Here is a 144,179-nt window from a genome sequence, read left to right as displayed (position 1 = left end):
TGTAGATTTTGTTTTATATTTTAATTAGCATATAAATTGCAGAAATGTCAATATTGTTTAATGAAAGTATTTTTTTCGCCTTTTTTCCTCGTCACTACAGTGAAAAGGTGTGAAAATCTGATTTTATTTTATTTGTGAATTGTCAAAAGTTTGGCCTTTTTTGCGTTATTTCAAATATTCTTTCATGATTTACGGTTCAATCATGAAAAAGCGCCACAAGCTCGCGATTCTATGGCCATTTTGAGGGAAAATTTCAATTTCTCAAGAAATGGACCCGTAAGTTGGCCACCAAGATCATGCGATTTAACGAGACTATACGTCAAGTCTTTTAAGCCAGCAACTTTTGAAGATTACACCACCTAAGACGCAGCGGTCTAAATGAAATTATTTAAGTAAAAGTTGAACCAATCTAACGTTTCAAATAAAGAACCGATGAGATATTTTTGCGATATATCTTGATAAAACTAAACTAAAACTGTTATGGCTGCAGAAAACAAATGATCAATTTAAACCATGCAATGATCGCAAAACGTGGAAAAAAGGAAAGTAATTTTGTTACACGACAATGCACCTGCACATAAAGTAGAATCGGTTGAGGATGCAATCAAAGTCTTAGCTGGGAGCTGCTACCCCATACACCATATTCACCAGACTTGGCCTCTCCCTATTACCATTTGTTTTCATCGAATATTAGGTGTCTGATTGGCTTGCTTCAAAAGACGAACATTTGAATTTTTTACGTAATTTTTTCAACCTTATGGAGTATTTCAGGTAATTCCAGCTTCAGAGGGGTTTGAGGTCAACACAGAAACACATATATCGTTTTGCAGATAACTGCTAAACTATTATTCTCGATTCCCTGACATTAACTTACAGTTATCGTACATTTTTTTGTATATTTAGGCTATTTTTAAAAATAAGAACGAAAATGCTGCTTGAATCCACCTTCTTAAGTATTGCCAAATTAGTTTTGTATCTATAATCTTCAAAATTCGGAACGAATTAGCGCCAAAAGCATGATTTTTCTACACTGTCTTGAAATAATAGCACTTCATGGTATCCCGATATCTCTGTATGGAAACATCTCACTCTTGAAATTAACTTTGGTCCCATATTTTTATTTTTTAGAGAACATTGCCGGAATTGTATTAACACCAATTATTAGAAAACATTTATTTTTGCTGTTACATGTCTTTCACGATAAAAATCTCATTAAACAATATTTAAAATCGGTTTCTGTTTTTCTCCGAAAGAGGTGACTAATCCAAGACGACCATGGATCTTCTGACATAAATTGAAGATTGAAATATACATTATACGTCCCAAAAACAATAGTAAAAGCAGATAACTATACATACACATTGAATTCTCGAATTATTATTGTCACATAAATATTCAACAAATCGATTATTCCACTCTCATCAACACGGAAGTGAAGTGTTTAAAATACAATTGATTTTTCCTCATTTAAACTGCATTTCACTATGAGCTTGAAAGCAAGGTGAAGGTTAATAGAGACCAACAGTTAGTTTGGTAACCACAAAGAGAATAGTAATGCAGTATTTTTCAGAGAAAACTAAATTAGATTTTTTCAAACAAAATTGAATTTCAAGGAATGTATTTATGCTCAAACTTAGTTTTGTATTTGCGGATGTATGGTAAAAGAAATTATTGCTCACTTCCACAAAAATTTATTGGCCTTGCATCACTAAGCATTGCAATTTCCTTTCAAATTGCATTAGATGCTTACTAGAGTAAGGCGCAAGTGATGCACAGATTTGCCCATCAGCCGGCGGCCATCAAACGGCAACGTCAATAATGAAATGCAATGTTTCGAGTGCTTTTGCACAACAACACATACTTACGTTACGTCAATCCTATTACCATCGTGTTGGGATTTGACGTGTAAAGTAATTTCACTAACACCATGGATGAGAGGTGGCAGAATCAAGGTATAACTTCATTTATCACACTTTTCGCGATAAGCTACAAATCAGCTTGCAACTTTTATCGGTAATGCATTGAGCAGCAGTTGTTTTTAACGGTACTGTTTGCGGGGTTGGCGTTAACTAGGTTAAACCTCAGCTCTCCACGCCCGACTAACTATATGTCTATGTATTGCAAGTATAAATGCACAGTGTGTTATTTTACACATAGTTTTTTGAAAAGGTATTTTTTGTAAAGAAATATATACGTGTCGGGGTTGGTATCTCGAAATTTTTAGGCAGTTCAGTCTTGTTGACTGGAATATGTGAATATATATTTTACTTTATTTCAAATTGATATGAAAACATTGTCTCTGCGCCAATCTTTAGAGAGAAGCGAATCGAACATATCAAAGCATCTGCTTAACTCTTGAAAAACCCATTGAATAATACATGACACATAAATATTTTTGTTGCCATAAATCAATTGTTTGGGAGCTATTTGATAATCAAAACAAACGAAATAGATACTAGATTAAAAGTAGTAGAGGCAGTTCTATGAAGACTTGTCTAAAATCCGTTAAACAAAACACTTAAATGAGTTTTTCGCATATTCTCTTTTATGATTTTCATTACACACATCCTGTTGTTGCTTTAAAAAATTTTAAAATTTTTAAAAGAGGAAAAGTTAGCAGTGAAGTAGTGAATTGAAGGCGCAATCTATAAAGTTTGACAGAAAACTCGCTGTGATGAAGTCGCAAGTATTTTTTTTTTATCAATATTAAGCACTGTGATGGAAGAAGGTAGAGACAAATTGTAATCCACACTTGTGTATTTGCATTCTGTTAATGAGGACCCCCTCTTTCATTCTACAACAACAAAGAGTCACGCATTTAAAGAAATGTACCATTATTTGAAAATAAGAACACTGAATATCTAGAAAATTCCATATTTTAATATTACTCGAATTACAAAGCAAGGTTCAAGAAAAACTTTTTTCTCCTTTTTTAAGATTACGTTGGTGAGCCGTGAGCAATTTTTAAACGCTCAAGCATCTTCGTACAACTTGTGGATATTTCTACAACACTCTTTCCAATGTTGAGGTAGGCTGTGAAATTGGCAAAAAAATTGTTCTCCTTCTAACCACGGATCCCTTCTCGATCTTAGCTATCTTGTCTACAAACTTTGAAATATTTAATAGGACTTTACATACTTTTGTGCATAGTCCAATGATATCTCGCCACAAAATCGACAAAAATATTATTCCCATAGGAAAACCCTTTGAATTTCAGAATAAGTTTAGCTTACAATCAAATAAATTAGAATAAAGTTAACAAAGCGTAAACTTAAACACAGTCCGAATACTTAGCACTTTGCACCATGTCTCGGAAAACTATTACCTGCCACAATGAAAACTTGCAATTTGCTTATAACTGGACCAAATATCAAAATATCTGTTACTAAATGCATGTGTATATGTATTATGACTTTGGCTGCAACTCACACTCTTGTAGTAAAGTAAGAGTGGTAGAAGTTGCTGCAACTGAATTGTGGCCGTCGATGAATGTCGACTTTGGCAACAGCTTTTCGTGCACAACAAATTGATCGCCCTAAGGGAGTTCTAAATTGACTGTGTATCCAGTGAATGTATGTACATATACCATAACTATAGGACTTGAAATCTGAGGCAAACTAAAACACCTGGGAGATTATAAGATGGGGAGTTTAATAAGAAAGAATTTTAGTTAAGAAAATGATAGGGATGTTGGTTCGAAAATTTGGAAGTTGCAAAAGACATAGTGAAATAACTGCTCAACACTAAATTAAAAATATGTATATTCTATTCCGAGAACCGATCTTATTTTTTCTCTAAAACGCTGATCTAGATAAGCCTGGATGGGGTTTACTAAGACTACTTTTCAGAAAGTCGATATTTGTAAGTCCGCACTTTTTAGGGATTAAAATCAAGATAATATCTAAGACTCACACCAAACACAAAAATCGAATTCATTGTTTCATAACGAAAATATTTATGGATTTGTAAACATGTGACACGAAAACTGGACACATATTCTACATCAGAATGCTGGTGAATGATATATGCTAAGGTTTAGTGGCATAATTTAGTTTGTGACAGAATATCTAAGCAAATAAGTTTCGTGAGTCAGCAGAAATTAACACCTCTGCTGTCGATTGCCTTTTGCGCTGTACCTGCAAGCCAAATTCAATTATTATGCAACATAGAACCAATTTGTCAACAAAATTTTTGATAACGCTCACATTATCAACTAACACACAAATCAGGCAAAATTGTAAACACAAACAGCAAACCATGAGAAGATGAGTATTTAAATTCACCGAAGTTTCTTTTGCATTACAGATTTCGAAGTCATAATGCCAAAGTGTAGTAGATATCCTTGTTGACCAGCACTGATAGTACTATTACTACCGAAAAACACTTTAAGTGCAGCTTTTGATAAACAACGAAAAGTAACTGACATACAACGATCACACCGGCACCAAGAAATCAGTGATGCCTATAGTTAATGACAAAATTACGACGCCCAGACATAGTGAGTATACAGACCTTGAACTGTCCACGCTGGAGATTGGCGACGGCAGCAATAAAATTGATCCCATTTATTCCATAATGCCGGATTTGATAACGCAAGCCTAATTGAACTCTCATAACCATCCTTCAAAATACCGAAGATGGAGCGTTAAAAAATTTGCAAATCTATTTTCAATCGCTTCCTAGAGCATACCGGTGTAAGCGCCTGACACTGCTTGCGTAATTTTGACATCCCTCCATTGGCTTGTATGATGGGAAATGGAAATATCGATATGGATTGCGATCTACAATAAGAGCTGCCTAAAATTTAGTCTATTGAAAGATTTCACGCATGTCACCACACACAAAAACCGGCACCTTTCGCATTCTGGCAAAAGATACTAATCGTGCTGTGTGACGATCTGCAATGCCTTCACGTGGACGACAATGTGCCTAATCTTTTCCATTATTCGAAATTTATAACAACCAAGGAATTACTCATAGCAAGCGACAGCTACGGATGTGCTGATCGGTAAGTGTGCGGATGATTTGATTTTGGTAATAAGTCCACTTACGTCTACATTCCTCTTTTTGCAGTTTTCATTTTTAAACGTTATACGGATAACTGGGATTGGAAACCTTTGCTATGTGACCTCTGGCTCTCCGCCGACTACAAAGAATGCATGACATCGCAGTATACAGTGCAGCTTATAACCATCGATCGTTATTGCTTCACCGGACCGCGTATTATGTGAAGTGTGCCGACGTTGCACTTTATTTATTTAAATTTATTCAATTCATTTTTATAATTGAAATTAGTTAATATACTCAAAGCAATAAAATTCAAAATATTTCATTACGAAGATAGGGAACTTCAGTCTTTCCTTAATATATATTTTGGTATATAAAAATAAGGTTTGTGTTTTCTTAATTATACATGTTTTTCTTTCCTATGCCTCCTGGACAAATTTTTTCCATATCCTTGTATTTAAAGCTGGGTGCAATGACGGCTTGGCTGCTGGGTAGAGCCATTTGTTCAATGCAGCGATATTTTCGAGTTCTTGTGCAAACTCACACCTCTGCATTTTTGCGATAGAAGTGTTGCTTTTCTCCAATGCAGCTTTCTTTCTTTTAAGCTCTGTTTGTTTTGCCGAGTTACTTCTAAAATTGACTGATATTTTCTCCCACATTCCTCTTTTGCGTGTAATAGTTTTCGTTGGCTCAATATTTTTAATAGCTCAATTGAAGACATCGCTCGTTCTGGACGACCTTCGACCCCTTCAACTCATGAAAATGTTTGAAAAGTAAAGAACATGGCGCTTGAAATCTGCAGGTAAGTGTTAAAAATATTAAAAAAAACTCAATATCTCTCGAGAGTCCGTTCGAATGATTTTGGTGGATATTTTGTTCATGAAAGGCGTTTTTGCTCGACTCGTCCCGATAAAACAGAATTTTCTTCAAAAAGAGTACGGTAAACAGGTCAGTTTGGACATGCTTGATAGTATGAATTCCGATCACACATTTATGGAGAACATTATAATTTCTGATAAGACATGGGTTTATGAGTTTGAATTGGAAATTAACAATTATGGGAATGGAACTCGTTTTCAATCGATAAAAGAGACGAAATTCGCTAAAGGAGCTGAAGACCATCTCAAAAAATGCTTCTGAAAAGTGTTTCGAAGACAGAAAAAATTGTTGTTGTAAGTGTATTACATCTGACAGAGATTACATTAAAGGCAACAAAATAAATAATGATTAATAATTTAATATTTTGCGTTTTATTTACAAATTCTTTTACTTTTTTGTCACAATGTATTGCTGTAAACGGCTAACGGTTATAGGTAGCACCTAGAACTAAGTGTAATAGATATAGTATCTTAGGATGACGAAAGGCGTCAAATTCCGAGTGGCCCTCTTTCCATCCGTTCGTCTTTGTGCAATAAAAAATTGTATGCGTCTTCCTTTACATTTTGTGTTGCTATTACCGATGTGCCTAATCGTTCTATTGTCATGCTCACAAAATGTCCATTCTCATTATCAGTTGGATGTGGTTTTTGGTTTGTTGGAATCATCGGTCCATACTTCTTTTGAAATGAAGCTGGTGGCACCGTTACTGTCAATGGAGAGCGGTATAGATCGACGGTAACCAATGTTTATGGCCGCAATTGAAAGAAGTTGATCTTAACCATATAAACGGAGTTACCTGTGACACCGCAAGTGCAACAACCGAATTATTGCAAGAAAAGTTTTGGTAATCGATTATTTCAAGAAATTGTGACATTGAATGGCCTCCAAGAAGTTGTTACTTAATACAATTAGACTACTTCTACCAGCTACCTCTAGTTAGATGCAGCTTATAGATACATGGCAGTTGTACATACATATATGTATGTGGACTGTGTTTGTATGCTGGAAAATGTTTGAATGTCGCAAATTTACGTCAACCCAAATTACTGTCCCTAAATGCAATTAATTTTTACTCTCGTATTTTCGCTCCCTCCATTGGTGTTCCGCTTTATTGCCTACAACATGCGTTTAATGAATGTTGTTATTAAATTGCAACAATGTGCGTGTATATATCACAAACACAGCAATAATGGCAATATCAAACTGCATGTGCCTATAAAATGACATTCGTGCAACGTGCAGCATGCAACAAGTTGGCCGAGGGCAACGGTGTCAATGCCACAAGCGGTGAAGTCGCCAAGCCAGCAGGCTGCGGGCGTGAACGATGTCAACAAGGCAATGACGAGTGCTGCGGTGTCAGGCGTTGAAGTTGCGGTTAGTAATGGCGCAGTTGCTGGCGTTATTGCCAGCGGATGAGGTAAAATTGATTGCCAATTTGTGTGGGTTTTATATAATTACAGCTAAAAATTACTTTAATTGAGCTGTTCTGAGAATTATCTTGCCTGTTTTTATTACATTTTGCACTCTTTCTATCATTTGTGGTTGCAGCAACATTTTAATGTTTATCTTTCGTTTCCGCTTGGAAACTGCTTGTTTATTATTGCTCTTTATTGAATCGTTGCATGACTTAATGATATTTTCTACTATTTTTCAGCTTCCGTCGAGCAACACTAAATGTAGCGAAGTTGACGTTGTTAATACTGGCAATTTTGTGTAGCCCTGGCCATGAGAAGATTCAATAGACATTTAATATTCTTTCATTTCCAATGACTGTTTAATCTACGTAAAGGAACGGTTAGAACTTTTATCTGGTAACTGTAAACACGGCAGCATTTCATAAATTTTCTACAGGCCACTCACATTCTTAACATACTACTGTGATTGAGAGGTGAATTTTTAATTTGTACTTAGTTAGTGACATCTATACTAAATTTCACGTCAAAATATTTATTAGTATTTGAGAAACGCGTCGTTTTGTGAGGCTCATTCTTCGATTTTTACTATGTCTGAATTTATTGAACAAAGAAGTGCGATTAAATTTTTTTTGCGGAATAAAATTTCGTCTGCAGAAACGTTGAGGATTATGTAAAAAGCCTTTGGGGATCAAACTTTGTCCTCTAAAAGTGTTTACAAGTAGTATAATGAGTTGAAAGCCGGTCGTGAGAGTGTTGAGAAAAATGCGGTATCAAATAGGCCAAAAGCATAGAGTGATGAACATCACGTTAAACAAGTCCAAGAAATGATGCTTGAAAATCGTCGATTAACTATTATAGACATTGCTGTTAGTTTTGGCATATCATTTGGATCGGTGCAGGCGATTTTGAAAGATGAATCGGCCTTGAGAAGAGTCAAAACTCGAATGGCTCCAAAAACAATTAACTTTTTCAAAAACTACCGTCCTGTTGACATCTGTGAAACAATGCTTGATGACTTGAAAACGTAATGAAATGTATCATAACTGGAGGTGAGACTTAGATCTACGCTTACGATTCCGAAACAACCGACCAATCGAGCGAAAATCGTGCTAAATGCGAGCCGAAACCGAAAAACCACGTCAAAGTCGCCCAAAATTCAAGGTTATGTTGACAGTTTTCTTCAATTATCGTGGTGTGGTGCACTACGAATTCCTTCCGCCGTGCCAAACTGTCGGCAAGGAATATTATTTGAGCGTTATGCGTATTTTACGTGAAGCTATTCGCCTCAAGTGGCCAGAATTGTGAGCCGAAAACTCTTGATTTTTGCACCACGATAATGCACCATCTCATACTGCATTACCCAATGCAATGCGTGATAACTTTGTCAGAAATTCAAAAAATTCCGCAACCACCGTATTCGCCTGATTTGGCCCCTTGTGACTTCTGGCTGTTTAGCAAACTCAAAAGACCACTCCGAGGTCACCGTTTTGACTCAATTGAGGATAGAAAAGCCGAATCGAAGAAGGCTCTGATGCCCATTTCGACGGAGGATTTTTCAAAGTGCTATGACGAATGGAAAATTTGTTGGCATAAGTGTATTGCAGCTGGAGGGGATTACTTTGAAAGAGATGAAATGGATTTGCAAGCATAAATAAAGATTTTAAAAATATTATAAAATTCACCTTTCAATTTGATCACAGTAGTACATATAGCGCATAGTATTTATATGAGTGTAGGTCAAAAATAAATTAATGTTTTGGGTGAAAGCGACACCACCGCCAGCCGGCGGAAGACCTGTGACGACGAATACCGAACAAATCATGGCAAACATCGAGTTAGATCGGCATGTGGCATCTCTACGGTCGGGGTCGAAGGCCGGTGTTTGGAGGGATTGGAAGAGAATCATCCACTATGAGCTGCTCCCATATGGTCAGACGCTTAATTCTACCATCTACTGCGAACAACTGGACCGCTTGAAGCAGGCGATCGACCAGAAGCGTTCAGAATTGGCCAACAGGAAGACTGTAGTGTTCCACCAGGCCAACGCCACACCACATGCTTCGTTGATGAGCCGTCAGAAGCTACGGGAGCTCAGATGGGAGCGCCAAGTGATTACCACCTGTTCCTGTCCATGGCGAACGCCCTTGTTGGTATAAAGTTGAACTCAAAAGAGGTGAAAAGTGGATGTCCGAGTTCTTCGCAAATAAAGAGGGGGCCTTCTACGAGGGGGGTATTATAAAGTTGCCGTCCATATGGAAACAGATCCTCGAACGAAAGGACGCATATTTGAACTAAATCGGATCACTGTAACACTTTTTATAAAATATTGAATAAAGAGCAAAAAAGGCGGAAGGGAAATATTTGACAACCTAACATAATATTTTTTTTTCGTTGAGTTATAAAATTCATAATTAAAACATTTCTTTCTTTAAAATTAATAAAATTCAGCCGTTGATATCTTTTAAACGGTTACGTTTAAGAAAAAATCATTTGAGAGGTTTTTTGAGGAGCATTCTATTTTCTACAAAACACCTTAAACAAAATATTTTCTGAAGCATATGGAAGCAAGGTATAATATCTGATAGTATAACATAGTTTTTAATTATATAAAACTTTTTTGTTTACTTTTTCATTTCAACAACGTGTGATCAAGTGACGATGTGCTGTTGAACGCAGCCATATTTTTCCGAAACACACACGAACTTGGAGATGATAAATGCGTGATGTGGAATGTGGTTGTCACCATTGTGGCATCAACGTTGCTGCGCACAAAAGTAAGCAATTAGTACGTCTCTATATGTGAACATGTATGTGAATGAATAACTTGACGGATGGGCTAAATTGATAAGCAGTCGTTGAATGCGTGTAAATTTGCGGCTTATTATTTGACCTTCACCTAACTCGTGGATACGCAGAAGTGTACTCATATGTGCGCAGGTTTGTTAGAAAGTCTGGTATTACTCAACTGATCCTACAGAGAGCTTACTTGTGACCGAGTGCAGCATTTGCGTCAATGCTCGGTTCAACTTGACGCATCACAGTATTGGAGACGGCTATACTATGTTGGTTGTTATGCGTGAGGCTTATTGTGAAGTTCGCTTTGAATGATGGCTCATCGTAACAGCGAAAGGCCAGGCATGAGCTAGTCAGCTCAAATTGCGTCGCCTTCACATAACTGTGTAGATGATTAATTTCAAAAGAAAATAAGATAAAGGGAAGAGTGATTAGTTTACTGTCTGACTATAACGGTGTATTCATTGGAAGGTGGATAAGGGTCTCTCTGATTATCGCTATATGCTTAATTGTAATTAAATTACCTCTGTTAAAATATAGCATGTTGTAGATTTTGACAGGGCATCGCAGACTCCGGTACTAGTGGAGGAATGTGCGGAAGGCTGAACCGCCTATCAGTTTGCAAATGTTTACATATTTCTCGGTGCTGGGGCCTAAAGCATATTTTACTGATAACAGTGTATTTTTCTGCTTATAATGGATAAAATTGAGCGAAAACTTGACCTAGCCCCCATTTAAAGATATGATATGATATATGATAGGTAATGGTACGTGAGGTAATTAGTTAAGTAATTTTGTTTAAAACTAGTTTTAATTTAAAATACAGATAGTGTGCCACCGCACAAAACTGATTTTAAAAGTGCCACATACCCCTACAGCGTGGTGCTGCCGCCGTAAAAATACTTTTAAAGGCACTTGACATTATTTTAGGATAGCAAGTATGAGCTAGCAATCAATGACAATGTCCAAGAAGCAAAACGATATTTATAGACAAGAGCTGGATTCTTCTGGGATAATTCGTATACATGAATTTTTAGCTTTTGAACCTCTTGTATTCTTTTATTTATACAATACATCTAAACACTCAGCTCATATAGTAGTATTCTCTTAGCTGTGTGATATTTACTGGTGTTACCCCAAAAGATCTGAAAAAGATTTTGATTATGTGAGTAACTTTCTTCGCTGCAGATATAAAGTTTGATATTTGCTATTGCTTAGGAATCTAGGTATAACTGAAGTACTAAGGCGATATAGTAGACGGATTTATCTTCTCCTTGCACACATCAAAGCGGCCGTTCAGAAGTTTGCTACGATGATTAATTTCATTCTAAACAATAAGTTGCTCAGCTTTGATATTCTGAGAGTTATAAAAAAAAAGCTACAAATGGTCACAAATAATACTTACTATTACGAAAAATATTGTAGAGCTTTGTAAATAAGCTCCTACTATCCACCGATCTAACCAAGTAGTAGTAATATGCTAAATATGAGTTATACTTCATTAAAAAGAATTAAAATATGATTTAAAATATATCCAAAGGTATAACCTAAACTAAAGATGTTAATAGACTACTAATTTGGAAATTGTGGGTAACTTAGGAGAGCCTGAATATCGAAATTATGGCTATGTGCCGGAAAACTGCAAAGACATTAACACTCCGAGGCAGCAATCGGCAGCAGCAGCAACAAATAATGAAACTTCAACACCATTGTAAAATCTAATTCTAGTACGATAACAAAACAGTCACCGATGACAAACGTTATAAAGCAATAAGTAAATCAGCCGCAGCAACAGCTGATCGAACAGCAATCTAGCAGTTAAACAAACAAATTAGGAAAAAGCTTTCAAGAATTTAAAAGGGCTGAATCATAGGCAACCATATATATATGTATGTATACGTAGGTTGCTATATATATTTCTGGCCTAATAATGTAAATAGGCATATTTATCAACGAAAATGTTTTTTTTTGTTTTTTTTTTTCTTTGTCGATTGCTGTTTTGTTTCGGGCTCATACGCATAGATCCATGATTCGTCACCTGTGACGATCTTATAAACGTCTTTTGAAGCAAATTTTTCAGCATTTCTTTACACCAATCCACACGAGCCTTTTTTTGAGTGATTGTCAAATTGTGCGGGATCCAACGAAAACAAACTTTTTTTACGGCCAGGTGTTCATGCAATATCGAATGTATGCTGGTGGGAGAAATGCATAGGCATGCCTCTATCTGAAGGTATGTTACATGACGGTCTTGCATTATCAGTTCACGTACGGCATCGATGTTTTCTGGCACAACGGCTGTTTTTGGACGACCTTCACGGAATTCGTCTTTGAGCGAGCGTCGGCCACGATTGAATTCGTTGTACCAGTTTTTCACAGTGCTATAGGATGGTGCTTCATAGCCATACAAAGATTTTAGTTCATCGATGCACTCTTGTCGTGATAATCCACGTCGAAAGTTGTGAAAAATGATCGTACGAAAATGTTCACGAGTTAATTCCATTTTTTGGCCGAGATGAATTTTTTAATTCCCTGTAAATAAAACAGATCACGATTAAATGACAAAACGTTCTAAGTGATGTTATGCTAAAAAATGTCAAACTTTCCAATGGAAATATCAGATTGCACCTGGCAACACTTAGTGTTGCCCTAGGCCAGAATATATATAACAGCCCTCGTATATATACGAACTACTTAGTCCCTCAGTTTATACTTCAAGACAAAGTTTAAGGAGAAATATTGAAAATTTTGTTTTGTTTTAAGTCCCTAAAACTAAAAGAGTCAGAATGGGTTATATATACCTGTGATCAAGGGTGACAAAACCGTTGTCGATGTTTTCGTGTATTGTCCGTCCGTTTCGTTAATCCGTATGAGAGTCGTCCGTCTAGTCCGTCCGTCAAGCACTTTTATCAAGATATGTGAATTTTATTTTTGCAACGGAGATATCTTGATGAAACTTGGTACACGTATTATATATTGGCTCCATAAGTTTTCGTTTCGTTCGAAGATGGGCAAAAGCCTTATCTTTTGCCCACAAACCGGAAACCGAAAAGTTTTCCTATAAAGTGTCATAACTAAGCCATAAATAAACATATTAAAGTGAAATACAATTAGGGAGGGGCATATTTATAACGTAGTTTTGAATATGGAAAACTTTCACATTTGACGATATATAAATATGTCAACCATATACACACAGAGTCGTTTTCTTCAGGCATCTGTATATAAGTTTAAAAATGGAAGAAATCGGATAATATCGTCATATGCCCACCTTATTCAACGGACCGTTATTATGTTTGAAAATCACTGAAAAGTGGCCAAACCTGGTTAACCGACTAACAAAAAACGTCAGAAACACTAAATTTTACGGAAGAAATGGCAGAAGGAAGCTGCACCCAGGCTTTTTAACATAATTACTGGCTTTTTCGAAAATCGTTTCGCTCGCTTCGGGTTAACCAATTCATGCGGAATGAAAACCATATCTCCAGGAACTAAATTTACCGATTTCAATAAAATTTACCGGTATATAATATTTTCTTGAACACCCTGGATGCATTTTACAAATTGGGTGAAATCGGTTCAACGTTTTGATTCAATATATGCTTTTTCAATCCGGAGTGTATGCTTTTCTAGATTTTTCATGATTGCCTTCTGTATAATATATACATTAGGAACCAATGATGATGCCTTATAAAGTTTTTTAAATGAATAATTCGATTTGTAAAAATATATAAAACTTCGTAAAATAGTCTTTCTCGATTATCACTTTATCATGCGAAAGTATAAAATGTTCGCACAATGTGACAGTTAGCCTTGACGCTCCTGTAAGTTAAGAATATCGTTAACATTGTGACCGAGCTTTGAAAGGATTTTTTCCACATTTTTCAAGTATATTTGTCGGAACTGCCGATATCGGATAGGGGTTTCTCATACAAATCCTCAATATCATCGTGGTTTTCACCAACGCCTCTAACTCGATTTTTTAACGATGAACTGATTTGGAAAACTTTCTTCACATTTGAAGTTATAAATTGTATATAGATTATTTTCGTCAAAGGTAATAATTTTTTTAAAAAAAATCACTTCCCACTAAAACTGAACTTATAGTTCTTTTAACCATCTGAAGGTTTATTATATTTAGCTTCATTTTTACAACGTTAGCAAAAATAATTTTTACTTTGTTTTATAACTATGAATGAAATGGACTATTTATTATTAAAAGTTAGAAGCGGTATAAAAGCATTTATCCATTATGGAAAGTTAATTTGCGCTTATTTCAAAATAATCAAAGAACTTTTAAAGGCAAAAATTGCTTTCGATTTGACAAATTCCATCCAAATAAATAAATTATTTTTGATTGGATATGCAGAACTGTGAATAAGTGGTTTCTCTTGTTTGAAGGAATTGATTGCTTTTTAAGCTAATTTTTGAATTTTATAATGTATATACCTTATATTATCTTCTGTTTCAAAGTTGATTTTAATCTTGTCCCTAAAAAATTTTACATAGAAATTCAAGTTCTAATTGAAATTTAGTATAGCGATGACCAGCGCTTGTCTTAGTGAGACAACTTACATATCGGTGTATCAACTCTTCGTCTGATACTTATTGGAACACCTTCGTAAATTTAAATAATAAAGAAGTAAAGAAAAGCTAAATTAACCGAACATTTCATACTTTGCATTTTGCAAGAATTAACGCAAGGGAAGTACCTCTAGGTACATAAGACCTGTTAGTTATATTGGTTTTAGGTTATGTTTTCATCTGCTTATTTTCATTCTAAGCACAAAAAGAATCAAGTAGAATTTAAAATTTTGTTAGATGGGAAGTAGGCGTGGTTGTAGTCCGATTTACGAGAAACGCGCATACCAGTTTCATCAAGATATCTGAATTTTCAGTTAAGTTACAGCTTGCAGGGGCGGACGGACGAACAGACAGATAGTCAACCAGATTCAAACTTTTCTCGTCATCCTGTTCATTTATATATATATATATATATATATCCTTATATATATCTTGATTAGTTTTACACAGATACATACCACCGGTAGGTGAACAAAACTATAATACTCTGTAGCAACAGGTTGCAAGAGTATAAAAATACATCAAAGCAATTTTATATACTTGTATATGTAAATATTGTCCAGCAAAAATTTCCCGCTTGTAGAACAAATATACAATTTCCGAATCCATTTGCCACCAAAGGTTTCTCACAATCCAAACTGCCAATTTCTGATAATAGAAGTGAATTTCGTTTGCATACAGCTATCCTTGATTTCTAAATTTACCATCCAATCAATTGATAAATGCCGATTGTGAGCGGTTATTTGTTAATCTCTTCCTTTTTATCAATTCATCTGTCATCCATTTCCTTAAAGGCGCACTTCCTAATTCCATGAAATTAATTGCTTCCGTTATATTTTATTTGCGATGTCAACTAAATTGAATTTAGAACTATTGCTCATGCTAGTCACACACACAAAAAATAATTGCTAAAGCTTATTTCTAAGAAAACCACAATTTCGATTAAATTTTCTATTAATGGCTTAGAAGCCTGAACATGTTGAAGTGGGTGGTTTCTGTTTTATTCACAGATGGGGCCTCGTATACTTGGAACAATCTCTACTGTTAATTATATAGTATTCTAGCATTTTTTTCGATTTACCTGTACAAAAAGAAAAAACCGGTGTCTTTCATTATGGTTTAACTACTTAATTAATAATTTAGGCCTAAATTGACTAAAACATACTTGACAATATTATTTTACCAATATTATTTTATAGTACATATATAATCACAGTTCTTGAGTTTTCATGGGACTCAAAGTCTTTTTTATACTAACACTTGGTACTGGCCAGAGCATATTTCAAAATAATTGGTAAAACAAATAATTTCACGTCTCATGAATATGCCGGGATTTCACTATTTTTACATAACTTAAATAAATATAGAAATATTGGAATCGGTAAGAGGTGTAAGATAAATCAACCAATAAAATCCAATATCTGTTATTCGGAAAAATTTTTTTTTGGCGAATTAAAATTGCGAAATCTAGTTTTTTTCTTTAAAATAAATAACTCGTTTCGTCATTTCTCGTTATCTCATTAAATTTTTGACACCTAATTTTGAAAGTTTTTTCAAAAGTGGATGATGTATTCAAGTTATAAACGGAAAGTTTTAATGTCATCCATACATGATCTTATGTTTCTTTCTTTATTGTATAGGAAGCTAACCTATTAATGGGAGTCTTCGAAAACCCTTTAAGATGATAGGAGTATATCCATTAAAAAAAAAAATAAGTCTTTCTGTGTATAACACTTTAAGCCGATGTTATGGAAGTTAGCATTTGTAAGTTAGTATGATCGAACCGAGCTCTCGAGATCTTTTCGAATCAGGCTGATTAGTTTGATATAAGCGACCTCATATTAATAGTTTTGAAAATTCTCAACCAATGTTTAAATGAATCGACTTCTCATGCGAGAACTTATTCAAAAACAAGGAAACAAGTATATGAAACACAAACGTAGGTTCTCTTAAATGGCTCAAAAGGTTTAAAAGGGAGCATATAGATGCTCATTAAGGTACACTTACTATGGAGTTTGGCACCGAGTTAGTACTTCACAGTTTTGAACTTGAGCGAACTTATTTAAAAGTGCTTATTATTTAGGAAGAGCTCAACCCATGTGCATGCTTACCCTTTCCCAAAACAGGGATTATTGCTTCTTGAATATTGCTTGCAATAATATTCCGCTAAATAAATAAATTATTTTTAAAAGCTCGATATTATGAAGGGCAAATTTTGATACGGATTTGTTTTTATGGCTAATGCTTTTACTAATAGTGTAAACCATTATTTCGTTTTAAACTTTTCGCTAAACAATTTTATTATTGAATGTACAGAAATCGTTCATATGCAAACGAGCCCGAGTTTGTTATGCAAACTTCGATTGCCTTATCAAAGCATAATTTCTAACTGTCAATGGTTGTTCCTGCTATTGTTCAGAATTCCGTGCGTTGTGGTTACTGTTGCTTGATACATCTGTTACACAGACACACAGCTTTACAGCCTTAAGCAAATTCACTGCTGTCTTTGATACCCCATTGCGGTAAACAAATAAAAGCGTCGTTTCCGCAACAATCTGGCCATTCAGTGTGTTAGCGTGGCACTTTTGCCGGCGGAGATGCTGAGGCAGCCATTGTTGTGCCGCCATTGCCTGCAAGCTGCCGTATGATCGCTATTACTAGAGGCACTCCAGTCATCGATGTCGTCGCTTGCCACTTGAACAATATCTCATTTTAATGCGCGTGTTTTCTGGGCTATAACAATAACAGTAAATCCGCTTTGTAACTGAAGTTGCTGCGAGGCATTAAATGTTTAGTTGCAGCTCCGTTGTCATGGGTCATAACCAGTTAGGGCTTTCAGCGTGGCGTTCTTTTGTACCCGCGCAACCAGTAAAGTAATGATGATTCATGAGTGTGACGATATCAATTTGTATATACTGGCTTATAACGGGAGTATTTCAATTTATATATGTTGGGATATTAGGAGCGCACATAATCTTCTGCATGGGCAAAAAATAGTAAGACTTTTTAATTTAAATTAATAGGTTACGTTAAAGCAGGCCAAAAATCACGGTTTTGTTGAGAGTTTTCTTCGATTATCGAGGTGTGATGCATTCCGAAATCCTTCCGACCGGTCAAGCTGTCAACAAAGAATACTATTTAGTGTTATGCATCGTTTGCGCGAAGCTTTCACCGGAATTATGGACCTACAACCTTTTGTTTTTACACCAAAATAATGCAACGTCGTATGCTGGATTGATTCTTTCTGAGTTTTTCGCCAAATTTGCAACCTATATTCGATGATTTAGCTCCGTCTGACTTTTGTATATTCAGCAAAACAACCGCTCCGTCGGAGCCATTTTAAGTCAATTAAAGACATTGAACGTGAATCGCTCCAAAAATTATGGCTACTCCAGAAATTGAGTTTAACAGCGGTTTCGAGGATTGGAAAAAACGTTGGTACAAGTTAATTGGGAATAACGGTCATCAATCGAAAACGTAGAAAGTACCACGACTAAGCACTAAATAGAATTGAAATTTTGAAAAAATTGGAGTTGGCCCGACCTAATTAATTTACGACTTTTCCCTGTTATCAAATCTCAAGAGAATCCGTGCTGCAAAAAATTATCGGCAATAATAGCTGATTCAATGTACTCCCATAAGAGGTCCTATAAGTAAAGTTATTGAAAAGTTGTAATATAGTATTATAGCGGTCTACACATATGTTCATCAATGACCGCTCTGTTAAATAATAAAACAGATTTTTTATACCCTGAACAGATAATATTAAGTTTGCCACGAAGTTTTTAACACGCAAAAAAATATCGAAGATGTTATATAATATCTATGTATGGAAATGATCAGCATTATGAGCAGAGTCGATTTAGCCATGTCCGTATGCCTGTCCGTCTGTCAGTACGTCTTTATATACTCGAACTAGTCCCTCAGTTTTTGAGATATCGAACTAAAAGAATGCACACGTTCTTTTCTCCACAAGAAGCTGCTCACTATAGTTTATAGCTGTCATACAAACTGATCGATCGAAATCAAGAAATAAATATGCTACACAAATTCTGCTTTAAAATATTCAACTGTGAAGGGTATTATGACATTAAAACGGACTGAATTTACTTTGTGACTAAGTAAAATAGTGATCAGCTGCAAAAAGTGTATTACAACTCAGGAATCATCAAATATTGTCACTTTAATTAAACATTGTTTGAATTATAAATTAAGGCTTGCGCTATAAATTTGAAATATTTCCTTTGAAATTTTTTTATGAATCTAATTAAGTCAATATTCCGTGCAAATTTCACAATGTAATATGAAAAGAGTTCCAAAATTTTACAAACATGCTTTCATTTTACAATTTGCATATAATTGTACACATTACTATCTGTATTTATATTTACATGATGTGAATGCAGAGTTGTTACCAATTATTAATTAATGCAGCAACATTTCGAATTTAATTCGTTACCGCTCGTAAATAAATTGAAGTTATAATATTTGCGGTTAGATTGTGGTCAAAATTACAACAAAATCATTATATTTGTAACGGCTGCAATGAATGTGGAAATTACGCAGTTGAAAAGTGCATGAGAAGTAATGTCTGTTAATATTTTGTCTGTATATATTGAGGATATCGCCAATGTTTACTAGTTAAAACGTTTCATTTGAAATTCAATAGCACGTTAAAATTGGTAAATTTGGTATATTTGAATTTTATAGTTTACATTATAAAACTATACTCATTGCACGAAATACACAGATATGAAGAATAAAATTGTGACAATCTCTTGCATTCAAATATGATTGCTTACATGTTATATATACTTGTTTTGTAAATCATTATTATTATTATTTTTATTATACGTATATGTTTACATAAAAACAAGACTACATAAAACAGGAAATAGTTCGAAACATTGCTAATTTTTAACAGGACGGAATTGAATTTTTGTTTGGTTTAATAATGAGTGAAGTAGGGACCTTTGGACGATTGAGAAACATACATACAATCGTCATGTTATTTAATTTACTTTATTAAAAATGGAATCATGAATGCATGAGTTTTAGAATTATATATATGACTCCTACCTCCTCTAAATAAGATCAATCTGAGCAATAGAGATAATTGTCTGCTTGCCTGTTAATGCTTTACGTCACCATCATCTTCAGTATAGAAGTTGCAGTTTTTAACAAAATTTTACAGAGTTTTTACAAAATCTACGGTAGAGGCGATATAAAGGTAGAAAGTTGGTACTTACATGCAATTTTTATAAGATGTTCATTTCAGGTACAACCGGGTTCGGAGAATTCAGCCAGTCGTTGAGGCTAGTTCGAATAAAGACATACTGACACGCATACGGACATGGCTAAATCGACTCTGCTGATAATGCTGATCATTTCTACACATAAATATTTTATAGCATCTCCGAGATTTTTTTTGAGTTTTAAAAACTTCGTGGCAAACCTAATATATTCTCTTCAGGGTATAAAAAATCTGTTTTATTATTTAATAGAGCGGTCATAGATGAACATACTTGTACATCAGTTAACACTATGTAACTTAATTTTTCAATAACTTTACCTATAGGACCTCTTATGGGCGTACATTGAATCAGATAGTATAGCCGAAAATTTTTTTCAGCAAGAATTCCATTGAGATTTGAGAACAGGGAAAAGTCGCTGCAGTATTAAAAAATTTAAAGATAATTTCATGAAATGCACCACACCTCGATAATCGAAGAATTTTCCTACTTAAAAAATTCCAAACTCCCAATAGTCAGTTCAAGCAAAGTTTCATTTCGAGTAGCTTCCTGTAAACGCTAATTACACTGGAAAATGTTTCACAGCCAATCTTCTATCATTAAGTCGAATGGTAGTCTGAATAAATTAAAAAACTCAAACTATTTAATGGAGCACAAGATACGAAGTGCTGTAATTAAGTTAAATACCAACTACTTAAAGCCCGTTTAATTAAACTTATGTAGTAGGCTCGTACTTCAATTGCTTTAATTAATGAGTATATTTGGTGATTTGCTAGACTTAATAAGATTTCAATTAAGTTAATAACGAAAGACTATTCGATTTATACCATGCTTGTGCAGCAATGTTAAGTCGGTTAAAAGGCAAGTAGACATGGAGAAGGAAATGTCGTTGCAATTGGCACAGGCATTTAAAGTCAAAACGATTCGTTTTTTTAGCAGTGTTTTAGAAAATTAGCCTCTTTCCATTTTGCTTTTGAATGTCATATGATCGAAAGCAGATTCATACAAGTGTTATACACATTCCGTGTTGCTCATACGACTTGGTGTACTTAATTAATTCAGTAAATGTGATACATAAGTAGCAGACCAACGTTAACTAGAAGAGATGATCAACAACGGTTGTGTTGTTGATGTATCATTTGGTGTATGCGTTTTGAAGCTTTGAGACAAACAAACTGCTTTACACGTCTTCAGGCTTTTAATAAATTTTTTCATAGCAGAAATACTTATGAAAGTTCACTTTCGGCTACAGAAACCCAACAGCTATGGCTTGGCCACTAATAATGAAGCGCAGTTGACCGATAGCCTTAAACTCATTGTGATCCAGGCCATGACCCATGGAGTTGCTACCTTTCAGAATTGTTTTGATTTTCGATGCGTGACCGCATATTAAATTAATATAAATATTTGTAGTGCTTCTAAATAATTGATTAGGGGCTTAGAAAGTTTTCAATCTCTCCCTCAAGCTGAAAATACTAAAACGTTTCACATACGAGTAGGTATTCAAAATAAAAAAATGAGTTATATAATATTCCTCAGAGGACACTGCGAAAGCCTGGGCATGTACTTTCGAAACTTACATGTCTTACATCCTTTAAACCACGATTTATAATCAAATGAGTATCCAACTTCAAAGCATAAATTTCGTAACCAAATAGCTAGTCAGCATTTGGAAATTTTAAATCTTTACAACAATTTGCACACCCAAACAAACATTATTGTATCTACATTTGCATGAAAACATCGAAGTGCCGAATATTCGCTGCGCTTTTGTATGTCTTTACGTGAATTTTCACCTTTCTCACGCGCTGTACACCTATTTGTTGACAAGTAAACGCGTATACAAATGTTGAATGTGCTAAGGAATGGCATTCAAATTGCTCATGTAAACAAGCACATTGGTAATACATATATGTTTATATATATTATATATAATATATATATGTCACTACAAGGACACGTGCACTTGTTACGCAACAAAACATCAACACTACGTGTCGGCTGAATTAAATCATCGTTATATTCCACTGTGCGCAAAAGAGAAACAATGCAAGAAAATCCCTAACTTAGAAGACAAGTTGACATCAATTTTCACATAAACATACTTGTGTAGCACATGTATTCACTATTACGGCATGTGCATGCACAATTTTCAATTTACCCACCTTCAAATGTGCCAGTCTCTCACAGCACAGGCATCTTACATTTTCCGATTTTTTATGTTTTTTTTTGTTTCAAAATTAACATTGACATGGATTGAACGTGCACACACGCACCAGTTTTACACCTTTCTACTTAGATATGCGTGTATATTCCAAATACTTTCTCATGCATACATATGCACGAGGTATTTCGCAGACCTACTTGCCGTGAACTCTAATGAACCACACGAAACTGAGTGTTTGCCTTCGATGTCTGGCGATATTGTTGCTATTGCCTTTGTTCGACTACTTGTACCCGTATTACCGTTTGTATTACGGTTGAAAAAGAATTGTCAACTTCATATATAATACAATAGCTAGATAGATTTTCTTGAAATAATGAGGGCTGCAGTAGCATGGAATATACTGATGAAACTTTAGCCGACTATTATGAAGGGAAAAATGTGGAAGTGCTTGACATTTGCGTTACAGAGGTTTTATTGAAATATGGAAGATTATTTTAAAGAATTTCATGCAGGATCTCATAAATTTAAAAGGATGCTATGGTGCAAATGCAGAAATCTCAGATTTCTTTCTTCCTTTTATTGGCGTAGATAACGCTTACCCGGTTAAAGCCAAGTTAACAACGCCGCGCCAACCGTTTTTACTTTTCGCTGTTTACCTAGCCAGCGTAGCCGCAGTCTCTTAAATCTCTGCACTATATTAATGTCGTCGCAAAACTCGTAACAACACGCAAAGAACCATAAATCTTCGGCAGAACTTTTCTCTCGAAAACTCATAACTCGACTCATCGCTTGTTGTCATCGTCCATGCCTCTGCACCATATATGGTTGACTTATAGAGTTTGGTTTTTGTTCGTCTAGAGAGGACTTTGCTTCTCAATTGCTTACTCAGTTCGAAGTAGCACCTGTTGGCAAGAGTTATTCTGCGTTGGATTTCGAGGCTGACATTGTTTTTGCTGTTAATGCTGGTTCCAAGATAGACGAAATTATCTACGACTTCGAAGTTATGACTGTCAACAAAGACGTGGGAGCCTAGTCACGAGTGCGACGACTGTTTTTTTGATGACAGGCGATATTTTGACTTGCCCTCGTTCACTACCACACCCATCTGCTTCGCATATTCAGCCGAAAGAGCGCGGTGGTGTTGAGGCCAATGATAGCAGCTGTACACTCTTATAAAGGATATCGAATCAGCAATGCAGCTCGAATTATTCTCTCCAGCAGTATATTGAAGAAGTCGCACGATAGGGAGTCGCCTTGTCTGAAACCTCGTTTGGTATCGAACGGCTCGGAGAGTTTACACAGACGTATTAGGTTTGCGGAGATACGATAACACTTTACATTAAAAATAGTCATCTAAATAGTCATATTTCAAGAATGCCAAAATCACGAGATCGCTGCAATTGATAGGAATAGTTGAAGATCACTCAGTATGTCAATAATACGAATCAAACTATTTAGTTTTCTGTAACAAAAACTATGGGGTAGTCTATCTTCAAAAAGAAGTGACATTGGTCGACTGTCCATCTCCTGATTTGACTTTTACTAACTTTTTGCGTAGTTATTTCAAAATCACCTTTTGTTGAGAGCACTATAATTACTTCAATTTAAAAATGTATGTCCCTTAAGAGTAAAAGGTTTTTAAAGTTATTCATGTTTACTTACCACGCGTCATAAAAGTCGGCGCATCTTGTACATATGTATATAAAATGCAACATATTTCTATTCCCACAATAGAGCTAACATGAGAAAAGCTCACGATTTCGCATGTACAACCTCCGGATGTAAGGTGCGCTAGATATTTAGCTGATAAATGAAGTAGCTCATATTCTGTATCAAATATTGACTCACCGGGTTCTTTTATGCTGATTTATTGGAATGAAGAAAAAATTCTCTTCCATCATAAAAAAAATTAGGTCATATCTCTATAATCGCCGAATTCCATATAGTTTTGCGGCCAAATTTGAAAACTTTCTTCGAATATAGAAATGCAAGTCAATTAAGGAGGCTGCTGTGTCCACAGAGGATTACTTTGGAGAACTTCACACTTTCAGATGGGTTAAACAATATAATGTATCACTAGAATAAGTGTTTCGAGCAAAAGGGACTGTGTTGAGAAACAATTAATCATTTTCCAAGAATTTTAATTTTTATTTGTATTATTATTTTAATCTCTTTCTCTGTAGAAGAGGTAGTGTGGCACAAAATGAAAAACTGAAATAAAAAAATGTAAAATCTCTATGAAATATTCAGTGGATTGCATTCAATGCGAATAAAAACAAATATGAGGCACTTTGCCAATATATATTAGTGCGTATGGCAGGCTATCAAGCAGATGGTAAAGGCCGTGCTGCATCGTATATTCATGGTAACCCAAGTCCATATGACTTGGTGGCATTCAGTAGCTTACCAATGAAACATAAAAGTTACTACAAATACAAGTAGATAAAGCAGAGTTTCAGCAGTGCAGTGTAAAAAGATAAAGACAAATACATACATATGTGTGGATGGTTCGAAGACACGCGTCGTTTATGCTTTGTCATATTTCTTTTTCATTGAAACAGACGCAAAAAATTTAACTTAGCATGAGGTTCCTTTATGTTTACCTGTCTGGCGGATGGTTTTCGATATTTACAATACTTCAATATATAAGTACATACATACGCGTTGTTAAAAGACTCTTTACTGCCGCTTTAATACATATCTAATCCGTGTATTTTCTACTATTTTCTACTGCCTTTTTTAACCATCTTTAAATTAAGGCAGTAAGCAGATCTTAAACTTGAGAATATATATATTTATTATAACATCAATTGTAGTACCTTAGATGCGTTCTACAGGGCGTATGAGTAATGCTACATTATTGGCACTTGTGTGTGCTTGAATATGTGTATGTATTTAGTATTTTACTAGTATCTTTATAAATTGTGATGCACAAATCTAATTTTTCTGTTATTGCTCTGAACTTTGTCGCAGAATTGCTCTACCGTTACACATTTGCATGTAATTTGAACACAAAGAGCCGCAGATACATAGATAAACTCCTATATACAGATTGTTGGGTGTTCCTTCCATTTGTACTTCGTGTACAAATTTGGTTACAATATATCTTTAGAAATTGCTTTGGTCAGCAGCGGGTAGCACGTATAACAGCTCTGCATATGCTGCAACATTAACGCAGCTCGTAAATAAGACAAATGCGACATTTTAAGGTTCCAAACTATTGCATAAAATACTTACTTCTTACACTACGCAACACATCTGAAGGAAAATTTACTGAGTGATGTGCTAGAGGTAAATTGGGTATTTGAAGTGTCTTGATAACCGATTTGAATTCAAAAACTTTGCATCTCGTAGAACTTTTTTTTTGTCAATTGTTTACTATCATTTTCAATTTAAGGAATCTAAAATTAGGAAACACAATTTACAAATTGGCCGAAAAAAAGATTGAATTTAAAAATTTATTTTATAGTTAAGAAAAACTCATAAAATTTTGCTCTTTTGGGCTTTTTTAAAGATGTATTTAGGTTGCCGCAAAACTACCATCCCAGTCGCCCATCAAGAGAACTTGAAGCCTAAGGAAGTTTTAGATTTCAGTCTAGTACTGTGATGAATCTTTAAGTGCTAATAGAGAAATATAAGTACACTTAATGTAGGATACAGTTAATTAAACATTTTCTTGAGTATCGCATTTAATTAGACATTATTCATTTAAAATACTTCTTGTTTACAAGAAATTTGTCCAATTTGTGCACCAATTTCCAATATTTAATGTATAGACATATGTAGTTATGTACATACACACACACTTGTAAAAACTTCTTTTGCGGTTTTAGTTTCTTACTTAATTTCTCAATAATCATTTAATTACAAGCATTTGAGCATTTGAATCCTCCGACGTTTTGTGTGTGTGATTGTTGCTATGTGCAAGAAATGGCAAGCAATTAACCGCTACATGTGGTTTGTGGTCTATGTCTCAGTGTTTGATACGGTCAAATATTAAATAAGTAACAAACTGGTTTTCCCTTCCGCTTTTTTGCTCTTTAGTGAATGCTTTATAAAAAGTGTTACAGTGACTAGATTTAGTTCAAATATGCGCCGTTTTGTTCTATAATCTATTTCCATCTAGACGGCAACTTCCCGCCCTTACCCCCTTGTAGAAGCCCCTCTTCTTATTTGCGAAGAACTCGTACAGCCACTTTTCACAAGCCTCCTTTGAGTTCAACTTTACACCAACAAGGGCGTTCGCCATGGACAGAAACAGATGGTAATCACTTGGCGCTATATCCGGGCCATATGGTGGATGCGATAAAACCTCTCACCCAAGCTCCCATAGCTTCTGAGGAGTCAGTAACGAAGTGTGTGGTCTGGCGTTCTCCTGGTGGAACACTACACCCTTCCTCTTGGCCAATTCTGGACGCTTCTGATCGATCGCCCGCTTCAAGCGGTCCAGTTGTTCGCAGTAGATGGTAGAATTAAGAGTCTGGCCATATGGGAGCAGCTCATAGTGAATGATTCCCTTCCAATCCCACCAAACACACAACAAAACCTTCCTGGCCGTCAATCCCGGCTTGGCCACTGTTTGGGACGATTCACCGGCCTTCGACCACGACCGCTTTCGCTTGATATTGTCGTATGTGATCCATTTTTCGTCGCCAGTCACCATCCGCTGCAAAAATGGGTCGATTTCGTTCCGTTTCAGCAGCATATCGCAGGCATTGATTCGGTTCAGAAGGTTTTTTTGCGTCAAATCATTCGGCACCCACACATCAAGCTTTTTGTGTATCCAGCCTTCTGCAGATGGTTTAAAATGGTTTGGTGACTAACTCCCATCTTCTGGGCGATGCCACGAGATGCCACATGCCGGTCTAACACTATGTTTTCGTCACAGGACTTCCGCCGGGGAGCTTATGCATGGTGTCGTTTTCACCCGCTCTGAATCGTCGAAATCATTGCTCCGCAGTTCGAAATGATAGTGTACCATCCCCCAAAACACCATTAATTTTTCGGAACGTTTCTCTAGCGAATTTGCCTTTAACGAAGGAAAACTTTAAAGTAGCGCGAATTTCGGCGTTAGTGAACTCCATGTTTACATGTCTATAACTGTTGAACACAATATCCAAACTAATCATGCATAGCGTCGTTTTGTAGATTATGTCAAGACCTTCCAAAGATATATAGTATTGCCAGGTAGGAGCTCTGTAGCGCTTTATACATAGCCGCGAAATTCAGAAGACAAAAAGGCGGAAGGGAGATATTTGACAACCTACTATATGGAGAGCAATTAAGACACAGCAATAAGACGACACTAACTGAAGTGCAACCGGTGTTCCGGTTCCGGTGTGAAACGAAAACTATTATAAATGGAAAAAAACGACATAGAAAAGGGTGCGGACTTTATGAAGGTTGACTCAGAAGTAGTTATTATTTATGCTTTCGGCTTAAAATTTAGAAATTCAACCCAAAAAATCAAAATATAATAGAACAGCAAATATAATAGTTATAATATCATAAAGTGTTTTGGTACTGTGACCATAATTTTGTTGCAATAGATCAGCGCAAAATTTTCTTGAAAAGTTCACGTCTAAAGTTAGCACAACAATTCGTTGTGATTGATTTTCTTGTGGCAGTGTTCGGGAATTTGTCATCAAGCCGAGTTTTTCACTTCAAAAAGCCATATTTTATCAACGCGCGGAACTCTTCTTATCCATTTTTTCACATTAGTAAAAGTTGCTTCACTCAATATGATTTAATTCGAATAGTGCCATCTATGTGTCAGGTCTGAATTTTTCAATTAACCTATTTCACTCTAATATAAGAGTGAAAGATAGAAGTTCGATTTCTTTTTCCTAGAACAAATGATCAAAATTAGACCGTACCTAGCGCTCTAGACTAGTTCTACTCGTTAAGGGATCTACTCGAATTTTCAAGCTACCATCGTATATGCCACCAGTCAGTGTCACGCTAAAGCAAATCTCGTTTGTTTTTACTATTGTCACCACACCTGATTGACAATGCAACAGTGCTGTCACGCTTATCGATTTGCCAATTGTTGCATATAGCTTTTTGAAAATGGAGGAAATACATACATATTTACATGCACACCTGAGCAAGAGTGCACCGTTGTTTGAAGGCTAGCTGAAGCGATGCAAAGCAAGTCTGCATACACGACAGCAGCGAAGTGGTTTTTGCAGATTTCCGTGGTGCGAGGCGAGCAACAGGCAGGTGCAACACACAGACGGGCGCAACAATTGAATTTACGCAACCAGCCCAATCAAGTTGTAGCAATTTACAAAAGAGGCAAAACAACTAAACAAATGCACAGCCAAAGCTTGCGCAAAAACACCAGCAACAATTTCATGAGCTGTTTTTGCAAACGCTTCGTAACAACAATAACAACACCATGCGAATAGCACAATTCGCTAACGGCACCGCAGGAGTAAGAAGAAGCAACGAACATAAGGAATGAAAGGGCAGCAATTAGCGCTTGCATAAGCTACGTGTACGTGTGCGTATATACATATATGTGTCTATGTAAGTGTATGGACACGAAAGGATAAGCCGATGCACAGGCACACATGCAAAGTAGAACACACAGCCTGCTTTCTTGCTTGCAGCAACACGCGCGTGTTCTAATAACCACAACAACAACAATAATATAGCCATCAACAGAGCACGTGCGTACACAATCAAAACATTACCCATACCAACATGTTGTTGCGTCTCGATATTGTTGGCAGAGTTTTCGAAATGAACGTCAAGCCGCCTGCAACAGGAGACACACATACATATACGTAAGCCTATAGCAGGATGCTCGGCTGCCGAAATCGCAAATTGAGCGCTTGCGCAGTGCGTTTTCGAACTCGTTTACGATTCATTTACGATATAACGGACGCAAGCAAACACGCGACGCGCAAAGGTAAGCAGCAGAAGCAGTAGCACACAACATTACACAAATACAGCGTAAAATTGCAGAAGAAAGCGCCTTGGTCTGCGGTAGCAGCAATCAAGAGCCAACAGTTGCGCGCAAATTTCGCACAATCCCTTCCTCCCTGGCAGCTGTCGCGCGGTTGGGGCTTTCAGCGTCCACAACGGAGGTGTCCTTTAGACGCTAGCAGCTAGAACAGTCCACGTTCGTCCGTTGGGCTGTACGCACGTGCCCGTTTCTGCAGCGCTTTTGGTGTGATTTAGTTTTGGTGAAGAAACACTTACAAAAAAAATCAACAGTGGTTAACTTTGAAACTTACATGGTAGGTGAAGTTGTTAAAATGAATCAAATCTTAAAATAGAATAGCAAATGCGCTTAGGAGTGCGCGCGGTTAGTGTAACGGCATTGATGTTAGTGCATTCTTAATAAGAGAGTGATTTAAAACATTTTTAACGGAATTTACGCTTATGTGTATTTAACAAAATAATTATTTAAAAAACGTGAAATAAAAACAAAAATTAAATTAAAATATATAAATAAAATACTCCGGAGGAAAATGTTATTAATTTTATATGTATAATATTTTAAAAGTGTAAAAAAAATTAAAAAAAAATTAAAAAATTATTTAAGCCCATAATAATAGTTTTAACACAATACTAATTGACGAGTAGTCCAAAACAGAACTGGTTAAAAACTAGTTTATAATTTATTTTTATTAGTTAAAAACTTTCATGAGCTTTTAGTTATAAATTTTTAATGAGAAAACGGAGAAATTGAAAGCAAAATATTTTTTAATTAAATATCATTTACTGCAATTAATCATTATTTGCCAAATTGTGAACATTTTGAAACCCAAGATCTTTCACTGCACCAGTGATTCCATTTTTCGCCGCGGAAAAAACAAACAGAAATCAACCAACTTCTTCGTAAAATTAAATACGGTTGAAAAAAAAGCGAAAAATCAAACATTAACAAAATGGCGGGATTTTTGAGAGTTAATTAATTTTGCAAAAAAATATGGTCGTGTTTGGTCTTCCAAAATTCAATTTTTGACCGCTCAAAAAAACTAGGAGCTGATTTTATAAAGAATTGCATATATGTATACACAACCTAAAAAATAATTGTACAGTGATCGAATCATTTGTGTTCGAGTAATTATTCTAATAAATTTGTAAAGTATAGTTTTTAGAAAAACGGGTTTCAAAACAAATTGATGGAACACTTGAATTAAGTGGCTGGATTTTAAAAAACTATAACTCAACAACTATTTATGATATCGAACCAAAATGTGAATTTATTTTTTAAGACCTGAAAAAATCGATCATACAAATTTCAAACTATTACAGATTATTTCAAAATAAAAATACACAGACTACGCGCAGGGGACTAGAAACAGTAAAACAGTGAGAAAACGCGCTAACTTCGATTTCTCTAAAGCGATAATACACTTCGCAAAATATTTCTGACAGGCACATGATTTTAATCGGCTTGATGGCATGACAGCTATATGCTATAGTAACTCGATCTGAAAAATGAAGTAAGCAACGGTGCATTATAACGGCGCAAAAGCCAAGAGTTTTCGGCCCAGAATTCCGGACTCTTTTTACAATTGGCTGCACTCATAAGACTCAAATGGTATTCCTTGTTGACAGTTTGGCCGGTAGGAAGGAATTCGAAGTGCACCACAACTCAATATATACATATTGATTGTTGACCTGCTTTGACGTGGTTTTTTCGGCTTCGGCTCATCTTTGCCACGATATACGGCCGATTGAACGTCTGTTTCAGGATAGTAAGCATGGATCCAAGATTTATCGTCAATAGTAATAGGTTTGACAACATCCTAGTAGTCGCAAAGCATTGTTTCATAGACGTTAACGCGACAATGTTTTTCGAAAAACTTTAGTGATTTTGAAATCAATTATGCTTTTACCTTTCTTATGCCAAATGATCTTTCAAAATAGTTTTCACTGATCCTTCTGATAATCCAATGATGCCCGTAAGATCTCTGTCTGTTCATCATCGATACTCAAGCACTAATTCCTTTATTTGATCATCGGTGGATGGTGATGGCCGTCGTAGACGGAGTTCGTCGTCAACGTGCTCTCGACTTTCTTTGAATAATTTGTACCAATCAACACAACATTCTGAACGATTTGACATCAGAAATTTGGCGTACAAAATTTAATGGAACTTCCTTGTTGAATAATTTCACTGATCGTAAAAATAACCCAATGCACGTTATGTGCTTGAAAATGATAAGCTAAGATTAACACTAATTATTTATTTGATTAACATTTGACACAGTACTGACTGTCATATCAACCCAGAAAAGAAAAATGTTACGTTGAATGAGTTTTCGCACGAAATTTTAATGAAAAAGTCTTACTATTTGTTGCCCATAGTACAGTACAAAAGTTTTCCTTACAGTTGGTAGTGGTACGTATATGGATGAGCGATATCACATTTTAAAATATTATTTCCGCGATAATAATGACTCTAACTCTCGATGAAACCGGATTTTTTTACTTTTTTAGGATAACCATTATTTTTTAATTGAATTCAAACAGCATCTTGGGGTTGAAGTTAAATTATTTAATTTTGTTTGTTTGATGTAGTGTGTTAACCGTCCGCTTATTGTTTACTTAATCACATTAACGACATTTCATAACAGTTAAAACACGTTTTAAAATAAAGAAAGTCTGTTTTATAAATATTCCAGATACTCAGACCGTGATCTGTTTTTATTAATTCAAATTCATTTACAAATAAATCGACTGCAATTCATTTCCAATTTGAATTTCAATCAAATAAAATTGTATTCTTTCGCCATTAAAAAATCATCAATTGTGTTAGTGCGGTTGTGGAAGTGTGAATGCTGTGCTCGCTTCGTGACTCGGTGCAACGGCTGTGTGGCGGTGGCAATCAGCGCGGCGTGGCGGCAAACACGTGTCTGCAACAGAGCGACTGCACACAGCTGCAAAAATAACATCAAACAACAGCTGACATAAGTACTGTTGCTTTGGCTTGTCTATGTTTGCGCGTTCGTGAAAGTGTGTGTATATATGTGGCTCTCGCGCGGATATTGAATCCGATTTCTCAGTAAGCAGCTGATTTGCGAGCACGTCAATAAATGAGCTAGACAAATATATCCAATAACACAGTGCACAACAACAACAAGCTTGAAAACGGATGCGAAAATCATTTGAAAGCTCAATGCTCGTGAGAAAAACGGATGAAAAAGTAAATAAAAAAGTAATAAAAAAATAATACAATAACAATCCTTCTAGCTCAGTTTTTGCAACTGACTTTCGAAGCAACATCCTCCAGTTTGTTACTCGGGTAAGTGAATGAAGTCTATAAAGTAGCTGCATCCGCTGTTGGCAATTTCATTGCTGCGGAAGTAGACGATTATCGCTAATTGATTGCTAATAGGAAATGGAATGTAAATAGAATGAGATCGGCGTGAGCGTGGGTAGTAGGGCTCATAAGCAGAGTCAAATGATGAAGTGGCAAATGTAAAATGCTCCTTTCACTACCACTGCACCAATTACCGTTTAATTTAGTTAGTAGGATTAAGCATACATATGACTTGCAGGCATAACAGATGTGGCAAAAGTCTGTTGGAGAAAATTCCATATAAAACAAATTAAACAAACATTAAATAAAAATTTCATAATGCTATATGTATATAAAACTATACAGATTGTTATCGAGTGGTAACTAAGTAAACAATTTTGTTTACATTCATAATCGGATTAAGATTAAGGCTTTTATTTGTGTGTAGAAAGTCCAAATAATTTGCTCATATAAAAATAGGTAACCAAGAGGCAAGTATGGCAAAAAAAGTACAAAACATCAGTAAAATGTAATGTTAAAAAACAAGTAAGGAAGGATTCAACCCATTTTTGATACACAAAGCTACCATTGTCAGGAAATAATTCTCTCTGAATTTCAATTATATGGTATATCCCATAAAATGTCCGATATTTTCGGTCAAAATTCAACTATATATACCGGGGTACATGTATTCGGTACCTAGGGGCTTGAATAGTTATGGCTGGATTTGGGCAAAATTATGGTCTTATGCCACCTTAATAATAATTTTAAAGGAATTATTAAAGCAGAATTTTATTCTGTCATAAAATGGAAATGGAGTCTGATATTGTGCTATAAGCGAAGGGGGAGTGGTCGTCTACAAATGGCGCGTAATCGGACTATAATTTCAGCCATGTTCGCACTGTGGCATATTTTAAAAGCCATGGCAAGCTAAGCCCTTTTTTTAATTTCATAGCATTATAGTATTGGAAGTAGTACAAGTATATAAATGTGCATTTACAAGCTTTATTCATGTCTAACATTTATATGACTTAAGAAGAGCTGAAAAAGTTTATAAGTCGTCGAAAGGGAAAATATGGATACTCTCCCATTAAATCAGCGTCTCCCAATGGGGTTGGCGTCAGCTCCTGGCGGCCAAGTTTGTTTACGGATTTGTGTCAACATTTGTGACATAACTGCATCTACAAAAGTTTACCGTTTGGTGCCGATTGTGGTATGGTGGCATTACCGGATCTTACTTCTTTCGAAATATGGCAGGAAATGTCGTTACAGTCATTAGCAAACAGATTTTTTGCCGAAATTTGATGAAATCGACGCGTATGATCTCTGTTTCTAACAATCGTTTATTTCGTGAAACGGTTCAAGCAATACCAACATTTTATTCAAATTATAAATGGCATAATATTATTTGTTTAATTAAAGACCAGAAGAAGTTCGCAAGAGAAGGGCGGAGACCACAGATTTCACTCTCGCTGGGCACTAAATTTTTCTAACATTTCGCCAGGCTGAATATGCTTCCATCACAAGGTTTTCACTTGAAATAGTGACCAAACAAAAGCAACAAAAATTTGCATAGAGAAACTATATGGATAAGACGTGAATGTAAAGATTTCTTTATGAGACAATATGTCTTTATGGTTAAATTATGCAGAATGATAAGCGGACCTTCGCTAATGCCCTAACTAGCCTCCACTTAAATGCTGTGAAATCTGGTGACCTTGTATTGGTGACGTATGCTAAAGGTAAACTTGCAAACTTTAACCGATTTGTATGTGTTACCCAAAGAGGTAAAAGTGGGCATAAATGAAAGTGAACAAAAACGAAAATTTGCGTATATGGTATATAGAAGTTCTTGTTATATTATATATAGAAGTACAATGTGTTGTATATAGTTATATGTATGTTTACAAATGGATATATGCTTGCTAAGCTTGTTCATCCATTTCGTTTCATTGTTGTTGTCTTGCGACTTAGTAAACCGGAAAAACACAGACATCGATTAGACCGTTTGGGCGCACATATGCGCAAAACAAGGCGAAGCAGAAAGAGGAAATTGAAAAAATCATTTTCAGATTTCGGTATTGTGCAACGCTTGTCTACTCAGCATATAAAAAGTGTGCAATATTATATGACATATGCTCTTCTGTAGATATTAATTGCATTCTAGGGTAGTCCAATACAAACAGAAAGAAAAAAAGAAGTATTAAAAAAAAATGTTAATAAAACTTAAGTAACTAGTTGGAACGCACTTAGCGTGTTTAACCGAACACTTTTGCCTTTGGAGTATGCCAATTGTCCAACTTCAACAAAAACTGTATAAGCCCTCAGGTACCGAATATTAATACCCCAGTACCTATTATTGACCTTTTACCGAAAATATTGGTCAATGTGTCGGATGAAATTCAGGCATAATCTTTTCCTGACAATAGTGTGTCTGCGTGTTACAAATGGGTTGATTGGGGTCAATACTTCCTTTATCTCCATATACATATTATAAGGATTTTCGAACTTCTGGGTGACTTTATACCGCATACATCTGCCAATATGTGAGTTATCCTAATAAAATCGAGAAAGCATGTTTTTCTTATAACGGTGCATATTTTTGCTTGGAATGAATAAAATCAGGTTATACTTCGCCATAGACCACATATAATTAACAGGTCTTACTTATCTGAAGGTACTTCCCTCGTGCCGTTGCATACAAATTTGCTACCAAATTCCCTTATATAATAGCATTCCCATTCTACTAGGTGTCTAAAAATCTTTCGCTTAATATAAAATTCAAAATTTTTTGTGTCAAATTTTTAATGCAAAAAAAATTTCAGCCTCTAAAATAACATACGCATTCGCATCTGCCAGTGCAAACATTTTGCTGTCTCTGCATTTATGTTGGCAAACAGATGCTTACCGGCCAGGCAAGCGAGAATCAATACTTGTACAAACATACACACGGCTGTGCGTTTGTGTACGTGAGAAAACAAGATCCTTAGTTGCCTCGCAGCTCATTAAACTCATATTTAATTTTCGTCAGCCAAGCAACAATTGACTTATGATCCGTTTTGCACGGCATGGACACTAAGTGATTCAAAAAAAAAATTTTCTTTTTTTTTTTCGTTTGGTGCTCGGAAAAATAGTTTCCTAGACACCTCTAAGAAAGCCTCTCCAAACATGAGTTTTTAATTGTAACGGGAAGGTCCTCCTACATACAGTTTTCTATTTTTTCTTATTATCAGATAGAAAAATTTATATCTCGCTTCCAACTACTTAAAAAAATATATTGTTCCTTAGATTTTGTAGGAAATTGAATGCTCTACAAAAAAGGTCTACTAAGTAAACCCAAACGTTTAAAAGAAACTAAAAGTTAAAGTTTGATTATTTTTGGGAAAATTTTTTATTTCTTATGAATTTTATAACTCAATGAAAAAAAATTATTATGGGTGTCTAGGAACCTATTTTTCCGAGTACCAAACGGAAAATTTTTTTTTTTTTGAATCACTCTAATGGACACAGCTAATTTTAGTCCATGAACGTGGAAATTCGTGGAAGAAATAATGAATAAATTTGATGCGAAATAAAATTGATAAGAATACATACTTGTTTACGAGTATAGCAGCCTACTTTTTGCTCTTCCATCAAAGCCACACAAACTCTATTCACGGTCGAGCAGCTTACGCCGTGTAACGTCTGGCCGCAGCTTGTGATGAATGCTTTAATTTTCAATCGCCTTGATTTATTTGATCACACATAGTGCTGACGAACAGCACAAAATAGCCCAGTTGCCTATGGAGGTTTGCCATGGTGTATACGCAACGTATTGTAAACAAGCGTGGCGGTGTGCCTTCTATTGAAACGCTTCGCGATTGTCATTTCAGGCATGCAAATTTAGGAAAACGGTCGAAGAGAGAGAGGGAAAAGAAAATATATAAAGCCACAAAATAAATGCAAAATAAGAGTTTCTCGTATAGCGAAACGCCGAAAAAAGGAAAAAGAAATTATGTACCAAATAACCAGCAACAAAAACATACACAGATACAAATACATATATAAAAGGCTTTGTTTTGTCCATGAAATAGCAACAAAGACTGTGCCACCAATTAAGTGGTAACTTCTATGATTAATTTCCTTTGTTCACTTTGGCACTTTCGCACGATAATATTGTCATTTTGTATTAAAAAACATTCAAGGCGAATGGGGTGGCTATTAGATGTCCATATACTTACACACTAACATTCATACATGCTGTTATAATGGCAATGAATTGGTAAATACAAGTATTGCAAGGAGAAATCGTGCGGTGAGGTCTTGAAGGTTATGTTAAAGGAGGAACTGTTAGTTAATCGATTATTGGGTATGAATTTGTAGCACATTTGGCATTTGTGAGTATTTACAAAATGCTGCTGGTTCCATACATACCTACAAACGCACATACAGCTATAAAACAGTACAGTAAACAAATTACTGCGGAAATCTAACTGTTGTTTAGGAATTATATACAATTAGAATTAAAAAAAAAATGTTTTTTTTAGTTTGCTTTCCTAACCGCAAAACGTCTTTTTTGAGAGGAGCTCTCGGTGATTAGCTATAATCCTTTCCAAATAAATTTTGTTTATTAGTACTAAGTCCTAAAATACAGTTAAAAGATACCATAATATGTGCACGAATTATTGAATCAATAAATTTAAGTGTTTTCTCAGAGAAGATTCTGGAAAATTCGTTTTTTCGGTATTTTAACGGTTTATCAGCCCGTAAAGCAGAGTTTACTATAAATAAAGCTTATTCAAGAAATTACTAAAGACAGCTTTATATGTATATGAAGTCATCAGATTCGTAATTCCAGTTATATTTTGAATAGTATTTTATAAATCAATATTTTCTAAGTGCTTCTGGAAGCAGAATCGATTTTTTTTTTGTTTATTTCCCATTAAATATTTTAATAGGATAATTTAAATATTACTAACTATGTTCAAATTCCTAATTTATGGTCGAAAAATTAAAAAAAAAAAAATATTTCCATAGTAAATTAAAAGATACCGTCTAAATTTTAACAATTTTGTAGTAAACGGGTATGATCATAACGAAGGCTGAACAAATTTGAATATTTATCTACTCGCCCACTAAGTTCCAGCTTAGTATAATAGTTTTGTTCTCCTAACGGTAATAACACCTACAGCTAATTGAGATAGAAATAAGATTATATTTGTACAAATGATCGGAATGACGAAACGACCTGACTTCTAGTCTAGTCAAGACTCTTTGTTAGTCCATGCAAGCAATAAATTGGGAAAAATTTTAGATAACATTAAAAATTTGATACACATGTTTCTTGTTTGTTTTCTTAAGAATATTATTGCTCTAGATCGGACAAAAAATATTGTTAGCCATTAACTGAATTAAAGGGATTCTCCAGCTCGTTGTATTTTTTTTTGAAGGCCTATAAATGCTTTAAGTCTCATTTCAACGGCTAATGGATTTGTATATTCCTGCTCCATTGTGGAATTATGTAAAAGAACACACCGTAAACAAAATGAAACTTTTTGCACTTAATGAAGTTATGGTCATTGCGCAACTACTTAAGGGTATTTACATTAGCGCTAGTGTTTTTGCAAACCGAACACACTGGAATAGTTCAAGTCAATATGTGTAGGTACACATATTGCAGTAAATTTTCGGGCGCTGCTCGAGATGTTGCATTTGTGGACAACTGAAAAGTTGTTACAAACAATTATTACCACCATAATACTGGTGTGTTGTCAGCATTTGGAGCGGAATTACAGTTCATTCTAAAATGTCAGCACGTCAACATAAAGTTTATTGTAGTCAAACTGTTGTGAAAAGTGGTTCCAACAAATGCCAACTATTTAATGTGAACAAGTAGATATGAATACGGTCGTAAAAAGAAAATAGTTTCATTTCAAGTGTTAAACAAGATGGACATGTCGGAGTACGTTATACATAATGAGTAAATTATAAGGCTGTGTTGCTCTTTTTGTTGTTTTTGTTATTTCGCAAACAACTTTAGGTAACGTTCTTTGGCTGAAAAAATCATGTCCGCTCAAGTTATGTAGATACTACTGTAGCATAGACGGATTTTATGTTACTCATACGCCATGATGTTCGTCTTATAATTGTAATTATGTGAACATAAAACAAATAATAGAAACAAAACAAAATTTTACAAAACTACTAGAATACAAGACTTCATTTTTAATTTCGATCTTTTTGGGAAAATAAGGCAATGTCTCCGCAAGTCATCCTTTCAAGTAATACAAACTACTAATTTTTTGCATTTCATCCTTACTCAGATCTAGGAAAAAAAAACTCAATAGCTAAGGAATAATTTCAAAAATGTGTATAAAGTAGGTAATTCCCTTCTAAATTGTTTAAAAATTATTAAAAAAGATGAACAAATTTTTAGTTTCTCTATATAATCGTAATAGTTTCACTTGAATATCCTTGATTTGGTATTTAAAAAAATGTATTCATGATCATAAAGGTGCTAAAAAACTCAAAATAAGAAAATGTTTGTAACAACATATATATACAGACCTGACATTATAAGCACTCGGATAAAGAGCTTTACTCAAAACTGCCAAATAATGGCAAAGCCACGATGACAACACGCAATTACACTACTGTCAAGAAAATATAGCAACAACAAAAATATGCATACAAAAACATATAGTCAGTATTTTATTCGCAATCATTGCACTTCATTCTCTTATGGGCTACAAAACTGCCTAACCAAACAGAAGCTTCGGCTCGATATAGGTAACATCGTCAGAATGATATTGTAGTATTACACGAGTGTAAGCTTTAGAGAAAAAAATGTGAGAGATTCGCTATAAATATTTGCACTAAATGCTTACAAGTAATGTTTTGATGCTTGTACTATATCAATTTCTTTTGCTTCTGTTTGGTTTCGCTTCAATAATGATCAAAAACAGGCGATAGCCGATATTGTCAGGAGAACGCAGCGGCGAAGGCTGCGGCAAAAGCAAATGTGCAAATAAAGCAATAAACTTTTAAGCCTGATAAAGAAGAGCACGCTGCTTTTGCAGCCTATTAAATTAAAGTACGGGTGAGACCATACCACAGAGGAAGCAATATATAATGGAGGAAAGGGATGTGTATGGCCGTAAAGTGATATTTTCCCGTTTTATAACAGCGCACTGTCATGACAAATTTCTTCAGAAATTTTGAAGAATATAAGAAAGAAGTGTAATTTCCTATGATTGTGAATATAATAATGAAAATATGAGGCGAGCTGGATATATTGATGAGCGCTATTTTCTTCTTGAATTTGAACATATTAATAAAAGATGTATGCCTCTTGTTTGTTAAGTGACACACACACAGACTATTTCATACATCAATTTAAGCTTTCAAAAGACGGTCGGTCAAAAGCACAAAAACGAAAGCCATAATTATACAAAAGCTCCTTACTTTTTGTGATCCTTCGAATATAGATTTTCCTCACTTTTTTCTTATACTAAGTTATTCACCAAAGTATCCGTTCTTTTTAGTCTTTTTGTATTTTCGGTTGCAAGTGATACATAAATATATACCTTTAGTGCTGTCGTGTTGAAACATTTCATAAAATATTAAGCCCACTCACGCGCGCTGTGGAAAGCGCAGGCTCTTACGCCGCGAACAGGCACGCCCATGGCCGCAATGCGTTGATCTAGAAGTGCCAAGCCCTAAGCAGTCATCATATTCTAGCAGTAGCAATAAAGCAATTTAGCTTTCAGCTTGATTGTTTAGCCAGCCTACATTTACATCGGCTATTCCACTAACCCATTAGGCAACCAAGCAGACGACTTCAACTAAACGCAGCCTTTACTCATCTGTTTGCCACCCGAAGACATTACGAATCGCATGCAGACAACCTAAAATCCAATCTTCTTAAGTATTTGCGCTATGTGCCATATCTCGTTCACTGTTTTCTCCAATGTTGCGTGTAAATATTCAACAAGAAATCGCTAACCGCCCTCTGTACTCAGGCCAACTTCTTTCGGGGAGCACAGGACTCAATGCTGGGTGCAAATGCCTGTGTAACGCACAATCGCTGCCTGAATTGCGCCACAAACATTTTCAGCACCGGCAGCCATATGGTGTGTGGCACATCCGTTGCCTGCCGGCATTGACTGCGTGTTGTGCCCTTCCGGCAGCTGTGGGATGCAACCTACCATAAACAAACGTCGCTGATGGCGTGTCATACACAAATGTATATGCATGTGTGCAACAACACTTCCAGCTGTGGCGTTTATGACACGAGCGAGGCATTCGTTTGGTTACAGATAAAGTTTGTCGGAGTTGCGTGTATTTGCCTTAATATCATCACCAATGGCATTGATCGTAATGAAGTATTAGCAACCACGGTGTCGAAGGAGCCGTTATAGTGGACGGTGTGTTAAATGCTGCAGTCATTTTCATTGATAAATATCTCCGCCGAGTAATCAACATTTTTATAGTCAATTTGCCTTTCACTTCAATTTACAATAAATATGTACGAGCAATGCTGAAAAGGGGGTAGCAGCAAGACACAAATCGAAGGATAGATGAAAACTTAAGGAGGAACAGAAATTTCTGAAATCGGCGAAAGGGGAATATGCCGGATTAAAATGATACTCGAAGTGTGAAAGCGAAAAAGTCGAAAATGGATAAAAGAAATAAAAAGCCAGGGAAAGAAATATAGCCAAAAACGGCAACAAGAAAAAATCAAAAAATTCTAGTATAGCTGGTGTTGCCTAATAAAGTCACCTAATGCTGCTGAATTTTTGAAAAATGTAACGGAAATCAGTAGCAGCAGATAGGCACCTTTAAAGGATTGCGACGCATATCAGAGGTACAGAAAAAAGGAAAGAAGGAAAAAATATAAAAATACATAAAACATTAAAGAAAATCTCTGGCGTCTAATAGACTTTACAACTACTACAAAAAAAAACATTGTGAAAATCCTTAATCATTTCCTTACCATTCGTGAGCACAGATATTTTTCTTTGTAATTCCAAATTTTACTGCTTCATTTTGTGAACAAATAGTTGATAAATGATATCTTTAACCGCAAGTATATTTTCAAATATACTTACTTGTATGTATTTGCATGTTTTGTTGATAAAAAATTTTAGAATTCCTCCATTGTTCGGGAGGTAAATCGATGCACTGTAAATGGCTGCTTCAAGGCATAAAGAATTCAATTAGATTTTTATGTTGCTATACGGAAGTAGTATGCGAACTATTTTTAAACCTTAATTGATAGGATATTAGTTAAATTATTTGGCGATCTTTTCTCAATGGAGGGAAAGTGCACGTTGTCAGCGAGAATGTCGAAGTCATCAAATGTCAATTTAAGCCTCAAAAATGCTAGGATAAGACGCTACAGTGATCTCACTAGTCGATGTTTCCCCCTTTCCGTTACTAATCGTTAAAGTTTTACTATTAAACAGCCATATGAACGTGACAAAATCAAAATAATTTTTTATGGCTACTATTCTACTACTAGTAAACAAACTTCAATAAAATCGTGGATTAAAAATTGCCAGGGCGGTCGTTTGTCAATTATTTGAGCATAAAAATTCAGTAAAAAGTGATTCCACATTTCAACATTTTCGTGTTTGAGCGCTCATAAAACCAAACATGAAGTAAATGAAAAAAAATTTCCAATAACCAAAAACAAAAACAAAAACATAAGCATGTAGTCAGTTTTGCACCATCCATTATTCGTGCTTGCTTTAGTTCTCAACAGTTTATTATCAGCAGTAGACTTGCAGATTTCTCATAATATGTTTTCTTTGTTCAATATTCATTGTCTTAAATAGTTCCTAATAGTTTAAAATTAATATCGTGAATTGGCAAATTAGTATCTACATTCCTAATAAAAAATGAAGATCGGGCCATATTTTTCAAAAACTAATTTCAATTTCTTTTACAATCGATTTAACCTTGATCTGTTTTATTGTAAGGTATTCTTATTTCTACAAATCATACAGATCCTATAGTAGTAAATGAAATTTGATTGGCATCAATCAATAGGCTTGATAATCCTTGTGAACCTTCTACACCAATTCAATATATTCACAAATTGCCCAGCCATCAATTACTAATTTAATCCCACAAGCGCTCTTCATATTGGTTGGAAACCTGCTGGCACGAATACACGATCATATTTGAAAGTAGAAAAAGTCACAAGCATCCAAAAATGTTAAATAAGGTTACTAAGTAGTAACCGTAGGTTATGTGTTTGTTCTGAAGCATTGTTTTTATGATATTCATAATTTTTTTTTTTGGTTCTTCTGCCATCACTTTCATACCAAAGCAGTGATTTTACGAATTTCGATTTGTCTACTTTGGGAACGATATATTTTGGCCTAAAACTGCGTGAAATCAAACTGTCGTTTACAGTGGTGATTGTCTCATATTAGGCAAGTTTTGTATGATCCTTCTCTCTAACTGGTTTACGTTACCCAAAACCTACTCTATCGAATAGGTAGATAATAATAAACTATACCACCATTTTTAGTGACTTTGTAGTAATAAAGCTACCATAAGCACAACATTTTAACGAAAAAATTCTTTATTGTGGAAATCATAAGCCAACTCTCTTTTAACCCAATTGCTTTTTGAAGCCTTCTCTGGCCAATATAAGCACGTGGTTCATATTTTATGTAAACGAAAGCAAAAAGATGCAACAGAATAACAGGGAAAGAACAAATCGAATAAGGAAAGAATAACGCCAATATGACCCTTATGAGGCAGTGGAAAGGTTCCCTAACTAAATTAAGCACAAAAAACCGTAATTGGACAACATCTGTATTTTAAACAGCAATTAGCTGTTTAATTAAATCATGCTGTTAAAGTTAAAAGCTGGGTAAAAAGGCCATTAAAATTAATGGAACCCTAATTTTTAAATGAAAATGAAAGCGGAAAATTCCAAAGAAAAACTTTTGTTCAAAAAATTTATATTTTTTATAAATTAAACAAAAAAAGAATTTATAAGTAAAATAATATAAATTTTATAAATATAAGAAAGAAAACTTCAACGCAAAAGAAATATTTCAACTTTAATCAAAAAGTAAAAAAGTTGTCGGAGGAAGCCACAAACAGCAAACGAATGCACAAACTCATCACCAGTTGCCAGTTAACATCCAACTTTACTCCTGCTCAACTCAAACTAAAATGAGCAAAGGCGCTTAAGCTTATGGCATTTTATTTACCCTGAACAGGGTATATTAAGTTTTGTCAGGAAGTTTGTAACACCAGAAGGAATCGTTTAAAGTATATATATAAATGAAGAGTATGTTGAGTCGATTTACCCATGTCCGTCTGTCTGTCTGTCCGTCTGTCCGTCTGTCTGTATATATACGAACTAGTCTCTCAGTTTTTCAGATATCGTTTTGAAATTTTGCAAACGTCATTTTCTCTTCAAGAAGCTGCGCATTTGTCGGAACGGCCGATATCGGACCACTATAACATAAAGCTGCCATACAAACTGAACGATCGGAATCAAGTTCTTGTATGGAAAACTTTCACATTTGACAAGATATATTCACGAAATTTGGTATATATTATTTTCTAAGGCAACAATGTAATCTCCGAAAAAAATTGTTCAGATCGGTTAACTATAGCATATAGCTGCCATACAAACTGAACGATCGGAATCAAGTTCTTGATGGACAACTTTCATATTTGACAAGCTATAGGGTAACAGACGGTTAACAGTATTAGCTGCCATACAAACTGAACGATCGGAATCAAGTTCTTGTATGGACAACTTTCACATTTGACAAGATATATTCACGAAATTTGGTATATATTATTTTCTAAAGCAACAATGTAATCTCCGAAGAAATTGTTCAGATCGGTTAATTATAGCATATAGCTGCCATACAAACTGAACGATCGGAATCAAGTTCTTGTATGGACAACTTTCACATTTGACAAGATATATTCACGAAATTTGGTATATATTATTTTCTAAGGCAACAATGTAATCTCCGAAGAAATTGTTGAGATCGGTTAACTATAGCATTAGCTTTGCCATATTCTTAAAAACTGAACATCGGAAATAGCTTATACAAGATATATTTAAGGCAACAATGTAATCTCCGAAGAAATTGTTACCGATCGGTTAACTATAGTTCAATACTTCCATACAAACTGAACACATAGTTACTAACAGAAATGCACCTGTGAAGTTAACGTTTATTCTTGTTTTTAAATTTACTCTTATCTTTTCCGGTTTTTGTGTGTTTTGTTTTACACCTGCTTTGTCTTCCAGGAAATAGACAAACTGACAAAATATAGTAAATGTGACGGCTTAGTATGACGGCTTAGTGGAGACAGGTTGGTAGATGAGTAGAAAACAGAGGAAGTTGTAATTGTCAATTGAAATTGAGTGAGATAAGTATATATATGGTTGCGTGGTATGCTTGGCTTATGCCATATAGACACTTTTATACGTACATACAATATATTTTATATAACATATAAATTATGCATCTCCCTTCAACAGCTAACTAAATATGCAATTTTATAGGTGTACAAATTTATATTTTTATATGCGTCACTTCCAAGGGTAAAGTTTGTACATTGGATTGAGACGACCTTATTCCAATGTACCTATTTAGATTCTGACAAAAGGTGGTGGTTTACATAATTGACACAAGTTTTTGTTTACAGATGTTTTGGTCGTGTTTAAATTAGGCAAATTAAGCTGAGTGTTTTCCCAAAATATATGTATGTATGTATGTGTAGATGTTTATTATTGTCACCTAATTAAGTTGAAAAAATTTGTGAAGTAATTAAAATTATTTACTTAAATGAGTTTTATTTCGGCTCCCAACTTGAGTAATTGGAAACCCCCTTTAATGAACAAACCCCTTTGAGAGGCGCCAATTTAAACACCGTTTTGTTGAATATTATTGGGTTGTTTAAGGTTGTTTATATGTTCATCCTAGTATTTTAATAACAGCTGACCAATTGAAAATGACGAAGGCTGTGTTGATCCAATGATGATATAATAGCGGTGACAGTATTCAAATGTAGCATTAAATGTAAGCACTAAATTTTTAAATATATTATGTGAATTTGCAGGGCTTCTCGCCATACTATAATTTTTATTTGCTTACCTTGATAATATATTATAGTTTAACTAACCTATGTTAGTAGCAAATCTGATAGATTGAGTTTTCGCACTCTGAGCACTTTAATGTAATGTTGGTGGTTTTTATTGGAACTTCCAACTTTGGAAGCGTAGAATCCATAGGCAGCCTTCCTCCTTAAGATGTTGGATACGCTTAGTAGGGAGAAAACTGTGAGTCCGTAAAAATTTTACAATGGGCTCCTTTAAGCTGTCAAGTATTTGTTTAGCGATTTGCTGACAACAACTGTTAAGAATTCCGTTGCTCCAAAATTTAAATCGCTCCCATCCCACCGGGCTTCTCCTTGATGTTTTTAGTGGCTTGAAAGTAAATGCCTCTGAGATAAAAATGCAATTTAACTTCGCATCAAGCTTAGTACTCTGACACTTTTTGTTAAACAACTATATGATTTGAGCTGCATATTGAGCAGCTTTTGGTCCCACTACACAATTCTTAAAAACAAAAAAAAAATAATTAATTTATTAGTTTGTGATTCAAGTCTTCTAGAGCATTTTACAACACATAAAGTTGGCCTATATTGTCGATGATGTTTAAGTACCATTGAAAGTCTTTTAAATACCGTTTTGCTTATTACCTGATGATATTCAAGAAAACTTACTTAAAATGAGCCCACTTGTTAGGTTAGGCCGTAGGACTGCTCCTTCCACCAAAAATAATTCAGGATCCCGCTTGGACTTGAATGAAGCACTGTTGTATACACAAATTTACTAACAGAGAAATTTAATAGCTGAGAAAAAAATTCCAATAAAACTTTTCAAATTGAATTAGAAAATAATTTCACCAAAACTCATATCAGGCGCTCTTACACTGACTTTGACCTGAACGCATGAAAACGTTGCTGATGCAATAACAAAAGCACGTAAATTCTAAAATCTCACAGACAAAGGTTAGACAAGAAAAACAGAACTGTGAAAAAATCAATTGGAAAGGGCTTAAAATTCAGAGATAGAAATTAAAAATATAACTGTACACACGATTTGTACACCATCAAAGCAATTCACATGCAAATTCTGTATAAGAGAAATGCGATATTTTCCAGTACTGCTGGAGGACATACATACATATGTACATCTGATGAGTGCTCAAAAATATTGCAATTTCATGATGTAGTTTTTGAAAATAAACGAACAAGGCTCCATTTAATGAAAATCAAGCTGAAGAGTAAGTAAAGATGTTATCGAAAGCGATATACTGATGGGACCGATATTTTCGAAAAATTGTTGGTACTATTCGGCTTTTTCTTCGAACTCCGGAATAACGGTTGCATATCGGGTCTAAAACGAAACTGTCGCCGATCCTGATTTTTACAAGAAAATACTGTTTAGCTGTGAAGCTGACTTTTGGTTGAATAAGTGTATTAAAGAACAAAATTGTCATGTTTGGAGTGATTATAATCTTCAAGAAATTGTTGAGATCCCGTTTCATTCGCAAATAGTCACTTTTTGGTGTGTTCAATGGGCGGTGGGAATTATTGATCCATATTACTTCAAAAAAGAAGCGTGACATTAAGGTTACAGTCAATAGGGACTCTAATAGAACCTTGTTTAATTATATTGTCATGACTGCATTAGAGGATGCCGATGTGGATTTCCTTTGGTTGCAACAAGACAATGCCACATGCCATACAGGTAATAAAACTATTAAAGCAAATATTGAAGCAAACTTTCGGTAATTGCATTATCTTGTTTCGGAGAAGTGACTGTCTTGTTTTAAAAAAGTGAATGTCCACCCAGAACGGGGCAGCAATACTAGCCTTGACCTCACTATTCGTTCATTAAATTCTGATAAGGGAATGCCATACCGCATTATCAATGTCATTGAGTCACTGTATGATAACACTAGTATCGACGAATATGTGTAAACGCAAAGGAATTTAAGTAAAAAAATCTGCAGAAATGAAGTGTTTGCAATCAGCTCGAAAAAATTAATTACAGCCTTGTGGCTGCAACACAAACTGAAACTAATAGTTAGAGCGCAAAAACGCGAAGTAGCAATCAAAAAACTTTTAGGGTTAGTTGAGAAAACTTTGTATAAAAAATATACAAATAAAACTCTGCAACATGTTGGTGGCATTTGTAACAAAATGTGAGTGCGCATTTATGCAAATGTGTGTGTGTTGGACAAAAGTTCGCACGGACAGCGGGAGATTGTAATGAATCTGCGAGTGGTGAAATAATGTTTTTCTTTGCTTCGGCGGCAGTCGCACAGCATATACCATCTATTGTTATTGTCATTGACAGCTTGAGGTTTACGTATTTTGAAGCTTCTGCTCATGTCCAAAAAAGGCTGCGGGCGTATCACTTGTTGTTGAATATGGCTTACATGGCCAAGTGGCCATACATTAACACAAACGTAAGACCGGCAAAGAGTAACGAAAGATATATGGCACCTAAAAGCAAATTTATGTATATAAGAAATAAGTATAAGAAAGGTTTTTTAGAAGCTCTTTCAACGAATTATCATAAAATCACAAGAAGAACTTTATTTAGAAAACATTTGCCGTGATTTGTGTAAAGTAATATTTACAGTTAGTTATTATTGAGACCCCATAATTGGCTACTGCAAAACAACAATGATTCGAAACATATTTAAGAGCAAACTCTGTACTCAATAGAAACGAGAAGACCATATTATTACAATTCACAGTCGCCAGATGCAAGTATAATATATACTTTTGGGCTTAACGGAAACCCAAAATCTCAAAAAAATATTTAACGTCAACAAAGAATTTCTTCGGCTAGACCAACATAAGTGAAGCTTGCTTCCTGTGGAATATGTGGACAATTTATTTGCAAGTTGCCAACAAAGATGTCTGGCTATAGTAGATAACGTGCCGGATTTGAGCAAGTATTGAATAACATTTTTCTCTACATTTTGGAAATCGAATTTTAAATGATATTTTTTGAACAGGGGTACCAAATATGTGGAATCCAATACTTATAGTTGTTAGTAGTATGTGGTGTTGGGAAAAATAGATAAAATCGGATCGATACCACCCCAACTCCCAAATTTAAAAAACCTTTTGCCGAATATGTCGGTCAGTGTATGAGTTATATTTAGTATACGTATATACAAATTTGGTTATATTTCGATCCTCATATTGACGATTTACACTTTAAAATATTTCCTTCGGCTTCGATTCTTGCAAGTTGCAAAAGTATAATGTGTTCCATAGCACCTGAACTTAGCCTCTCCCTATTTGTGCATTCAGTAGTTCTGGTATTGCTCTTCTGATCGCATCACAAATACACCTTTGTTAACTAATATTTTTTCTATTTTTCAGGATTTTATAGGTAATACTTATATATGTTTCGGTAAGTTCAAAAAGAAAAAAATAATAAAATTTAGTGCGTAAATAAGCCTAATTATGAAGGCCAATGTTGGCAGTATGTGAATCATTCCATCTCATATGAGAATTTGTATACAAAAAATTTTCCTCGTAAACGTTGTTTATGACGAGGAACAGATAACTAGTATGTAAAAAAATATGTATAAACTTCAATAATTTATAAATAACATTGGCATACAAAAAAATTTTTGGTTTGGTGCAGCTCTGTGTGCATCAGTAGTCGGTATAGTGGGCAGGATGAACCACATTCCCGCTACTAGATGTTTTTTCTTCTTTCTTATGAACAAGAGCTGATATGGAAAATGTGACTTGTTTTCTCGTATCAACTCACAAAATACATCCAAAATCAGGTAAAACGTCTTAGGCATCAAAATGAGTATAGGCCAGTGTAATATTTAGATCTGCTGGGGGAACACACAGGAAAATGGTGACTGTCATCGACAATCAGTAAAAAATATTTAACGTAACCGTAGAGGATTCTTATGAAAATAGTGCGTTGAAAAATTATTCTGAAGACAGATTATATCTTTACACATCAGTTGGAATATCTAGAGCCTTTCACATATATGTCAAGTTGATTTGTTTTATTATCAGATAACATCTCTAGGTGGCCAAAAAGAGTCATGCTTTAATCTAAGATATGCAAGCAAGAAACAGAAGAATATAAAATGCGGACATAATTCAACATGCCTATTTTGCTGCCAATTTGGACGGTGGGGATCATTCAAAAATTGCTCTTTAACTATTTATTCCTCCCACTTCACTTACTTAATGTACTTTTTTCTACTCGTTCCTAGCAATTTTCTAGCATCAGCACAAGAACTGCCACGGTCCAATTTAATTTGGCGGTTAGGTACACTATTGTGAGTGTCTGTTAAAATGGCTAACCAATGCTTTTGCGCCTTTCTGTCGTTATTCATGCCACAGCAGAGATTGATGGGTTCAATGTTATTGAATCAAGAGCAAACAGGTTTTGCATAGGTTCCAACCATCACTTGTGATATCTCTGATACGCAAATCTCGCGCTACATGTGATTGTTGTTGTTGCTATGCTAATGCTTTTGGTTTTTTGCGTGTGTTTTTGTTTGCCTAAGTACCGACAAAGCATGTGTCATTCGCTTTAATGGCATTTTTTCCGTACAACCGGTTGTTTGTCCTTAGCCTGCAGCAATCACATACACAATACCTTCACACCTCATTTTCCACAGTTTTTGTTCTCCTTTTAGCCAAATGTGCGTATTAGTGGGTAGATGGCTGCAGCCTGCGGTTTGCGCAAACATAGCGCAGCAGCATATGCGCGCGATAACAACTTCTGGTTGAGTGTGTGTTTTGTGTTAATGAATTTTCTCATTTTCATGTCAATATTGTTTTGTTTACACATTTTTTTTTTATTTTTACTGGAGTAAATCAGCTCGTATGAGCCTATTTTAGTCGGTTATTTTTTTTCATTTATAACACCTATTTTTTTAAAGAATAAGCTAAGTAAATTTTTCAGGACAATAATACTGTTTATTACCTCGTTTTGAAAATTATTTTATTATTTACTTATCATTATACTTATCATGTTGGTATGTAGTGTGATTTTTGTAACTTCAGTTATTTGTGTTTGTATGGGTACAGTGCAAAAATATACAGAACTACTTTCTGTTTTTGAAAAAATCTTAAATTCAGATCATTTTTAATAGAGATTTTCGTTAAATATATAAATTCGTTAAATAGAAAAATTATAAAGCTAACAAGATATTACTTCTTGCGTAAATTAGAAAAATATTATATTCCCAGTTATTCAGCCACGTGCATCGCCGAACAGTTAGTCCAAAATTTTGTACCTTCGTGGCTTATTAGACAGTTACATCAACAATTGCCTCAAACGCGATACAAGAATTTAAAATAACTCTTTATAAATCCATGAAAGAATCACGCTACTTCTTTTTCACATTTCGTTTACCATTAAACAACCATTATACACGCATATGCTCTATTCAAGTGGCATTTCAATACAGCTTCGCTTCCTTATCAATGGCAGCGTTTTAAAAATAGCTCTGCCATTCTCTGGCAGTTTTCGTAACCAAGCTATATGTATTCCTCACTTTCACAGCAAATCCTCTTCAGTGTTTTTTCTTGCTATGCCTATCTGCTGTCTGTTGCCTTGTCACTTTGTCAACCCGTCCATCATTTACACTCTTTACTTTACAGCGTTCGCTACTTATTCATATCTTCTACATTGTTTCTATATACTTTTGTTTCAATTTCATTTCCTTTAAGCGCACAGGTGTGTGCCTCATTAACAGCGTCATTTGTTTTACTTGCAAAGCATTACATAGACTTGATTCTCTTTACATTTGTTGTTGCTGGCGTTCGAGTGCATTGTCGCACATGCATATACATTTCTATTGTATTGGCTTGTTCTTCTTTATTTTATATAATACGTGCGATTTTTTTGTTTGTTGTTTTTGTAAAATTACTATTTTGACTTATAAGGCATTATTAAAGCGCTGTACGTCAGGGCGTATGAGTAATATCAGACGACAGATTACCTTACAGAAATTTTGCCAGAAATTTATGAAAGAAGCAAAGCTTACATTTTTTTTGTCATTAAAAACCTTAATATTCTAAGGTTCTCTCCTTGAGCATTATAATTTTAAAAGCTTCAAAGATCTGAGGTTCTCATGTTGCCGAAAAATAATGACAGTTTTTTTGAAGCTTCAAACTATATTATTTAACTTTGAGTAAAGTATACAATAATATTTGTGGGTCATTCTGAGTTTGTTTGTTTACGCGAACGTTACATTATATATATGTGTGTGAAATTTAAATTAATTTGCAATTTCATTGACGAAAATATTTTTCGAATAGCTCAGACCCAGTTATTTATCTTCCTTTTTTCTACAATTTCTAAAGTCACAATTATTAAGACTTGATATCCTTGTTTGATGAAATATCAGTTTTTTTCTACGCTAGCTGCTCAATATCTTGTAATATATCCCATTCCAAGCGGCTGAAGGCTGAACATGCGCAAAAATATATTGTTCCAGCATGTTATCAACTTGAAATTATGCTCAGGATTCTGCTGAATTTGCTTTACTAATTAAAGATGAGGTCTCAAGGTCATGCATCCACCTTCTTTGATCAAACCCTAACAACGTTTAGTGATATCATTGCCAATTTTGCCACTAAAACTTGTATATATCAACCCTGTTTTTAAAATAAGCCTTAGCACAATAGCAAGAATATAGTTTTTGAGCTATAATGGTATAATACAATCTAAAGTTCTTCTAAGGATTATATTGTACAGAATACCATTCCAGTTGTATTGCAAAAGTTTCGCTGAATTATCCAGTTGTTTCCCCTTCCACCTCGTACACATACTAGTACTTCAACTGATATGCGTGCGACTAAATATTAAAAATCGCGTGCAAATAAATTTGCTTGTTGAGAAGTTTACCGTTATTATCGGATTAGTGATTTTATTAAATGATGAATAATCCTCAATTATCCTAAGCACATAAGCTAACCATATAAATTTAACAAAATGCAAATAAGCGTTTGATTACTTTATTATTATATATAATAGAGCAAATATTTGCGCCGACACACACAGTTTCACACGCTATATACAAGCTATGTGCGCATATATGTTTTTTACGTTCGAAATAAGACCAATAAAACATTGTAATAAATGTAAATACATATAAGAAAACACGCATGTGGAAGGCGAAGCACTCATACGCTGTGGAGCACCTTTATCGCTGGGGCTTTTGTGATGCATATTATCGCGTGCGTACACAAATTGCTTAGCAAAGTCGGTCGTTTGAGTTTGCTGAATAGCCAGAAGTCACACGGAGCTAAATCAATCGAATACAATGGCTTCGGCACGATATTGCTTGAAATTTGGCGAAAAACTCACAAAAAATTAGTCCAGTATGTGACGTTGCATAATCATGTTGCAAAAACCAGGAGTTGTCGGACTATAATTCCAGAATCTATTTACGAATGGCTTCGCACATACAACACATAACACTTAAATAATATTAATTTTTGACAGTACAGCCGGTCGGAAGAAATTCAGAGTGCACCACACCTCGATAATTGAAGAAAACTGTAAACATAACGCTGATTTTTGGCCTGCTTTTACATGTTTTTTTCGGCTTGGCCTTTGCCACGTTATTCATCCGACTAAACATTAACGCGAAATTGTTCTTCGAACAAATGTAGTGACTTTGGAATAAAGCGTGCATTCAAAATGGTTTTCACCAATCCTTCCGATATTCCATCGATGCCCGTTAGATAACTGACTTTTAATCGTCGACTCTCAAGCACCAGTTCTTTTATTTTATTGACGTTTTGATCATCTGTTGATGTTGATGGCCGTCCTGAACGTGGTTCATTGTCACCGCGCTCTCGATCCTCTTTGAATAATTGGTGGCAATCAAAAAGCACTTGCCCGCGATAAATAATTATCACCAAATTTGTCGCTAAAGATATTCCTCATGATGTTATGATTCCTAATTAAGTTGAAAATCGTAAAATATATATTGTTCAAATATCACCGAACACGCTTTCTTGTATAGTGTCGGCAAAGCCGAGATACTATAAAACATAAAATTAATTAACATCACATTAGAAACCTCAAAAATAACATTATTTCTCCACTATTTAATGGATGTTATTACACATATAAACCTTCCTCTTCAATCACTCTATCTATTAAAAAAAAAACACCAAAATCCGTTGCGTCGTTTTAAAGATTTAAGCAAACAAAGGGACATAAGGACAGAAAAACCGACTCTGTTTTATACTATGTACAAGTATGATATATGTATATATGTAATGAGTGCATACTAAATGCATGTGAAAGTCTGAACTTGCCTTTAAGCCTATCATTAAAAATGCAATTATTTAGTAAAACGTTAAACTACGACAGTACGTGCATTCAAATACCAACAGACAACCTGGCCCTTGACACCTTTTTTCTTTTAACGCTGCCATGGTTGTTTTTGTTTTGTTATTTTACTTTTTTCCTTGCAGTTGCTTGCTTTTTTTTGCAGAATTTGTTGTTCTTTTCATTCAAATTACACAGCAAAAATGTTGTATATAGTTGCCATAAAAACTAAACGAGTTCTTGGACGGTAAACTTTTTATCGAACACAATTTATTGTATATATAATATATATATTAATAGAGCCTCTGACGTTTCCTTCTAGGTGTGACAAACCTCGTAAAGTCAAACGAATTATCTTACCCGAAAATATATAAAATACGACCTCCTCTGGTGGATGTGGATCAAATTCTACTCTTAAAACTGCAAAAGAGATGATCAGGAGCTGAGCAATAATTTCTCACAGTGTAAACATATTTACCGGAAATAAACGTAGTGTTATTCCTGGTTTAGTGTATTGTAAATGGAAAATTTTGAATGCATGTAAAGTGGGTGCACCGAATGAAAGAACATTTCAACACAACAGAACAAGTTCCTCGAAACTGAAAGGAAATGCGACAGTTGAAGGCAGATGTGAAGGTGAAGACGGAAATGGGGAAGTGGCAAGGTGAATGTCATAAGGGTGACGGTGTTTAGATTAAAATGCTGAACAGCGCTACAAAAAGGCAAAATCAAAAACAAAAGGCATATTGGGTGTGAGTTTGTGTAGGCAAATGAATGTGAAAGCAGAAATGTTTCTGGAATCCAGCGTATGTATACTTGTTTATTAACATGTGACTGCGTACTTATTTGCGTGTGTGTATATTTGTGTGAGGTGACCATGTGTGCACATTGCAACTTTGCCTTTATACGGATAACAGCAATGCTAACTATGTAAGAGCAAACTTTGTGGTAAACCAAAGGGGAAGCAAACACATATATATGTATATATACTCGAATATACTTATTTAATCGATAATTATTGCATTTAGTTAAGCTTTGTTTTCATTTGATGCTTGAGTGTGTACTGTAACGTGTGCCTTGGGACTACCAGAAAGTGCGTTTGTGAGGTTAGAAGTTATTTGTTGCTATAATTTCTACATTTAATGTTTGCAATATGACTTTGTCAATATGGTTATTAAACAGAGGATCGATAAATATTTTATTATTATTAGTATTTTAACGAAAACTCACAAAGAAATTAAATTTTATTTTAGCTGAACATCAGCAATAATTCCTTCTGTGGCTTACAAAGTTTTTCGCATGGTAGAGACCTCTTAATCGAGATATACATACATAATGCTAATAGTGTTGCCAGAGCTACAGATAAATGGTTAGCAATAAAAATAATTTATTTTTAAACTTCATCAGTAACAAGAAACATTTTTATTTTCTCAAAATAGCCGGATAATACTCGGATTTTTAACCAGAAAAAGGCCTTGCACTCGACGGCTTTCTTCAAACATTTTAATACATTTTTCTGCCGCTATAATAACAACAACAGTTAGAAATTTGATTATTTCTTAACGATAATTTTCATTCATACTAAATGTAATGGTAAAGATGATACAGCAGACTTACTTTTGTATAAATGTCTCATTTTAAAACCTGTATAAATTGGGAATTGAAGCCTCTACTTTCATTTGTCTTAGCTTTGCAAATATTAAGCATAATTTTTGTAAATTTCCTTAATTACATTTGCCTCATAACTTTAAGGTACAAAATTGCACCTGCTAAAATTTTATTGTAAAATTGCGAAAACATCAGTGAACATTACTTATTGGGCAAGGAAAATTAGTATTTTATTTTAAATTTTGAAAAATTAATGGTACCTATAGTATAGCAGCTGCGCGTTCAAATAAATAGTATTCAGAGGTACATAGGACATATCAATACGCTATGGGATTCACCCTCTCTTACCAAAAAGTTCTTATATAGTACAAGGGGAGTTCAAGGTAAAGAGGACTTTTTGAATCCAGCGTCCCCTAGTGGCCTATCTATATGTCGACTAGTGCGTTAGAATCTGCCATCTTTATCGATTGTCCAGTGAGAATTTCATGATATTTCATCATTTCATTGGAAGTGAAGTTATTGCGTTTTAAGTGTCAGTATGTCTGGTGCAAGAATGAGCTTTGAACAAAGAACCAACAGTAATTTTTGTTTTAAGATTGATAAAACTTTTACCGAAATATTTCAATTGATGACACAAGTTTATGGCGATGATTGCCTATCCCGTAGCAGAGTTCACGAGTGTTTTCATCGTTTTCAAAGTGGTCGTGAGGACATAAATCACGATCAACATGCGGGCCAATCAGAATCCGTGATCACCGAAAATTCCTTTAAAACTGTGCATGAATTCATCAAAAATCAGCCGAAATCATCATTGAAATTCATGGAGATGGAATTGAGCATCTCCAAAACATCGATTTATCGCATTTTGACCGAACATTTGGGCTTACGAAAGGTGTGTGCACGATTTGTTCCTCAAAAATTGACTGACGACCAAAAATTGCTCAGAATCCAACATTCGAAGGACATCATTGTGACCGATTATTTCTCAAAAATCTCATTTTAACCATTAACCACTCCCCATATTCACCTGATATGGTACCGTGCGACTTCTTCCTTTCCGGAAAAATGCATTTGCCCATGAAAGGAAAGCGTTATGCAGACGTAGAGGCCATTCAAAAGCCTTACACCGCCATACTGTTGGCCATACCGGCCAAGGAGCTAAAACACTCGTTCGACATGCTTTTGGACCGTTCAAAAGTTGAATAAAATAAATTGATTTTGCCGAAAAAAACATTTGTTCTGTTTTTTTTTATGTCCTGTTTACCTTGGAACGCACCTTGTACTTTAATGATATATGTATGTAAGGTATAACATCCAATATATGCAATTGCTTCTAACTTTTACTTTTTAATCACTTTCACATTGTGCAAAATGGAAACAAAAACTTTATTCTATGTTAAAACTCTTGACCGAAGACTACAATGAAGTAGCATAAATGAAAAAACCTGATAGCACCCTCTAACGAATAAATTAATATAAATCATAAAAATTCTAATGAAAAGCCAAGAAAAAGTAAACTAAAAATTAGGAGCCTTTCAATAAAGAAGAAGAGACGATATTACTGCCGTTAAATATGTGGCATAAATTAAATAATGAAAGTGAAGCGCAAAGTAACGGTGGTCCTAAAAACTAATCTACTGCAAAATAACAGAAGCCGGGACGCAAAAGCCGTAAAATGTGATAACGAGTCGAAAGAAATCTAAGAGGCACAAGTTGTTCAAAGGACAAGACGGGGGTAAAGCGGGTGTTAAATTTCAAATATTCATAAACACAACAACAGCAATAATTGCCACTATAACAAAATGTCAGCAATTTAATGGGTATTACAAATTAAAACAGAGCGAAAGTAAAAAGAAAAATGCAATATCGGAAGAATCAGTCTTTAGTCACGAGCTTTAAGTCTTGAGTGTTTGCAGTTCGAGAGACAAATTTGCCAGCAAATTTGTGTCATACTTGTACAACCAGACGGTTGAAAGTTAAGACCGATATATCTCAACAATAACAAGAAGTGTGCGCTCGTAAAAACGCAAAACGTTCTTCCGCACAATTACACTTACGAACGCAACAATACCACACACACACATAAATAGATGCAGAAATTAATCGATTTTAAACCCTTTGTCATCCTCTGCTGTCATACAGTCATTAAAAGTCAGAGAAACAAGTGCTAGAGAAAATGTAGGACAGGTAAATAACGGTGCATATTGTACAAACAGTTTGAGGCGTACCAATTTTGCTGACATTAAAGGTGATTAATGATGTTTTATTGTTATTGTTAACGTTTTTAAAATTCCTGTTGGTTATTTTGTATTTTGTTGGTGCATTTTGGCTTGGCTTTTGCTGTCTGTTGATTTCAAAAATGAATTCAAGTGAATATTTGATTAGAACGAGGGAAATTAGTCTCTGCTTTGAAAATACCACTCTTATAAATTTTGTTGGGAAAAAAAAAAAAAAAATGGATTGTCTTTTTTAAAAACAAATCATACAACAGTATCAATTTGGTATGCTCAGTTCAGCCTAAGGTATTCAACGAAAATGTAGAAAACTAAACTAAAGACTCAGTAGTGCCGATGTTTATAAATATTCAAGAAAATAAATTCTTTTACAGTTGCATACTTATTACCTACTGTTTCTACTCTTCACAACTGCTAAGATATGATCCTTATTAGTTATTAAATGATATTTAAATTCAATTTCAAAAATTCATAAACTCATAAGATAATCGAAAAGTTTATTCAGAATGAAAGTTGATTTAAATTATCTTTCCCATAATAGTAGGTATATTTCATAGGTTTAGTGAACCGCGATAATTTCGCAATGTAAATTATTGGCATTGCCAATAAAGACAATGCTTATAAGGTGCTTCAAATCAATAATAAATTCAATATTGCTGCCAACTCAAATCACGACTCTAAGCAAAAATGGTTAATTGTATTTAAAAGAACGTACAACAAGACCTTCTATGAAAAGCTCGTGGCAACTGTAACAAATCTATGCAGACATAAAAACGCCAAAGGCAAATGAATTAAAGTAATTAAACGAGGGGTGGCATACTCCACAAAAATGAAATGGATTGTCGGTTAAAAACATTGCAACCAATCAATTTGGTATGCCAGTCCGGCTCATGTATTCATCTACAACTGTAGCAGTAGTGATTACTAAAACCACAAGTGGATTATTTCTACTCTTGCCATTACCTACTCGTTTCTACTACAACTGCAGGGATCCTTATTAGATTCTAAAAAAAATTAAATTTCAAAATTCTTTGCAAGGATTCGAAGCAGAGTTGCAATGCCAGCGTGATAGCATGTGGCTGCCAATTGTTATAAGGCGATATAAATCTTAAAGTTGAGGCCAGTGACTCCGAATTTCGGTAGTAAGTTTTAATAATTTACTCGTTGTTGGGTATTTCATGATAAAAATATGTCGTTTGCTCTATCGGTTTACTTTTGTAGTAGCCTATTGAAGCATGTCTCTCAGTCACCTGGCTTTTGAACATTTTACTTTATTCTCTCCTCTTGATAGGATTAAACGAGCTCAGTGCTTTAGCTCATTTCTAATGAATGCTTTTCTTAACTTTGTATTATGTTGGTCATTCGAGCGAATTTTGTTTTGGTTAATTAAGTTGAATGCAAACCAGCAAAAAGCAAATGAATAAATGTAAAGCTTGACTTTGCATAAAAACTTGTGGTTAAACAAGGTGTAGATTTCTTGAGCAGCTTAATTGAGTCGTTGTTTAATCTAAACAAATACTCCTCTGCATTACTCCCACAACTAACATAAAGTAGTAAAGGCATAATGCAGAGGAATATAAACCGCCCCAACTTCACTCAACATATACGAAAGAGGAGAGAAGAAATACAGGTATGTATATAAAGACACGTTTCCGCTCTATTCGACTCTGCAGACACACAAAACCAGAATAAAAACTCTGATGTGTTGCGCTTACCAAATACATTATTTGTTCATCCTGAGATTATGGGTGCTATTGATGAGCGCTAGAGAAGAATAATGGAATACTTTAGAGTTCCATGAATATTAGTCTAATAGTAAATTACACAAAATCTTAAGGTTTCAAATTATTAAGATGATTTTTTTATTTAATGGTAAAGAGATAAGGTTCGTTACATTGGAAAGATGATATTTTAAACATATAGCCTAATTATTTTAGAACAGTGTCGCGGTGGTCGTATATCTAAGAATCTTCTTCTGCAGTGACTTCAATAACATATGCCGCATGTGCCGCAATGTCAGGCCGATCAATCTATCTTGAAGCATGTTCGTCCTCAGCCACGTTTTCAAATGCCGAAGTGTAGATAAAGAGCGTTCGGAACTCGCATTCGTCACAGGAAGTATTATTATTAGATTATGCGAAGAAAACTATCAATTATGGTTTATAGGTCTACATCGCAGTTCTTCAACATTTTCAAAGCAATAGCGTCTTTTGACGCAGTATTATAATAGAAGAAATGATATGCGTTGGTTCAAAAATTTATGTAGTCGATAGATTTGTTCCCCAAACATTTATGCAGCCAATAAATGATAGCATGGGGATATAACATAAATACAAAAATATAAGGGCTTCTGTATACTTTTAATTCCATGAGCATGGCTGTCTACAACATCTACATAAATGCACATAGGACAGAAGTCATAAATTTTCCAAGCAATTGCATTTCCCCTGCAACAGTTTCCAATTGTGCCTCGCTACTGCAGACATAAATTGTACGCCACACTCAACGGTTTAAGTGATTTCACAAAAGTTAGATGTGTGAACAAAGATCTATTCAAATTGATTGTGCTAACACATTTTTCAGTAGGCACAACATATTTCAGTAACATTTAAAACCATACTCCTAAACATTCATATAAACATATTAGCTTATAGCCATTCCAATTGCCAAAATGTTTCCGATTTATGAGACATATATGTTTGTATGAGTTAGAATATGTGCGAGGTTTGTGCAGATGCTAATTCATTCGTTTTTAACCGACCTGTGCAGAGCTGTGAGCTTATTTTAGACGTCCGAGCGAGTTTACTTGTTGGTAGGCCAGAAAGCTGAATCACTACAAAACCGCACATCATCCACATGCTAAGGACAGCTAGGAAGTATTCTGTGGGCACAACCATACTGCAGATTATTCGTTTATGCTACAATCATTGCTCCACCGCAATACCCACAATTACCCGCTGCGTAACAGATAACCATGAAAATGTGTATATTATATTTGGCTGGACAGAATATCTATTTGCATTAAGGTAGTCTCTATAGTCAGCAACGAAAGATAGATGTTTTCTATGACTAACAGTAAAGTAGAAAGAATTCAGAAGGAGATCCCAGTCTTAAGCTGTCTGGAATATAAAGTCTGCTATAGATTTTCCTAAATTTTTTCAAAATTTTTTCAGGCGTTTTAATGCGTATTTGATAAGTCAAATCGTATAAACAACATAGACTGGTATAATCAAAACCGATACAGAAGTGAAAATATATATTATATATATGTATTTACATAGACTCTTATACTTAGTTCTCTTATAAAATCTCGTTGTATCTCTCACAACTAAATTTTTGGGGGAAAACTCAGAAATAGAGGGCATAGAAGTAGCAGTTCCTCAAGAAATAGATAATATCCCTAATCATCGTAAGAATATTCTTAGTAGTAATGATATAATCCTCATCATCTTGCGAGGAAACTCGCCCTTACTAATGCAAATGTAAATGTTGTTAACAGCTCTGCCGGCACTTGGTGGGTTATTAAAACCGGGTTAACAGTTAGCTGTGCCACAGTAGGTTGCCTTCATGAATTTGTATTGCACATAGAATGTCTGTAGAGTAGCGTTGCTCGCTATTATCTTTTGCTCGAGGGATGTAGAAACACTAGATATGGAAGACTCGAAAGAGCGTTGGATTTTAATAAAATTTTATTTTTTCAGGTTCAAAAAAATGTTAATAATACTTTATGCTTATGCAGCGTGAGATAACTTTTCAAATTGCTTACCTAACTTAGGATGTGTAACTTTCTCATATTTTGTATATATGAGTATTTTTTTCTTTACTTTACTTTATTGTCGAAACTTGCAAAAAGTGTGTATTTGGACTTATCCGTAAAGTATTAGACAGTAGCTATCTTCTCGCTACTTGCATAGTTTCGATTCTCGTATTAATTTAGTAACTTTGTATGACCTCAGAAATATTATATGACCTATGGTCTAGGGCCGATGCAAGCAATTAAGTTTGCTATTTTTACATCTTTATGAATAAGGTGCCAAACGTCAGTTAAAATAATCATTTAGGGTTCTCCCTAGATGATATTAAGAACAAGAAGAAAATTTTCAATTTTGGACCAAAAGGTGAACCAAAAAACGGAGATTAAAATAAAAAAGTTGAATACTTACACCTTTTCAAGCAGATCAATGAATATATTCCATTAGTTGACATTTCTTTAAACATATCTTAGAGAACTAAACAGTGGGTAAACATTGGTCTTCATAAGATCTTTAGCCTTCTGCATTCTGACCGATTCTTTGTGGCATAGAACTTAAGATGAGTCCGATGAAAGAATTATCTTTTTAATAAAATTTAAAATTGCTAGAACACAAAGATTCTTATAAAGTGCTTTAAAAATTAAATACTCAAGTGTTGGCGTTTGAAGGTCAGAATTTCGGCCAACTTGACTTTTCATTTGAGCTTTCATACTTTTGAACAACAAACAATTGCAACAATTCAACGTTGAATATATCTTACGTTTGCTGAACAATGCTTTGATTTCATTCACAGGTACGCTTATGTACATTAGAGTGTCCAATATTTTCCAAGCTGATTGCAGTTTTCAAAACGTATCCTAATGTTTCAGTATTTGCCCTATTGATAAGGATCCAAAGCAAAGAAGTTCTTTGTTTTCAATATAAAACCTGCTTAAATAATTTTATGTCTTCCATACATTTTACATTGCACTTTTTTTAAGTTTTTGAAATAAATTATAGCAAAAAACAATTTGATAACTTTTTTCATAAAACCCTTTAAAAATTAAACGCAGTTAAAGTTATGCATAAAATGTACTGCGTGCATATAGTGCACCACGTCGTATGAGCAACACAGAATGCACAAAACACTTATAAGAATGCTCTGGTCATTTGATGTAAAAGTTTAACTGCGTATAAATTTTACAGGAATATTTTTGAATCTCTTTATGTAGAGCGCAAAATTTTGTAAAAGAATATCATCTTTTCAAAGTTGTAGTGAGATTTACTTACTTAATGCAAAGTATGAAAAACTTCATTGTTATTTACGTGAGAAGAAAAAAATTTTAAATCACGATTTAAATTGAAAATAACGAGCTTCCATACGTTTGATCCTTATTTTTCGGACATAAGCTTAAATTTAGTGGGAGTTTATAAAAACGTAGTCATCTTGGGAAATAACGGACATCCTCACTAAAGTGCTTGGGTGTGTTCAACACACAAGTTTCCGACACACCAAGAAGTGACACTTCAAGACAACAACAAAAATACAACAAGCAAAATACACATATTAGCTGCCCTTTCAGCACCTTGCACATAGCCAATGGATGAGTTTGAGTGTGTGTCAGTCATCAAGTTAGACATAAAGTGTGCATGCTCTCAGTTATGCACTCGACTCAACAGGCATTTACCAGACAAAAGTATTTCTAAAGCTTAGGACAATGTCGGTGGGATATTTTTAAGGCGCTAAGTACTATACGCTACATTATAAGCTTAGGAAATTTGTATATATTTTTGTATATGTAGTTAATTTATATTTATTCAAGCCTGTGAACTCGGGAGTATATAGCAATTTGCTATGACTATAAGGAGTTATAGTTATATTCGTTCTTCTTCTACGATCACTGTCACATATCGTTCCTTCGCTTGAAGTTGAATCTGAAAAGGACTTTTTGATTTGCGATAAGTAATGGGCTCCGTTTCCATGCTAATCTTCGTCCAAGAAAACAAGACTATATTTTATACTCGAAGAATGTATAAATGCATTTGCTCATCTCACCGTTAAGCCATATTATCCAGTAATCTAATTTCAGTACTTTTATAAAGTAGACGCTTTGCGAATTTTGGGGCCTGTCAAATAGGGGTATTAAAATTAGCACAAAGGTAAGAATGGGAAAATCTAAGAAACGAGTCAGAAGAATTGGAATTAAAGAAGAAAATAACCGTTTTTGATTAGATTGATTACATTATTGTAGTAGAATTGAAAAATGTCTGAAATGCTTAACCGATTTTCTTTCTGGTTGCGCAGCGTCTTCTTTTCAAAAGAATGTCTTTGCCCTTCCCATTTTCACAGTTTTTGAAAAAATAAATTTTATTTAAGTATAATCAATAAGGAGGCTTTTAGTTAGTCTTGAAAAAAGTTATATTAATTAATTCATACTTTTCCGGCTCCTAAAAATGACGTGACGTTATGTTGGGGTACGTAACTCTGGCGCATCGCTTATACATAAAATTGTTCAGGACGAATGTTACAGATGTAAACGAATTATAATTATTCCTTATCTTTTTGTGAACGGATTTTCATTCAATCAGAAAAAAGCTTACTTTTAAAGTAAGCCTAAGAATATATCTTCCGAACATTAAACAAAAATATGTGGTACTTACGGCACACAGAATGTTTTGAAAAATAAGGTTGCGTATACGTAACCGAGGAAGCAAATGCCTTAAAGCTACTGCGGTGACATTTCTTGGTTGGATAAAAGTTCAGGTCTGTTATTAACGGTAAATTAATCCAGTGGGGAAAAAAATAAGTTCTTAAGTTCTTAATTGTGAATTGACTTTAATGAATAAAATATATTTACTACACTGATTGTTACACGTGACAATAATTGCTTTGGTGGTTACCACATTCTCTATAACTTGCATACACATATATACAATTAAACATGCGAATTTATGCAAATTCTAGTTCGTTTGTGTGGACAAGTGTTTGCTTTCCCAAGTGTTATTTAAATCACCTCAACTTTGCTGACATGTAATTTTTACAAAGTAAGACAAATTTGCTTATAAAACGGTCACATGTAAGTTTATGAAGATTAGCATGTTGCATATTTTGCTCACCATCTGTGGCATATGAATTTTAAATCACAAAAACTTTCAAAGGAAGTATTTCGCCTTTGCATTTTGTTTTGATTACAAGTTAACAAAAGGATGAAGGTTTCTGGCGTCACCTGGTATATGAATTGGCAAAGTAAGCAATCAAATTGCTGCCGCATGTACATAAGGTGGTGTGCATGTGCATGGAGACGGCAGTTCAGCCTTTATAACCATTATAAAAATAAAATTCTTTGCTCAGTAGTTTATAGCTTGCTTTCTTTTCGCGACCTTTAAAAACTCAAGTATTTGGGGATAAGTAAGGTTAGGATAAATGTAGGTACAAAATTAAATTATTTTAGGGAAAAAACTCTAATATTTTCTACATATCGAAGCTTTCTGAGTGCACGCTCAGTTTAATATAATTTTTAAAGGCCTTTAAAACTCTTTCAGCATTTCACGAAGGTATTTTTCGTAATCATGCAAACGATCAAATCAGGTAATAAGGTTTTTATTTGATTAAAATTTGATTTACGCTACTTTGGGATCTTGACAGATATCAAAGGAAATTTCAGAACATTTACTATGACAAACTTTTATCAAACTTCTTCTTTCTGCTCGACGCGCTGAAATATAACAACCAAGTATGTATAAGGGTTGCGCCTTACCGGAATGCAAAAGAGAGATATTTATGAACAGATGTGATCCTGTTTTGCATATTATGCCCAGAGATACCGCCGGAAGGTGTATGGCCGCGAGTGTTGCTATCAGACTAAGAAGACATATGGTTTGAACATTAGAAAATTTCAATCGCTTTAACTTCATACCACATCCTTTGGATCTCAGATACCTGCGAGAGAGTTTGAAGTGGTCAGAAGCCATGGGAAGGGGACTTCTTTACTTTGTGATAATACTAGTATATGTTCCAGTAATGCCTCGTCATCGGAGGTAACTTTTAAGCTGATGAGCTGACGAAGAAACCTATCCTAATCTCACTATCAGTAGAATGGGAACGGGTAAGTGTTCTCCTCTCCTTACGTGTTCTACTACTGTACAGCTAGGCTCTACGGAACCTGGACCAGCGCTGGACTAACATCGTTTTACGTTCTGTCATAAAATCATTTTGGCTTAAAATCATTCGCAAGATCCAGTGAGCTCTTTGCTCTTAGTAAGGCAAGCCTCTAGTTAGTTTTGGGGTTCTAACAGGTCATTGCCCTATCAGCTGCAAAATTGATGCTCTTGCCGGTCTTGGGAGTTCACACTTTCAGATACCCCAGCGAATTGGTAAGAATATAAATTAAACTGAATGATGTTTTATTGGCCACAAGACCCTTTTTTATTTACAAGACCGAATAAAGGAGTTATGTTTTCATAGATTCTCAAAGGATTGCATACAGTAATCCAAACGTGATCTCTGGATCAGACGTCAAATCCACCTTTATCCTAGTAAACTTGCCCATAATGTACTTCGTTGTTATAATTGGCTGCAATTAGTACTGAAATTCACTTAACCTTAAGATGATGAAGACACAGATTTCCACGAGTTCATAGTTCAGTGTTAATGCAAGCAGACATTGCGATTTTATTTAGTAACTCTTATGTGTAAATCGTCAATTTTTAACCTTCAATTCCGCGCGTATACAGTACTTCCTTACACTTTTGGGGCAGTTTCTTTACCTTATAAAATAAGTTTGCTTCTATTACCGGAATACTTCAATCACCTGCGCGATATTATTATAATGAACGCAACTGTACTGAACAAATCCATAGCCAATGTCTGTGTATACTATATATTACGAAGTTCTACTAAATATGCATGTTTTCACATGAATGAGTGTATATATGTATGAATGTTAGTATGCCGTTGAAAATTGTGGTTGCCAGCAAACACATGTTGGATAATCGTTAAATTAAAATTGCATTAGTTTTTCCACTGAAAGGAGGTGTGGCAGGCAAAGTGTTGCAACAGGATATGCCAATCTCATGTGAAGAGTCATAAAGTGTGCGGACATGTGGACACTGCGCCAAATTACTTATGTTTGCAACAATTATTGCGCACAATTGTAATTTAATTGATGGCACTTAAGTGCAGGCGTTTGCGGCAGGATCAGCCTTGCATGCAAAATCTTTATGAATATAAATGAAGGGGTATATATGTACAATAGTTCGTTTTATGGGCGTGCCTTTGCGTGTTGGAAAGTGATTACGAAAGTGATTTCGTGGAATGAGCTTATTATTTTCGTGATAGGCCAAACTAAATGTACATACTTCTGTATTACAGGATCTGCAAAAAATATTCTAAATATCTCTTTTCCTTCAATGGAGATATTTAAAAACGAAAAATTACATATTTCTGAAAACTGAATGAGTCATATATTGAGTGAAATAACAGGTTTTAATTACTCTGTTCGTGTAAGTGGCTTGTTTGACAGTTATGTGCTATATTTTCCGACATTGGCAGACAAATGATCAGTTTTCTGGGAAGAGAAGAGTTTGAGCAAGCTCAACTCATCACGCTGAAGGTCTCCGATGTTTCCTTCTGGGTGTTACAAAATTTACCTTAATATTTAATATCATATAGTTTCAACATCCACATCTTTCCTCTAGATATGATATATCATTGACGAAAACCATGAAATTTACGAAAAATTACAGCTGGCATATTCAACTGTCAATAAAATAAAAATTTTTAGTTAAAAGCATTTCCGTCATAATGAAGTTCAAAACCCATTAAAACGTAGACGGCTGGAACGTAAGGCCACGTCTAAGTGAGACAGTGGCAGTTGACATTTCCTTTTCGCCAATTTGCGCAGAAAAAAATTCTACAATTTCATATAGACTCATGATATTCTTTTTTCTGTTGTTGTTGCCTTGACTACCTTAGCCTCGATTTCCTTGTGAAAAGGTGATTTATTCCACTGTGAATGTACAATAAGGTGATCCTTAAATACGTAAAGAAAGTGTATAATATGAATTCCCAAATCTCAACACATTTGCTATTCAAATTCTATTGTAATTTGCGATGTTTTAAGGTTCAATTTTTTTTTTTTCAAAATTGTTTAAATTATTTTAAGGAGCACTCTTATAACATAAACAATGTTTTCTTTCTTGAAAAACTCGTACATCCCCAAAACTGTACTCATCGATTCAAACTTACATTTTCATTTACCTTCCGGTGGTCCAGAGCGATGAGGCATATATCTGGTTTAAAGGCATCTAAAATGTCGTTTGCATTTAGAAAAAGTTGTCTAATAGTTAACGAGAAGACTAATTATTAGGTTGTTAAAAAAGTCTTGCGGTATTTTCGCTAGTTGGCGCTGAAAGCGCGTAGTTCTAGTTTTATTCGTCACATCGGGTCATGCTATTTTTTTTTTGAAAGCTCATTTCACGCGCTAATACGTGTTTGATTGATTGTCGTTTCTTTTAAGTCGTTCGTGAGTTATAGCGTCGCAAACATGGAGCAAAATAATGAGAAAATACGGCAACTTACGATAAAGGCAAAAATGCATCTCAAGCCGCCAATAAAATTTGTGCAGTTTATGGATCCGATATAGTTTCCATTTCCACCTCACAACGATGGTTTCCACGTTTTCGTTCTGGTGTAGAGGTGGTCGAAGATGCGCCACGCTCCGGAGGCCTGTCGTCGAAAATTGCGATAAAATCGCTGAATTGGTCGAAAGAGACCGGCATAGTAGCAGCCGTAGCATCGGTCGAGAGCTGGGCATGAGTCATCAAAAATTCATTTCAATTTCAATAAAAAAAAATTCAATAAAACTACCGCAAGACTTTTTTGACAACCCATTATATGCAAAATGTTAGTACCACACGTTAATGTCAACTTGATTAGATTAGGGCGACGAAACAAGCTATATATCGCTGCAAACTGAAAAGTATGTTTATATGAATACATACTTAGTAGAATGTTATATGTATTTTTCCTATTTTTGAAATCAGCTTAACTCCGACACCATTTATCAATTTGTCCCCAAAACTTTTTCTCGGACACAAAAAGCACATTCTTTATGCATACTCTCGAACTGTGCGACTTCCGATGGTTTCCGTTTGCACTTGCGAGTACAGACTGAAACTGGAACTTAATTTGCTTGTATTTTGTTATTATATTTAAGATATATAACTGGTAGTTACAACAAACTGGCCTGTTCTGGTACGTTGAATGAATATAGGTATTTCCTTTCGAAGCGGTAGTACATGAATGCTCATATCTTCAGCTATAAAATGGAAATCTTTGAGTTCTGTTATTTTAACAACAAATAATGTTTTTCCACAAAACTATAAGTTTTGATTTTTGTTGAAAATAACCCCTAAATCCTAAATATATTGTGCACGCTGTACCAAAATATATTTGTTAGCCCACATATTAACTTTATATTTTCCACTAGATATTTATTAGATTTATTAGATTATATAGAAAGACAAATTTTATTCGAATAACAATGTAGAAAGCACATACAAAATTCATAGCCCATTTGATACCATTAAAACTGAGGTAAACTTGAAAATTGCGTACGCTATTTACCAATTTCGAATTATACGTGTGTTCCCCTCCCTTCAATTTAAAAAGTGACATTTATATATACTTGTCTTATTTTGATTCGTTAAAACGTCGCCTCAACACTGAGTACTCCTTTGCTGTTTCACTGTGCATCGTTATCTTCGAACGTATATTTTATTCTGCACCTGCAGAACGAGTCACAATCATCTTTACTTCCAACCAGCGCTCACATAAGTAAGTCGTAAGCTCTCCATAGTATGACCGCAGTGACATTATGTAATTACGTGCGTTTGTTATTGCATATTGCACGCGTCTCCACTTGCGCTCTCATCTGTCTGTTCACATTTTTCTCTTCGCCATTTATAAGGTTATTTTACGCTTTACCAACGATCTCCTGCCGCTATGCCGTTCTATGTTATGCTACGCCATTGTCTGACTTTTGTTGATGTCTGTTTCCTGTACCGTTGCACGTGGTCGGCATGTCCACGGGACAACAAAAGCTAACACAACAAAAAACTGAAAGCACAGACATATGTGTAGAGAAGCCACACACTCACCTGGTGAAGAGTCCGCGTCCTCTCGCTGCCCCATTTTTCGTTGTGTTCTACGATGTTTCTTTCGTAGTTTTTTCAGGTGGCGGCAGTCTCTCTCCGTATGTCTCTATGTGTGCGTATTGATTTTTATTGAATATTTTGTTCTGTAATACTTTCTTTGGTTCCATGCTATTCTTTTGCCTCAAGACCTCCCATAATTGCATATTTCTTTCTGTTTGTCTGTTCTGTTTTGTAAGTGCTGATTGCTTTTGTCTGTTATGTTTTTATAATAAGTGTGCTGCTCTTTGGTGGGCTCTCTGTTGAAGTTAAAACTGTTTCCCGCAGTAAGGTAAAAGGCGAGTAACTAAGTCACTTAACAATTCAACCATTTAGCTTCGTGACTCTACGGTAACTAACCGTTGACCTGTTCACAGCTTACTCTTTGAATTGATTTCCTTTTACAGACGGATCGTTTCACTGACCTCTTTTTTATGCAATGTCATAATTGAATTGAAGAAAATATGTGGAGAGCAACTGTTTGAGTACTTTTCTGCTATCCTCTATATACATATATTATCGATCTGATTAAATGAATTATTACGTGTGTTTTTTCATAACCTCCAAAGAGTAGCATGAACTCGAACCAACAATGATTGTTGGTGTAATTGTGCTTCCTTTTCGAACGATTTTTGTTATAAAAAAATTTAGCACATAGAAAAACTTTCAACGTTGTTATAGAAATCGAACAACTACTATTCAGAATCGGAAAGATCATAAAAACTGATAAGCCCTGAGCACACATATGGTAATAGACTTACATCTTTAAGAATTGTTTTATTAATGATAGAACATATTAAATAGCCAAGCACCACTTGCTGTTACTTCAATGTCGAAGTGCTATTCAGATGCACCAATATAATCCTAGGCGTTACATTTTGAAAGAAACACTTGACCGGTTGAATTATCGTATATCGTTCGTTAGATTAGACGCCGGGAGAATGATCTTGAAAACGAGCTCCAAAAAGGTTTGTACACAGCTGAGTTATACCTGCAGCTTTGCTATATTGGAAAATGGAATTTTACTCATACCGCGCTGGCAAATAATAGACGAGAGTTCGCTGAAATATTACATGCCGTCATTTTCATTAAGAACTTATTTCTTTAGGAGAGTAGTATGCAAAGATAATAAAGATATGAGCTTTAGAACCCATTATTTTCACATGCAGGAAAAATCTTTAAATAAACCCAGAAAGATGAAATATATAATTATATATTTGGATTTATTAAGATATTCGCGCCGAACCAGCAGCTGGTATAAGTAAATGCAGTGTGCTGGCATACAAGTATTTAAATTTAGTAAGAGTTTACACCACTTTAATACATTTGTGCATTCTTTTTTTATACTCTAATGAATAACTGACAAGACAGTAATGCGAAAAAGAGAAATAGCAAATCAAGGTAGGCAAAGAAGGTACTGAACTCCAAAACGTTTGAGTGATCAAAAAATTATTAGATTTAAAATAATATATCATTTCACACTCCCATACTAGACTTCTTCATAAGCCTTGAAAGAGATTTTATAATTAAGCATTGCCTTGCATTAACTAATCGTGTTTGGAATTCGTTCTGTTAAAAGTCAAGGTACAGCAAATAAACTAACAGTCCCTCATAATACACTTAACCCTTAATTCGCTACTAAAGTCATCATATATAAAGAAGGCTGTCTGAATCCCTCTATACAATGTACTTAATAAATATTTCACACACAAATGATGACCATTGACGTAGAAACTAGAAGTTTAAAAGCAAATCTATTCTGCATGCATGACTGCGTTATCGTTCTGAGCACATGAGCCACCGTCGGAATGCACTGATGCAATGAATTTTTACATAACGTTTGACTTTACTTATTGCAAGCAGTGACACGTATGTATATCACGCGAGTCATAAATGTGCTAGTTTTACTCGGCTTTAGAGATTACCAATGGCACAAAACGTCTGTTGCATTTACTGAAATAGAACACAGCGAACTTTGTCATCATAGAAATATGTTTTGAAAAAGTGGACATTCGCATTTTTTTGCAAATATTTAAAAAAAGCTTTAAGCATTATAGATGATTGTTGTGGTGTCGAAAAAATATCTTTTAAAATAATAAGCTTAAAATCTTTCGCCCCACTAACGCCTTCAAAAATATAAAGTGCATTAGTACCACAAGTATTGTAAAATACTGTTGTATTTGTTTCTATATGTGAATCTATAGCTATATACATAAATACATATGCCAATATGTCAGCACTTATTTATTGTAGATCGAGGCTAATGAGCGTCGTCTGATTCTAGCGCGTATTTTTCATGCTACTAGCCCACATATAATCCATGTCTGAGTCCGCTTGTGTAAGGAACACACTTATAAACACCTAGGCATATATCTAATTATAGGCGTACACGTAAGGGACGGAAGTAAAAATAGATATTGGGTTTGCTATAATTTCATAGGAAAAGTATAGAACCGGTTTTATCCGTAAAGTTTATTTCATTGCCTAATAACTATACAGTTAGATAAAGATTAAGGGATTAACAAGTATTAAAGTATTATTTCACAATTGCATTAAATGAGACCAGTTTCTTCAAGTAAAATTAACAACCAGTTTTTAGGCTCTCATTTGGTATAAAAAACTAAAATTTTTGCCAATTGGTGTTTATTCCTGATAATTTACTCCTCTTATAATATAGTAGTCCTAGAGTAGTTCTTGAAAAAAATACACCATTGAAATGTTGAATTGTAATAATGTTCATAACGTTTTATTAACGGTCGAGGTGGTAAAAATTTGAATGTGCCTTTAAACGAAAAACTTAAAGATATTATTTTATAACATACGCTTTACACACAACCTTACATGATGAAAGCAATCAAACAATCGTTACAGTTTATCCAAAGAGGCATTAAGCCGTCGTTAGCCACAGTACAAGCGTTCCCAAGTCGATGCGAATACAAATGAGAAGCAACAGATAGTGTTTTAGTTTAAGTACAACGATTGAAGGCCCATATGACACAAATGGAAACTGCCGTTGAAAGAGAATCTTTCACATTAAGCTGTAATACTGTCATAGAGCTCCCCATAAATACTACAGACCCAACCGACAGGGCACACACCCACATATATATGTGTATTACAGCATCGCCTACACAGCTTGCACCACTTCCATTGCTATAAAAGCAAAACGCATACGGAGAAAATGCCATGGCCTCTCCTTGTGATTCGTAAGTAAGAACGTCGGTATTGTCCGTTGGCAGGTGAGTTTATATGGCGTTCGTGTCTGTGCTATGCTGTCATGTCAGGACAATTAACTGTATTAACTATCGATTTGTGGTCAATCACTGCCAAACGGGATATTCATTGAACAGTGTACGTGTGTTTGTAAGTTCGTATCGTTCTTAATTTGTATTTAAAAGCGGCACAACTACGCGTGTTTTTGATTTCAGGGCAGAGACTTGTAAATACTGATCTATAGGAACGTATGTGTTCCAACCCTTAGTATTTTTATGAGCCGATTATATTTTTCTGCGTTTTACCAGAATATACTATATATGGACTTTTTATTATAGTTCATCGCTTCATGATAAATTGTTTTCGGAAACTTTGATTTTGAAAAAAATTGTATGCTAAGTATTTTCACAAAGTGTTTTCTTTAATTTTGGTCGATATATATGTATATATTGTATAGAGTCAAGATGTAGACGGAAATCGTGGTATTTGGTATAAGGTTTCTGGAAACTAGATATGCAAAGTTCTCTGTTTAGACCTTCATTACAGCTGAGGCATTTATATTTCTGTAAAACAAGAAAAACAGTTAAGTTGGGTTGCTCCGAAGCTACCATACTCTTTAGAAGTATAGCAGGTTCCATATATGTGACCTGGTCTACGAAAAGGGGGCTAACGTGCGAAAACTAGTTTTCTGGGAGAAAAAAATAATCGTCAGTTTCTCGTGATTCTGATGGTCAGTTTGTTCGGCCTATTCTGAGTAGGAGAATATTCTCGCTTTCCGCTTTCATAATCTATCTGTTAAAAGATTTTCAACAACTTATCTTCAAGTTGTGTTCAATTTATTACACCACAGGCTGTTAATTAATTGCGATCCTGCGAAGTTTTTTCTGTGAAGGAAGGAAACATTGTCAAAAGTCATCAAATGCAATGACAAGAAATTAAGACAATATGTCAGATTGCGGCAAGAATTAATACCCGGGCTTTGTTAAGTCTTTGATAAGTACAAGATCTTCATTCCTTTTGTGCTAAAGATTATTTTAGATAAAACCGTATCCAAACTGCGAAAGCGAACTAATCCAATACAAAGGTAACAAAAACGACGCCTTATGCGCACATATTTAACGAGCCGTGTTTGAACAGCAAAATGAGCTCGCCAAGCGGGAGTACGTGCCAGAGCAGCACGACTGAGCGGGAGCTCCGTTGTTTTAAGCGCACATTAGTACTTACTAAAATTTTTTACTGTCAAGAGCTGGCGAGATACAACACTAAATGATACTAATAGAATTATTAAAGTTTTGTTCGTTGTTATTGTAGTGGTTTACTATCGACAACAATGGTGATATTATTGCATGTGTTGCTGCTAGCATTGTTTGTGGTACGTAGTTTCTCTTCAAGTTCCCTACAATGACCCTTAAAGCTCATTGCTCACTTTCAGCCAATGTTTTAAGTTATATTGCTGCTAAACTGCTGGCCATATATATGTATAAATGTATTTTTTTCTGGGCTTTAATTTCATTTGGCATTTTCATTTTCAGCTTACTTTCATGCCATGATTAGCTAGCGGCCACACGCATATACTTACACAGCGCCCATACACAACTCCCAAAGGACTCACATGAAAGGCGCAGATATTGCCAATGCCACCAGCACATCCCCGGCAGCAACACTTGTACCACTTGGCCAAGGCAATAGTTTTCTTTCCTTTCCTTCCTATTCCCCAGCTCGGGCGTGCAACTAGTTGTGTGTTTGGTGTGTATAATGAGGAAAATAATTGGCAATATAAAATGCTAGAAAAAAGTGGCAGGAAAACGAAAATAAAAAAGTTTAATAATGAAAATAGAATAAAGAATAATTGTTGCACTTATCGTACATACTTATGTATAGTTTTAGGTCTAACTATAAAATAGTAAATAAATTACAATTTAAAGTTAAGGCCAAGAATTTTGCTTTATTATAAAAATAAGGGCTTATCCTTATGTTTCCAAATGACTCCGGAAAGAGGACCGTCTTGACTTGTCGAATAACTTTCCATTGAGATGACTACTTTTTGTTCAATTGCAGCCAAATATCAGCAAGAACGCGGCGAATTTTCCAAAGGCTTTGTTTTAGTAGACAAGCAACAACCTCATGCTTTATATGAAGTTGCAGCTTGCACGCACGGACAGACAGGCAGTCAACTGGATTTCAGCTTTTCTCGTCACCCTGATTATTTATTATATTTATATATAGTTTATGTAAACAAAACTATAATAAAGTACTCTGTAGCAATTGGTTGCTACAGTACTATAAAAACAAATTTCCTATTAACTTTACTTTGGAGTAACGAACCAAAAAAACAACTGCTATAAATCAATTTCACTCGCTAACATAAGTAGTTATTATGTTCACATTTATTTTTAAGGACCACACCACAGAAATCAAACATAGCATATACAAGTGTTGAAAATCAAAATCGATATGACTACTGTGCGGAGTAATGAAACTCAGTACTCTGGTGGTAATAAGTTGAATAGGCTAGGCGTAGTGCTTCTAGATCCCGTAGTATTATATGTAACATTTATTTGTATATAGAGAACTTAGTAAAGTCTTACATGGAATAGCTTGACCTTACAGCACCTTAGCGAGGTCTATTGCGTGAACGAAAAAAAATTAGAAGAAATTTGTTTGAGCTCTTTACTCTCAACAAGGTTAGCCTTTCTACAATATAAATGGAGGAGTTCTAAGTGCTCTCAGTTGCTGTGTTTTATTAAGGTATGCCATGCCAGTATTTTATACGGGAGAGGAATCGGCTCATTTAGAATATGAGTAAATAAAGATTACTTGAAAGAAGATGGTCTATCATAATCTATTTTTACAAAGAATTCCGAGTACTCATGCTCACTTAACTCCAAAACGTTACAATATCAAAAAGACATGCTCAATTTTCTCAACCTATTAGCCAAGTAACATATTCCATATTTAATTTTGGGTACAATCGCGCATTAATAAATCTGATGTGTGTATGCGGGTAAAGCCTAATATTTTCTGCACAATTTTGCAACAATTTTTGCTTTGACCGAAAATTGTATTGAAAATCATCGCTTAGATTGAGAACAGTAAAAGTCTGTCAATGGGGAAAGCCAAACTGGAATAAAAGTAAATAGTTTGCTGCTTGGCGATGCATTAAAGACCCTTTGGGAGCAAACGCTTCGGCACTTACTTTCCAACATTTTTGTGCATTCGTTTTTTATCGCTCCCCATAGCAATGGAGCTAGGGCACTTGAAGAATTGTTAAATGCATCCACTACAGGGATTCATCAAAAGCAACAACAGCAGCAGCAATAAGAGCAGCGCAGCGTTAGCCGAAAGCAATGAAAGATAAAATAATGTCAGCGGAAGATTGAAAATGAGGTCTTTTGCCTAGTGTGCGTGTATACATATGTGTGCACTTTCCATGTTCGTGGTTATGTTAGTGAGATCTGTTATCCCACGGCCACGAAAAGTTAGGTGAACTTGGGGACAATGGGAAAAATGCGTGCAATTATCTTGCAAAAATAGTTTTGGTAGTGTTAAGTTGTTGAAAATAGGGGTCTGTAGGATACTTTTCTTCTCAATTTTCACAACAGTATTGCATGTTTCAAACTAAAATGGAGAGTAGCGGAAGATGTCTTAAGCGGCTAGTGCGTTTAATGCCTTTTGATAACTTCAATGGGAAAGCGGATTTATACAATCCTTGCGCTAACAAAAGGCCTATATTGTTGTTGGCGAGCCATTGTGATTGCGTTTATTGTGTTAATTTTTGTTGTTGTCCAGCAGCTGTAATGCATTGTAATAACGGAAAGTGCAAACACCCTGTAAGGAAACTTTTTGAACAAGCGCAAAATAATAACGTTTGTCAAACAGAAGTTATTCGACGCCCCGGAGGCCAAACCAAAACAAATAAGAAAAAAAGCTGCTGTGCGAAAAATTCAGACAGAAATACTAGCACAGTGACAATGACTATGCAACAAGAGAACAACTATAGAAGTTGGTGTTAGTAAATGAAGTAATATTCCCATAAAGAGATCTCGGTATACAAAAAGTTAAATCGAATAGCAGCAACAAAGTGTGACGAAAATTTATGTTAAGATGATATAGCATAAAACATCTCAGCGAATGTTACTTAGCATCGCATCCTCAACCAACTAAGGATACCACTATCAGAATATCATATAATCCTTAAGAAGCTGTGCTGTGCTCTATTTAATCTAACGCTTTTCACTCATATTATCAATTATCCCTGTCGTAATATTTTATATTAAATACGGTACAAATATTTTCTGTTAAAAGTCAAATATAGATTCCAAAGTCCATATTTCCAGTATTTGAGGGCATGAAATGCTTGTGGATATTTGGTCAAAAGAGAGCATATTCTAAAAGCACTATGCCCATCCACGAACTTTTTCAACAACTTTTTGACCAAAGCTCGTGCAATTGTGTTCCAAAAAATGTTTGTTAATTTGATATTTGCCTGCCATAATCTCTTCCACAGTGTACGCTTTGGCCGTACAACTTTAGTTCACCTGCAATGTTGTGCATTCTAATTAATTATTTATAAGTATTTCATACTTTGAAAGTTTCCAACTTTCTCACTTCAGCCATTGTCTGCGCTGCCACTTGTTGTTTGGTTTATTCCACATCTTGTTTAAGTTTTTAGACTCGGTGGTTTTGAGTGGAATACTTGAGAAGGTTAGTCAATTAATTTTAATCAAATCTTCATTAACTTTAAACTCCGAACTGACGCCCTGCATAAATATAAATTTATGCCTACCAACGTTGAACCCAAAACACAAAGAAGCAAAGAAGTTCACAAGAGAATGAGGGAAACCACATCAAAAACTTCGCCCATTATATTCAAAGATTTCGCCAAGAGATTTTCATTTGAAACAGGGCCACACAGAAGCAACGAAAATTTTGCAAAGAGCGAGTGAAGGGCTCTTTATAGGACATTATGGTTATGAGGTTAAACGACGCAGAATGATAAGCGGACTTTCGCTAATGCCCGAACTAGCCTCCACTTAAATGCTGTGACATCTGCTGACCTTGTACTGATGACCCCAAAACACATACATGTACTAAAGGTAAACTTGCAACTTTAACTGATTTGTGTGTGTCACCCAAAGAGGTAAAAGTGGGCATAATTGAGCAACGAAAATCTGCGTATATAAAGAAACTTTAGTTATACAAGCACTATGCTTTGTATATAGTTATGTAGATTTGTGTAGCAAGCTTGTTCATCTATTTCGTTTCATTATTGTTGTCTTGGCAGTGCAGATGCTAAGAAAGGTTATTGCTTCGTGCACACGACTTAATGCACCGGAAAATGTTTAATAAAAACACAGACATCGATTGGGACGTTAGGGCGCACGTATGCACAGGGAAAGAATAAGTTGGAAAAGGAAAATATGAAAATTAAAAAAATCAGTTTCAGATTTTAGTGCTGTGTAACGCTTGCTACTCAGTATACACAAGAATGAGCGTTATTATATCCAATATGCTTTTCTATGGGTATATTGCTTATACTAGGGTGACCCAATATATACTGAAATAAGTTCAAAAATACTAAAATGCGCTCAAGTGTATTAAAGATTTTAATTTGTCACCCATTATCAAATTTTGTGATTAACCTTTACTCAAAATTAAAAATATTTAATAAGAAAATTTTGAAAAAAATTCTAAATCTTCACTCAAAAACATAAATTCAGCTGGCAAACGCATTTTGTTAGGATATCTTTCTATTAAAACTATTTATGTTAAAAATAATTTTTAATTAAAATATTTTTATTACAAAATTTGGGAAAAGAATTTAATCCATTAGTCCATTAAACCGAATTGTCTAACGCATAATTCCCATTAAAGAAATACTTTGGTAAAAGCTTTAAAAAATATGTTGTAGTTTTCTTGCAGTTCACTAAAATAAGCATTTATACACATTACTATTTTTGCTAAATATTTTTACACAAAATTATGATTTTTTTTATATATTCTACTTCCATAATTATAATAATAAAACTAAAAAATCGTATGTACCTGAAGGTATCTCCCTGATCCTAGCCAGTTGTAAGACTTGGAAGTGTTAGGTTACACCCGAACTCAGACTTTCCTTACTTATTTTTATTGAATTACATCGAAAAAATTTTATTTGAAGAAGTTAATATTCTCTTGATTAAAATAATTTTACTTAAAAGGTTTAAAAATCTCCCATTTTTCGGTTATGCTATATCTTTTTTATAAAAGTGTTTATTCGATACTTTATACTGGGAGAATTTTTTAATATAATATCATTAAAAAATATTGATTATTTAGGTATAACGAACCGTTGCATGCAATTTTGTTATGAAATTCGCCATTATAAAAAATCTCCAAATATTTGCTCGGTTTTTATGAAATTAAAAATTTGTTCGCGATATTTTCATATGCAGAAGTAAAATTTAACCTTCAATATACCATACATACTCGCATCTACTAGCGCTTACATTTTGCTGTCTTTGCATTTATTTTAGAAAACAGATGCTTTTCAGCCAGACAAGCGAGAATCAACTGTATTTTTTTGTATGTAAGCAAACAACATCCTTAGTCGCCGCTCAGCTCATTGAACTCATATTTTATATGATTTAGTAAACCAAGCAACAAATGTACATATGTATGTATACAGCAGATGGCATGGACGCAGTTAATTTTAGTCTGGGTCCATAAACGTGCAAACTCGTGGAGGAGATAATGAATACATTTGATGCGAAATAAAATCGATAAGGATAAATATACGAATATAGCAGCATACCTATTAAAGCTACGCACACCCCACTCTTGGCAGTTTACGCAGTGTCTGCGAGCATCACACGATGTATAAGAGCTGGGTTCAGCTTGTGATGTACGCTTAATTTGCAATCGCCTTGATTTATTCGATCACACATAATGCTGACGGTCAACATATGACAGCCTAGTCGCCTGAAATGGTTTGTCATGGTGTATACGTAACGTATTGTAAGCAAGAGTAGCGGAGTGTCTTCTAAACGTATTGCGTTTGTCACTTCATTCACGCAAATTTAGGAAGATTGACAAAAGGGGGAGAGGAAGAAAGAAAATGTATAAAGCCATAAAATAAATGCAAAAGAACATGCGAGTTTCTCGTGTAACGAAACGCCCAAAAAGGTGGATAGATCGTGACCGGATGACAAGAGATGAACGACGTGACATTTGGTCTTCACTCTAAGTTATTTGTACTTTCACCCGTCTAAACCAGTCGGCCTGCAAACGTTGACTTTGCCATTTAAGTCAACGACTTTATGGTCAAAGTTTGGGCCTTATATTTTGAAACTGATGCCTAACTTTTAATTGTAGCAGAAGTTATAGATCCTTCGCTGACGTATATATCTCGTCTACAAATTTCGGAGAACTGTAAATGTTCCTTTTGGTAACTTTGAATTAACTATTTAAAGGAAGCAGTACATAGGCAAAATCTTCGTATTCTTTATGGAACTTCGAATATAGATTTTTCTCAAATTTTTCCTCTACTAAGTTACTAACTAAAGTATGCGTTCCTTTTAGTTTTTTTACTAACACATTCGCATTTTTTGCTGCATGTAATACATATACATACCTATCCAATATGCTGGCGTGTCTTGTAGCATTTCATAAAATATTAAGTCAACTCACGCACGCCGTGGCACACGAAGGCCCTTTCGCAGCGAACAGGCACGCCCATGACCGCAATGCATTGCGCCTAAAAGTGACAAGCCTTAAGCAGACATCATATTCTAACAGTGGCAATAAAGCAATTCAGCTTTTGGCTAGATTTCTTACTGAACTGAACTGACGACTGTGGCCTATTCTCATCTGCTTGCCTTGCGAATCGCATGCAGACAGCCAAAAATCTAATCTGCTAGGCGCTATGCGCCACTTCTTGTTCCTTTTTTGTTTCGAAGGTTGCGTGTGAATACTTAACAAGAAATCTCCCTCTGTACCCAGCCCAACTATTTTCGTGGACCACGGCTGTTAGGCATTAGTTTGGGTACAGATGGAGTGTGTCGCAGTTGTTTGTGCGTGCCTTAACTTCTTTATCAATGGCATTGGCCGTAATGAAGTAATACCAACCAGAGTGTCGAAAGAGCCGTTTTAGCGGGCGGAATGTTAAAACCTGCAGTCATTTCCATTGTCATTTCCATTGATTTGCCTTTCACTTCCATTTACAATAAATATGTACATGAAGTTATGTGTGTGTTGGTGAAAGCAGGGTAAGCAGCAGGACGCAAAGACAAGAATAAACTAATATACGCTAGCACATATAGCTGAAGTTGCCAAATAAAGTCTTTTTATCATGTTGGCATTTTGAAAATTGTATCGAAAGCAGTAGCGGCACCATTAAAGGATTGCGACGCGTATCAGGCGTGGACGCAAATAAGGAACTACACACAGAAAATTTCATACTGTTTCAAAGTAATAATAAGTAATTAATCGAAGATTTTTTTTTACCAATAAGTATATTTTTTTAAACAATTTAAGGCCGAAATTTTGGTGAAAATCGACCAATAAAACCAATAATAAACATGATAATCACTGTAAATATTCTACACCAATTGCAAAAAAGTCACAAGGATCCAAAAATTTTAAAAAGGGTGTCTGAGTAGCAACTCATGGTTGTGCATTTGTTTTGAAACATTGATTTTATGATATCCCATATAAGCACGTTGCTTATATTTTATGTAATCGAAAGCAAAAAATCGGATTAGGAAAGAATAACGCCCAAATGACTGATGAATAATCGGAATATAGAGCCAAATAATATAAAAAAATGGAAAGCGAATGTTTTGCCACCCTTAACATTAAGTACTGAATTTCTAAATATTGAAAACCTTTTTTTCTTTTTTATATGTCCTGCTCAGGGTATATTAAGTTTGTTTCGAACATCTTGAAGCAAACATCGAAGACCCTATAAGATATACGCATATAGTATGTTAGTATTGAAATGACAAGAATGACGAGCTGAGCCGGATTTTTTATATATAGGTGACCCTTAGTGTTTGAGACATCGATCTGGAATTTTTCACCTTTTCTCCTTAGGAAACTGTTCATTTATCTGAACTACCGATATCGGAGTATTATTGCTGCCATATAAAACCGATCAGAACAAAGTTTTTGTATGAAAAGCGTCTTCATTTCACAAAATGTGTTCACTAAATTAGGGGTGAGGTATAATATTGTAAATAACTTTTCTACAGTGCAGCCTAAGCTAACGTTTTCCTTTTTTCAACCAAACAAACTATCAACTTAATGAAATATCAAAAGCCCATTCCCAAGTTTGAATATTTTGCAACTAATCCAGTTGAAACTATGTTTAACGAAACAAAAATAACCAACTAAGAAAGCTAAAGGTGAAATCAGCAGAGTAAATTCACTGCGCAAATATATAAATTAGAGCTTTTGCCTTATATTACTACCAAAGAATATATAATTTAATTGAAACACCGAGTTTGAAGATAGAAGAAAAATATTTTCCAACAAAACTTTTCAAATTGAATTAGAAAATACTTTCAACAAAAGCCTTATCGATCTCTTTTACTGACTTCGACCTGGTAGCATGAAAACCATGTTTATACAATAACAAAAGCACTCATATCGCAAATTTCGTAGATAGAGGTTAGTCGAAAAGAATAACACAACTATGCAAAAGTCAATTGGAAAGAGCTTTAAAGTCAGAGCAAAAATGGCAAAAATACAATTTTACATACGATTTGTACGCCATCGAAGCAAATCACTTACAAATTCTGTAAAAAAAAAAATAAAACACATGCATGAATTTAGTTACGGAGATGCTCAAACGTGATATTTTCGTATGCTACAGGGAGACACACATACATATATCTGATGGGTGTTCAGAAATGTTAGAATTTTTGCTGATGTAGTTTGTAAAAACCAGTGAACATGCCTATAACAATTTAACTCAAGCCAAAGAATAAATAAAATTTCAAAATTTCACTTTGTTATTTATTATATTTTTATCGAAAGCGATATACCGATTTTAAACATTTGTTGTTGGCACTGTTTAGCTTTTACTTCAAACTCCGGAACAATGTTTACAAATCGGACCTACAACGATATGGCCACTTAACCCAGTTTTCACAAGAAAACATTTCTCAGCGAGTAAGCTCACTTTTGGTTGGATGGATACATAAATGATTAAAATTGTCTTGTTTTCAGTGATGATTATCTTCAAGCCATTGTTGAGATCCCTTTACTTTCTCAAAAAGGCACTCTCTGGTGTGCTCAATGAGCAGTGGGAATCATTGGTCCATATTACTTCAAAAATTAAGCCAGCCATAATGGTGCAATCAATGTGGAACGTTATAGAACCTTGTTTAAAGTCATCGTCGTAACTGATTTAGAAGATGTCGATAAGGATGACCTTTGGTTTCAATAAGGCGATGCTACATGACATACTTACAACGAAACAATCAAAACAAATATTGAAGCAAACTTTTGAGTATTGCATTATCTTCTTCTGGAGTGCAGACTCCTTGAAAGAAATTACTGTCCACTCTGGACAGGACGGCGATACTAGCTTTGAGCTCACTAACCCTTCATTACAGGTTGATGAGGGAATGCCTAACCGCGTTACTAATGGCATTAAGTCACTTGATGATAATACTAGAGTCGGCGCCAGGCCACAACGGGACCACTGGTGATACATGTAAAGCTGATGATCTGGAAAGGAAATCGCTATCTTCTGGTCCTGTGTTCGGATCTGTGCTCCCTCCTGCTGTGTGTTCTACTACTGAATAGTTAGGCTTCACAAGAGCTAGGCCAGGTCTGGGTATCATCAGTCCATGGACTATCGCAAGCGATCCTCAGCGACCGTGTTCTATGAAATAAGACTCAGGAAATTTGTATTTTCCACAAGACCCTTTGTTAAATAACATTGCTATTAAGTTTTATTTGTCAAAACCGTATTAGTTTTATGACTTACGATGCATTAAAGTAACTAAACAGATATATGAACACCTATACACATACATATATTCCACCTAATTAATAATTTAGAAAACTCCCGAGTTTGGTCAGGCCTGCATAGTGAATATGAGAAAACAACAAGGAACTTAAATAAAGAATTCGGGGAATGAAGTGTTTGTAAGCAGTGTGAAAAAATTCATTAAAGCCTTGTGGCTACAAAACAAAACTAAAATTAACAGTAAGAGGGTAAAAACGCCAAGTAGCAAAAACTTCAAGGAAACACACGAAAATGAAACCGTGCGACATGCCGTCGTTTGAAACAAAAAGTCAAAGCGCATTTATGCAAATTAATGTGTGTGTTGTACAAAAGTTCGCGGTCATTTCTGGCAATATGTATACATGTTCACATACATACATATGTGTGAGTGTTAAATTAATAGGCGATGATAAACGAAAAGCGGAATCAATGAGTGGCAAAATTGAAATACAGAAGTCGTAAGAAAATTTCGAAGGATGAGTTGAGCGAGGGCTAAGCAATATTATGGTACAATCAGTGTATTACGAAGGTCACACCCATTACATAAGTAGGGCAATTATAAATATATTTATTAATTTGTTTTTTAGACATGCAAGTCGACTAGCTGCTTGTTATAGAGTAAGGCAAAGCACGTCAGATTATAATTTTGCACACATTGCATGTCCCTGCATATTAATACAAGCAACGAAAATAAAAAAGCCCAAAAGACAATTTGTGGTTGGAATTTTTCGTAGAAAAATATGATAAACAAAATAGTGTAGCATAAAATCAGGCGTTGGAGATATGTCACTGTTATAGTATGTTTTTTGAATGAAAGGGATTTGGTTTTTTTTTTGTTTTGTAAGTTTATGAACAAGGTTATTACAAATGAGTACTATTGACAATATATCAAGTTGTTTGGTTTTTTAAGTTAGTAGGTAAAAAATTTCATTATATAATAATCATTTAATAGATGTTATGGTACAGGGCCTTAAAAACGATCTTTCCGTATTATAAATAAACCTGTGTTAACTAATGTTTTTTCTCTTTTGCAGGATTTTCTAGGTAATACTTACATCTATTTCGGTAAGTTTAAAAAAGAATATGTGATTCCTTTTCATCTCATTTGTAAATTTGTTTAAAAAATAGTATTCCTCGTAACTACTTTTTGAAGTTATTCCTGGTCATAAAAAGTTTAGAAATAAATAAATTTCAATATATAAAAAAATATGTAGATCTTCCGTGTGACAACAGAGGTAAAATGGTAAATGTCCTCAACAATCAGTTCAGAATATTTAGTATTATCTTAGAAGACTCTACTAAAAATACTGTGTTGAAAAAGTGTTCTGATGACAGATTAAATCTTTATTTATCAATTGAAACCTCCTAACTTACTTCATATAGGTGTTGCTATTCCTTACCAGTAACAGTCGCAGCTGATATCTTTTACAATCGTGTTTTTTTTTTACTCTATGCCCCCACATCAGCACAAGAACTGCCAGAGTCCTATTACATTTGACATTAGGGGCACCATCATCAGCCAGAATGGCTAACCAATGCTTTTGCGCCTTTCTGTTGTTATTCATGCCACAGCAGAGATTGATGGGTTCAATATTATTGAATCAAAACTAAACAGGTTTCTTAATGCTTCCAAGCATCACTTGGGATATCTGGGATGTGCAAATCTCGCGTTAAATGTAATTGTTGTTGTTGCTATGCTAATGCTTCTGGTTTTTATACTCTCGCAACAAAGTTGCTAAGGAGAGTATTATAGTTTGGTTCACATAACGGTTGTTTGTAAGTCCTAAAACTAAAAGAAGCAGATATAGGGTTATATATACCAAAGTGATCAGGGTGACGAGTAGAGTTGAAATCCGAATGACTGTCTGTCCGCCCGTCCGTCTGTCCGTCCGTCCGTCCGTGCAAGCTGTAACTTGAGTAAAAATTGAGATATCATGATGAAACTTGGTACACGTATTCCTTGGCTCTATAAGAAGGTTAAGTTCGAAGATGGGCAAAATCGGCCTACTGCTACGCCCACAAAATGGCGGAAACTAAAAACCTATAAAGTGTCATAACTAAGCCATAAATAAAGATATTAAAGTGGAATTTGACGCAAAGGATCGCACTAGGGAGGGGCATATTTGGATTTAATTTCTTAATTTGGAAAGTGGGCGTGGCCCCGCCCCTTACTAAGTTTTTTGTACATATCTCGGAAACTACTATAGCTACAGCTATGTCAACCTCTATAAAGTCGTTTCCTTCAGGCATTTCCATATACAGTTCAAAAATGGAAGAAATCGGATAATAACCTCGCCCACCTCCCATACAAAGGTTATGTTGAAAATCACTTAAAGTGCGTTAACCGACTAACAAAAAACGTCAGAAACACTAAATTTTACGGAAGAAATGGCAGAAGGAAGCTGCACCCAGGCTTTTTTTAAAAATTGAAAATGGGCGTGGCATCGCCCACTTATGGACCAAAAACCATATCTCAGGAACTACTAATCTAATTAATTTTACAGCAAAATAAAAAAATATGTAAATGACGGATAATGAAATCTCGATTATCACTTTACCATGCGAGAGTTTAAAATGTTCGGTGACACCCGAACTTAGCCCTTCCTTACTTGTTTGCTTGTGCCTTTGTTTGCTTAAGTCCCAACAAAGCATGTGTCACTCGCTTTAATGCCAATTTCTTCGTACACTCGGCTGTTTGTCCATAGCCTGCAACAAACACTTGAACAATGACTTCACACTTTTTTTTCCACAGTTTTTGCTCTCATCTGAGCCATGTGTGTGTATTGGTGGGGAGTTGACTGCAGCCTGTGTTTAGCGCAAGCATGACGCAGCAGCATGTGCGCGCGATAACAACTTCTGATTGAGTGTGTTTTTTGTGATAATGAATTTTCTCATTTTCATGTCAATATTGTTTTGTTTAGAAATTTCTTCTATTTTCACCGTGACAAAGGAGTAAATCAGCTTTTTAAGCCTTTGTATTTTATAGGCTATCTCAAAGCATTTTTAACACTATTCTTTTTCTATGCAAAAAGCTAAATCATTCCAAAGAGGTAAGAACAGCGTTTTATGTTATTACGCTTTTTTAATGTTTCAACTACATAGGCTGTTATACTTTTTATTTTGAGTGTGATGATGATAACTTCTTTTATTAGTGCTATTATATGGGTGTATAGCTTCAAAACAGATTGCGGACTAATATGCCCAACAAAATAATATATGAATTCATGATTGTATGATAGGAATATAACTTTATTTATAGTTATTACTTCTCGAGCAATTTCAGAAAAACTGGATTCATTTATATTAACACACTTGCTCCAATAACTAATCAAACAGTCCAATTTATGTGAACTACTGTTGTGAGTCATTAGGGCAATAATTACTTCAAAGGATGGAAAATAACTCTTTGTAAATCCATGAAAGAACCACGTTACTTCTTTTATATATTTCGCTCATCATAAAGTAACAATAATGCACACATCAGTTCACGCAGCATTTCAACACAGCATCGCTTGCTTATCAAAGACAGTATTATAAAAATTAGTTTTCCATTCTCTGGTGTTTTCGCAACCAAGCCGTTCTTCACTCAGACAGCAAGTCCTCTTTCGTGTTTTTTCTTGCAAAGCCTACCTGCTGTCTGTTCCCTTGTCACTTTGTCAAGCCGTCTATCATTTACACTCCTTTCTTTGCCGCGTTTGCTACTTATTCATATTTTCTTCATTATTTCTATAAACTTTTGTTTCAATTTCATTTCCTTTAAGCGCACAGGTGAGTGCCTCATTAACAGCGTCATTTGTTACATCGGCAGTGCACTTTAGACGTGATTGTCTTTACGTTTGTTGTTGCTGTCGTTCGTGCGTGTTGCTGCACAAGAATATACATAATTATTTTTTCGCTTGCTGGCGCATTACGTTGCTGAAATCATTCTTGTAACTTTTACGTCTAATTTGTTGCAAAGAATTTCTTCTTTCTCCGCATTGTATATAATATGTGATTGTTTTGTTTGTTGTTTGTGTTAATTAATTATTTTCAGTGCAAAAAACACGAAACTCCGTTACTATAAGATAGGCTTCACTTATTCATACGTTTTTAAAATGCTATTCGTCGGGGCGTATGAGTAATACCAATACTACCGATATTTTATTATGAAGTAGTGACGTTAACTCGTTGAGCATTACATATTATTTTAAAAGCTTCAAATATCTGAGGACTTCATGTTGTCGGAAAACATCTACAGCTTTTTTGAGGTTCAAACCTTATTATTCAACCATGAGTAAAGTTAATTATAACATTAGTGGTTCATCCTTGTAATTTCTAGTTTCCTGTCAAACGCTTCGAAAAGATCGGTACTAAGAAAGGTAAAGATAAGTTCGTTTTCGTGTACGTTATATTATATTTTACTCCACGCGTTGTTGTGGTATACATTTTATACTATTATTCATATAATAAACTATTCAATACAGTGAAAATTTTATTTACTAATAAAGGCGAAAACGTTTTCGTCGGTGTAAGCATTCAAGGGTTATACTTAAGGTTTAGTTTTGAATATGTTGTTACAAATAAATTTCATTGAAAAAATAGTGAATTTAAGGCTGCTCTCTCCATGTCTGGTTACCAGCATTTCTGTCCAGTTAATAGAGTTCACCGGTTAATAGATTGTACTTAATGAACACCAAAAAATTGTGGGACCGTCCAATGTGCATGGTTAATGGATATGTCCGCTTAACAGAGGGTCCATTTAATAAAGCTTTAATCAATTTGCAATCACTTTGACAAGAGCATTTTTTGAATAGCTCGGACATAGTAATTTATATACCTTTTGACACCAATTACTAAAGTATTCACTCACAACTGGCGCTTGATACCCTTGTTTAATGAAATATCGAATTTATCGAGAGATATCAAGGGTAAATGCCCGTTAAAAAAGTAAAGAAACGTAAACAGAGTCCAGTAGAACTTGAGTCCCCATAGGTGGGTAGGTAGAGTGGTTGTCCGGCTACGCACCTAGGTTTTCAAGAGTCCAATTGTGAAACAATCCAGATTAAAATCTACACCATTATGTTATGTCGGAATGATTATGTGCCCTTGATGAAGTTCATCAGTACAAAAAGCTTTATTCGTGTAACCTCTGATACTTCGCCAAGAAACTCTTGGCCAGAAGTAGCATGCAAAACCTTATATAGATGTTCTTTTCTTCTTGTTCTACCTCCTGAAATTCTCTACAATAGCCACTTAGACAGTATCCTGTTATCACTTTTGCTAAAGTCTTTATGTCATGGTATTGTTTAGAATACTATTCCAGCAAATTAGCTGTATCTTAAACATTTTGCTGAAATAAATATTTAGTTGTACTAGGTGGCAGGGGAATTCCTCAGAGGAATACACAAGAAATACAAAATCTATCAAGGATTTCTTCTGGCTAACTGGCTGAACTGAAAGTTGACGAAAAAAAAAAACAAAAATCTGCGAATACATGTTCTGAACGCTCTTTTTCAGTACTTCACCGCATGATAAAGTGGCTGAGGACGGGCATGCTTCAAGACAGATTGGCATTGCTGCACACTCGTCATGACATTGTAGTCACTGCAGAAGAAGTTCTCGAAAGATTCTCAAAACCTTGGAATAAAGTATGTCACCCGCACGTCCACTATTTATAATGTGTTTTGTGTTTTTCAATTTAGTAGGATTTGTTATTAGAAAGTCGATGTGAAATTTTTCCACCATAATGTTAAATTGTATAAAGACTACTATACTTAATATAATAATCTTCATGTTTCAAGTAAACTTTAATTATTTTTCTGCATATTCTCGCAAAATCAATATATCCTTAAGATCAACAAGAAATTTTCATTTTTTTTTTTTGTTATTGAAACGTACAAAGATATGGTTTTACATTTCATTCGAATTGCAACTAGTGACAAGTGTACTAACAAGCAATATTTTTCATAATTTATAACGTAAAACATTTTTTACTTTGATAACATTTTACCATCTAATTGTAACAGTAAAACATGAAGGAAAGCGTCTATTTCACTTTAATTAGGTATTCGCCTAATTGCTGGTTACCAACCTCCGTTTGTTTAAAAAGATATTCCTTATGAAGTTATCATTCCAAATCAAGTTGATAATCTTAAAACATATTTACTTTCCGCAACATGCTCAAACGTTTTCTACGTTACCGCTCGAAGTACTTTCACTAATTAAAGTTTTCTAAATATTTAAAAATTCTTAAAAATTTATCTTGGGATATAGTATACATATATGATAGCATAAGTAATGCGTGCATATTGAATGCATGTGAAAGTCTGCACTTGCGTTTAAGTCTCCCATTAAAAGCTGGTGGAATTATTTAGTAAACCATTACGCCCACAGACAATATGGCCCTTGACACCTTTTTTCTATTAACGCTGTCATTGTTGTTTTTACCTTGCTGTTTTACTTTTTCCTTTGCTGTTGCTTGCTTTTTTTGTTGTTGTTTTCATTCCAACTACACAGCAAAATTGTTATTTTTGTTTTGAAAGTTCTTTGCTGTTGTTAATATGGTTGCTGCCTTTTGTTTGTGCAATTTCTTTGCTGCTTTTTCTATTATTGTTGTATTTGTTTTTGCCACTGCAACTGCAATTGCAATTGCGCTGCTTTTTTTATTTGCTCTCACAAGCATCGAGCATACTGAAACATATAGTATACATGGAGCGCTTAAAGTGCAGTGAATATTTTATGTTGACGTATGTATGTATGTGTAAATACTGACAAACATATCTAGGTATGTGCACGTTTATGTGCATGCATATCTCTTTAGTATTTAAATTTTCCGTGTACATGAAAAATTGCGCTGCTACCATTGCAGATTTCAAATTGGTACGTTGAGAGATTCACTCAGAAAAAAACTATTTTCTAATAATGCAGACTGTGAGGCCGCTATTTACTAAAGTCCTCCGTTCTGGAAAAGAAAGAAATTGTGTCTAATTAAAAAGTTTTCCGTTCAAGAATTCGTGACGGATCGTATGTAGTAGTGGTTTATAGTGTGAGCAAAATTTCAGAGCAATATTTTCAAAACTGAGGGAAGAGTTCTGTATATACAAAAAGAAGATCATGGCTGAATCAATTCAGCTCGTCATCTCGTGACAGTGTTCAGGGTATAAAAAGGCTTCTCATAGAAACAAGGGATATGTAAAGTCAAACGAATTATCTTACCCGAAAATATATAAAATACGACCTCCTCTGGTGGATGTGGATCAAATTCTACTCTTAAATCTTCAAAACTGATGAACAGTAGCTGAGCAATAATTTCTCTGAGTGTAAATATATTTACCGGAAATAAACGTAGTGTTATTCCTGGTTTAGTGTATTGTAAATGGAAAATTTTGAATGCAAGTAAAGTGGGTGCACCGAATGAAAGAACATTTCAACACAACAGAACAAGTTTTTCGAAACTGAAAGGAAATGCGACAGTTGAGGGCAGATGTGGAGGTAAAGACGCAAATGAGGAAGTGGAAAGGTGAAAGTCATAGGGGTGACGGTGTTTAGATTGAAATGTTGAAAAGTGCTACAAACAAGCAAAATCAAAAACAAAAGGCATATTGGGTGTGAGTGCGTGTTAGCAAATAAATGTGAAAGCAGAAATGTTTCAGAAAGCCAGTATGTGTGCATATTTTTATAAACATGTGTCCGTTATACTCAAAACAACTATGCCAACTATTTAGAAGCATACTTTGTGGTAAGCCAAAGGGGAAGCAATCATGCCAAGAAATGCTTACAAATACTATATACAAGCAACATGCTATATACATTAAATAAATTGGAATATACATATTACTATAATCGATAATTGTTTGCTTTAATTTAAAGCTTTGTTATATAATCAATAATTTAATAAGCAAAGCTTTTTTCATTTGATGTGTGCGCCGTGGGACTACCAGAAAGTGCGTTTGTGAGATTAGAAGTTATTTGTTCCTATAGTTTCTAACCATAGAAATAACTACTTCAATAACAAGAAACAATTTTAAATCTTAATGCAAGTTTTATTTACTTTCTCATAATAACCGGATATTACCCGAATTTTTCAGCAGAAAAAGCATTGTACTCGATGGCTTTTTTCAAATATTTTAATTTTTTTGTTTTTGCTGCTATAAGACAAACAACAACTAAAGGTGTGATAATTGTTTAACTGTGAATGGTAAAAGATGATACAGCCGACTTACATATATTTATATGCTTCTATTTATATATATGTAAAAAGCCAATTGAAGCCTCTAATTTATGGGCCTTAGCGTTGCAAATATTTAACACAATTTTTCTGATTTTCCCTCGTTACATTTATCTCACATCTCTTAGGTAAAAAACTTTGTTGTTAAATTGCGAAAAAACAGTGAATATTATTCATTGGGCAAAAAAAAATATTTATTTAAAAAAATGGTGGGTACCTATTGTAAAGAAGGTGAACGTGCAATTATATTAACCGGTAAAAAAACTTACTTAAAATAAACACAACGTCTTTTATTTTAATGTTATATGTTATGATAGCCAGTATTCGCATTAGCTACTTACTTTGATTTCTTAATCATTTTCACATTTCCCATCTTATCTTTTTTAAGCAAGGAAATTAAAGAGGCACAAATTGTTCAAAGGACAAAAAGAGAGTAGAGCGGGCGTTAAGTTTCAAATATTTATATTTTGTATATTCATAAAAACAACAACAACAAAAATAATTGCCACTATAGCAACATATCAGCACTTAAGTGGGCATTAAATATGAAACGATAGCGAAGGAGGAAAGTCAAGTGCAACATCGGAAGCAAACATCTTCAGTCTCGAGTCTTGAACGTTTGCAACTCGACCGGCAATTTTGCCAGTTGACCTGGCATGCTTAGTGTCAAACGTGTATGCACATGACGGCAAACGGATGTTTGAAAGTTGTACACTGTTGAAAGCTGAGACTCAAGTAGCCCGACAATGACTTCAACCGTGCACTCGCAAAAACGCAAAACGGAAGAAGCACAAACACTCTTGTGAATACACCAACACACACACATAAATGCAGAAGTGAATCGACTTGCGACATTTGGCGAAAAGCATAATTAAACTTTTTGTCACCCTCTGCTGTCATACCGTTGAAAGACAGGGAAACAAGTGTTAGAGAAAATGTAAGGCAGGTAAGTAACGGTGCATATTGAACGAGTAGTGTGTGGCGTGCCACTTTTGCCGACATTAAAGGTGATTAATGATGTTTTATTGCTATTGTTAATGATATTAAAATTGCTGTTGGTTATTTTATATTTTGTTGGTGCATTTTAGTTTGATTTCTCGTTGTCTCTTGATTTCAGATAATGCGTTGCATATTGACATGTCATTGTGATCATGATTACATTGGATGTGACACTTTATTGCTGAGAATTTTCTATACACTATGAATATTTGATGAGAAAAAATTTTAAAAATATTTGCGGCAAAAATGCAACAGCATAGTTAAGATGAGTAAACTAAGAAATCTTTAGGAGGGAATAATGAAAACCATTAGGAGGCGCCGAGGCTAAAACACTCTGCACATTTGCACTTTCTTATAGCCGGAGTTAACGTTTTTTCTAGTTTATGTTGTAAATATGTTATACAAATATATATATACGGATATTTTAGACAGACAGGTTAATTTTGTTGTTGTAGCAGTTAAAATATTCGAGTCTAAGAGTGGATGAGTTTTTCGATTTCATTTAACTGTAAGCCCACCAAATGTAATTTGCTGAGTTTTAACTAACAATATAGTAATTTTAAATGAGATTATGAAGTCGTTTTGGTTGACTCTGCCACGCTAACTTTCATGACTCATACTATCACTAAAACGCTCAAAAATAATCAGAATAACTTCTTAACAATGAAATATTATATTAATGCAATTTCTTTCAAAGCCAAGAAGAACTTTTATCCCATAATAGACTCAGAATATCGAGAGCTTATAAACAAGTAAATATGCCGATATTTAAATATTATTCTAAAAAAGAAAAAAATTACTTTTTACAAACATTCAGACTGCATATACAAGGTCTGTCGCAAAAGAAACAGGACTGTTAAAAAAACAACAAAAAATTAATATTTTAAAGTTATATTTTTTTATTCAAAGTAGTTTCCTTGGGCTTCGATACAGCGTTTAGCCCGGTCAATTAGCATTTCAAATGAGTGTTTAGGGTCATTTTTCGGAATGCTCTTGAGAATATCGGTCGTCGCCTTTTGGATAGCTGAAATGTCCTGAAACCAGTGTCCTTTCATGAGCAAATGAAGTTTTCCAAATAGGTAAAAATCACAGGGGCCAGATCAGGTGAGTAGGGTGAGTGATTTTTATTTACTAGGTCATTTGAATAGACCAATATTATCAACAAGAGACCACGGCGAACCGTTTTTGATGAGAGTAAAAACAAGTAATTTTTAAACTTTAATATGGGATAGACACTCTTCGAAACAACTTAATTGCTAAGAATATATACTTACATATTATAGTAGTCAATAGCCCAAAAAGCTTGTCAAAAGTAGTCGAAGAACTCGTTAGATAAAATATTAGGAGAGTATATTACCAGAGAATGTGTGTGGTAAGAGTTAGTCGCTAACAAGACCGCTAAAGCTCAAAATCGATTTAAATTATCTTTCCCGTAATAGTAAGTAGTGGTACCTAGCTAACAAGACCCTAGTACCTAATAAGTAGTAGAAGTAGTGACTCGTCACTCGTCACTCCCGTCCTGCTATATGGTGCAGAGGCTTGGACGATGTCAACAACTGATAAGTCGACTTTGCTAGTTTTCGAGAGAAAAGTTCTGCGAAAGATTTATGGTCCTTTGCGCGTTGGCCGCGGCGAATATCGCATTCGATGGAACGATGAGCTGTATGAGACATATGACGACATTGACATAGTTCAGCGAATTAAAAGACAGCGGCTACGCTGGCTAGGTCATGTTGTCCGGATGGATGAAAACACTCCAGCTCTGAAAGTATTCGATGCAGTACCAGCCGGGGGAAGCAGAGGAAGAGGAAGACCTCCACTCCGTTGGAAGGACCAGGTAGAGAAGGACCTGGCTATGCTTGGAATATCCAATTGGCGCCACGTAGCGAAAAGAAGAAACGACTGGCGCGCTGTTGTTAACTCGGCTATAATCGCGTAAGCGGTGTCTACGCCAATTAAGTAGAAGAAGAAGTAGTGACCCGCGAACACAAAATATAAGTTGGAGTTGGATCAATATTTTGATAATGAAACCTTAAAAAAATTTGAAATATAAATTATTAACAGTTTTGCAAAAGCTTATGTAAGCGGAAGTACTAAGGGACTTATCAAACGATCTCGTAGTTTCAAATCAAAAATAAATTTATATCCGCTGTCTTAAGTCATTCATAGATTTGGCTGATGTTTTTCCATATTTCCGTATTTATAGAGTGAAAATTAAACTTCTTGCCAAAAGGCTGCGAGTATTTAGTATTGTCAACTTTAAGCAAGAATGGTTAATTGTACTTAAAAGAACGTCCATGAAAACCCATAATCCTAGCCCGTGGTAATTGTAACGAATCCATGCAGAAATAAAAAGTAACAAAACATATTATTCAATTGAGAAGAAATGCTCCACAAAAATGAAATGGATTGTCGGTTAAGAAAAATGCAACCAATCAATTTTGTATGCCAGTCCGGCTCATGTTTTCAACTACAACTATAGCAGTAGTGATTACTAAAAGAACAAGTCGATTCTTTCTACTTTTGCTATTGTCTACTCGTTTCTACAACAACTGCAACCAACGAATCCTTATTACTGATTTACGAAGGGAACTTGCACATGGTTACCAATTGTATTATGGCGGTATACAATATATTTCAACATATAATATTTGCATGCAGTTTTGTTGTTTTCTGCAACTTGTTGACCTGTTAGCAGTTCTTTCAATTATCTGTTTTTAAACATTTTTCTTCATTCCTTCTTGTTGAAAGGATTAAACGAGCTCAGCGCTTAGCTTGTTTCTAACTAATGCTTGTTTTACCTTTCTATTGTGTTGGTAATTCGAGCAAATTTTGTTTGCGTTAATTAAGTTGAATGCAAACCAAAGAGTAAATAAATAAGTAAAACCTTGACTTAGCATACTAACGTTTGGTCAGACAAATATGTATGATTTATCAACAAATTTTGGCTTGCCTGAGCAGCTTAGTAAAGTAATAGTAGGCTCAAAATGTGCTACTTTTTCCAAATTTAATTGACTAAAAATATTCACTTTTCAATTAGAATATTATTATTATATCCACTATCACAACATAGCCACGAGGTAAAATAGCTTGTTAAATCTAATTCAATATTCAAAACTACATTACAAAGGAACGGTATATCTAGTGTTCATCCATCCATTCCGTAGTAGCGATAACTATAGTTAAAATCCGCATCTGGGCAAGTCACTTCAAAACTATACTGCAAAATACTTTTATTCCAATACACGTAAAATCATATATTTCTTCTTCAGTCAAGTCAGAACCTTCGAAATTTTAGATAATAATCGGCAGATTAACATTGCATGATATCTTAAGCAATATCTACAAACCAACAACGGCTGTTCTGTTTAAGCAAACATTAGTTGGTGTGATAAGATTCTCTCAGTTAGATGAGTTGATTTTCAGAGAACACGGTCACGGTGGCCATATATCCAAGAGCCTATTCAGACAATAAATTATTTAAAATGCGCGAACTAAATATCACGACATTTGATCATCTAACTTAATTAAAATTTGCTTATACAAACGTAATCAAACGAAACTTATAGAAATGCCACTTGACACGAATTCCACAGGCTGTCAGAGGAGCTCAATTTAGTTTTTACTTTCAACTTCAGTTAACTTAGTTAGCATTGTCTGCCATTGTATCACTTCATAAGAACTCCGCACTGAATAAGAATAAAAAAAAAATCGCAAAAAATTTGTAAACTTTTTATCACAATCTCATCTGCATTTACATTTACCATACTAATTTCGCCGTCTGCTTTCAGCGCGTCCCCCTCAAATGTGCCAACCAGTGGACACAGGAATAATTTCCAATTTTATTCACAGCTAACAGATTGAAGTGCGGCGTTATTAGCGAAAGCGTGACATGGCAAATGAGAGTGTAACAAATCAGGAAAATAAGTGAAAAGTGAAAAAGAGTAAAGCAGTAAAATATTGTGCTATGGCTACAACGATAAGGTTTCCGCAGTATTGTAATAAAAGTGACTATCGTGGCCGTAGCGAACGGACTCTTCTGTATCTTGTGATCACTTTTAGAATTTTCACTTGTTGTTACAGTTAGTTGGTATTGTAGTTGTTGCATCTGTTGTTTTCGTAAATATGCCACGCTTCTTTTTCGTGAAGTGTAAATTAGAGATGCTAAACGTCACTTCATTACACATTGACGCCAATAACAGTCACTATTGTTAATATTGCAGCAAAGTGGCATCTTCACAACACTTAGCTTTTCAGCTTCTAATTAAATTCGCATAGTTGTCAATTTATCTCATTAAACATCTAACTTGACTTTTGCAATTACTATGCGATTTTTCTATCGGCCTTGTCTCTTTAAGAGTGGGAATCGTGATAGTGTAGAAGGTCCTTCGTTTCTGAGAAAGTGGAATTTTAACTACAAATTTTATTTTAATTAACAACTTATCGCACTTACCACAAGAAAATAATGATAAATATCTGAGTATATTTATACCGTGAACAGGGTTTATTAAGTTTGTCACGAAGTTTGTAACACCCAGAAAGAAGCGTCGGAGACCCTATAAAGTATAAGAAATTTGGTATATATTATTTTGTAAGGCAACAATGAAATCTCCGAAAAAATTGTTCAGATCGGTTAACTATAGCGTATAGCGTATGAACAAATAGTTACTAAAAGAAATGCACCTGAAAATGGTATATTAGCTTCGGTGCAGCCGAAGTTAACGCTTCTTCTTGCTTGATATATGTTTGAAGTTTGAATCGCTAAGCGCCATTAGATACTCATTGAAAATAGACCATTACGACGCCCTCGCAGTCGTCCATGCAAGAACAAATTTATAGCACCCATTAAATAAATATGCTAACCTAAAAGTACATATATGTATATGTATATCAGATAGTATATCTCAGAAACGTTATTATTATATTTATTACATCTGAAACATTGAACAAGTCATCATCACATAAAATATTTCCATGAATATTGAAACCGTACGAAGCCAATAACAAATCATTTGAACGAAACTATGAATCAATCAAAAACAGTATACAAACAGCCAAATATCTCTTTTCTCCCTAGCTCCAATTGTGAAAAGGGTCCAGCAAATGCCTTGTTGAATTATTACTTTGAGGTTTGCAATAAAATTCCAATATTATATTACATAAAAGCAATAAACCTCGCCCACTCAGGCATTTTCATTAATAACACACTAAACAAAGAAAAGTTATGTATCAAATGATGAACAAGCAACCGCTATGTACAAGCAAAAATGGATAAGCCCGCACGTGCTTAGAGGATAACCGCTATTAATTATTTAAGAAAAATATCATATACCAAGCGTAAGCATAATCAGCCAATAAGAATACAATCGGCTGTAACTCTTCTGACTTTATATGGATATACTGTAACTAGTATGTGGCTCAAACCACGTCAAGTGGTCCTTGAAAATTTCGAAAAACCTCCGGCTTTAAAAATGAGTAGTTCATTAGGAATATAAATATAAAATGATATAAATATTTTTCTTTTTTTTATTAAAGTTATTGAAGGTTGAAATTTAGACGACAATAAAATTGTAAAATTATTTTCTCATAAACTACTGGAGATAAATCCATGAAATTTTGTGAGGTCAAAAAAAGATGTTCTTGCTATATTATAAATATTTTTTCATGATCAATTTGTTTAAATAATAATATTTTACATAATTTTTTGTTAAACAATTGAAATTTTGTAAGTGTTCTTCATGCTAAAAAAAACTGAAAAGTATGTGATACAAGCGGAAAATATTCATCTTTAATAAATTGCAAAAAGTATTTTGTTCATTCATACCATTCCAAAGATATTGAATTTTTTGTCCCTACCGCTCTTAAAACGTATGACACATCGCTCGTTGCGCAGTGCGCTCGTAAGCTCCCGACATCTGTGCCGCAAGAAAAGCATAAGCGCAACGATCGATTGCCGACGATCGACAAACTGGCATACAAATATATATATATGATATAATAATATAAATAAATATAAGCTTACTACAAGACTACGGTGGGAATAAGGTTACAAAATGAATTTAGTACACATCTGTGATTGGAATATGTTTTGAAGCATATTTGTTTGGGTGCGGCTCATTCTATAATTTAAGTAGATGAAAATATATATACTATATATTTTAATTCAATAAAGCGATATCAACCGGATATTTTTTGTCATTTGTTGGCAGAGTGTGAAAATAAACGAAATCGGTTAATAACAAATGATAAAATGATGGTATAACACAGAAAATAGATTTGAAAGATTTTTTTTAAACTTTAATTTCCACGAACTTGGTTGCCTACAACAATTACCTAAACGGACTAAGGAAAAAATCATAAATTTTCCAAGCAATTGTGTTTCCTTTGCAACAGTTCCCATTCGTGACTCGTAACTGCAGACATTAATATTCCCTACATTCATCAGTTTAATTGATTCCGGTATGTGTGAATGTAAATGGTTATGTACATATGTGAGTTTAGAAAATCTGTGGAAGCGTAGAAGTGTGAACAAAGGTCCGAGCAAACTGATTGCGCAACAAATTTCAACGATATTCAAAACCATCCAAAACCTCCTATACACACTAATGAACATATGACATAAACCATAGACGTATGTGTGCATATTCGGTCTAATTCTGAACCCTTTAAACGGCGTGCCATTTTGTTTGCCTCCTATTTATTTCCGATTCATGTGAATAAGCAAATATGTGTTTTCATGTATGTGGCTATGTGTGCGAGGTTTGTGCACATGTGAATTCATTCGTTTGTAACCGGCCTGTGCCGAGCTCTGAGCTTATTTTAGTCGTCGTTTGAGGGACTTCACTGGTTAGTAGGCCACCAAGTTGAAACATTACCAGACCGCACATCATCCACAGGCTTAGGACAGCCAGCTAATATGCTTTGCGCATCAGCCATACTGCAGACCATACGTTTATACTACAATCCCCGCTTCACCACAATACCCACAATTGCCCGCTGAGCAACAGATAACCACAGAAATGTATATATAATATTTGGCTAGACAGAGTATCTGTTTGCATTAGGGTAGACTAGAGAAAAAATACGCAGCAATCAAATATAGATTTATTCCTAGACTAACAGCGTAGTACAAAGAGTTGAGAGGTAGATCTCAGTCTTAAACCCTCTGGAACAGAATGTCATTTGATAAGTCAAATTTGGTATATTCAAAATCGATACAGAAGTCAAAGCAACCTAGAAATGCATGTACATTCTCTCTTTTCATGAGTTCTCTTATTAATCTCCTTATATGTCTTACATCTAAATATTTATAAGAAAACGATGTGAAGCACTCTTTAAACACTTCAACTCACACAGACGGCAAGATCCGTTTCGTATAATATTTCCGGATATAATATTTGTATAAAGCCGAATTCAAAAAGCTCTTGAGTGCTATTTTCCTAACGAAACTTGTCGCGGTTAATTTCAATAGCTTTCCGACATGTTACTGTGATCAAATTGAAAGGTGAATTTTTAATTTATACTTCGCGTGTTTTTCGAATGGGTAAATTTTTTTTCTGTAAGTGGTAGTACTGTTAGTGACATATATGCTAAATTTCACATTAAAATATTTATTAGTATTGGAGATACGTGTCGTTTTTGAGGCTCTAAAAGTGAATTCTTCGATTTTTACTATATCTGAATTTATTGAAAAAATAAGTGCGATAATGCACCCTCTCATACTGCATTGGTTATTCGTAATCATTTCGGCACATTTTCAACTAATATCGTGCCGCAACCACCGCATTTGCCTGATTTACCTTCGTGTAACTTCTGGCTAATCAGCAAATTCACATGACCACTCCGATTACACCATTTTGACTCAATTGAGGATATAAGAGCTGAATAGAAGAAGGCTGTGACGGCCAGCGCGACGCAGGATTTTTCCAAGTGCTATGATGACTGGAAAATTTTTGCACAAGTGTATTGCAATGGGAGGGGATTACTTTGGAGGAGAGGAAATAGACAAAATTCATATTTGATCACAGTAGTATATCTCGCAGTTTTTGAATCGAGTTTTTTTAATAGGAGCTAGCAGTTTCAGTTAGTATATTAAGAAACTTACTAACTTAACACTTAAGCTCGCAAATTTGGTGTTGGGCGTGTATCTTTGCTACTAGTAGATTGCTACTGATATATTCAATTGCAATGGCTGCTTACTGGCGTATCTGCATATGGATATATATGGATGAGTAGATCTGCAAGCTATTTGAATTACTTCATGTAATGAATGTGGATTGACCATATATTATACAAGAGGCCTAACGAAACACCATGTTAGAGAAACGAAAGAAAGATAAGAATTAAGGTAGTCACACATAGTCACATAAGATGTGTGTCTATTAGACTAAACGTGGCTGCAATATGCAAATTTTATAATTGGACTTCTCATTTAAGCTTCCATACTGTTGAACAACAAACCATTTCAACACTTCAAGAAGTGACACTTCGAAATAACAGCGAGCATAATACACATATTAGCTGCACTTTCAGCAATTTGCACATAGCAAATGCATGAGTGTTTGTGTTTGTCACCAAGTAGGACATAAAGTGTGCATGCTCTGAGTTCTACACTTGACTCAACGAGCATTTACCAGACTAAAGTCTTTTTAAAACGCAGCAGAATTATGGCAAGAAATGTTGAAGGCGTCAAGTGTTGTAAGCTACACTATTAGTTTAGGAAATTTCTATAAATTTATGTATACGTGGTTAATTTGAAGGCATTCACTTTTGACACTGCGAAAAATTTCGAAATGTTTATGAAATGAAATAATCATTTCATTTTCGAGGATAACTACTTTTCTAACCGAACATTCTTAATCCGCTAAAAGGCATGCGCCTCTGCATTAAAGAATCATCCGTTTTTATTAATTTATTCCTGTGGCAGCATCTAGCGCAGTCTCCTTGCAGCGATCCACATTTAGGCTTCCGAGCGTAGTTCGATAATCTGTGCTCGAAATATACTTTGATTTTTACGCTCTGATAATACTGAGATAGATTCTGTTTAAAGAAAAACTGCCAATTTATTTTCGGATCGAGATTATACACTTTTAAAAAGAGTTGAGTCTGTTACGAAGCAGGACTCAGGTAAAGTTTCGGATATCAAAATAACTCTGAGATTGTCCTTAGCACATCAAGACCTGATGACCTCCACTACCGAATATAGTCTTTATATATGTTTAGCCTTTGTGACTTTTTTTACGCCATGTCTTCTTTTCAGAGCACAATTTATGCTCAATTAACTTATTCTTTAGACATGACTGGTAAACTCTCTTTTGGTTCTAGTCGAAGTATTTTTCACTTTATGGCGGCTGTGAGTCTCCAATTAAATGCAAGCAGAGATTATATTAAAAATCCTTTCAGCAGGTGACTTGCTAAAGCTAGTTTCATCAAACTATTTTCATCTTTTAGACCATACAATAAATAAATTACTCTTCGCAATGGAAATTTATAAAAGCAGATATACTCGTTCTTATGTATCTAAAATACCTAAGTACATAGATTCCATATGTGCTTGTATACCATGTATGTTTATGCTATGTTAGAAAGTTATGTCACTTCGCATGATTACCAGCCATATTTCCATTATATGTCACTTAAAATTTTCTACTGCATGCCTTTCCTGGGCATATACTTTCATACCTACATTGGTGTATGAGCTGTTCACCAATTTAATTTTGCCTTCGGAACCACAAAATGGCATCGCAAAAATGTTTATAGTCACATTCAGGGTTTTTAGTAGCCATATTCTACAGTTACTACTTGTACGATATATACACATAACGGTATTCATATTTGTCACATAAAGTGCTTGCGGAAGTGGTTTAAATGCACCATAAAAAGATCGTAATTTTTCAGGTTATCCACTTTAGGCAAATTACTACAGTGTTAGGGTGTTTTGCTTTGAGTATACAAGGTGCGTTCCAAAGTAAATAGGACTTTTTGAATCTAGTGCCTCCTGGTGGGGCCATCTATACGTCGACTGGTCTCTTTATCGATTGTCCATTGAGAATTTCATGACATTTCATTGATTGCGTTCTAAGTGTCAGTATGTTTGTGTTATCGGTGCGAAAATGAGCTTCAAACAAAGAGCCGACATTAAATTTTGTTTTTAAATTAGTAAAACTTTTACTGAAACGTCTCAATTGATGAAACAAGTTTGTGGCGATGATTGCCTATACCGTAGCAAAGTGAACGAGTGGTTTCAACGTTTTCAAAGTGGTCGTGAGGACACAAATGACGATCAACATGTGGGCCAATCTATATCCGTGATCACCGGAAAATCCATCGAAACTGTGCGTGAATTCATCAAAAATCAGCCGAAATCATCATTAAAATTCATGGAAATGGAATTGAACATCTCCAAAACATCGATTTATCGCATTTTGACAGAAAATTTGGGCTTGCGAATGGTGTGTTCCACACAAATTGACTGACGAGCAAAAATTGCTCAGAATCCAACATTCGAAGAACGATTATTTGATAAAAAATCACATTTTAACCATTAAGGACTCAGACGTATTCACCTGATATGGTAAGTTGAAACGACTTTTTTTTGCTTCAAAAATACGTTTGCCCAGTCTTCGTCCAAAGTCGAAAGCGTTAAGAATGCCTAAAATTTATAAGAAACCTATTTATGAGACCGCCTATACTACTAAACAAAATATTTATTTTTAGCTACTTTGGGCAAGTCCATACCGGATAAAAACATTATTTACGAGCTAAAACACTCGTTCGACATGCTTTTGGACCATGCAAAAAGCTGAAAAACAAAGAAGGGCTATTTTGAATAGATTTGACATTGATTGCCGAAAAAACAATTGTTCTGTTTTTTTCAAATCCATTTTTAGTTTTTTCGAACGCACCATGTATACTGTTTGTTCATTTGGTATACCGATTTCCCCTAATCTGATCCTTCATAAATAAAATCCTTATATACAGAAAAAAGCTCGTATTACGACGATATTCTTTTTTTTCTGCGGTTAGGCCACATATCGTTCGTTAAAAAAAAAAAAAGTTGAAACTGAAAAGGACTTTTTGATTTGCTTCAAGTAATGGGCTTCGTTTCCATGCTAGTCTTCGTCCAAGTAGTCGAAACTATATTTGATATGCGAAGAATGCCTAAAATTTATAAGAAACCTATTTATGAGACCGCCTATACTACTAAACAAAATATTTATTTTTAGCTATTCTTTGGAAAACAGTGTGCAAAATTAAACTTTTTGTAAATAATGTCAATATACTCCGCGATAAAAACATTATTTATTCAAAGGAGTTTGCAAGCTTTTCTAACTTTTTACTCTGCGTGATAGCGTTAAGAATAGAGTGTATTTTGAACTTAAGAAATCGAATAAAAAAAAACAAAAAGGGTAGTTTTTATGAGTACCACTTAAGGTCCTTTAATGACTATAAATGCAGACTATATATCTTGGCACAGCAGAAAAACTAATTCCTGCAAAGCTTCCCGTCTTATCTTCATATCAGTCTTTATACTATACAATCAGTTAAACAGTAAAAGTGGAAGGAGTTTAAGAATCCGAGCGAAAATTTGTATTTTGGGATAACTATGGCGGAGACGGTTTTAGATGTGGGAAAAAATAAGTTCTTAGAAATAATTGTGACTTTATGAATAAAATATGTATATTTGATCCATTGATTGTTATAAATCCTCACTTATTTGTGTAGACAAGTGTTTGCTTTCCCAAGTGCCATTTAAACCACCTCAGCTTGGCTGAATTGCAATTCGTACAAAGTAAGACAAATTTGCTTATAAAAGAGTCACATGAAGGTTTATGGAGATTAGCATGGTGCACATTTTGCTCACCATATGTGGCATATGAATTTTAAATCACAAAAACTTTCAAAGGGAAATATTTCCCATTTCGCATTTACATCTTGTGTTGATAACCAAGTAACAAAAGGCTGAAGGTTGCTGGCGTCACCTGGTACATGAATTGGCAAAGAAAGCAATCAAATTACTGAGGCATGGACTTGCGGTGGTGTGCATATGCATGGTGACGCCTTTATAACCATGACAAAAAAACTAAATATTTTTACCCAGTAATTTAAGGCTTTCTTTCTTTTATCGAATTTTAAAAGCTAAAGTATTGGCGATAAGTAAGGTGACCATAATTTTTAGGGAACAAACCTGAGAAATTCAATATATTGAAACTTTCTGAGACCATGCTTATCTTATCATATTTCCTTAAAATCTCTAGAACTGATTTCAGGTTTTCACAAAGCATTATGCACTCTCTATTTGTCAAAACCATTGCAACGATCAGCGTTTTTAGGCGATATTTGTGTATGATGAAACTTTGATATACGCTACTCTTATTGCGAGTTTTGGGCACACAGTGAAAATGAGAAAAATCGGACCAAAAATCATTTACCACAAAAAGACTACCATAACTCTTAACAATCTCCCTAACATTGAAAAGGTAAGATGTGATCCTATTTTGCATATTATACCAACAAATATCGCCGGAAGGTGCATGGCCGAGAGTGTTACTATCCGACGCAGAGGATATATGGGTTTAAATAAACACATATCTGAACATTCGAAACTTTCAATCGCTTTAACTTTATACCGCATCCTTTGGATCAAATTAAACTTTGTTTTCTCTGCCTACATACCTGCGAGCGAGTGGGGGATGTGTGGAATTTATTGGAGATGGACAGTGAACTTCTTTACTTTGTGATAAAACTAGTATGAGTTCCAGGTTACAGCGCCATCGCGGGTAACTTTAAAGCTATTGTACTGACAAGGAAAGGTATCCTAGCCTCTCTATGGGTAGAATTGGAACGGGTAGATGCTCTCTTTTCCTCGTGTGTTCTAAAACTGAAAAGATAGGATGCGCGGGATCTTGACCAGCTCTGGGCTACCATCGATTCATGTTCTGTCACAAAAACCTTTCCCTCCTATTCTCTGTAAATCTAGACTCTCGCCAGTTGGGTGGTTCTATCAGGCCATTGTCCCACCAGCCTTAAAGTTAAGATTCTTTCAATACTTGGAACATCAGACTTTCATATATCCCACCGAACTGGTGGGAATAGAGATTAAACGGAACAATATTGCGTTGGCCATAACGCGCTTTCCCAATATAACCTAAGGACCCCTTGCCCAGTTCGTTGTTTTAATTGACTGCATTCAGTACTCAAATTCGCTTAACCTTAAAATTATAAACAAACCGATTCCTTAAGTTCATTGTTCTGCATTAATGTAAGCAAACAATTATATACGATTATACTTATTAGTATCTCTTGTGTGTAAATCGTCGATTATTAACATTCAATGCCACCCGTACTAATTCCACTTTTGGGGAAGTCTCTTTACCTTATAAAATAAGTTTCCTTCTATTATCGGAATACTTTCTGCATGAAAATTTTAATCGCCTGCCCGATATTATTATAATGAACGCAACTGTACAACTCCCTACTCAATGTCTGTGTATATATTACGAAGGTCTATTAAATATGCACGTGTTCGTATGTATTTAATTGTGTAGCTGAAAATTGTGGTTGCCCGCAGACACGTGTAGGATAATCGTTAAAATTAAAATTTCATTCGTTTTTCCCACAGAAAGGAGGTGTGACAGCCAAAGTGTTGCGACGGGATATGACAATCTCATGTGAAGAGTCATATAGTGTATCGACATGTGGGCACTGCACCAAATTACTTAAGTTTGCAACAATTGTTGCGCACAATTGCAATTTAATTGATGGCACTTAAGTGCAGGCGATTTGAATAAAAACGTTACCAATTCTTGCTAATGCGGCAGGATCAACCTTACATGCAAAGTCTTTATGAATATAAATGACATACCGTACAATAGTTCGTTTTGTGGGCATGTGTTTGCGTGTTGAAAAGAGATTATGAAAGTGATTTCGTGGAATGAGCTTATAATTTTCGTGATAAGCCACACTAAAAGTACATACTTCTGTATTACAGTATCTGCAAAAAAAACGCATATTAATTTTTCAACCCGATAAGTATTTTTCCTTACCGGCAGATGGCGACACAAAGAGATATTGCGTAGACATCTGTTAGTTTTGTTTTTAGCACGTTTCGAGCTGCCGCTTCCGCGTATTTTTTTAAGAAACTAGAAAAATAGGTCGATATATCCATGCTCTCAGTTTCAAGAAGTCAAAGATAGTTTAGATTCGGGATTATGACTCTTTACCTGCAATGACGATCTTTAAAACTCGGTTAGATAAGTTACAACGTAGCCAAAAAATTATAAATTCTAATGATATCGGCTCTCTCAAAACTGAGGAACTACGCACATGCACGGGCAGAGAGATGGACATGTCAGTTATATGTATACTTTATTGGGTCTCCGACGTTTCCTTTAGTATGTTTCAAGTATCATGGCAAGCTTAATATACCCTGTTTAGGGTATAAAAAAGATGGTTATTGGCGAAGGGACACAGTAGATAATGCACCGGCACCCCAATGACCTAATCTCTTCTTCTTTCTGAAAAGAGTTTGCCAGTTTGTGGAAAAGAAATAAATCTATTGATCTATGTTAATAAATAAAACCATATTTTTCCAACTTTTCTATATGCAATTTCTACTTCATAATTTTCTGTGCACTTAAAATTAATTTCTTTTTTTCACAATGAGCATATCTCTAGTATAAAAATACATATCCATCGCGACTATCCTCGATCCATAAAATTTAATATCACGCAGTTTTATCATCCACAGCCAAAGGCAAAGAAATACTTCACTGGCGAAAACCACGAGATTCGCAGCAAATTGCAGCTTGCAATTTCAAATCCCTCTAAAAGGAAAATTTTTTAGTAAAAAGCATGTACGTCCAGAATTCTTGAAGTTTGCAAACGTAGAAAGCTTGAACGCAAGGTCGTGTCTAAGTGAGTTTGCAGTCCGGTGTGCAATTTAGCACTTTTCGAGACAGCGGCAGTTGACATTTCCTTTTGGCCAATTTGCGCAGAATGAAAATTCGCCGGCATAATTTCATGAAGACTCGTATTATAGTATACTTTTTGCTGTTGTTGCTGCCTTCGCTGCCACCGCTTCGGCTTCCTTGTGAAAAGTAGGCATAAATTTCTATATCAGAAAATTGAAATCACTTCATTCAAAGTATTTCGCGTTTTGCATTGCCGTGTGCAGGTGGCATGTTGACAGTACATTTCCGTATTCATTCTGCGCCTGCGAATATACATACAATATATTATGTTTAATGTACGTGTACGCTCACTGTGCTGTGAAGCAATATCAAATATTAACGATTTCTTAACTTTTGTTCAACTGTGAATGCTCAGTAAGGTGGTCCTTAAATAAATGAAGAAAATATGTAAGCTGAACTGCCACACCTCAGCACATTTACTATTCCAATTCGAATGCAATCGGAGATAGCTTAACGTTGAACTATTTTGATAAACTCATATGAATAATCTCAAGCACACAAATAATGTTTTTCTACAGAACCTCAAGTCTTGATTTTTGCTAATGATAACCCTTACTTCCTAGATTATTGTATATCCTGTACCAAAAGTATCTATGTTAGCCTTCACAATAACTTTATATCATCCACTAAATATTAATTGGGCTTTAGAATAGAAAGAAAAATTTTATTCGAATAACAAGGTAGAAAGCTCATCAAACATTCATAACCCATTTGAAACCATTGAAACTGAGGTAAACTTGAAAATTGCGTACGCTTTTTTCCAACTCCGAATTTTACGTCATGTGCTCCACCCTTCAATTTAAAAAGTGATATTTATTAATATTTCTCTTTTTTTGATTCTTTAATACGTCGTCTCGTCACTGCGTACTGCCTTTACTATTTCACTGTGCACTTGTATCGTTATCTTCGAACTAAATACATATACTATACATTTTATACTCCACCTGCAGAGCGAGTCACAATCACCTATTCTACCCACCAGCGCTCACACAAGTAAGTCGTAAACTCTCCACAAAATAACCGCAATGGCATTATGTAATTACACTCGTTTGTTATTGCATGTTACATGCGTCGACACTCTCGCTCACGTCTGTCTATTCACATTTTGTCCTCTCCGTCAGTTACAAGGTTATTTCACGCTTTACTAGCGATCTCCCGCTGCTATGCTGTCTTAGGTTACGGCACGTCATTGTCTGACTTTTGTTGTGCACAAAGGACAACAAAACCTAGCGCAACAGAAAAAATCACAACAGAGACGTCACTCAACCACCAGAATAGAGTCCTCACCCTCTCGCTGTCCCATGTTTCGATGTGCTCTTCCTATTCGTTTGTTTATTCTTATCTTTCGTGTGTACATATTGACGCTTATTGAATATTTTGTTCTGTAATGCTTTCTTTAGTTCCTTGGTATGCTTACTTTACCTCAAACCCTCCCACAAGTGTATATTTCTTTCTGTTGTCATGTAAGTGCTGATTGCTTTTGTCTATTATTATTTTCTTTAATTAAGTGAGCCAATTGCGCGCCGCTCTTTGTTGGGCTCTCAGTTCAAGCTGAAACATTTTCGCGCAGTGAGGTAGGAGGCGAGTAACAAAGTCACTTAACATCTCAATCTTTTTGCTTCGTGACTCTGTAGCAACTAACCTGATGACAAGTTATTCCATGAACTGATTTCCTTGCATTCTTTGGTTAATGTGTATGTGGTGAATGGCTTCCGCTTGCAGGCGGCCTTCGTTTCACTGACCACTTTTGTATGCATTGTCATAATTGAATTGAAGAAAATATATGGAGAGCAACTTATTGAGTACTTTTCTGCTTACCTCTATATACATATATATATTATCGATCTGATTAAATGAATTATTACTTGTGTTTTTTCATAACCTCCAAAACAGATTATGAACTCGAACCAGCAATGATTGTTAAAGTAGTCGTTCTTTTTCTCGACAATTTTAGTGACACATAGTTTAAATACTTAACAAAAAATTTAAACGCTATCACTGAAATCGAACATGTACGCCTCAGAATTGGAGAACACGTGAAAACCGATAGTCCTTAAATACCCATAACCGACTTAAAAGATTTAGAATTATTCTTTTAATGAGAAAACATATTGACAACCCAAAAACCACTTGCTATTATTTCAATTTCGAAGAGCTATTCAGACGCACCAATATAACCTTAAGGGGTTATATGGGTTCATTTGGTAATGGCCATTTTTCAACAATTTTTATTTCATATAAAAAGTGAAATATTTTATTAGAATTTTTTATTGGACAAACACAAAATTTCAGGAATTCTTGAAGAAACATATTTTAAACTAGGCCATTGCGACGCCGTTTCCGGCTGCGCCCGCGTTTGCCTGACAACTCCTTACAAGATCATCTAAAGTGAAAAAATACTTGTTTTAGTTAAAGTCTTAGTTTAGAACTAGAACAAAAACGGAAAGTTGGATTTTTGGCAGACATTTTTACAAAAAAATTAAATTTTCAGTGAAAATTTCGGGACATTTTTTTCAAATATTTGTACTCCAAAAAAATCTTCGTCCAAGTCTTTAGGAATTGTATCTCAAAGACCTGTGTAAAATTTCATGAAGATCGATCCCACGAAATTTTACCAACCGACTTCAAAAACACAGTTTCGAGAAAAATGCGTTTAAATATTTGAGTGATCAACTTATAAATTTAGGCCAATACTAAAGAGGTGTTGTAGAATTCAATAAGACAATAAAAAATTCCTATTTTTAATTCGCAAACCCATGTAATGCTTTAAGCGTTACATTTTGAAGCGATAATTGACCTGTTGAATTATTTCGATTAATATGCGAAGACAATAAAAAAAAAATATTCTCTCAAACTATCTAACATTGAAAAGGAATTAAACGATAGCAAAGAGAGACATGATCTTCCCTATATAAAAAGTCTGAATTAAACAACCAAAGATACAAGCTGAACGAGAGTTTGCTGAAATATAGCATGCCGCCATTTTCATTAAGAACGTCCTATTATATTTAAGAGAGTATAAGAAGTAATAAAAATATGGGCTTATGTAAGAAAAATCTTTAAATAAACTCAGAAAGTTGAAATATATACCTGGCTATTTTAACCATTTTGCGCCAGAACTTGGAAAATGGTCAACCAAACCAACAACTGGTTTAAACGAAGTGTTCTCCCATAAAAGTACTTAAATTTATTAAGAGATTGCACCACTTTAATATGCATATGTAGGCTCTTTTTATACTCCCATCAATAACTTTGATGCTGCTCCCCGAAGTTTTTGAGAATTAAACTTTTCGATCAGAGAAATACACACCGAAGAAAGCTAATTAATCAAAGAACATCTTTAATTCCAAAACGTTTATTAACATTGAATGAACGAAAATTTAACCCATTTAAACAAAGTGAAGAGTAAAAGATATTAGAGTTCACACTTTCATACAAGTCTTCTTCACAAAACACATAAGAAATTATATAATTAAGCATTGCATCGATTTAACTAATCGTGTCTTAAATTTGTGAGTTTGATCGATAATTAAGGTTTTATCATTCTTTGTTTTTATATCAACGCTCAAGATACGAAAAACATACCGACAGTCCCAACTAATATCACATTGAACACTGAATTTCGCTACCAAGTCATCATATATAAAGACGGCTGTCTCAATCACTGTGCCCAAAAAATAAGATGACATTGTATTTATTTTGAAAATTCTTTATTTATTCTTCCAAATCAATTTCATCCCCTTCAAAGTAATCCCCTCCCGATGCAATGCACTTATGCCAACGGATTTTCCAATCTTCGAAACACTGGTTGTAGTCACTTTCCGGGATGGCCTTCAGTTCCGTCTTCGTTGCGGCTTGAATCTCCTCTATCGTATAAAAACGGTGTCCCCGGAGCGGTCTTTTGAGCTTGGTGAACAGCCAGAAGTCGCACGGCGCCAGATCAGGTGAATACGGTGGTTGCGGAACGATATGGGTTGAGTTTTTGGCGAAATGATCACGAATTACGAGGGCAGTATGGGATGGTGCGTTATCGTGGTGTATAAACCAAGAATTGTCTTTCCACAGATTTTTTTTAGGCGGATAGCGTTACGCAAACGACGCATAACGTTCAAATAATATTCCTTGTTGACTGTTTGACCAGTTGGAAGGAATTCATAATGCACAACACTACGATAATCGAAGAAAACAGTCAACATGACCTTGGTTGACCTTGACTATGGCGCGATTTTTTTGGTCTCGGCTCTCTTTTGGCACGATCTTCGATCGATTGATCGGTTGTTTCGGAGTCGTAAACAGAGATCCAAGTCTCATCGCCAGTTATAATGCGTTTCATGACACCCTGGTAGTCGGAAAGCATCGTTTCACACACTTCAACGCGACGCCTTTTTTCCAAAAAATTCAATGTTTTCGGTACCAGTCGAGATTTGACGCGCTTGAGGCCCAAAACATCCTTCAAAATGGTATTGGCTGAGCCTTTCGATATGCCAACTTCATCAGCAAGGTCTCTAATTGTTAATCGACGGTTTTCAACACCAAATCTTTGATTTGTTGAACGTGAGCTTCGTCGGTTGAGTTGATGGTCGCCCTGGACGCTCTTCGTCTTCGACACGTTCACGGCCGGCTTGGAACTCACTATACCACTTGTAAAAATTTTTTTTAGACATAGCCTCATCACCAAAGGCTTTCTGCACCATCCTCAACGTATCCGCAGCAGAAAATTTATTCCGTAAACAAAATTTAATCGAAATTCTTTGCTCAACAAATTTCGACAACGCAAAAAACGAAAAACTCACTTTTAGCAGCTTACAAAACGACACGTATCTCAAACACTAATGAATATTTTGACATGAAATTGGACATAAATATGACTGATAGTACTACCAACCTAAAAAAAAATAATTCTCCAAATCCTTCGACGCTCGCAGTTTAAATTTAAATGGGCACAGGGTATATACTAGATATCACACACATGAATGATGACCATTGACGTAGAAACTAGAAATTTAAAAACAAATCCATACCGAATGTCAGGCTGCGTTAACGTTCGGAGCACATGAGCCATTGGTAGGATGCACTGATGCAATGAATTTTTACATAACGGTTAAATATATTTATTGAAAGCAATGACACGTATATCATGCGAGTCATAAATGTGCTAGTTTTACTCAGCTTTAGAGATTATCAATGGCAGAAAACTAAGTCCTTTGCATTTACTGAAATGAAAAAGAAATAGCTTTGTCATCATAGAAATCTATGTTATCTACCTCTACCGGTTACGTACATATATAGCTTACAAAAAATATTGATATTGGGAAAACTGTTGAATCTATATAGCGTAGATGGTTTTACTAACACAGAGATATTACAATCTGTTGCTTTTGCCTACGTACAGTGCTTCAAACAAATAAACGTATGAAATTAAGAGCAAAAAATACTTTAGCCACACAGCATGTTAAACCTTTCTATACTAATGAGATCCGACTGGATAAAATTATTTAAATTAATAAATACTAATAAACAATAGAACAAAATTTGGTATCTGAATATCTAAAGCTTCTTCTTTTTTATTTTTAAGCTTTATTATTTATTTAAATTTCTTTAAATTTCTTTTTTGCAATTTTTGAAAAAGTAAAAGTAAAGTAAGCTTTTACATAAGTAGATAAAATATACACAAAGTGTAATAAAGATCAAAAAGTGTCAAAAAATGTGTTATGGTGTCAAAAATATTTATTATGTATACTAAATTGATTTTATTTATAATATTTTTCTAACTAATAAGCTGTAAATGTTTCGTGCTTGTAACTACTTGTAAAACACAAGTTTTGTAAATTACTGTTGTATTTGCTGCCATATGTAAATCTTTAGCTATATATAGTACATAGTTATTATACGTCAATATATCAGCCCTTATTGACTGGCGGTAGAGACTATTAGCCTACTACTCTTCTGATTCGACCATTTTTCCAACTTTTTGCAGCCACAACCCACCCATAGGCTTGCACACATTTATTCCATGTCTGAATCCGCTTTTTTAAAATAACACACTTATGCATACATCCATATATCTAAATATAGGCGCACAGATAATGCGCGGAAGTAAATTTTCCAGCTGACGGGTAAAAATAAAATAAATCTTTGCTTTTGCTGTCATTTCACAGGGAAAATATCGAACCGATTTTACGCGCAAACAAGTGTGTGATATAATATAAGCCCTGTCTACCAAAAGTGGCTACATATCCACTGTGGCGTATTTATGGTATACAGTCTCCCATGGGCACTTGTATATAGAGAAAATTTAAAGTTTAATTCTTTGGTAAATAACCATACAGTTTTTTAAAAATTAAGAAGTGGAAAATTACTACTAATAACACAATGGCCCATGAGAAGTATTTTTCTTGAATGTATTATTTTTCAAACGATTTCAATATATAGTGATAAGGAATAACTATAGAAGTATTCTACCAAAACCTTTTGCAAATAATTTCTCTTATATACAGACAGCGACAAAATGTAGACATCAGTCATGTTTAGCGACAAATTTTTAGTTGGACTACGTCTTTAAAAATTTATCCTTAATCAAGTATCGTTCTATCATGAAAAACTTCTCCTAAATTATTTAGTCGTTTATTGTCTCCTTAAAGCATATCTAACTTCCAGTATATTATAGAAGAGAAACATACATCGATAAATAAAAAGCTCGTTCTACCGCTATTTTTATTCTTAGTTAATTTTTTCCACACAAAATTTTTTGAGCGAAACTTTTCCTCTAGCTTATCTTAGATATTTATAACAAGAAATCTAATATCAAAGCGGGTTTTCACAATTGTCCTAGAGTGAACCAGTTGCTTCTGGTAAACGCCATAACCAGTTTTGACGTTCTCATTTGGTATAAAAAACTAAAATTTTTGTCAATGGGTGTTTTCCTGCTTCTTAATTATTTCATGAAAACCCGTCCTGGTTATCCTTGATAAAAATAGACGATTAAAATGTTGAATTGAAGTAATGTTCACCACATGTTATTAACGGTCGACAAGTATAGGAGGTAAAAAGTTCAATGTGTTTTTACACAGAAAACCTTTAAGAAATTATTTTACAATACAAGAGTTCCATATAGCCTCAGATTTTCATTATGAAAACCATCAAAAAATCTTTAAGGTATATCTACAGAGGCAATAAACCATCGTCAGCCAAAGTACAAGCGTTGTCATGAATGTTAACGACGATGTGTTCGTTATGTGTTCATCTTTGGCAGGTTAGGACAATTAACTATCGATTTGTGGTCAATCGCTGCCGAACAGATTTTCAGCAAAACGAGTTCGTGAAAATAAAAAAAAAATTATTTTTTGAAACCCGTAAACCCATGTAACCCATTAATCTTCATTCTAAAGTTTTTTTTAACGGTCGCAGGTCTATACCACAACGGGAGAAGATTATGGTCCTATTACCAACAGTTTTTTCAAGATATCTTTCATTCTGACCGGTTAAGGCTTCCAGGAAATATATGTGCATAGTTCTCTTTTAGACGTCTATTTATTGAACTGTGAAAAAAGAAAAAAACATTAAGTTCGGTTGCACCGAAGCTATCATACCTTTCTTAAGTACAGAAGGTTCTACTAAAAATTTTATTCCGATCGTCCAATTTGCCAGCTATATGCTATATTGATTCGATCTGAATAATTTCTTCAAAGATATTGTTTTAGGCAATAATCTACGCCAAATTTTGTGAATATATGTCCACAAATGAAAAAATTTCTAATGCATGAACTTTATTTAGATATTCTGTTTGTTTGCCAGCTATATGCTATAGTCGCCCGATATCGACGGTTCCGTCAAATGAGCAGCTTTCTGAGGAAAAATTATTCTAGTAGTTTCGTAAATTGCAATAAAGTCACAAGTGAACTTGAATATTATCTCACCGCTACAAGACGTGCAAGTTCAGTGGCAATATCTGAAGTAGTTATGCATCCCACAGCGAACTATGAATTTTGTTTTGTTATTTAACTAGTGGCAGGATTATTGTATTTTAGGAGTTTTTTCTTTAAGTGCGTCAGTGGTTCAATTCCATCTCTTTGCGATAACAATCTGCTTATTGTACCACGTGTGCACTAAAGTTCTTCAAGACATTCACATTTTTACTTAAATTAGCATTTGTACGGACCTGCTGACATACATCCTGTTATCTATAGATATGTTGCAACATGTTGTGGTATTATGACAAGTAAGGAAGGGATAAGTTCGTGTGTAACCGAAAATTTTATACTCCTGGTACTTGCAGAGATCAAAGACAGGGAAATTCCTTCAGGTGCTGGCAAAACCGTGGTTTCATAAATCACCTCACAATCAACTCCCAATTTATAGTATGTATATTCGTGTCCGAATGTCCTGAAATTTTTTATATAACAGAAGTTCTAGTTTTCGCACAGTTTTTTCTGTTTTATGCACAAAGTAATAATATTATGAGTAAAACACGCTTTCTCATTTTCATTCTCACATATTGGCTGAGGTATGCGGTATAAAGTCACCCGGAAGTTCGAAAATCGGTATCTGGGGTCTCAGGGAAGTATTGACACGATTCAAGCCGGTTTTTCTTTACCAGATGCTATCATGAGAAAAATAGTATCTCCGAATTTCAATTATACTATGTCTACACATTTACCGATATTTGCGAGTCAACTATAGGTACAGGGATCCAAATATTCGGTACCTAGGGCTTAGAATTTTTGGTATGTGGTGGCATACTCTAAAGGCATTATTCGAGCAAAGTTTTATTCCTTTATATTAATTGTCTCTTGATTTATACCGGAAAGTGAAAGTATCAAATGGAATTTAAAATTGTGCTATATGGAAATTGGGCGAGATTTTACTCCGATTTCGCCCATTTTCGCAATGTGACCAAGTAATGTCAGAATAATGCCACTCGCAAAAATTTAGCCAAAATAAGTCCGGCAGTTCTCGATATAATTTATTTCAACTAAAAGTAGGCGTCTAATGGCCATAGTATTTTAACGCCGACTTTATGAAGTCCTCTTACACCATCTCGGGTGTAAAATTTTATGTCTCCCTATATTTATTCATTGATTTAGATATTGGACAGGGTTATAATGTGATTCCATCCATTTCTACAGTATCGCTGCTAAAGGGATTTGTCGTGGGCGAATTTGGATATTGTAGTTTAAGTTTAAGAGTATAAAAACAAACTATTTGTCCACCCCTAATAAAGCCTATTTACTTATGTAACTATTCAGTTCCTTGTAATGGCTTTACTATACCAAAAGAATGTTTTTAAAGCAACAATTAATATTTTTAAATTCGGTGTTTCTCCTTAGTATTTTCCTTAAAAATTCTTCAAAAAATGTTGTCCAGAAAAAATTATATAGTACATACATAACACATTTTTATTTGCACTAAAAGCACAACTATATAATCGTTAGAATTTCTCTCGCAGCTCGCACTATGAATTGATTTTGTGACCGCCTGTGTCGAGCTATTAATGCAATGGCCTTTGGCACTGCGATCACATATGTATTATTGATGCCTCATATTAGTTAACATTTTCAATAATTATGAGACATTTAAGAAGAAAATTAAAAAGAAATAAGCTATACGTTTCCAAACATTACTCATACGCCATGACAAACACCTGTAGACAGTTAATATTAGAGAAGTAGATTGCACCTTGACCAAATAAATTGTATAAATTTAATGAAATTAGACTCTGACTAAAAAGGTTTGAGAGAATCATAAATACCAAACTAGTTATGACACGAACACACTCACCTAATTCTCCTCTGTACTGCCATGCTTTACTTTTAAAGAAAAATAAGGATACGGAAATAAAATTTAGCACGATGAGCTGTATGAGGTTATATGGCACAGAGGCTTAGACAATGACAACAACTGATGAGTCGACGTTGCGAGTTTTCGAGATAAAGGTTCTGCGAAAGATTTATGGTCCAGTCCGTTGGAAAGACCAGGTGAAGAAGAATTTCAATTTGATCACAGATGGACGGGATGATGGACGGAGGAAGCTAAATCGACGGAGTTAGCTTTCGTTTAGGTACAGTTTTTATAGCGTGTACGACGATTCTGTTTGGTAAACTTAATATCACTCACTAGTCAAATTCGTTTCCTCAAAAATTGCATTATAAATTGCGACGTTGTACTGTTACATAGTTCCACTGTCTTCTATGTGGCACAGATCGCGCTATTACATTTTATGAGGCAAGTTAATTTTTATAATTTGTTAGTTGTCAGTTAAAAAGTGAAGTGGTTATATGTATGTGTGGCCTTACAACAAACACAAGATAGTTTACGTATGGATGTATGCGTGCGTATATTTTTTGCAAAAAGTCGACTGCCGCTGATGTAGTCAGCCATTCCTAAGGCGTTGCAAGCTAAAACATGCCAAGCCACCAACACTCGTGTCGCATGTCTCGTTGCCGTACACGAAGCTGGAACGCAAACTGCGTGTGGCAGGGTGTTGGTGACGTGATGTAAACAGCAGTGAAAAAATGTATGTCATTGTCACATCTCTTAGTTACTTTGTGATTTTTTATTGCTTTTGTTTTCAGAGTTTTTAATTAAAACGTAAGGTTTGTCAAGTCAGTCGTTTACTTTCTTTTTTGCATCTCTTTTGTGTGTTGGAGGCGTTGCTCTTGTCGCATAAGTTGTGATTATTGTTCATTTAAAGCTTTAAGAGAATTAATTACATAAGATTTTAGTGTATTTTTGATGCTTCGTAAAGTGTTGCGCGGAAGAAGCATTATTTCGTTATAGAAGGAAACGTGATGAAAGCATTGCAACATGATTTACGTAATGCAAAATTTAATGGCATATATATTACATAAATAAGTGGAATTGAGTAGATCTCACTTCATTTGAATGGAGCTTTCTTTAATTGTATGCTAGTTGTACAAATGTACGGTGTCTGTTAATATAACGGACTCGCGAAACACTTTTGTAAGATCTTCTTACTTAGTTTGCTCTTAATGGGTGACTTCATATTGTAAAAGAATTTCATACGAGATCTTCAGTAGAACTCTGAAAAATTCGAGCCTTTATTATTAATCCAGATATTTTCAGCTTCCCAACTGACGGACAGATCAGTCCAGTTGACGTGTTTGGTGGAATGTTTTAAATGAAATGAAGCAATTTGGGTAGCATAATAATAATTTAGTTACTATGCTTTAACCTCGTGCCTGAACTAATTGGTGTAATCAATAAGCTAAGAATGAAACAATAAGAGGGTTGGTTTCTGAAAATAATATCAAAATTTTTTTTCATGATTTTTTTGACAATTAGGCAGTCCAGATCTGATTGGTTCATATGCCTTAAATTATAATTTGATTTAATATTTTATTTTTCAGGAGTTGCTCTCCTCAGCTTGCTCTTCGCTCAATTTAATGCCCGTCTGCTAAGAAAAAATTGGCTTCCAACATTGGGTAAAATAAATAAAAAGTTGTATAAACGATCAGAAAATATGCCCTCAGTTACATAGTTTATTTCGAAATCGTTGGTATGTATTAGGTCAATGACGTAGAAATTGATGTATCAGGAAGACTTAGCCATGAGTACTTAGAATAGAAGTTGTTCGGCAAATTCATTAAAGGAAAGCCTTAACTTTAGGCCATTTTCGGACTAGCCATAGTTTGGGTGTTTTCGACATTTCAGTCGTTCATGTTGAAGTTTAGTTTTATTTCGCTAAAATCGAATTATCAAGTCATTGGTTTCTCATAATATACTTCTTTCTTTAAGTTCCAAATTTTATTTCTCCCGAACTTTAAAAATGAATACATATTAAGGTATTTACGTATATAAGCATATATGTATGTACGTATGATTTATTTCCACATATTCACTTACAGAAGGTTTGTCTCGCCTTTCTGCACACTCTTCAACTTTTGTAAATGATAAAAATATTAAAAGATATATTCTTCATACTTATCTTTGCATATTACATTAAAGATATGTATGTTTTGAAATGAGGTCCTGAATTCATTTACACACACTCATAAACACCCATTTTTCCCTATAACTCCTGTAAATCGATTAAAATTGAAGAATTGGTTTTTTTTTGGCAAGACTGTCATCTGTGTCTCGTAAGTCCTTTTCAATAAAATATTTACAGATTCCTAAATAAACAAGTCTTCTACTCGCCTGTTACCTTTTAAAAGATATGTGCGAGTCACATTAAGAGTATAAGCTCTTCACCAAATACTACTCCCAAAAGTGCTTTAACTGCTGGAAATATAAGCAAAGCGATTCTTGCCGTTGATTGCCGCAGCACATTAATTATAGCCTACTTACCTGCTCTATGTAGGAATTAAAGAAGCACACGTGCACCAAGCAGACTCTTTTATTAAAAGCGTAAAGCCTTGAGTTTTATTCATTCATTATTAAAATTCAAATATTTTGGGCTCCCAACTGCGAAAGAGAACTAATCCAATACAAAGGCAAGAAAAACGGCGCGCATATTTAATGAGCCGTTGAAAGTGTTTGAGCAGCAGAATGAGCTCACCAAGCGGGAGAACGCGCCGTAGCAGCACGACAAGGCGGGAGCTGGGTTGTTTTAAGCTCAAATTAGAACTTACTACAATTTTTTACTGTCAAGCGCTGGCGAGTTCCACCACTAACTAACACTAACTGTTATTGTTAAAGTTTTGTTGTTTATTTTTGCAGTGGTTTACTATCGACACCAATGGCGCTGTGTTGTTACTAGCACTGTTTGTGTTTCGAAGTTTTTCTTGAAGCACTTTCAGCCAATATATGCTACTCAACTGCTGGCCACGAGTAGCGTTAACGTTCGTGTATATGCGTGTATTTTTTTTTTTTTTTTGGGCTTTAATTTCACTTGGCATTTTCATTTTCAGCTTACTTTCATGCCATGCTTAGCTAGTGGCCACACGCATATACTTACAAAACGCCCATATACAACTCCCAAGGGACTCACTTGAAAGGCGCACGTATTGCCAATGCCACCAGCACATTTCCGGCAGCAACACTTGTACCACTTGGCCAAGGCAATACTTCTCTTTCCCTTCCTTTCTATTTCCCAGCTCGGGCGTGCAAGTATTTGTGTGTTGGGCGTGTATAATGAGGAAAATAATTGGCAATATAAAATGCTAGAAAAAAGTGGCAGGAAAAAGAAAGTAATAAAGTTTAATAATGAAAAGAGAAAAAAGTGGGCCGTCGGAGTTGCAACGATTGTACTCGTACATATATACAGCCTTAAATCTAACTATAAAATAGGTGTATAACCTAAATATATAAAGAGTGCTTTTTCTAGAGATTTTCAAGAGGACATAAAACGCATATAATTTAATGTTATGACCAACAACTAGCTTTAATACAAATATAAGTGTTTGATGTTATGTTATAAAATTATTTCGGGCCGCTTTGACTGTCTCAAATATATTCAAGTGGAGAGGACCAATTTTTCTATTACTTTTTGTAGCGATAGAGGCCATACGTGTATATCAGCAATAACACGTCGAATATTCCTCTCCAATGTATTATTCATTTCGGACTTATTTGCCAAAAACTTAATTTTTGAATAAATATGGATCAATAATTTCCTCTGCCTATAGAGCATACCAAACAATGACTTTTTATAGACGCAACGACGTCTTAATGATAACTTGTAGATTAACATCACTCCAAAGGCGAGAATTTTGTTCATTTACCTACCCATTGAAACTAACGCGACCTTCATGGCTCAACAAATTTTTTTGTGAAATCGGAAATATCGTAAAACGTAAACGGTGTTTCGAAGTAAGTCTGTTTAACATAAACTGGCAAATTAAAGTGAGTATAAATAAAGTAACAGCTGCCAAGAGGACCAACCCCGCAAAGAACATTGCCTTATTGAAAGCCCTGTAAGCTTAAGTTTTTGTAAACTAAAAACCTTGTTGATAACATGTAAAACTTTTAGTAATTAGTGAAAAGCTTCTTACTGCGTTTGACACGTTTTCGGAAACTTTTTTGTGAAAGCTCAGTGAATGGAACTAATTTGCATTTTTCTATTATTCAGTAATAACTGCTTTAAGTGTTTATTTAAGCGCTCCTTTGCTCTAATGTAATTATTTGTGATTATGGTTTTAGCTGAGAACAGTGTTAGCTGTATTTTTAAACTCCATATCCAAAATTAACATTGCAATAGGTCTCAAATAGAACAAGTTTTAAAAGTCTATATTTTCCCCGCATAAATGCAGTACACTATTTCATTATCGCATGCAAAAGCAAATAGTGAGTAGAGGAAAATGAGGTATACTTGTAGTCGAATCACATAAGGTGTCGACGGAGTCAAATTATTACCAGAAACAATTTTTATGACCTGATTTGTCCCAATAACCGGAAACAAATTAGAAAAAGATTATGATATACATACACTTACAAAGTAATACACGCTGGGTGGTCCCAGTAGACTCTTTAATAAAAATAGTATCAAAGTTGAAGATTGCTTATTTCATTTAAATTGGATAGAATTTTCTAAAATTTTTGAAATAGCTTTTGTAGAGCACCAAATTGAGGAAGCCCGTCGGCTTGATTTGTGTGTTAATACTTTTATATAATAAAGTCTTCTTGCGAATTTTCGAACTATTGCAAAGGTTATCGTAAAAATTCCATAACCCTATAATTTTTTCAGCGAAAAATGCTTGTATCAGACTACACAATATTCAATTTGATTTCTAAAAACTAATTCGGCCGTACCAAATATATAGAACAATTTAGTAAAAAATATAGAAAAATTTACATGAAATAACACATGACATCTGAGACCTACGCATTCGCCATTTTAAGGACTATATCTCTAAATATCTCCGCCGGATGGAAAAGTAACATATTGTGTTGGTTATATAGAGCCATACACAAGTATTTCGTCAGAACTTTACAAAATATACTTGAATACGGATTGGTTTTGTAACCTCACTAAACTATTCCATGTTTGCTTCAAAGCGATGTTTGCAGGGCAATGACAAAGTACTAGGAAAAATTTTAAGCCCGGGCATGACAATTTGTCAAGGCTTGAGGTAGGTTTTTTGTTTGAAGAAGTCAAAAAGTCAACAAACCAGCTCCAAAATAGTTGAAATGTCAGTAGCATTAGGAGAAAGGCTGTCGTGATAGATTGACTTATGAATGATAACTGACAAAATGAAGTAAATACTATCAATAAAAACATTTCCGATTGTGTTAAGACTGGAGTAACGAATCAAACAAACAACTATACATCAGTTTCACTCGCTAACATAGTCTGTACTACTGTCGCATGTATTTCTATGGACCATACTACCGGGTTCAAACATAGTATTTACAAAAGTTAAGATTCGAAGTAGACATGATTATCGTGCAGGCTGGTAAACAGGAAACTCAGGACTCCGGTGGTTTTATGTGGAAAAGGCTTGATGTGGTCCTTTCAGATTCCATAGTATTAAACATTTATTATATAGAGCGAGGTCCATTGCGCCTTCGCAAAACACTTTTGAACGAAAAACAATTTCTGGAGATTTCTTAGAACCCTTTGCTTTCAGCGAGGTTAGCCTTTCTCTAAACGTTGGAGTTCTAAGTTCTCAAGTTTTATGGTTCAATATGATACGTTAGGCGACTGTATGCCTTGCCAAAATTAAGTAGGAGAAAGAGGCTCATTTAGAAACTGGTCATCACTATACAGGTGTCCAAGCGGTAAGGTTAAAATTATTATCGGATGTTTAAGAATTTTTTTGGAAGAAGATGATCTAATCCAACGTAACTTTAAAAGGAACTCGCTCGTACTTACGTTCACTTAACTCAAAACATTGCGAAACCTAAAGTACATTCTCAATTTCCTCAAGATGTTAGCTATGCTGTTTGGTCTCTTACTTTTATTTCCGATACAATCGTGCATTACTAAATCGTTGAAAGCTGTGAGTAAAAGCCTAATATTATATTTTAGACATATTTTTCTCAACAAGACATTATCCCTGCTTTGACACAGAATTATGTTGAAAATCATTGCTATTGAGAATAGCAAAAGTCTGTCAATGTGGGAAAGCCAAACTGAAATGAAAGTGAAATGGGAAAGTGAAAACGAAAGTGTCGCGAATGTCGAGAAAATTACAAAAATTATCTGTTTGCTGCTTGGCGATGCATTAAAGCTGCTTGAGAACAAACGCGTCTGTACTTACTTACCAACATTTTTGTGCATTCGTTTTTATCGCTCCCCATAGCAATCGAGCTAGTGTACTTGAAAAATTGTTAAATGCTTCCGCTACAGAGATTCATCAAAAGCAACAACAGCAGCAGCAATGGAAGCAGAGCAGCGTCAGCGGAAAGCAATGAAAGGTAAAATGATGTCAGCGCAAGATCGAAAATGAGGTCTTTTGCGTAATATGTGTGTACTTTCCGCGTTCGTGGTTATGTTAGTGAGATATTTTAGCTCACAGCTTACACATATATTATTATGTAATATGTATGCATGTCATGAAGGGAAGCCGATGGCTTCCGCGAGCTCATCAAAAGAAAGTGAGCGCGTTTGAGTTTGAGAAAAAATTAAAAATCACACCAACAAAATATGCAGCACAAAAACTATACATTAAATAAATCGGGTTTCGATGGCTCGATGCACCATTTCGGCTGGAATTGCGGCTATAGTGCGCTTAATGTTCTCTTCAAGCACCTCGAGCGTTACAGGTTGATTGGCGTAAACCTTTAATTTAATAAATCCAAATTTAACTGAATTCACGTGAAACGTGAGGCGGCGCACCGTGTTGTTGGAAATAGAGAATTCCAAGAAAAAAGTCAGTCAGCATTGTGTTTTAACGCTGAGTATTAATGGTAGCGGCATTTCATGCCTCATTTCGGAAAAAGTAAGATCCGATATTTTCGCCATACCACAAGCCCAATCCGTCGATCTCTGGAGATGCAATTGCGGCTCCTGAACCGCAAGAGAATTTTACGCTGTTCTGTGTGCAGAACTCTTATAGTAGTATACCGGAGGACGTAAATTTGCATAATAATCTTGGACAAATTCTAGTCGTTGCACCAAAGTTAATCACGATGAAATGGCAAACCTTACTGAACATACTGACAAAACTTGGCACAAATCCGTAAATACAAATTTCTACAACGAGCTGTCTAAATCAGGTCATCCCTATTGGCATACGCTGTATGTAAAATAACCTGCAAATGATTCACCATATTTTTCCCTCCTTCAATATAATTCGTCTTATTGCTCAACGGCAACGTGGATTTAACCAATCCTTGCGTTCACAAAAGGCGCCTTTTTAATGCGTTGATTTTTGTTGAGAATTGCTGTTATTATGATAATAACGGGAAGCGTCAGCCCACTGTACGGGTGATTGGAGATTTTTCGAAAAAGCGCAAATTTAATTCGTTACTCAAGAGGAAGTTAACCGACGCTATGAAATGATGTGTAAATTACTCTATAAAAAACTGATAGAAATATAAACAACATCGGTTATCATCGGCTGAATAGTAAAATGATATATTAAGTAATATTTTAAAAAATACTGTTGCATTTTTAAATTTATAAAGTTACAGCTTTTAGAAAAATGGAGTGAAAACAAAGTTTGAAGATGTATGATCCACCTAAAATTCAACTTTTTTGATCAAATTTCGTGCATTTGCCTGCCATAATCTCTAACACAGTTCAAGCCAATTCGGTTTGGCCGCACAACTTTTGTTCACCGGCAACGTTGTGCATTTAAATTTTTTATTTAAGTATTTTGTACTTTGAAAGTCTTCATCTTTCTCACCTCAGCCATTGCATGCGCTGTCAATTGTTGTTTAGTTTATTCTACATCCGTTTCACTTTTTGGTTTTTGCCGGCAATTTGAGAGGAATATTTGAAAATGTTCGCCAATTCATTTTAGTCAAATCTTCAATATTTTCAAACAACGAACGGACAATCTGCAAAAGTATAAATATTTATATGCCTTTCACCGGTGAACCCCGTACACAAGGAAGACCACATCAAAAACTTCAGTCATTTAGCTCTCGCTGTGAATTAAATTTTGCCAAGATTTTGCCAGGCTCAATTTGCTTTCGCCACGAGATTTCATTTGAAAAAGTGACCAAACAGAAGCAACAAAAATTTACAGAGAGAAAGACATGAAGGTAAAGGTCTCTTTAACACGACGCGGAATGATAAGCGGACTTTCTCCTAATAGAGACTAGTCCACTTAAATGCCGTGACATCTGCTGACCTTGTACTGGTAACCCTAAAATATATACGTGTGCTAAAGATCAACTTGCAACGTTCACCGATTTGTTTGTGTAATCCAAAGAAGTAAATGTGTGCATAATTAGCAAAAACGAAAATCTGCGTATCTGTGGAAACTATTTTTATATATACAAATACTATGTGTTGTTCATCTTTTTCGTTTCATTGTTGTTGCTTAAGTAGTGCGAAAGATAATGCAAAGTTATTGCTTCGTACGCACGACTTAATGCACCGGAAAATACTAAATAAAAACAGAGACATCGATTGAGATGTTTGGGGACACATATGCGCACGGAAAGAATAAACAGAAAATGGAAGATATGAAAGTTAAAAAATCACTTCCAGATTTTAGTGCTGTGCAACGCTTGTCTACTCAGTACATACAAGTGTGTGCATTATTATATCACATATGCTTTTCTATGTGTATATTTATTATAATAAGATGGCGCAACAAATACTGACAGAAGTTCAAAAATACTAAACTGCGCTCAAGTGTATTAAGGGGGTATTCTAGTCTAGAAATGCTATTTAACGGCATTTCTTAAAGTCTAAAAAAAAAAAAACTAGGAACATTTTTACTATGCAATTTTTTATCAGATATTTATTGATATTTTAAGAATACAAGAAAAACAATTTAAAAAAAATTTTGTGTTAATTTGATTAATTGCGGCGTGATGGCGCGGCGGGGGTTGAAAATAAGGGTGCGCCCTCCTGACACGATTCCAACACTTTGGGTGATCTGAAAAAAAAAAAAAAAATTTTAATCAGCACAAATGCCGCTATCGTCTGAACTAGGATAAATAAAAAAAAATTTTCAGTAAATGGCGACTGTTTGAATTTTTTGCCCGTTTTTTGGTAAAGATCAAAATTTTTTACAAATAGTATCAAAATTTTTTAATAATCCTAGTACCAACCATAGAGAGATATATAAGGAAAGTCCACACCAAATGTCAAGTTAATCCGTTCATTAGAACTTGAGAAATCATGTCAGACGCGATTAAAGATTTGAGTCTAACTGCAGGCAGTCTATACGCTGTCGGTAAATAATAGGAATTTAAGAATATGCAAAAAAAAAAATCGATTTTTGCAAAATTCTAGACTAGAATACCCCCTTAAAGATTATAATTAGTCACCCATTACTAAATTTTGTGATTTTTCTTTATTTAAAATTAAAAATATTTAATAAAAAATTCACAAAAAAATGCATATTCTAACAAAATTTTGGAAAATATTTTAATCAGTCCATTAAACCGAATTGTCTTACGCAATTGTCTGAAAGAATTTATTCTCTTTATTTTGACGAAAAAAAATCTGATAAAATCTTTAAAAAATATATTGTATCTTTCATTCAGTCTACAAAAATAAGGATTTGGACCCATTGTTATTTTTGTTAAACATTGTTATACAAAATTATATTTTTTTATATTCGTTTTTCATAATAATAATTAACTGCATATAACTAACCAACCTTATTTAATTATTTTTCTGTTTGGTATTTATTTTTCAGTAGTGACTGAACGAGCCGTTGCATACAGTTTTTTATGAAATTCGCTTTTATAATAAATCTCCTTATATTTTGTCGCTTTATAGTTATTCTAAATTTTTTTGCGCCACATTTTTAAACGCAGAAGTAAGGTTTTAACTTCCAATAAAACATCTACTAGCGCAAAAATTTTGCTGTCTCTGCATTTATGTTGGGAAACAGATGCTTATCAACCCGCTAACGAGAGTCATCACTCATACATACATACATATGGCTGTGCTTTTTTACGTGAGTAAACAGCATCCTTAGTCACCACGCAGCTCATCGAACCCATATTTTATGTGATTTTGTAAGCCAAGCAACAAATGTAACCAGCTTTTGATGAATGCTTTAATTTGCAATTGCTTTGATTTATTCGATCACACATAATGCTGACGGTCAGCACATGGCAGCCCAGTCAGCTTTGGAGGTTTTCCATGGTGTTTAGGTAACGTAACCACAGAGAAAGTAATAAATAAGGAAGGAAAGGGATGTGTATGGCCGTAAAGTAGGTGAGATTTGAAGATGCACTATACTTTCGCCGTTTTATTTGTGAAAAGCAGTCGGGTGTCGCCCTTACATAAAATCTACACAAATCGCATATTTGTTAAGTTTTATTTAGAAAGGTATCCACTAATAACTCAAGCTGTGACTCAAAAATTTCTGAATTTTCATTGTGTTTTGGATAGTGCTTTTCTAACATCGATTTAATTAATTAAAGTTATTTTTACTTCAGCCCACCTGAACCAGTCGGCCTTCACACGTTGCCTTTCCCATCAAAGTGGTGCAATAAATATGCAAAAGCTCCTTACTCTTTGTGGTCCTTGGAATATAGACTTTCCTCATATTTTTCTTATACATACTAAGTTATTCTCAAAAGTATTTACATATATTCCTTTTAGTATTTTTATTGGCACATTTGTGTTTTTGGCTGCAAACATTTCATAAAATATTTAGTCAACACACGCAGGCTCTTACGCAGCGAATTGGCAGGCACGCCCATGGTCGCAATGCATTGCGCCTAAAAGCAGCAAGACCAAAGCAGAAATCGTATTCTAGTAGAAGCGATAAAAAAAATCTTGCCTTCTGCTAGTTTGTTTGGCTAACCTACATTTACATCGGTTCTCCAACTTACCCATTAAGCAACCCAATTGGCGAGTAGAACTACATGAAGCCTACTCTCATCTGCTTGCCTCGCGAAAACATTGGGAATCACATGCAGACAGCCGAAGATTTAATCGCCTTAAGTATTTACACTATGCGCCATATCTTGTTCGTTTTTTTCAAATGTTGTGTGTAAATGTTTTACAACAAACCACTAACCACTCTCTGTACCTAAGCCAACTATTTTCGAGGACCACAGACCTCAATGGTGGGTAAAATGACCGTACAAACGAGTAATCGCTGTCTGAATTGCGCCACAAACATTTTCGACACCGGAAGCCTCATGGTGTGTGGCACTTCCGTTGCCTAGTGGCATTGACTGTGTGTCGTGCTCTTCCGGCGGCTGTGGGATGCAAGCTCACATAAACAAACGTCGCCGATGGCGTGTCACACACAAACGTAAATGCGTGAGTGCAACAACACTTCCAGCTGTACAGTGACTGCGGAGTTTGTGGCACGAGCTACATTAGATTATCGCTTAGCATTCATTCGGTTGCAGTTAAAATTGGTCGGAGTTGCGTTTATTTGCTTTAATAACATCATCAATGGCACGGAGCAGAAAGAAGTAGCACCCCAAGGGTGTCGAAAGACCATTACATATAGTGGGCGGGGTGTTGAAAGTTGCAGTCATTACCATTGATAAACATCTCTGCCTAGTAAGCAACATTTTTATAGTTAATTTGCGTTTCATTTCAATTTACAACAAATATCTACGTGTTTGTGGGTGTTGGTGGCAGAAGGGTAAGCAGCAGACCGCACATTGAAGGATATGCGAAAATTGAAGAAGCAGCAGAAACTGCTGAAATCGCCGAAAGGGAATATGCCGGATTAAAATGATACTCGATGTGTGAAAGCAAAGAAGTCACAGACGCTTAAGAGCCAGTAGACGAAATATAGCCATATATTTTTTGATAAAAATGCTTAGAGTCTTTCAGTTGTTAGGAGGGAAACAGATGCACTGTAAATGACACGTGTGAATAAGTCGGTAGTGTGTTCCCAATGCTCGATATTTCTCACTCACCACTACTTGCCGTTGAAGCACTACTATTAAGCTTTCAGATAAATCGTAGACCAAATCAAAACACATTTTTTAAGGCAACTATTCTCGTACCAGTAAATAATTAGTAAAAGCGCTGTATAAAAAACCTTTGCCAATGTAACGGTTTTTGTACCCTTGCAACCAGTTGCTACATAACGATTGTACGTATCACCTAAAACTAATCGAGATAGGTATAGGGTTATAAATATATAAATTATCGGGATGTAGATAAAACTGTCTGTTTGTCCGTCCGCTTGTGCAAGCTGTAACTTGAGTAAAAATTAAGATATCTTAATGAAACTCCATAACTAATTACGCCAGAGACATTAAGCTTTACATACGAGATGGTATAGCAGGGCTTTATGGGAAACTGGGTAAAAATTGGACAATGGACGTGAGACCGCCCACTTTTTGGTGAAATTCCATATGTCCGGACCCCACCAACGGATTTCGACTAAATCGTATACGTATACGTGCTTATATCATTTTTCTAACATCCCTATATTACAGTGCGAAAATAAGAAAATCGGACTACAACCACGCCTACTTTTTATATAAAACAATTTAAAATTCCATTTGATTCTTTAACTTTCCAGTACACAAAATCATTAATAAAACGGAATAAAATTTTTCAGTATTAATTCTCTTAAACTAGGGCACCTTTTGACCAAAAATTGTCCACATGCAAGCAAAACTGTTCAAGACCCTAGGTACCGAATGGACCCCAGTATTTATAGTTGAAAGTTTGATCGAAAATATCGGTCAATGTCTGAGATATATAATTTAAATCCAGGAATAATCCTTCTCTGACAATGATTTGTGTGTATGCCAAAAATTGGTTGAACCTCATCCCCGTTATTTCTAATATAAATAGCCAATTTTTGATATATTGATTTTAAAAATTTTGATTTTTCTTCTTTGGGAGTCTAAAACCACGTGGAATCAAACCACCGTTAAAATAGTGACTGTCTCATATGAGGCAAATTTTTCTCTTTAAAAGCTTATGTTACTCAATACCTTCTCTATAGGTTAGGTAGATTTAAAAAAAAAACTTCAATGATTTTGTAATGATAATTTGACTAGAAACCCAACATTTTAAAGAAAAAATAATCTATTGTGGAAATCATAGAACAACTCTCCCATAAACCAGTTGTTATTTGCAGCTTTCACTGGTCCATACAAGCACGTGGTTCATATTTAATGTAATAAAAAGCAAATGAATGCCACAGATTAAGATTAAGACCCTTTTCTGCGCAAAAACTAGCAATATTTCAACTTTAATAAAAAAGTAAAAATTTATCGGGAAAGCCACAAACAAAAAAACGAACACACAAAATGAGCAAAGGCGCTTAAGCTTATGGCATAGGATTTGTCGGTTTACTTTTCCCTCTTCCGGTTTTTGTTTATTTTCCTTTACACCTGCTTTGTCTGGCAGGATGGTCACTTCTTTATTATTACCCTTAAGTACACAAACTGACAAAATATAATAAATATAGCAGACTAGTATTACAGATAGGATGGGTGATGGGCAGAAAACAGAGGAAGTTATAATTGTCAACTTAAATTGAGTGAGGTGAGTATATATATGTGTGCGTGGTACGCATGGCTTATTATGTAAGGCTGACGGTATATGAAATTTTGTTGGTGTACCAGTTTAGATATTTATATGGGTGATTTTCAAAGTTAAAGGGCGAATATTGGATTGAGTCGACCTTATTCCAATGCATTTAGATTTCTGACAAAAGGTAGTGGCTTGTATAATTGACGGAAGTTTTTGCTTTCGGATGTTTGGGGCGTGTTTAAATTGCGCAAATTAGGCTGAGTGTTTGCCCGAAATATATGTATTTATGTGTGTGTGTCTGTGTAGATGTTTGTTATTGTATCCCAATTAAGTTGAATAAATTTGTGAAGAAATTAAAATTACTTACTTAAGTGAGTGTTTTTCGGTTCCCAACGTTAGAATTTGAAAACCCTCTTTTGTCAGCAAACACCTTTGTGCGGCGCCACTTTGTTGAGCGTTTTGTTGAAAATTATTGGGTTGTTTAAGGGACTGCGGTTATAAATAGCAATTAAAAAAAAAAACGATAGGAACCAAGTGTTTGTATGAAAAGTTTTTTCATTTCATAAAATATATTCATTAAATTTGGCATGAATTATTATTTGAGGCAATAGCGTAATCTCCGAGGAAATTGTTCAGACCAGTCACTAACTCAAATAGTGCCTATGTAAGCTGAACAATGAAAATCAAGGTATCGTAAGGAATCTTTGTGTTTTTTTCTTTTTTCAACTAAACAAGCTCTCAATTTAATTTAAATATAAAATGCAAATTCGCAAGTCCGAAATTTTTGCAACTAATCCATTTGAAAATATGTTTAACAGTACAAGAATTAATCAATTAAGAATTTCTAAATTGAATACAATACCTGTAAATATCCAAAAGTGAAATCAGCAGAGTAAATATTACCATCGAAGATAATATAATTAAATTGAAACACCGAGTTCGAAGTTAACAGAAAAACATTTTCCAACAAAACTTTTCAAATTGAATTCAAATTGAAATAATTTTAACTAAAAACATATCAGGCTCTCTTACAGCAACTTCGACCTAAAAGCTTCAAAACCTTGCTTATACAATAACAAAAGCACACAGATTCAAAAATTCCATAAATAAAGTATAAAGAAAGAATAACACAATTTGCAAAAGTCACTTGGAAATGGCTTAAAAGTAGGCGATAGACTGTAAAAGTGTATAAAATTTATTGTTTTTAATCATTATTATAGAAATTTAACTAATATTTAAGTGTTGAATAGTCATGCAATGCTCAAATGTGATATGATGCAGGAGGACATAGTATATACATACATATATCTGATGGGTGCTTCGGTTTGGAATTTTTGCTGATTAAGTTTTTTTTTGAATAAATGAACACTCGCCCAACAATTTAACTCAAGCCAGAGAGTAAATAAAAAGTTGGGTTGACTTTTATTCGAAATTTCTCTTTGTTGTTAATTATATTTGCTATCGACAGGGGCTAACCTATCGTCAGTCCATGGAGTATTGCAAGAACCTTTTCACCCAAGATCGATCCTTAGAGAGGCTTTTTGCACTTAGTAAGGCAAGCCTCTCTCTAGTTGCCGCGGATCTAACACACCATTGGCGTCCTCGACGACCATTTTGTATGGAATAAAACGAAGTGGAAACATCATAACACTTTCACTGAATGTTATGCTTTTCCGAGATCAATGCTTTAAAACTTTGGAGCTCACTCTCTTATATATTCCATCGAAATGATGAGAATAGAAGTTAGACACCTCAGGAAATTTGAATTTTCCACAAGGCCCTTTTTTGTTTTAGTAGTAAGATCGAACACAAAAGCTCTATTTTCTTGGTTTCACATACGACTGTGAACTCTGTATAAGCCATAGAACCCAACTCTATTCTTATAAATTTTATTTCTCACAACTATATTGGTTTTATGACCAACGATTTTGCTTATCGTTCAATCATTAGAGTAAAAAACAGATTTATGAACATTTATAAGCATGAATATATTCCATCTGATTAATATTCCTTGCATACTCGTAGGTTACTACAACTAATATGCGAAAACGCAAAAGAATTTAGATAAGGAATTAAAGAAATGAAGTGTTGCAATCAATACGGAAAAATTCATTAACGCCTTGTGGCTGCAACACAAACTGAAACTAACAGTAAGAACACAAATATGCCAAGTAGCAATCAAGAAACTTCTAAGGTTGAGTTGAAAAAAGCACAAAAAAAATTTCAGCAACAAAAAAGTGGGTATTTATGGAAACTGGAAAAAAAATAAAACTCTGCAACGAAAATCAGAGAGTTGCAAAAAAATGTTTTTCTTCATTTGCAACAAAAAGTGAGTGGGTATTTATGGCTGTGGGCGCAACACTTGTTGTTGAATGTATCTTTCATGGCCGTCAAGAGTGTTCATTTCTTGGAACATATGTATACACATGTTCATAACCATACGTATGCATGCGCTTAAACTAATAGGTGATGATAAGCCAAAAGCGGAGTCAATGAGTGGCGTAATTAAAATGCGAAAAACGTAAAATAATTTCTAAAGTGGAATTGAATGTGGTGCAATCAGTAGGGCAACAATAAATATATTTGTATTTATGTTCTTTTAGCAGAGGCATGCAAACTTATTTATTACTTTTTAAAGCGTATGACAAGGCACCTATGGTGATCAAAATACAATCTTACACATATTATTTATTCATGTGTATTTACACAAACATAAGCCCAACAAAAAGTAACGGAAAATAAATGGCATCCAAAAGCTAATTAATGGTTAAAATTGTGCGTACAAAAGTATGAAAAATCGAACATTGCAGCATAAAATAAGCGTTTGAGATTTTTGTCGCTATTGTAGTACTGTGTCTTTAATGAAAGTGATTTGAACTTTTTGTAAATTTATGAACATCATTACTTTTGATGATTATTAGTAATAGTATATCAGGAAGGTTTTCTTTATATATTAGCAATTTATGGATAATGTTATTTTCTGAATGCCCTTTAAGTCTTTGTAGAAGGAACTTTTCAAAATCTTGTATATTGCTTCAAATAAAATTATATAAGTAAAGTAATATTTAATTACTTCATATCGTAAAGTCCAACTCTATTGCTTCCAATTCTTTTTATAATAAAAATTTCCAGAGAAATAATTTCCCCCCCTGTTATATATCAAAATTGTTAATATACGCACTCCAGTAAAAAGATCAACTAATCACACAACATTTTCTGAAATAATAATTTATTTATTTTCCAAGAGAATGACCTTTGAAAATTTATGACATCCATGTATACTTACTAATTTTAAATATACTATTTATAATATAATTTATTTTTCCCAAATTTCTCTAATGCAATTAGTTTTTAATTTAGAGATTTTGGTATTGCTGTCCTTACTGTATTACAAATAAACATATGTTAAGTAATATATGTTTTCTTTTTCAGGATTTACTACCTGTACTTATATTTGTTTCGGTAAGTGTTAAAAAAATAAAAATTTATATGTAAAAACGTTTTTAGGAAAAATGGAAATGTAATTGATAGTGAGTAAAAAATATTTATCATAACCTAAGGGGATTCATAAGAAAATACTGCGTTGAAACTTGTTTTGAAGGCAGATTACATCTTTTTATATCAATTTGAACTTCCTCAGTCTTTCATGTGACTGGCAAGTTGGTTTATATTAATATCAGATTACTTCTATGAGTGGCTAAAAAGGGCTAAATGCTTTCGTCTTAGACATGCAAAAGATAAACAGAAGAGAATAAATTGCAGAGGCAATTCAACCTATCAATTTTTCAGATATATCGGACTGTGAGGATTATTCAAAAGTTACTCTTTCACTCTTCCTTCAACTTCGCTTATTTAATACACTTTTTTGTACTCGTTCCCAGCAAAAGTCGCAACTGATATACTATATATTTAACACACCGACGTTTTTGTTTTGTTTTTTGCAATTTATGCCTCCACATCAGCTGCCACGGTCCAATTTCGTTTGGCGGTTAGGTGCGCCATTGTCTGTTCAAATGGCTAACCAATGCTTTTGCGTCTGTCTATTGTTATTCATGCAACAGCAGAGATTGACGGGTTCACAGTATTGGATCACAAGCAAACAGGTTTTCTAAATCCAACCCTCACTTCCGCAAATCTCGCGTTGAGTGTGATTGTAGTTGTTGCTATGCTAATGCTTCTGATATTTTGTGTGTGCCTTTGTTTGCTTAAGTCGCTCGGTTGTTTGTCCACAGCCTGCAGCAATCACGAAAACAATCACTTTACACTTCATATTCCACAGTTTTTGTTTTCATTTCTGCCATCGGTGCGTGTTGGTGGGCATTGGCTGCAGCCTGCGGTTAGCGCAAACATGGCGCAGCAGCATGTGCGTGCGAAAACAACTTCTGGTTCAGCGTTTTTGGTGTTAATGAATTTTCGCACTTTCATGTCAATATTGCTTTATTGTGATTTTTTTTTGCTGAGATAAAGGAGTAAATCAGCTATGTGATTATCTTTTATCATTTATCTTTTTAGAAAAATAATTTATTTTTTGCAAAACCTGATAATAAAACAACTATTACGCATACCTATGGAGTTTTCACGTGGCATTTCATTCCAGTTTCACTTCAATAACAGCATTTTAAAAATTACTTTTCATTCTCTGGCACTCTTCGTAACCAAGCTATACGTATTCCTCACTCTGGCAGCAAATCATCTTCAGTGTAGATTCTAGCTATGCCTATCTACTGTCTGTTGCTTTGTCACTCACTCAAGTCATCTATTGTATGAACTCTTTATTTTAGAGCATTTCATGCTTATTCATATTTTCTTCATCATTTCTGCTTTTGTTACAATTTAATTTCCGTGAAGCGCACAAGTAAGTGCCTCATTGAGAGCGTCATTTGTTGCATCGGCAGTGCACTTTAGACGTGATTGTCTTTACATTTGTAGTTGCTATCGTTCAAGCGTGTTGTTGCACAAGCATATATAGTATTATACATATTTACTGTTTTCGCTTGCTGGAATTATTACGTTGCTGAAATCATTATTGTCACATTCACGTGTTGTTTGTTGCAAGACATTTCTTCTTTCTCCGCCTTATATATTATATGTGATTGTTTTGTTTGTTTTTGTGTTAAATAATTATTTTTATAAAACACGAAACTCAGCAAGTAAAATAAAGACTTGACTTATCCATGCAATATTAAAGCGCTATTTGTCGGGGCGTATGAGTAATATCAGACGACAGATTACCATATAAAACTTTTGCAGAAAATGTATGACACAAATACTGTCTAAAATTTGGTTTGTCATTAGAAACCTAAGTCTTAAGTCTGCCGATGCTTAATTATGATGCAGTGAAGTTTTGTCGTTGAGCATTATAATCTTAAAGGTTTCAAGGTTCTGAGATTTTCATGTTGCCGGAAAATAATTACACCTTTTTTAAAGTTCCGAACTATATATTCAACCTTGAGTAAAGTAAATCATCATATTTTTGGGCCATTCTGTGGAATATTGCATTTCTTATCAATTGCTTTGAAAAGATCAGTAGGTAAAGTTAAGTTTATTTACGTAAACATTGTATATACTATATAGATGTGTAAAATTTAAATTAATTTGCAATTTCATTGACGAAAATATTTTGTAAATTGCTCAGCTATTTTTTAAATAACTCATCTGCAATGTCCAACGTATTCACTCACAACTGATTACACTTGATACCCTTGCTTGATCGGATTTTTTATACTCTAGCTGCTATAGCTTTACCAAGTTGAAGATGAGGACCGAAGTTTATTCTTCCACCTTATTTAATGAAACCCTAACAGAGTTTAATAATATGAAAGCCGCTTCTGCCACTAAACCTTATTTTTATCAACCCGGTTTTCAAGATAAGACTTTTACGCAATTGAAAGAATATATTATTTGGCATATAATGGTATAATATAATCTAAACCTCTTCTGGGAATAATCCATTTATTTTCTCCTGGTATTGTATGGAGTACCATTCCAGAAATTTAGCGGTATCGCAAAAGTTGTGTGAATTATTTAGTTGTTTCCCCTTCCACCTCGTACACATACTCGTACTTTAACTGATATGCGTGCAACTAAATATTAAAAGTTGCGTGCAAATAAATTTGCTTGTTCAGAAGTTTAGCGTTATTGTCGCATAAGCAATTTTATTAAATGCTGAATAATGCTGAATTACCCTAAGCACATATGCCGACCATATACGTTTAACAAAATGCAAATAAGCGTTTCATTACTTCATTATTATATATAATATAGCAAATATTTGCGTCGACACACACAGTTTCACTCGCCATATACAAGCTATGTATGTCGTTTGTATGTTTGCTTACCTTCGAAATAAGACCAATAAAACATTGTAATAAATGTAAATACATATAAGAAAACAAGCATGTGCGGAAGGCGAAGCACTCATACGCCGTGGAGCACTTTTAATCGCTGGGGCTTTTGTGATGCACATCATAGAGTGCATACACAAATTGCTTATGAAAATGGATAGTTTTGAGTATGCTGAATAGCGTGAAGTCACACGGGGCTATATCAGGCGAATGCAAAAGTTGTGATGTTGGTTGAAAATTTGGCGAAAAACACACTAAAAGTCAATCCAGTATGCGATGGTGTATTATGGTGGTGCAAAAACTAAGAGTTGAGGGACCATAATTGCTGCCTCCTTTTAAGAATTCACACTAATGACGCATGAAACTCAAAAGTATTCGTTGTTAACAGTTTGGCCGGTCGGAAGGAATTCGTTTGCCCCACACCTCGATAATCGAAGAAAACTGTCAATATAACCTTGACTTTTGACGTGCTTTGACGTGGTTTCTTCGGCACTGCTCACCTTTGTCACGATATTAGGCTGATTAGTCGTCTGTTTTTGGATCGTAAGCATATATCTAAGACTCATCGCCAGTAATAATACGTTTCACAACATCCCCGTATACAGAAAGTATTATTTCATAGAAGTTAACGCGAACCTGTTTTTCGAAAAGGTTGAGTGATTTTGGAACCAACCATGCTTTCGCTTTCTTAGGTGCAAATGATCTTTCAAAATGATTTTCACTGATCTTTAAGATCTCTGACCGTTAGTCGTCGATTCTCAAGAACCAATTCCTTTTTTATTGACGTGTCAGTTGATATTGATGGCCGTCCTGGACGTGGTTCGATCAACGCGAATAATTTGTACTAATAAACAACACTCGCCCGCGAGAAACAATTATTACCGAAGGCCTCTTCCAACATTCTGAACGTTTCGACACCAGAAATTTGATTCCGCACAGAAAATTTAATAGAGAAAGACAATTTGTGACATTTGGCACAGATCATATCAACCTACAAAAGAATTATTTCCACGAATGGAGTTTCGCACAAAGTTAAAAATAAAAATTCCTACTATTTTTTGCCCACAGTAATAAATATTCTTTAGTATGCATTTTCTCTTCTGCCTCATTCTATTGAATGACATTTCAGTAGTTTTCTCACCTAATCTATTTGGCAACAACGCAGAGCAAAGAAGCAACAACTCGAAGACGACCATGAATCCCATGAATCTTTCAAAAATACTAACTTTTTCATTGTCCATTTTAATGTTAATGTTTTTATATCCTGCACAGTATGCATTAAATTTTTCCTTCAAAAGTTATAGAGACTTTCTGAAATAAATGTCAGTAAACGAATTGATGTACTCATTCCTCGTCCTAAAAAATGTATACACTGAATTGCACTTTCTTGGCAAGGAGAATGTCAATATGATTTCCCACTACAAATCGAAATGAAGTGCCTAAAATAGAATTTATTTTCCCTTATTTAATCGTCATTTCACTAAGAACTTGAACACAAGGTGAAGGTGAGTGTCAGAGCCAATAAAGCGGAGTGCAACTTTTCGGTAACCGCAAAGGGAATTCTACTGCAGTATTTTTCCGAGAAATCACAATTATGTTTTCTCAAACAAAATTGAATTTTAAAGTATATATTTATGCTCACACTTGTGTATGTAATTGTGGTGGTATGGTAAAAGAAATTATTGCTCACTTCCACAAACATTTATTGGCCTTGCACCAGTGAGCATTGCAATTTCCTTTCAAATTGCATTACCTGCATACTAGAGTGAGGCACAAGTGAAGCAAAGATTTGCTCATCAACCGGCAGCCATCAGTCAACAGCCGCCAACGTCAATCGTCAATTTGTGAGTAGTGAATTGCAATGTTTCCAATGTTTTACTACAACAACACATACTTACGTACGTCAATCCTATTACCATCGTGTTGGGATTTCACGTGCAAAGTAATTTCACTAACACCATGGATGAGAGGTGGCAGGATCAAGGTATAACTTCATTTATCACACTTGGCGTGATAAGCTACAAATCAGCAACTTTTGCCGGTAATGCACCGAGGAGCAATTGTTTTTAACGGTGCTGCGCTGCTTGTGGGGTTGTCGCTAACTATGTTAAATCCCAGCTCTCTACGGTCGGCTAACTACTTGTGTATGTATTGCGAATATAGAATTTTGTGAACAGTGTGTTATTTTATACAAAATTTAGTCAAAACCCATTTTAAATAAATATGGGTCCGAATACTTACATTAAAATTTTTTTACAATCCTAGCCTTTTTGTTTATAGTTTGTAGATATTTCTTGTAACTTTATAAACAGTTATACGAAAATATCATCTTAATAGAATATATTTGTTTTCAAGCCACCAAGTGCCGGAAAGTGGCGAACCGAACACATTACTTCAGCTGTTCAAACACATAGGCCGCACTGAACTGTTGAAAAAGCGTAAACTTCTAAACGACAAGTACAACAATTTTTTTAAGATCCTCGCAGTTGTCAAAGTAGGTACCGAGTACTTACATGTAGGTTATATAACCCCAGGCCAAATAATTTTCACTTTGTACCATGCCACACTGAAAACTTGCAAATTGCATTACAACTGAGCCACACGCCCAAACATCTGCATTGGAATACATGTATAGGTGTGATATGTTGGCTAATGCACATTTCGCTGCAACTCACTCGCTTGCAGCAAAGCGGGGATGTTAGTATTTGCTGTATTTCGACTGACGATGGCTGTCGACTTGTAGCAGTACCTGCTCATGCACAACAAATTGAGCGCCCTAAGCGAGTTGCCAATTGACTGCATTTGTATGTGTATATGTATATATGTAGGTTATGCGTATATAGACATAGATATGGTATGATGCTTGTTAACATGGAACCTAAAGTAAATCAGGACACCTGTGGAATTGCGGTTTGTGAGAAATGGGTTTTCCAGAGAACTTAGAATGCAGTTGAAATGTTATTTATTTATATTTTTCAAAATTTACTTTAAAATAGTTCTATTATGGATATCACATTAATTGACATAACCTTAGGAAATTATTAATTTCAATAATAACCTGGAAAAGTTTTAACCTTATACGTGCTTATTAAGGTCAGAATTTGAAGAGTTGTAAACAGGAAGTTGAGGACTAACTACATGCAAGTTGCATAAATAGCTTATAAATCCACAAATTTACATAACAGATTGCATTCTGGTTGGAAAAATAATAAATGTGTATATACTACTGTGAACAAAATATAATCGGACTATTTTATTAAATTTTTTTTGTGCCAATCAAACTAGTTATTGGTGTTTAGTATACGTTTTTCTTTCTGAAGCACATAAAGTGCATTCGGCGATTTTTACAGTGAGTTAAATTATTCAAAAAAGAAGTTGAAATAAATTTTTTTTGGAATCAAAATTCTAATGCCTAAACGTTCAAAATGTAGGAAAAGGAGTTCGATGATAATAGTATGTCACAATCATGTGTTTTGGATTGGCACAAATTGTTCAATGAGGGTTGGAAACGCGTCGACTACGAACCACGTTCAGGATGGTAACCAATATCAACTGGTGATCAACATGATCAACATAAAATAAAGGAATTGATGCTTGAGAATCGACGATTAACAATTAGAGATCTTACTGGCATTGTTGGAACATCAGAAGGATCAGTGAAAACCATTTTTGACGAGTTTATGCTGTAAAGATCCAGAAAATAACGTAAGCCTAATGGATGAATTTAAAACATTTAAGATTACGACATAGTTTTGTTCAGAAGTTTCAATTAACGTGGATCAAATTCTACCCTTAAAACTTCAAAACTGATGAGCAGTAGCGGAGCAATAATTTCTCACAGTGTAAACATATTTGCCGGAAATAAACGTAGTATTACTCATTTAGTGTATCGTAAATGGAAAACTTTGAATGCAAGTAAAGTGGATGCACCGAATGAAAGAACATTTCAACACAATTCCTCGAAACTGAAAGGAAATGCCACAGTTGAAAGCAGATGTGAAGGTGAAAACGCAAATGAGGAAGTGGAAAGGTGAATGTCAGAAAAGCGACGGTGCTTAAATAAAATGCTGCACAGCGCTGCAAACAAGCAAACACAAAAGGAATATTGGTTGTGTGTGTATCTTGGCAAAAGAATGTGAAAGCAGAAATGTTGCAGAAATTCAGAGTATGTTCATATGTTTATAAACATGTGACTGTGTGGTTATGACCTGACCATGTATACAACTATTTAGGAACAAATTTTGTAGTATATCCAAGGGGAAGCAGTCATGCCAAGCAACATATACACATATACATTGGTACAGTCGAATATACTTAAATAATGGATAAATGTTGCAATAATTAAAGCTCTGTTTTGACTTTGTACTCTTATGTGTGCCTTGTGTCTATCAGAAAGAGTGTAGAGACCTCTAAATAGAGGTAAAAACAATGCTGCTAGTGTTTCCACGGCTACAAGTAAATGGCTAATTACAGAAACAATTTATTTCTTAACTGCTACAATAACAATGCTATGCTCGATGACTTCCTCAAATACTTCAACAAATTTTTCTGTCGCTACAACAAAAACAACATGTAGATGTGCGATAATTGTTTAACCATTGATTTCATGCATATTCAATTTAATGGTTAAGATGATACAGCATATTTACATATTTAATAGGCTTCAGTTTAAAACCTATATAAAGACAATTAAAGCCTTTGATTTTATGTGTCTTAACTTTGCAAATATTGAACACAATTTTTCTGAATTTCGTGCACTACATTTGCCTCATATCTTTTTGGTGAAAAATGCAGTTACTGAGCGTTTTTGTAAAATTACGAAAAAAACGGTATTCATTGGGAAAAGAAAAATAGTATCATATTTTTAGTTTCAAAAAATTATGGGTACCTATTACATAAGAATTGCGCGCGCAAAGATAAATGCCACTTTAATGCTCATAGATTCTATCAATTGAAAATGGGACTCACCGTCTACACCCTCTCTAAATAAAAACAGAGTCTTATATGTATTTTAATGTTATATGGTATGATAACCAATATTTGTATTAGCTACCAACTTCGATTTCTTAATCACATGCACATTATGCATTTCCGAAATTTATTCTATGTCTAAACTCTTGCCCAGAAACTTCAATGAATCACCATAAAAGAAATAAAAAATACCTTTGAAAATTCAAGAAAAAATTAAAAAAACTGAAGTGACTTTCAATAAAGAAAAAGAGCCGATAATAAAGAATGAAAGTGAAGAGCCTAGGGTAATCCTAAAAACTAATCTGATACAAAGTTACGGAATCCGCGACACAAAAACCGTAAAATGTACTAACGAGTCGGAGGAAATCAAAGAAGAACAAGTTGTTCAAAGGACAAGAAGGAACTAGATCGAGCGTTTAATGTCAAAAATTTATATTTTGTATATTCATTATAATAATTGCCACTATAACAACATGTTAGCGCTTGAGTGAGCCTTATAAGTGAAACGAGAGCGGAAAATGTATTGTAAATTATTGCTTCATTGATATCATGATGATATTAGACGCGGCATATTTTCACTGAGAGTATTGAATACAGTATAAGTATTAGACGAGGAAATAAAAAGGCAGGAAACACGGCATATAATACTTTCACGAATATTGGAGGTCAAGTCTCTTACGAAAAGGTGGAATTTAATATTGTCTTTTATGGAAAACAGGCGTGGCATAGTCCGAAACATTGTACATTGTCACGTACAAAACTTGGTTGAAATTGGTCGTCCATGTTTCGAGATATGTGATTTCCCCTAAAAGTGGCCGGATCCACGCTCATTGTCCAATTTATACACGAGCTCCCAAACCCACTAATACCATCTCAGTTATAAAACTCAATGTCTCTGGCGTACTTTTATGCGACTTTTAGTAGTTTTTAGAAGGACCGTTTTATGGGGAGCGGACGGAATTATCATCCGATTTTATCCATTTTCATACTGTCGGTAGGAGTTTTTATAGTATTTGGGCTAGCTGAATTTGTTTGTTATAACTTTAGAGGTTTAGGAGATATGTTCAGTGATTTATTATTAGAGGGTTGGGCCCATTTATTCAAAATGGCATTTTGTGAGCACACCAGTAGTCCGATTTTACCAATCTACGAGCTCTTAATTATTTTTCGTCAACTAAAGTGCACACCAAGTTTCATGAACATAGCCAAAGTTTTGCTATTTACTTGGGGGAACACAATGATTTTTTACTACAATAGTAAGTCTCGTACATTTATTGAACAGCGACTATTTGAGGTCGAAATATATGAATATTTACCTCGAAAAACCTCCATTATAAACTATTAATACTTTTTAGTAAAACACATGCTTTTAGCGAATAATTGCTAAAAATGCTGCGAGCATTCAATATTGCCGCGAGCTTAAATCTCGCTGCTAATTAAGAATGGTTAATTAA

At 34.7% G+C, this 144,179-nt stretch overlaps 1 long non-coding RNA gene across 1 annotated transcript; it reads left to right on the top strand.

Moving 5' to 3' along the window:
- Window positions 1–29,240: 29,240 nt before the first annotated feature.
- On the top strand, window positions 29,241–134,873 carry LOC126767080 (uncharacterized). Its single transcript, XR_007669013.1, has 4 exons — window positions 29,241–29,344; window positions 31,745–32,364; window positions 84,765–84,795; window positions 134,843–134,873. It is a non-coding gene; the product is annotated as an uncharacterized LOC126767080 (long non-coding RNA).
- Window positions 134,874–144,179: the final 9,306 nt, after the last annotated feature.

Source organism: Bactrocera neohumeralis, chromosome 2 (assembly GCF_024586455.1).
Source record: "Bactrocera neohumeralis isolate Rockhampton chromosome 2, APGP_CSIRO_Bneo_wtdbg2-racon-allhic-juicebox.fasta_v2, whole genome shotgun sequence".
Classification (NCBI taxonomy): Eukaryota; Metazoa; Arthropoda; class Insecta; order Diptera; family Tephritidae; genus Bactrocera; species Bactrocera neohumeralis.
Note: the sequence above shows the minus strand (reverse complement) of the source record. Positions and strands in the feature narration are given on the sequence as shown.